At 37.1% G+C, this 144,179-nt stretch overlaps 2 protein-coding genes across 3 annotated transcripts; both read right to left on the minus strand.

Moving 5' to 3' along the window:
• Nucleotides 1-2,370: 2,370 nt before the first annotated feature.
• Nucleotides 2,371-18,467, minus strand: LOC306855067 (major facilitator superfamily domain-containing protein 4A). Of its 2 annotated transcripts, XM_079393497.1 has the most exons (10): nucleotides 18,103-18,467; nucleotides 14,722-14,920; nucleotides 12,868-13,104; nucleotides 10,557-10,722; nucleotides 10,262-10,377; nucleotides 9,988-10,161; nucleotides 5,889-6,036; nucleotides 4,338-4,408; nucleotides 4,084-4,204; nucleotides 2,371-3,826 (listed from the first exon to the last, which is right to left on the minus strand). In XM_079393497.1, exons 1-10 carry the CDS (start codon nucleotides 18,390-18,392, stop codon nucleotides 3,711-3,713), a joined length of 1,638 nt encoding a protein of 545 aa, XP_079249623.1. In that variant the 5' UTR covers nucleotides 18,393-18,467; the 3' UTR covers nucleotides 2,371-3,710. The 2 variants fall into 2 exon arrangements, with proteins under 2 accessions (XP_079249623.1, XP_079249624.1); XM_079393498.1 differs by lacking the exon at nucleotides 12,868-13,104 and having other exon boundaries at nucleotides 2,372-3,826; nucleotides 18,103-18,432.
• A 795-nt stretch (nucleotides 18,468-19,262) lies between these two features.
• LOC306854888 (cyclin-dependent kinase 18-like) lies at nucleotides 19,263-92,852 on the minus strand. Its single transcript, XM_079393186.1, has 16 exons — nucleotides 92,524-92,852; nucleotides 67,679-67,814; nucleotides 44,063-44,190; nucleotides 42,459-42,584; nucleotides 40,840-40,896; nucleotides 38,910-39,024; nucleotides 37,341-37,435; nucleotides 37,122-37,184; nucleotides 35,800-35,923; nucleotides 35,497-35,617; nucleotides 30,622-30,719; nucleotides 28,350-28,455; nucleotides 28,106-28,148; nucleotides 21,182-21,272; nucleotides 20,962-21,039; nucleotides 19,263-20,802 (listed from the first exon to the last, which is right to left on the minus strand). The coding sequence occupies exons 2-16, from the start codon at nucleotides 67,794-67,796 to the stop codon at nucleotides 20,768-20,770; spliced, it is 1,398 nt and encodes a 465-aa protein (XP_079249312.1). The 5' UTR covers nucleotides 67,797-67,814; nucleotides 92,524-92,852; the 3' UTR covers nucleotides 19,263-20,767.
• Between the last annotated feature and the right edge of the window lie 51,327 nt (nucleotides 92,853-144,179).

Here is a 144,179-nt window from a genome sequence, read left to right on the forward strand (position 1 = left end):
AGAAACTGCTTTTCACGCTCATGCTAACGTGGTGCCTTCTGCCTGTAAAATGAAAATAGGCAACAGTTTTGCTAAATGTTTCTAAAGGCTTGCTGGTGAAAACAGCTACTAAAACGTCAACTATTTATAGATTTGTTCTGCGTTAAAAAAATCTTTTGACAGCATTTGTGAGCACAGAAACTAATTCTGACTCAACTATTTGCCCTAAAACCTAAATTGTTGTAAAGTAAATGTTAAATACAAGCTTAAGTTGTATTAAACCTAGAATATTCCATTAACATATCATGAACATAGATAATAAGAGCCAGAATCCATATTCAGATCCAGTGGAAAATGGATCATATGAAATATTGATGGTTTACTCATACTTTCTAGTACTGTCGGGTTAATATTTTCAGCCTGTATGCATAAATCAAGCATAGGGACATTTTATTCCATTTAATAGCTGCCCTTGTACAAGAGTGCAAACAGCTAACATTTATGTAGTTTTTTGTACTAATTTTTACTGTTGTTCCAAACTTGCATGACAAAAATTAGATGTTTTGCAGAATGTCCTGACCATAAAAAAAATTAAAATCATATGATTTGTGCTTAATAATTTTTTTCTGAAGCCATACAGTTGTTATGAGCAAAGAACATACTAAAATTTCAGACTATTTCATATAACACGATAAAATGTAATTTATGTTGCTTTTATGGATCTATAAATCTTCTCATTTCATTGTATGGAAAACAGAGCAGCTCGGACATTCTGCAAAATACCTTCTTTTGTGTTCCACGGAAGAAAGAAATTCATGGTGGATTTTAAGATATTCCTTTAGAAAAAAATAAGTTTGAGTTTCATTGTACATACAGTAAGACGTGATGGGGTGTCTGTAGCATTGTGCTGTTGTTTTGTAGTATTTCTTTGACCTGTTTTCCTGAGGTCCTGTATTGCGAAGCGTCTTCATTTGCATTCCTGCAGAATTCAGGCTGTGTTTGGTTGCTCTTGCGTGTATCGTGAGCACTGCACTTGCAATTGCCTTCTCATAGAGAGATATTGAGTTGCTTAACGCCTTTTAAATTTTGAATAATGGATTTTGTGCAGTGTGCAATGTGACTTGTTTTTTAACCTGTTTCCATTATTTGTGTTAAATGCTCTCTTACCCACTTAGATTAGTTTTTTTGTTGTTGTTTGGGGGGAAATGCAGCTTAAGTTTGGCTGCATTTATTTTTACTTCATTAAATAGTCATTTGTTTTGTTTCTATGAGAATTCTAATTTGTCCCAGTAATGGATAAAATGGGTTTGTTATATATGTTTAGCTGTTAAGCAATGATGTCTTGTTTTGTTTCTTCTGTTTGTTTGAGTTTGAGAATATTTAGTTATTGTAGCCATACTGAACATCTGTTGAATTTTAATGTGAGTCTAAAGCACTTAAAATAGTCTCTCTTCCCCTCTCTCCTCGTTTTTTTCTCTTTGCTGGCACTTTGTATTTTTCTGAATCTGTTGTAGAGCTAATCTCATCTTACTAGTGGCTCCACCACCCCAAACACTCAAATTTTGGTTTTGAATCAACATTTGTAAACTATGCATTTAAACCTTTTGCTGCACAGAGATTTTGTAATTAATTTTAAGACTTTCCGGCATAAATAAAATGTATTTTATGATTGCTTTATCGATGACTATAAGAATATTTTATCTTTTAAGAGATTCTTACTCCAAAAAGCTCTATTTAGAAAAAATGGCACTTTTTACGAATGGGGTATAAACTGCCGGTCCTTTTTTTTGAGCAAGCAAATCACAGTCTTAAAGAGACAGTTCACCCAAAAATGACAATTGTCATTAATTACTTACCCCCATGGCGACCTTTGTTCATCTTCGGAACAATTTGTAGAAATTGTTAAATAAAGTCATTATTTTTGTTTTCTTTGCGCATAAAGTTTTCTCGTAGCTTCATAACACTACGGTTGAATCACTGACTGACTATTTTAATGATGTCCTTACTACCTTTCTGGGCCTTGAACATGTCAGTTGCTTTGCTGTCTATGGAGGGTCAGAAAGCTCTCGGATTTCATCAAAAATATCTTAATTTGTGTTCCGAAGATGAACAAAGGTCTTATGGGTTTAGAACGACATGAGGGCGAATAATAAGTGACAATTTTCATTTTTGGGTGAACTATCCCTTTTAAAGAGAACTATTAAGAATGTTCAAATATTATATAATATGAAAAGTAATTGATATTCAATTAATCTATATTAGATATTTTACCTACATACTATTTAGCTATTCCACATTTGCCTGCAACCTGATTCTTTTTATAATTTTTGAAATATGTTAGCAGGGGATGGCAAATGGCATTCAATGGCAGAGTGAAAAATAATTATTTGCAACTGTTACCCATTATGGTGTATTTTATTTGAATTCACGAGCACCACAACAAAACTTATAAATCAAGTTTTTAACCCATGTTCAGACATTTCTCAAATTCTGATGACGTTTTTGGAAACTCCATATACAATAGACCATTTACTATCTTATGTATCATAACTTCTTCAATAACATAAGGTTAATAGAATAATATTTTGTACCCTATTCTTGGAAAGTGCCAATGTTTCAGACATCAGATTTTCTCATCCTCTAAATGTTGACGTCATAACATTTTGTTTCTCATGAACAAATTTGTATTTTGTGGAAAGAAAAAAAAAGGGATGATAGAAAAAAATAAAAAGTGTGATCAATTCTACTGTTACGGTACAATATTGGCACCAAATGTTTTCAATATTTTTGTGCAAATGTATTTTCAGATTGTCTCTCTCTCAAATGTTTACAAATGCTCTATGTTCATTGGCATACCTGTTGTACTAATCTGTGGATGTTGGAAGGGAAGATTTCTATAAAAAAACAAACAAATGTGTAACTCGTTTGGCTTGTGTGTCTTAATCAAATACAGCTGCAGAAAGCTGACCTCATTTATGCAGCGATTGTGTTAACGTTAGCAGGTCTGACACCTGCATAAACCAGAAAAAACTACAAATTTTACCCAGGCCAAGAGAAATACGCTGACACAGCAACCTCCTACAATCAGGATCGCCCACCTGAGCGCCGAGGTCACTGGTTTAGAGGAACCGTCAGACCTGAGGCCGTACAACACAATACAAGGAAACTTTTCCAGGAAGACGGTAGGATGTCCTTTTTTGACCTTTTAATCTCCTAATGTCTCCAAATGTGTTATGAGCACATTGGCTTTGGCAGAGAATTAATTGGCTACTGATCTGTGAAATAAGACTGATCATCAGTAGGGTTTGAGCCCAGTCCAATTCAGATTCTTAGAGTTGCTTTCAAGAAATTGAAGCGCTTTTACATATTCAAAAAATACTGTATTTTTGTCATTATTTTGATCCAAAGAAACCACTGATATTCAGGTGTTGATTGGTCAGTGTGCTTCTAACAATAAACACTAAACCAGCTTTTCTCTAGAAAAGTTATATTGCACATATCCAGTGACATTGCTGCCGTTGAGAATCGTGACATTTGTGCACAAGATCATTTCATTCATCAAAAATATTTGAATACAAAAATAAACCTTTAAATCATTTAAATTTTTTAGCTCTGTCGATTGTCAATGATTTGCATGATCATCCAAGGATATGTTTGGTCCTCGATATCCCTGAGTCAACGACACCATTGTCCCTTTGCTCCTGTCATATTTTCATCCATCTTCTCCTCTGTTATGGATCGATGGATGCTTTCTGCTCTGACGTGTCCCATGAGTTCAGCACGGCAGCGGAACAGGTCTTGATCCCATTTTCCTCAAGTCTTTCGGTAGAGGAGTTACCAGGGAAAGCTGTATGAAAAAACACGAAGATATGTTAGAAAGTGACCTCTGCATTTTGCATATGCATGATGATAAGCGTTATTTCATAAGCAAAACAGTTTAAGCTAACAGGACAAGACTAGTTTTATTCAACTGCATGTAGAAGAGTATGGTGAACTCGATGTAAGTTGCTTTGAATAAAAGCATATACCAAACACATTAGAAAAAGCCATTTTCAGTTTGATCCCGATTATGGGCAACAATGGAAATTCGGATAGTCGACGCACATTCTGTGAAGTTTTTGTGACTTTGCTGGACGAAGAACAGCAGAACAAAGAAAGCGAATCCCAAGCAGCCGAAGATCATTCCGCACAACAGGAAACTGAAGCTACCTTGATTGTTCATCACCTGAGGGAGGAAAGAGACTCAAATCAACAGTTACAAGAATAGCTCAACTGGTAGACCATGACAGCACTAGCAATGCAAAGGTCATGGGTTACGTCCCCAGGAGCCAAGATGTAAATATTTAAGTCAGACTTACCGAACCCACGATCACCTGAAGTAACATCTCACCCATCCCTGCGCTGGTCACCATGACTGTGGTGGCACAACCTGAAGAAGAAACAAAACAAAAAAAAAAAGAAGAAAAATCTGAGTTTATTGTATCTAGGCAATGAGTTCAAAAATACTATTAAAAAGAAAAAACTGAAATGGTTTCTCAAAATTATGTTGCAGCAATGTTCAAACTGCCATTGAAATCTGATGAAAGCTGAATAAAACAAACTTAAATAACGCTAACTTAGGGCTTCAAGATTTGGGGGGGGATAATCTGATTTTTATGATTAAAATAGCAATTGGGATTTCAAATGCAATCTTTTTCCCCCAGAGCTGTGATTGTCTATAGGTATGCACAGCTTGGCCAAAGACTTGGTAATTATACCTCAAAATGACTATAAAATAATAATAATGTCAAAAATATTTCACTGTAAAACAAAAAAGACAGAACATATACAAATATATATAATAACTTTTATAGTACAAGGGTACATAATGGTTAATATAGTTAACTAAAAACAAAAAACATTTTTATTACTTAAAATAAATGTTAACTGACATGATTTTTTTTTCTCTTTTTCCATTTAGTTTACTTGATATACTACAATATCTAAAACTATAGTCATATTTGAAAAAAAAGATATAATAAAAATGACAAATGCACTCAAGATTACTAAAAACTTTTAAAAAAATTAAAATGAAAACAATTACAAAAATAAAAACCAATTCAAAATATGAATCCAATATAATAGTATTTTAATGATACTAAAATAACACCGGAACTGCTTGCGTGTAAAAGAACACAGTGCCATGCTTCACTCTGAAACACATCACGCATACATGTATTTAAATAAAATCACAAACTTTGCTATTTGATAATTGCATAAGCCATACTGCAATTCTGAGTTTATTTTGCTTAATCGCCACACTAACTTGCACTGCATTTTTAATGCAGGTCCATTTAACACACTGTCGATATCTCGGATCAAAAAACTGAGTGGCACTTTTAGTCAGGACTTCCCTTGCAACAGCGATGGGATTTCTCCCATTCATTTGTATTCAAATTGTTCAGGATTCATATGCATTTCAATACATCTGTTACAGCTGAATCCAGTCAGTTGAATTCCAGCCCAGACCTGCTCTAATGATAGGGATATTTTTAATGATAATGATTTTTTTTTTTTTTTTTATCGCTCTACCCTAACAACCCCCATATCTACGGCATACAGAGGGCGCTCAGTAATTAGCCATTTATTTTGAAATAATTCCTCCCAAAGGATTTGACCGCTGGGTTTAAAAAAGGATCGTCTCCACCGTAAGACACAAGACCTGTCGGACCAAACCTTCCCAGAAAGTCAAAGGCCAACAGCGGAAAGAATTAACCGGGGCGGCTCCTGTTGCCTTTGGCTCAGCAGTAAACCTTAAATAAATACTGAACAGTGGAACCACCAATGGCTACTGTCAAATCAATGAAAGCCTTGGACAAAAAGGCGATTTAACAATGCCAGAGACAGCGGCAGTCCATCTGTCGCAATACCTTTATACTCCAGGACGTCTTCAGTGAATGCGAGCGTGCAGGGGAAGATACTGCTTATAAATAGGCCGAGACAGCAGGTGCCGATGAAGAGGAACGCACGGCTGTTGGAGAAGATCAGCAGCAGAAGTAGTGTGACTATCACACCCACCTACGAGAGAACAGAATGGAGAGGATTTGCATTTGGACACACACCATCAACAAAGGCTTTGTTATTTGAGGTGAACAACCCCTGCTTTATCTGCGCGAGGAATGGAAATTAAGAGGCCCGCTGTCATAAAGTTTTGGCACAAATAAAAGTGTGAAAGGAGAAAGGAGCGTTTGTCACACCAGATAAACAAATGTCACATCTGGCGAATGGACAGGGCAGAGCAGGATGCAGAACAAGGATGTTTGTTCCTGTCCAAAGTTTCCCTTGGTGCATCGTAGATGACGCATCTTTTTTTTTTTTTTGATAGTATAAACCTCTTTTATAGTCCATCTGACTCAACAGCAGTCTGACACCTTGGTTGCATTAGACCATTTTCAGCTAAAAAGGGAACACTTTCTTTGAGTTTTGGCTGTACGTTTACACAACAACAGTGTTTTGACGGCTTGAAAATGCTAAAAAAAAATTCTAAGTGCACGTTTTTTGAAAACAGGACCATTATTGTATGCATGTAAACTATGAAAACATTTAGTATCAAAACAGCAAATAAATAAATAACATGTAAAAAAAAAAATACATAACATTATCACATTAAAATAAAATAATTCTTAATTTATTATGAACATATGTTTATTTCTGTTAATTTTCACGCTTACATGACCAGCCAAAAAGTGGCCCAAAACCCTCTAAAAACAAACAAACAAAGTCTGAACAGGTTGGGAGACAACTTAGACAAAATAAAAAAAATATAGACAAAAAGGGTAGACATCTTATACTAAATCCTAAACCTAAAACACAATTTTATTTTAAAGAAGTAAATAAAGGTATTATATTATATATATATATATATAAAACCACTGGATGTAGACAAAAAAAAATGTAGACAATATAGGCACAAAAAGGGTAGACAAATCTTATACTAAATCCTTGACCTAAAACACAACATTTAGCTTTAAAAAAAAAAAGTAAATGGACATTTGTAAAAAAAAAAAAAAAGGTTTTATATATATATATATATATATATATATAAGGGATGGGCAACTTCAGTCCTGGAGGGCCGGTGTCCTGCAGAGTTTAGCTCCAACCCTAATCAAACACACCTGTCTGTAACTTTCTAGTGATCTTGCAGACATTAATTAGCTTCTTCAGGTGTGTCTGATTAGGGTTGGAGCTAAACTCTGCAGGACACCGGCCCTCCAGGACCGAAGTTGCCCATCCCTGATATTGATAGAGATATATATATATATATATATATATATATATATACACACATATATACACAGTGCCCTGCAAAAGTATTGGGACAGTAAGGCCAATTCCTTTATTTTTGCTGTAGACTGAAAACATTTGGGTTTGACATCAAAAGATGAATATGAGATGAGAGATTAACATTTCAGCTTTTATTTACAGGTATTTTCATCTGGATCTGATACACAACTTAGAAGATGGCACCTTTTGTTTGAACCCACCCATTTTTCATGTTACTGTTTTCCAAGTATTGGAACATGTGACTGTCAGGTGTGTTTTGTTGCCCTGGTGTGTCCTATTAATTGATTATTCAAACAGTAACTAGCACTGAATGTCTGCGCTCAGTTTCAGATCCATGCAGACTGCATTTATAGTTAGTTAGACGTGTAACCAACATGAAAACCAGAGAGGTGTCTATGGGTGAAAAACGAGCAATTGTGAAGCTGAGAGAAGATGAAAAATCAATCAAACCATTGCACAAACACTGGGAATAGCAAGTACAACCATTTGGAATCTCCGGAGGAAGAAAGAAACCACTGGTGTACTAAGTAACACACCTCAAACGGGTAGATCTAGGAAAACATTTGCAGTTGATGACAGAAACATTGTGACAGCTGTAAAGAAAGACCCTAAAACAACTGTTAGTGACATCAGCAACAACCTCCAGAGGGTAGGAGTGAAGGTATCACTATCTACTGTTCGCAGAAGACTTCATGAACAAAAGTACAGAGGCTACACCAGAAGATGCAAACCACTCATTAGCAAGAAAAATAGGAGACGAGCCTCAAAAATTCTGGGACAAGGTTTTATGGACCAAAGTGATGGAAAGGCTAAAGTTTGGAGAAAGAAAGGATCTGCTCATGATCCCAAACATGCAAGCTCATCTGAAACACAGTGTACACAGGTGGACATTATAGTACACATTACACAAGTAATGTAATGGCTTGGGCTTTCATCGCTTCTTCTGGGACGGGCTCATTAATCTTCATTAATGATGTAACACATGATGGCAGCAGCAAAATTATCTCAGAAGTCTACAGAAATATTTTGTCTGACAATTTACAGAAAGATGCGACCAAACTGTTTGGGAGATCCTTCATCATGCAGCAAGATAATGACCCAAAACATAGTGCCAAACCAACAAAGGAGTTCATCAGGGGCAAGAAGTGGAAGGTTTTAGACCGGCCAAGTCAATCTCCACACTTAAACCCTGTAGAGTATGCATTTTACCTGCTAAAGAAGAGACTGAAGGGAGTAACCCCCCAAAACTGAAAGCCGGTGAAATTCAGCTTTACATCACAGGAATAAATTACATTTGAAAATACATTAAAATAGAATATCAATATTATTGTTTTTACTGTAAATATATATATGTGTGTGTGAATTCTTCAGTTACTAATGCGGTTACTAATGTTACAGCTGACTTTCTCAGACCACATTTCTAAAACTGCCCGGTCCTGCAGATTTGCTTTATTCAACATCAAGAAGATCAGGCCCTTTCTTTCAGAACATGCTTCACAGCCCAGGCTGGACTATGCAATGCTCTCTTGGCAGGTCTTCCAGCCAGTTTCATCAAACCTCTACAATTAATCCAGAACGTGGCAGCAAGATTAATTTTTAATGAGCCCAAAAGAAAACACATTACACCTCTGTTTATCAATTTGCTGCTCGCATAAAATTCAAGGCATTAATTTTTGCCTACAAAACCATCACTGGCTCTGCACCCCTTTACCTATTCATTACTTCAGATTTATGTGCCCTCTAGAAGCTTACGTTCTGCAAGTGAACGTCGCTTTATTGTGCATCCCAAAGAGGCACAAAATCACTTTCACAGACTTGTAAATGAAATGTTCCCTCCTGCTGGAATATCCTGCCCAACTCAATCTGAGCAGCTGAGTCCCTAGCCATCATAAAAGAATCGGCTAAAAACACATCTCTTCCATCTTTATTTGACCCTCGAACTCTCTCTATTCTAATTCTATTCTTGAAAAAAAAATACTAACACTAGCTTTTCTAATCTTTTTGTATTCTATCTGTTATTTTTTTTATTTTGTATTATACAATTAACAAAAGCAAAAAAAAGCCTCTAACACTAGCTTGCTCTATTCTTTTTCTATTCTATTGGTTTTCTTTTTATTTACTATATAATAAAAAAAACCTTGCTATGTGTACTGTGTTAAGCTAACTGATACTTGTTACAGCACTTGCATATCATTGCTCTTTTGTTGATTTTGATTGCTTCCATTGTCCTCATATGTAAGTCGCTTTGGATAAAAGCGTCTGCTAAATGACTAAATGTATATAATATTATATTATATACTACCAGTTAAAAGTTTGGAATAATATTTTAAAATGTAAATTCTCCCAATGATGGCAAAGTTAAATTTTTAGAAGCATGTTGAAGACAAGTTTCTTCTGCTTAATGTTTTTGGTAGAAATCATGATACACTTTGGAGTATGATTTTAAAAATATATTAATACTTTTATTCAGTAAAGAAATTTATAATTCTGAAAATCCTGAAAAAAAGCATCATGGTTTCCACAAAATAAAATATATAATAAAAAATATATCTAAAAAGAATTATTAACTCAGCACCAATAATAATTGATAATAGCTGAGTACCTTGTACACTTAAGAGTCAGCAACAACTTTTTTGGGAATAATTTCCACAAAACTGGCTTCAAAAGCAAACCAAAGATACTGACCTGACTAACGATGAGCAAGCGTACAGGCTTAAATCGGTAAGACAGAGGAATGGCGGACAGTCGGCCGACAGTGATCGCTGCCCAGAAGACACACGTCAAGTATCCGGCGGTCTTGTGAGGTAGATTCATAGGGGGCGCCACTGCGTAGGTGTACACAAAGCCTGTGTATGAGCCCTGAGGAGTGTGAGATTAAATAATACATGAGTTCAACTAATTAAGCAAATACTCTTCAATTACAGAGCTGAAGCGGCTGAGAAGTGCTAATCCTGCTTACCACTATACCGTCAGAAAAGAAGAGCACCAGACCCCCGAGGATATGGATCCCAAAGAAAGACAGCGGAAAGCTGGGCGCGTTGCCAAGGAGACAGCAGCTGAACAAGTCTTTGTGGCCTGAGGAGACACAAGAGCAGGAAGATTCCAGAAACCTCCTTTCTGGCTTTTATGCACATCTGACCGCATGTTATTTCTGACATGTGCTTCAACACTAAATGTGAACGTGGTCTGATCCCACATGGTAATTATTTCATCAATGTCAGTGGTGCAGAAGTGCTGGCGGGTTGGGATCTTACTTCTGGAAGTCTCTTTCTGATGTCCAGTGTCTTCTGACAGACCAGTGGTTCCCCAGGTTTTCATCGCTAGCACGTCTCCATCTAGTAAACGCCGACTGGGGTCTGATCCGCATGCGAACAGCCGTTCCCAATACATCAGGATTAATATGCCGATGGGAACAGGAAGCTACATGCAGAGAAAACAGGGTTATGCATGTAAAAAATACGATTGATGATTCATAAAGGAATCATTCTTTTGAACAGATTCAGTTGAACCAGTTTGAAAAGGATTCTTAAAGGGATAGTTCATCTAAAAATGGAAATTGTGTCATTAATCACTCACCCTCATGTCGTTCCAAACCCGTAAGACCTTCGTTCATCTTCGGAACAAAAATTGAAATTTTTTTTGATGAAATCCGTCACGTTACTCTTGGTAAACGTGCGGGAAAGACTGACACGGAAGAGAAGAAATTGTTAAATAAAGTCGTTGTTTTTGTTTTCTTTGCGCACAAAAAGTATTCTCGTAGCTTCATAAAATTAAGGTTGAATCAGTGATGTCACATGGACTATTTTAACAATGTTCTGACTACCTTTCTGGGCCTTGAACGTGTCAGTTGTGTTGCGGTCTATGCAGGGTCAGAAAGCTCTCGGATTTCATCAAAAATATCTTAATTTGTGTTCTGAAGATGAACAAAGGTCTTACGGGTTCGGAACGACATGAGGGTGAATAATTAACGACACAATTTCATTTTTGGGTGAACTATCCCTTTAAAAGTCTATTGTAAAGAAGACTTGAAGGACAGCAGTATTAGCTAGTGTAAATGTAATTGACTACACAAAAAAAATTATAATAATAAAAATGCCAAATTAAACTTCCGATTCATCTTTGTCAGATCAGAATCAGTTTCAAACATTCCATTACAATGAATCTGTTCTGAACAACAGTTTAGGAATTGTTTGCATCATCGCTCAGATGTATTGCTGTTTATTAGTTTCTGTGTTGTTCGATGAACATAATACAACCAAATACAAATGCAAATACATCCAAATATCATTCATGTTTATTCAGTACTAGAATGGTTCAGCATTTCAATTCTTGCATGAAACATTATCATAATGTAAAATACATTATTATAATGCATGCACACTACCAATTATTATTATTATTTATTAATTTGTTTGTATGTATTAAAGTTTTGGGGTATAAGATTTTTTTTTTTTTTTTTGAAAAATGTCTCTTCTGCTCACCAGGGCTGCATTTATTTGATCAAGCATACACTAAAACAGTAATATTGTGAATATATTGTAAACTGTAGTTTATTTCTGTGATAAGAGTTGACTTTGCAGCATCATTACTCCAGTCTTCAGTGTCACATGATCCTTCAGAAATCATTCTAATGTGCTGCTCAACAAATATTTCTGATCATCATCAATACTGAAAACAGTTATGCTGCTTTATATTTTTCTGTGAAGTGTGACTCTTTGCAGGTTTCTTTGAATAGAAAGTTCAAACGACAGCATTTATTTGAAATACAATAAAAAAAAAAAGTATTAATTTATCAAAAAACTGACCTACTGATTATATGTATGTGCGATGTAACACTCAACTCACGATGCGATACAATTCACAATACTGATTTACTCAAGATTCTTTTAACAATGAGATTTAAGACAAATTCTAAATGAAAAGTTTTATTATTTCTCAGACAAATGCTGCAAATTTCTGTTTAAATCGAAATGTCAAATAACAAAACTAAAAAAAATTTAAAACAAACCCCAAATCAAACAAATAAATAACAAACATAAATTAAATATCTTCTGTGCGCTTTCCATTTAACCAATGCATTTTTATCACGATACAAACAAAGATGCAGCATAAGCAGTTTTTGTTTTAAATTAGATTGTATTATTTCGTCATTTGAAGCAAAAACGTAGTGGTCTGACTTTAGCTTCGTGAAAATATACTACATAAAACATCTGAATGAAACACAAAAACAGCAGACGGCCTGAATGAGAACGCAGGTGGCACTTATGGAACAGCGTTATTACTATATTATCCATTATACACATTGGTTTTTTTCCTTTGCTACATTGAGCAGGTGTTAGGTGTGTCATACTAACTCTATTTCTCCACTATATTATAGCCAGTGTGTAAACAGAACTGATGGAGTACAGTTGTACAGTATTCATTTCTTTTATTCAAATACCCTCTCAGCTGCCCTTCCTTCGACATTAGAGCTGACAGAGCATTTAGTATGCACACTAACTCCACAACAAGTGGCACGCTACTCTTAAAACAAACTCGTAAAACTCGATACAAAAAAACTCTTACATTGATGACAGCCATGATCCAGAAGGCGTAGGAAACATTGGTCACCACCTCTCCGTCGGTGTGGAGGTGGACACTGGACACGTTGTGCACATGTCTGCCTGCGAGCTTGTTCCTCAGATGCCTTAATGATGTTGCGTTGGTGCTGTTGTTCCCAATCACACAGCTGGTCTCTGACAGGAAGGGGTCAGCGATGAGGGGACTCACTAAAGCGCCGAGACCCACAAAGAAGTGAAGGGCCTAGAAGAGATCAGAGACCACCCAGACGAGACGGAGAATCGGCAATGAGACAAGATTCTTACAATACTAAAATACTCTTAAAACAACACTAACTAAAACTAGCCCTGGAGTTCTCATATTGATCTTTTTTAAACAGAATAAACCACTCAAGACTTGCACTGTAGTGATTTTTACCTCCTGCCATATTGTTTTAATATGATTTTAAACAGAATCCATGTGTGAAAAGAGATCGATTATGTTTGAGTAAATCTGTAACTCACGCAAGTATTGTACACACCAATCATTGCTTTCTATGATATGATAGTAATATGATAGCAGAAATTCTGTGTTTCACAACATTGTAATCCAACTATTTAACTGACGGAGCAAATATAAGCAGTCTATGAAATCTAAATAACATGAACTTCCTCCTTTAGAAAACTGGTAGAGCAACTCTCAGTTATGCAGTTATGACTGGTGTGGTTTGCTTAAATATTTCTTACTGTTAAACATTTTAACCCTTTTGTATGTCAAGGGTGTATCTGCTTTTTACCTTGAACAGTTTTTAAAATGGTAGAGAAATCTATAGGATGACACTGGAAATGCTGACCCAAAATATAGCTTATTTTTGAAGATGTGCAGTTTAAATATTAATACATTGTGTATTCTGTATGTGTGAGGGATGAATGCTGATGAGATAAACACATCAGCTCAAATGAACCTATTTAACCCACCATATCAATCATCTGCTTAAATATAATGTAAATTGCGAAATGTAACACCCACAATCCTTCACTACAAAGTTTAATTTCTGAGAAGACCCCTTGGGAGAGTTTCCATCCTCTCCAAAATATATGACTAAACAATTCAAGAGTCAAATCTGTTTAAAGTCATCATGAATTGTCATATAATGAGATTTACTTAATGAGCATTTCTGAGTGAAAAACTATTCAATGAGGAAAAACAGTGTAGCATTGCATGGTGCATGGTAATATAAAAATACATATAGAAACTATATAATATTAACTTTTAGTTATGGCATTTAAAATATTACAGAATTTTTCTATTTCAAATAAATGCTGTTTTTTTACTTTCTACTCAAAGAACCCTAAAAATGTATCACAGTTTCCACTAAAATATTAAACGGCACAAATGTTTTCAAAATCGATAATAATACAAATGTTTCTTGAATAGCAAATTAGCATATAAAAATGATTTCTGAAGGATCATGTGAGACTGAAGACTAGAGTAATGATGCTGAAAATTCCGCTTTTTAAATAGTAAACATAAATGCTAATAATATTTCACACTATTACAATTTGCATTGTGTTTTTGATCAAATAAATGCAGCCTGGTTGAGCAAAAAAGACCTCCATCCCCTAGCTTTTGAACTGTAGTGTATATATATATAGTTCATAAGAACTCCTTTTGTGTTCTAGAGAAAAGTCAAATGGGTTTTGAAGGTGGGTAGATGACAATAGAACTTTTTTTGTTCAAAGAAAACTATTTGTATACTTTGCGTGTAAAGGCTTTATACATGTGAATGGCATATTTCTGCCACAGCCTTTCAGACAAACACTGTAATCATGCAAGGTAAAAGATACTATTTTTTTTGGAAGTTACTGACTAGATACTGACCTGCAGGAAAACTGTGGAGTCTTTCTGGTAGATCTTGACAAGTTGTAGGTTAGAGATGGTGTCAATGATGCCCATGGCGAGACCGGATACCGCCAAGGCAAAGGCCAACAGGAGCAACTTATGGCATAGTGGGATGACGGCAAAAACCACAGAGATGGTGAGGCTGGACACAGCCAATGCTGACAAAGAACTCACAAGCCTAAGAGAAATAAATGAGATAGTGTGCATGAAATAAAAAAAACCCATATTAAAGTAATAGTACTAGTAGTCAGAATATTGGTTGCCAAAATACAATGCATTCTCTAGGGGTAAAACTTTTTATAGTAGAAAAAAGTGGCTGAGCATATTTAGTAGCATGTTATATATAAAAATAAAATTTTTAAACAGATCTCATGTGAAACAGCCTCATGTGAGTCTTTTGAAATAAAGCGGTTCTGTGTGGTGTCTCTGTAATGCTGCCCAATTTTATTTCCAGACATCTCTGACTTTATTTTCACCTTGGCCCATTTAATTTCTGTTTGCATGACTTATCAAATGCTGCTTCTACTGATAACAGGTGATACCAGTGGATGTGTGACACTTGCTTGCTTTATACCAGTTTTCTACCGTCCACGTGTTATCGGAAATTTCCCACTTAAGTTTGTTGTGTGCTTTATTGTCAGAAAGAGGATACCAGGTTCATTCTAGTCTATTTCTTGAGCAAGTTTTATGATAAAGCCGAAATGTAATGAAGACATTCAACTAATATCCAATGGATTTTGTATAAAATGTAGACCTCATTTGTTGACAACCATATAAACATTACTTTCTACATTGCATTGTATACCATGCTCTCATTATCTTGCTAACAATTCTGACATTTCAGTCACATAAATGCTGTTTTCACTGAGTAAAATACATAGAATATGCATCAAATGATTATTTATATACATAAATATACATGACTAATGGCAAGAGAAAGCAGTGTGGATGTTGTGGAAAAAAACGAAAAGTTTCCCTGTCATAAATATGACTTAAGAAGGTCATATTCAGGTCCAATTTCCATCTAGGAAACTCGTATTTACGATAATTCTGATAGCACGTGAAGGCAGCATTAAGATACATGCCACAAACTGTAAAATCAATAGAGCAGAACAGACAGAGGTAAACACAGAGAATGGTATGTGGTTAAATATAGTCAGGACTGTAAAACAGAGATAAAGATCTTTTACAAGAGAACCATACCCAAATCCACAGAGATAAACAAAGTAATATGATTATCTGTAATGGGGGAATCAAAAAGAAAGGGACTATAGTGTGACACTGAGAGCACAAGTTTCCAAATAAAAGCAATTAAAAGAGACCTGAGGGTAAAACACGACTAAAGCACGAGAGAGCCATGCTGGCTATAGAATCTGCATAGTTTTACATGTTTTTCAGTCAATAATTCCATGGTATAGTCTTAGAACTGTGGGGTGACTACAAAACAATTAGTAGTTTAGTAATTATAAGCAGAGGAAATATTTGCTTATAGCCATAAAAACCACTCCTTGAATGTTGCTTTAAAGGAGCAGATGTTGTTTCTAACCTTTTTGAACCCACTTACAAAAATGCACTTCACAAAAGTGAATTTCTTGATCATATCTTTATCTGTCAGGCAAAACAACAGCAGGGCAGAGTATGTTTTTATGGCTCGCATCCCAGATAACTGAGACAGCAAGACTTTAATGAGCGCATGACCACTACTGGGATTTCCAGAGAGAGGCCACGGAGAAACCCATCAGTCCTAAAGAAATCAAATAATCGATGATTAGAGGCCGCCAAAAACAATATCATGCAGGATGCATTTAAAATGCTTTATCTCGTGGGGAAGTGTAAGATACATGACTGGGAGAGGGGAAAAAAACAACAACAAAACTTCTGTCGTCACGAGAAATACACTACACGATTTCCCCCCAATTTACAGTCTGGAGAAGTTGACGCTAGTTGCCAAAAATCAGAGCCAGTCTGCAGATTTAAGTTGACAGATTTGATAGAAAATGGTCACACACTGATTTTCCGCTTCAGTCGTAATATATCCAACATGTTTGATATTTTCAGCTGATTGGTTTTCATTTGTCACGACACATTTCTGTGAGAGTTTGTTGTGATCAGAAAGACTATAAAGTCTATAAAGAGTGTGTGATCCTCAGTCGTTTAGTGTATGATGGCCAGTTTTCGTCTGTGACTGTTCAGATTTTACTCTAATAACTTTTAAGGATGGATGGATGGATGGATGGATGGATGGATATAGAGATAGAGAGATATAGAGATAGAGAGAGAGAGATATAGATGGATGGATGGATGGATGGATGGATAGATATAGAGATAGAGAGAGATAGATATAGAGAGAGAGAGATATAGAGAGAGAGAGAGATAGATGGATGGATGGATGGATGGATTAGATAGAGAGATATAGAGAGATAGAGAGAGAGATATGGATGGATGGATGGATGGATGGATGGATGGATGGATGGATGGATGGATGGATAGATAGATCGAGAGATCGAGGGATGGAAGATTAGATAGATACACAGATAGACAGATAGATAGATGGATGGATGGATAGATATAGAGAGATATAGAGATAGAGAGAGATAGATATAGAGAGAGAGAGAGATAGATGGATGGATGGATGGATGGATTAGATAGAGAGATAGAGAGAGATAGAGAGATAGAGAGAGAGATATGGATGGATGGATGGATGGATAGATAGATCGATCGAGAGATCGAGGGATGGAAGATTAGATAGATACACAGATAGACAGATAGATAGATGGATGGATGGATGGATGGATGGAAGATTAGATAGATAGATAGATAGATAGATAGATAGATAGATAGATAGATAGATAGATAGATAGATAGATAGATAGATAGATAGATAGATAGATAGATAGATAGACGGATGGACAGATGGATAGATGGATAGATTATCTTTGAAAGGCCTATTTTTCAGTTCCTTATTGTTTTGAGGAAGTAGGCAAAGTAAATGTTTTCTTAAAAACTGTAAATAAAATATTATACGAGGAAGCTGCCATACAACAGTCCCATTAACCCTTTTTATTCAGCAAAGATGATTACAGTGTGTATCTTTAGGACTTATAATGTCCTTTTTTTCTGATTTAAAATAATTTAGAGTTTTTAAAAGTACCAAAATTCTACATTACAATAATATAAGATCATAATAGCTGCATAGCATTGGCCTAATTATTAAGGTCGGGGATATAAACTGGGATATTTTACATTTAAATATTTTAAAATTAAATTCAATGCTTCTGAGACAGATGGACATTACATGTCAACCACCAAAGAATAAAGAAATTAAATATAAGTTGCAATAGATCTCTTCAAAACACTCACGTTTTACTGAAGAATCCTCCAATGGTGCTTCCAATAAAGAGGAAAAACTGTTGGGAGAAGAAGACCAGAGTGATCTCCTGAAGCGTGGACTGAGTCTGACATCTCAGGTCCAGAATGGTCGGACCCAGAAAAGCGACACATAGTCCAAAACTAAAAAATACACTCCAATATGTAAGAGTATGCTGCCAGTTACTGCGGAATAATGCGCAGATGCGTTCATTAATCAGTTGCTTCATGCTGGAGAAAGTTTCTGAGGTGTTTCTTGAAGCATTTACGCAGATGGAACTCATCAAGGAGACTTGCCTAAAGTGACAGTCGCGTGTTCAGAGCGAGTCATCAGAGCGATGCTTGTCCGATTCGCGAGTGAGTCGTTCATTCGAACCGGTTCTTTTGAACGATTCAGTCTGAACTGACCCGTTTGTGGAGAAGCGCTATGTTTTGCATCATACTACTGTTGTTTAAATGTGTGTTTTTTTAAAAGTCACTCATTAGGAAATTATAATCTTGTATAGCCTCCTATTAGACATAAATTGAAACATGCTGAAGTCGTTATCAACGCAAAATATGACATATAGGCCTGCAGTTAAATAACAAATACCGACGACGAGCATTTAACTTAGGCTAATATTTAATTGCATTAAACGTTTATGCCACGCAGCGACTTGTGGATGAACCAAATAGTTCATAAACGATTCGCTCAAACTATTTAAACTTCCAACACTATCAGGAGGAGATCAGTGCCACGTGTTTTATCAAAAATAACACTTATCGATTCATGACTCAAACGAACCGGTTCAATGATTCATTTAAGAGATTCAAACAGATCCGTGCAACAGGTGTTTTTCTCAACAGGTTGGTCGTCAACAAAGAAATCACGCACTGCTGCCTGGGGCGTCGCTCATATTTGGACTGTTTTGTTTTACAGATATTTTCATTTGAACCATATGCATCTGACAGGTCCAACGAGTCTTTTGTTGCAGCTATGTTAATAATGCACACACTAATAATTTGCATACAGGTTCATCTTGCTGTCCAGGAGTCAGTATGTTGCATAAACCAAATCCTATTTCAAGTTTACTTTGTGAAGTGTACTAATGACAAACACCATTCAAGACAGTAAGACTATTGTTTAAGACAAAGGTAGTCACATTCCCATGGTTCAGCTCAACGTTATCATTTATTTAGTTTATTATTTAATTAGTTTTGGCATTTTCGCAATCACAATACATTCAGCTTCAGAATATCATAATTGAATAGACAAATCACACAAAATATTTAATATCACATTTCATACAAAAATCTAAATCTTTTATAAAACATTTAGACATCATCTAAGTTCATTTAATACCATTGTTTCTCTTTTTTTCTGGCAAAAGTTCACTGAGAATAAAGAAAACACTTGTCAAAATACATATATTTATATATTAATTATTTTCAATAGAGTATTTAAAATATTTTAATTTACCACAAAACATAAATTAGCGCTGCTGCTGCAGTAACGTTAAACTAAATCCTTTTAAGTCATTATATTTGATAGAATTTCCTCTTTGTCACTCATTCTCAATATTTCTGTTCCCTGGTGGCCTTTAAATAACCAAGCTTTTCATTGCTGTCCACTGTAAAACTAGCTTGTGCTCAGTGCCGTTTACAATAAAGACTCATAGTGCTTTCATTTTTAAACTACAAGATACAGTAGGAGAAGGGGAACAACATTAGGTTTCTGGTCCAGGACACTTGCATGCCATGTGCAAATACGGAGTAGCAATTAGCAAAACGAATATCTGCATGTGCAATTACTTGAAAGGACCGAGATCCTTGAGGAGATTGAAGTAGATGTTTTTCCAAAAGGCGTAAAATTGGACCCCATCATCTCTTACGGTCTGCAAAAGGCACCTTTTGAAGATTTCTTAAATTAGTAACTATAGTTAAAGATGCTGTAAGCGAGTACAGCTTTTTTTTATCCAGATACAGTCTTTACCTGTCAATCATTTAGTGGACAGGGTGGGATTTTGAAGAATTCTGTTCTAAAATCACTTACAGCACCTTTAGTTGTTGAACTTAAATGGTATCATGACAGAATTCAAGTAATTCTCGATTTAATGGCTCAAATATTTCTATGACAATTTACATTTTTAATGTGTCAGCTCTTCTCTGTATTATAGTACCGAATGAATGCTTATGAAATCATCTGCAATATCAGCTTGTGCAATGACTCAAACACGAATGGCAAAACAAGTCAAACCTCAAACAGAAATGAAGGAAATTTCACTCTGTGGAAAATTAGGACACGAAGTTACCATGTTTCTTGCACATACACATACACGCACACTTAAAAATACTATGAACGTCTGAAAATACTACTAGATGCAGGTGGATAAAAGGCTGAACTCAAATCTAAATGTCTTTCCATTTAAAGCTTTGAGTTTTAGGATCAGTGTGGTTTTTAGGTTTGCAATAGACCGCAGGAGAGATTTGATTTGAGCCTTTGTTACACTTGTAACCAGCTCAAGTTATGACTGAGGATGATTCACTTCTATACAGTCCGTTTTCTGAAGTACAGACTAGTAAATTGTTGTGTATGTGAATGGATGCATGCATGTTTTGGATTGAGAAACAAAGCTTTTTGTTCACATCACTCATGCACACCACTTTGATTTTTTTGTCCTCAGAATATGCTTTGTCTGCGGTTCTTGCCTCGACCTGGATTTGGAGAAAATGACCTACTGTTAGACGGATCTGCAGGAGTGCAGGTGAGTATGTTTTAAAGCATTTAATCTTACAAATTTATGGATGGGATTAATGTGCATGACTAAACATGATCAAGTTGCACTCTGATGTCAAATCAATGGAATTGAATACCTGGCGGCTGGAAAACTGAGCTCTTGTGTCCCGGATCCTTCTGTAGTTGGATCTCCCTCAGTGAAAACACAGACGAGGCTAGAGAGGATAGAAGACAAGTGGGTGATGATCAAAGCAAATGTATTGTCTTGTTTTTTGTTTCGTCAAGGTGAAAGACAGATTATAAGGCAACTGTTGTGGTTATATTCTAGAAATAGTGAAAATATTGGGATAAACTCACTGTCAGGTATGGAGTGAATGTTCTCGCCCAGAGTCAGGAAGTAAGAGTGTCTCAGAGACGACTCGGCCGAAATCCTGCGCCTGGTGTCGTACTGAACAGAAACAAAACAAAAAATGAGGGGAAAACAGAGAATTGCATTTTTTTATTGGATTGTTCCCAATAAATTAACTACAGCTGAATCACAGCCGTGCCGATATACAGCCATATAACATGGCTACGAGATTGCTCATAAATAATATTAATATTATACATAATATTTCAATCTGAATTTACCATATGTTAAGATTTATATGTATATGAAGAGTTCATTTGCAAAGACAGATAACTCAGAAATCGTGTTTTCTCATTGTGCATTCCAATTAATCTCAATCAAACTGCAGTTGGGTTATTTTGATTAGGTTAAAAAAAATGCAGCTAACTTACACAATAAGGACATAACATAAAAAAAAAAACTAGATTTTTGACATTTTTAAAAAGTTATCAGTTTTTGCAAATAAACTCTTCATATATACAGTCATGGCCAAAAATATCGGCACCCTTGCAATTCTGTCAGAAAATGCAACCCTTCTCTCAGAAAATTGTTGCAGTTGCAAATGTTTTGGTACTCGCATGTTTATTTAATTTATTTTTTCATTGGCACAACACAAAAAAAAACAGAAGAAAAGTCAAATCTGATACAATTCCACACAGAACCCAAAAAAAATGTACTGGACAAAAATATTAGCACCCTTAACTTAATATTTAGTAGCACCCCCTTTGGAAAAAATAACTGAAATCAATCACTTCCTATATCCATAATGAGTTGCTTACACCTCTCTACTGGAATTTTGGACCACTCTTCTTTTGCAAACTTCTCCAGGCCATTCAGATTTGAAGGATGCCTTCTCCCAACTGCTGTTTTGAGATCTCTCCACAGGTGTTTTATGGGATTCAGATCTGGACTCATTGCTGGCCATTTCAGAACTCTCCAGCGCTTTGTTTGAAACCATTTTTGATTGCTTTTTTAAGTGTTTCGGGTCATTGTCCTGCTGGAAGACCCATGACCTCTGGTGAAGACGCAGCTTTCTGACACGTTCTACATTGGTCCCCAAAATGTTTGGTTATCATCAGATTTCATGATACCGTTCACACAGTCAAGGCATCCAGTGCCAGAAGCAGCAAAGCAACCCCAAAACATCTTTGAACCTCCACCATCTTTGACTGTAGGGACTGTGTTCTTTTCTTTGAAGGCCTCATTTCTTTTTCTGTAAACAGTGCCATGATGTCCTTTACCAGAAAGCTCTACTTTTGTCTCATCTGTCCACAGTACGTTCTCCCAGAAGGATTGTGGTTGTGTCACATAAGTTTTGGCAAACTCCAGTCTTGCTTTTTTATGCCTTTGTGTCAGTAGTGGTGTCCTCCTGGGTCTCCTACCATAGCGTCCCTTTTCATTCAGATGGCGACGGATAGTGCGAGCTGACACTGTTATACCCTGTGTCTGCAGATCAGCTTGAATTAGTTTGGAAGTTAATCGGGGTTCTTTATTCACCATTTGAACATGGGTTGTAAACCTCTTGATGATATTGTGCACAGTGGACACAGGACCATTAAGACTTCTGGAGATGGACTTGTAGCCTTGAGATTGTCCATGTTTTTCCAAAAAAATGTCTTTCAAATCCACAGACAACTCTTTACACTTCTTTCTTTCTCCATGCTCAGTGTGACACACAACACAAAGGTTGAGTCAACTTTTCTCCATTTTAACTGGTTGCAAGTGTGATTACTGTATTGCCCACTCTTGTTACTTGCCACAGGTGTGTCTAAATACAAATTACAGGAGCATCACATGCTTGAAAAGCAATTATTTCTTACAATTTTGAAAAGGTGCCAATAATTTTGTCTAGTCCATTTTTGAGTTATGTGTGAAATTTGATCAAGTTTGACTTTTCTTCTGTTTGTTTTTGTTTGTTTTTTTGTGTTGTTGCAGTGCAAACAAAAACAATAAGCACGTGAATACCAAAACATTTGCAACTGGAAAATTTTCAGAGAGAAGTGTTGCATTTTCTGACAGAATTGCAAGGGTGCCGATATTTTTGGTCATGACTGTATATATGTCTAAATCAACCTAAGTTTTAGTTAAAATTAATTTTGTGTAACATTTAAAAAAGAATACCGTACATAGATTACTTTAAATATAATATAAATGTCAGAATATTTTTTATACATATTTGTTTCTCAGCAGAGAAAGACTACACTTTTGTTTTAATCAACTTAAGGTTGAATTAAATTTTTTATCGATTTTTATAAGTTCAGTAAATACTCCCAAAGCTAACAAAAATGCACTAAAGTCACAGAACTTGAATGCTGATCCTTTATGTGACTTGTGCGCATGCGCAACGCTGCTTTCAGTGTTTTGTGCACGAGCGCAAGTTACAGTAGCCGCCTGTGATCTTCCCCGTCGTGTGTGCTCTTCACTAATGACTCGATTTGAGCACAGCTCCCCTGACTTGTTGATGCCTGAGCTATAAAGTAGTTTTAAATAATGAAGCACCCATCACCCTGCTGTCATCTCACACAAAGTTATAAAATTGTCTCCGGCGAAGTTTGGCGGTGTTTCAAGCGAGCAGAGCGTTCAGAGCGCATTGTGTGAGGCTGACGGCGCGATCAGTCAGCGGGGTTTGATGAGAAACAGGTGCACGGTTCGGACTCATTAAGGCCGCTGTCACCATTAACGAATCACGCGCTCCGCGGTCTTTCATCATAATGACAGGTCAGCGCGCACTCAAGCTGCGCGCGCCACCAGAACGCGCAGAGAGAAAGAGAGAAATGCATTCACGTTTTTACACAAATACCTCATTCTACCGAAATACAAACGCACGCAATCTTAGACCTCCCAATGACAACGACTTCTGTTGTTAAATTAAACGAATCGTAACTAATACACACTGACCCTACCTCTGTTTTATGCCTTTTATTATCTGACACCATCAGGGTAAAGTTTGTAAGTATAGATTTTATTTAGGACATTATTTGGTACATTTATAAACCCTTTTAAATACATTTACCCTACTGTCATTCTGGAGACCAAGCGTATTGACTTTAAAATTTCGTAAATTAAGGTAGTTTGATGGTTTTAAGCTGGCTTTCCAGACTGACTAGCCAAAAGTGGCCCAACAACCCTCTAAAACCAGCAAAAAATCAAACAAACATAACAAAAAAGAGTCTTAGGTTGGGAGACTAAGACCAGCAAAATGAAGAGAAAAACAAAAATGCTGACAATGTAGACACAAAAAAAGGGTAGACTTAGTCTTATACTAAATCCAAAACATCTTTTAGTGGGTTTTTTTAAGAACTAAGACATTTTTAAATATTTATTTATTTTAAAAAGGGGTCAAAATCCCTCTAAAACCAGCAAAAAGATCACTCTTTTTTAAAAAGCAGTGAATAAAGACATTTTAGTTGCTCTGAATTATAAATTAAACATTTTGAGGACATTTTGAGGCTTTTTTTAGTCCTGAAATGTACACTGCAATTGTGTAGAAACAATTTTCACTTAAAAATTGCTAGTAAATTTCAGAATTAATTACAGAGAAATGGCAGTAACGCATTAATACAATTTTGAAGTAGAAAAAAATTAAAAAATATTTTCTTGAATGTACTTCAATAATCTGTTGTTCATTCATTTTTTTTCTATTTACAATACAATATATAGGCTAGCTTTACCACTTATATGCATTACTGTATATGCAACGTATACTGTAGACTACAGTCAGAGCGCTGTGATCAGCATCGGGTCTATAGCCTGTGGCACCCCTCTTAGTTCAGTCATTCCCCCAACATAATCTTGAACAATATTCCTCTGAAAGGTCCTTACTCTTGCCTGTACCTGAGTGAAGCGTGGAGATGTCAGCCTGCGTTTGTTTACCTGTGTTTTGATAACGCTATAATGCTCCGTGCCTGACACCCCTGCCTGTATCAAACTAATTGGACCTGGAGGAGAGCAGGCAGAGAGGGGAAGTTGACTCCATAATTAGCTTCTGAGCTCACTCCGTCTCGGCAGCGAAACTCTTAACAAGGGCCTTTTTTCACCCGGGGATTTGTGGGAGCTGAACAGTTTCAGTTCCATGGCATTAAACAGCACCTCACTGGCCTCTGAGTCTGCACATGTGCTGTGAGCTTGTTAGAAATCACACATAAATGTCTGTTCTAATGCTAGAGCTTGACCGATGTTTTTTTTTTATTTTTTGTTTGATATGGATTTTAGTTATGATTTATTGATTTTATTTGAATAGTACAGATCATTTCTAATTGATAGTTGATCTATTTTTTTAGTTATTATTTTATTGCTTAGTTTTGGCACAATAATTATGATTTTTTTTTTTACATTTGAGATTATTCTGATATATTATTATTATTATATTTTAGATTTTTGACCCGATGCATAATGATTTAGTTGTTATGCTACAATGATTGTTTTTTAATAATTTAATTTATTATTATTATTATTCCGTTTAATTGATTAATAGTTGATCTTTTAATTTATTTTATTTGTAATAATAATTTCTACATTTTGACACAATAATTCATATTATTGATAATGCATGCACATGATTAGACTATTAGAAGACTAGGGGCTTGTGTTGGTAAAACATTAATTTGTAATATTAATTTGTGAACATTCTGATTGCAAAACATCTTTGCATAAATATAACTGCTTATTATTTAGTCATTTTAATTAGAAGTTTTTTTCATCTGATTTTTATTAATTATTTTATTTTAGATTTTTGACACGATGCATAATGATTAGAGTAACACAGGGCTAAAAACACAATGTTAAAAAATATGAATATTTGCGACCAGTCGAGTCTAATATTGTTATTGATAATAATAATAATAATAATACTTATAATAGTACAAAAAATGCTGCCGATACGTGTTTCTCGGCTGAGAATGCACAACTTTTACATAAATTATAGCATTTTGTGGTGATTTATTGGAGAAATTTATCAGTATGACCTGATATTAACCAACAGAAAAGTGTGAATATCAGTATTATCGGATTATTAATCTCTTATTATGCAGATGTCAACAGAATTGCATGGCTGTATTTACAGGTGCACACCTGGGGTTATTGCTATCATCTGTTAAAACAGCAGTGTTTTTAACTATAAATGAACACTTTAAGATGTAAAACTTTTTAGTTTTAGTTACTTTTTCTTATTTGTAAGTCGCTTTGGACAAAAGCGTCTGCTAAATGACAAAAGTAAAAAAGTAAAGAGTGTAAAGACCATCGACTCTACCGTGCGACTCCACCGGGCAGGGACACCGGCAAGGGATAGTAGTAGCTTTTTATTGAATTTATTCATTGATATGTTTATTATTGAAATGTTGTTGTTATATGCATGTGTTAATTTTATTTAATTTCTTTATTTTCTTAAATATGTGGGTAGATAGTATTTATAGAGTTGTAACTTTTTAGTTTTAGTTACTTTTTCTTATTTGTAAGTCGCTTTGGACAAAAGCGTCTGCTAAATGACAAAAGTAAAAGTAAGTAAGTAAAGTATGTATAGACAGTGACTTGCTTACATTTTTCTATCAAAATAGCCAGTAATTTTCCTGTTTTATCCATGCTGTGATACCAGAAATATTGTCTTCCTGCTATTCTGCCATATGTCGTCCTCCGATGACCTTCATCAGCAGGGCATTTCTAAACACAGTACCACTGCTGGCTAGGTATGTGTGTGTGTTTTTGGACTCTTCTCAGTACAGCCCTGCAGGGCTGTTGTTTCTGACGTCTGACATCGGAAATCCTCATATTATATAAATCTATTATCTCATATCTCATTGGCTCCTCCTCAACATTCCAAGAAAAGGAAAGATAACTATTGACAGAACAGTGCACCTCAGATAATGTAAGAATGTGCAAGTACATAAATAAAGGGCTTGACACTTATTTATTATTATATAAGAGCACATGTGCTGCTAATTTTTAAATATTTAGGAGGGCATAAAGAATTAAATGTGCAATGAATGTGTAGATGTATGCAATGAAAGTCCAATGATGCTTCTTCATTGGAACATATTGAGAGAAATGTAGCATTACATCACCAATGGATCCTCTGCAGTGAATGGGTGCCGTCAGAATGAGAGTCCAAACAGCTGATAAAAACATCACAATAATCCACACCATTCCAGTCCATCAATTAACGTCTTCTGAAGCAAAAAGCTGCGGGTTTGTAAGCAATAAATCTATCATTAACATATTTTTAACTTAAAACCATTGCTTTCGGCCAAAGTATGAGTCCTCTGTTCATAATATTGCTTTCTCAGGAGGAACATTTTTCATGTCTGAATCACAATAAAAATGTGTAGTTTTAAACAAATACGCTGTGAGAAGACAACATTATGGACAGTATTTTGTCTAGAAGCGACGGTTTAAAGTTAAAACATCTTAATGATGTATTTGTTTTCTACAAAGTTGCAGCTTTTTGTTTCACATGACATTAATTGATGGACTGGCGTGGTGTGGATTATTGTGGTGTTTTTATCAGCTGTTTGGACTCTCATTTTGACGGCACCCATTCACTTTAGGGGATCCATTGGTGAGCAATGTAATGATACATTTCTCCAAATCTGTTCTGATGAAGAATCAAACATCTTGGATGGCCAGAGAGTGAGTAAAATGTCTGCAAATTTCTGCACTATTGCTTTAATAATTATGAAATTGTGTACATTCTAAACATTGAAATGAATGAAATTAAACATGATTTATTTTGTAACCAAAAAAAGAAATTCTGTACAATGCAGGACTTTTAATTATTAACACTCACGCTTGTGGTGCAGTAGCTGAGGCTTCACATTTGTGATTGCATACTTGCATAAAGTATGTCTCTAGCTGAAATCAGAATAATCAAATATTTATTTTCCACGGATTATTTCACTTACCAGCAATAGAGCGGTAAGAAGATCTATTCCCTCTGTGTCAAGCCTTAAAAAGAAAAAAGAAAAAACTAAAAAAACATACTTTATATTACAATATTCACCATCTATAATTCATATCATGCAAAGTCTCCAAAATAGAGCTCTGGTGTTATTTATACATACAGGGGTGTTTTTGTTTGTACGTTTCATTTAAAGAAGCCGATAGCTAGTCCTGTTGCTTGCATGTTAGTTTGTGGTGTTTCTGTACCTGGGCACATGATTAATGAGCGCTTGTGCTCTGTACTGAGGAAACAGGTAGGATTTGAATTCCTCATTAGCTGTGATTCCAGGCCAGGTCTCCTCAGTCGGGGTGCCTGGTTACGGATAGAAGTGAAAGTATTTTAGTATGTGTCAGTGAGATAATTAGACCTCCATTCAGCCTCAGACGAGGCACCCACGACCACCCACAGCCCGTTCGCTGACCGCCTGATGCATATTGCATAAAAAATAACAGATATTTTGTTGATCTGGCAAGCTCTGATTCGGTTGGCTGGCTTTGCACAGCTTCTGAATCAAATTGAACAGGTTGTCATGTTTACAGCTGCTGGAACGAGTGCTTTTGAGGAGCATGTAATCACTCAATCTGAGAGTGTGCCAGTAAGTCACTTAGTAAGTAAAGTTGAAACAAGTAGTTTTGGATACAAAGAAAGTCTACATGTTTTTTTTGTGTGTGTGTGTGAGTGTGTGTGTGTGTGTAATCTATATAAAGGCAAATGTTGAACGTTATTCATTGTAATTATTTTTCACTTCATATGTCAGTCTGGTCTTGTCCTATAAATGAGCAAAAAATTGAATTTTAATTTTTTAAAGAAATTTTTACTTTTATTCACAAAGGACACATTAAATTGATCAAAAGTGACATTTATACTATTAAAGGTTTTAATTTCAAATCAGCATATTAGAATGATTTCTGAAGGATCATGTGACACTGAAGACTGGAGTAATGATGCTGAAAATTCAGCTTTAGCCTTTGCATCACAGAAATAAATTACATTTTAAAATAGAAACAATTGTTTAAAATTTTAATAATATTTTGCAAAATAACTGCACTCTAAAAATGCTGGGTTCATCCTCTTGGGTCATTTTATTTGGGTTATTTTTTATATGTTTTTACCCAGGTGCTGGGGTGGTTTTTCTGTATTTTTTTTCTACCCAACCGCTGGGTTGAGCCTGTCTCCGTCAAAACAAGCCAGCTGCTGAGTTACAGTGAGATTGTGGGCTTATTGAGTCCTCTACACGGGAGAGCAGTTCTCAGTGCCGCCGTCCTGCGCTTCAGCAAAATAAAGTCTTTACTGTAAATTGCATTATTTTACGCAATGCAACATAGGGACGAGATGTCAGTCAGCTGCGTCAGCAGGAGTCACTTCGCACAATGGAAACGTCTTTTGCCTTAAACATTCGCTTTTATTCATTGTAACTGTATTCAATTTTATTCGTTAAAATACTGAGTTTAATTTAATTTGATGTTAAAATATTCTCTAATTTCAGTACTGTTTGTTTTGGGGCAGGTTTTGGAGTCAGTCAAGCCATCTCTCAGCTACGAGTGAAACGTGAGGTCACGGTCAAAAGTTTGCAGTTCCCCCGCGAACAGCAGCCCATCACCGGCTCAGATTTCGGCGACACACCAGCACGAGAATTAGCACTATTTTGGTTTAAAGTGATTACAGAGAATGCTTGAATTCACTTAAATTAAAATAGGCTACTACTTTTAAATGTTATTTTTTTTCATGTCTAAAATGCTTGTTAAATGAGTTTAAATGTATGTAATATTGTAAACTATGATGTAGGCTGTTCACTCAAATAAATTCAGTTTGTCTTGTATTTTGTCCATGTGTTCTTGCTTAATAATAAATGTTCATCTTTTGATTATTGCTGTTGCCTCTAGTAATTATGTGTGCGATTTACTTCTTTATTTTTTATTTCCAGTCCATTTTAAGCCAGCAATATAATAATTTTTAAACAATAGTTGACATAAATAAAACAACCCAGCATGTGCTCTGTCCAATATTTACCCAGCGCTGGGTTGCCAAATAACCCAAATTGGGTTGTTTTTAACCCAGCATTTTTAGAGTGTGTTTTAACTGTATTTTTAATCAAATAAATTCAGACTTGGTGAGCAAAATGCATATTTTATATATATATATATAAAAAAAAACTAACTTTGAATGGTTCTGTATAGTTGTTTTAACTAGACAAATTGATCTAATTAAAATGAAAAATGTAATTTAAACATGCAAATGTTACCAGATTTTCACATATGCCATTAGAGAACCAGTTTTTGCTTCTAAAGAACCTTTCTTAAAATAATTATTATTTTTCTCTGTATAAGAACATTTTAATAATCTAAAGAACCTTTTGTGGATTGGAAAGATTTCAGGGATGTTAAAAGTTCTTCATGGAACCACAGATGCCAGAACCTTTATTTTCAAGTGTTTTAATTTATACATAACAACTGAAATGACACAAAATGTCTCTCATACCCACGAGGCGAAATACCAGGTGTAGTTCCTCTTTGATAGTCGATCCAGGAAACAAGGGACGGCCTGTCGCCATTTCATACAGGATACAGCCCACGCCCCTATAGTCATACAGAGACATCCATCATTTTACTGCTGTGTTATGATCATAAAATCTCTTTCATTTCAGTGCTGTTATTCTATACGTCAAAGCTTTTAAATGAAGCCAGCAGACATCATTTGAATATATCAGATCAGGACTGTCACAGATGTTTTAGATACGGCGTCTCTGAGAATATTCTCCTATCACAGTTTGACGTCTGCTTGACTGGAGGGTAGTTTGGGGAAAGCTGCGAGGTGGAGATATGGGAAAGACACATGTGGCTGCTGTCACGCTCGGATTGATTAGCCCACTGGACTAATCCTGAGGATTAAACACAACGGCATTTTTATCGAACAGGACAGCTTAGCTTTAAAAAAGCATTTATGTCCGAGTCCGTGTCAGCTATCCAAGGTTGCCCGAGGAGTGCGTGTCAGGGTGCGTGTGTGACGTTAAAAGGTTGTGTCAGGAAAGACAGAATTCAATTTTCTAACTTAATGTTTCTTCTGGAGGACTGAGCAACAGCCACAAGCTCTTTGGCACGATCAAAAGGCAGTTTGATGTATTATTTCATAAGGTTCATAAATGGGATTTTGTTTTTTTCCTAAAACAAAAGGTTATGTGAACCCATTCATTTAGTTATAAGACTGGATTGAATGTGTTTGAGTGCTGAGAAAGCAAAAAAGTTCCAGTGATGGCAATCATCTCAAAAACACTTTATAAGAAATAAAACTTGACTCATGTTAACTGTCAGGATTGTGGACTGTTTTGTGTGTGTTTTGCTCCCCGTGTGACCCAGTTTCCTCATGTTAATTGTTAATTTGATCCCAGGTGTGTCTCCTTAGGTCCCTCATTATCCTGTGTTTATAAGCCCCAGTCCTTTCAGTTAGTTTTGTCGGTCGTTGAATCGTCTTCCCTGTCCGTGATGTGTTTCCTGTGCCTCCCATGCTCCTAGTTGGATTAAAGATTCTCGTGTTTGTGAATTCCTCGTCTCCTGGTCTCCGTGTCTTCGTGCTCCCAGGCAGAGTTGTAACAGAACGACCGACCAAAAAACAGATACCTCTACTTTTACCTTCCGTTTTGTTTTCCGTCTTACCCAGTGTTTTTCTTTCCGTTGTGACCCATGGATCCCTATGTCTGGCCCGAATTCCTCCTCCTCCTGCTGGAGCAGGGAGACCGATCTCTCGAGGACCATACAAGACTGTTCCTCATGTTAGCTAACGCCACCAGCTACCCGGACGACGTGCTCTGCTCTTTCTATTATGGAAGCCTGAACACCGCGTGCAGAGCGCTGTCGTCCGAAGATGGTCCTCGAGAGGATTTCGCCGCTTTTGTGGAGTGGATTCTGGTGAGAAACGGATCGCCTCTCACAGTTTCCTCAGAGGATGATCTCGCCAGAACCACTCCAGACCCAGAGCCCAGCCCACCATCTCCCCACGGTGCGGAGCACCAGCCCGAGCCCACCGATGACGGAGAGCCATTTCCCGCCGCGATCTGCGAGCCAGCGCGAAGCCGAGCGACTGAGCGGATGATCGTCCCGGAAGTAGAGCCCAACCCGTCAGACCAGGTGCGAGAGCCGGCGTCAGTGTTCATCACGAGGGAGCAAGCCGTGGACGGTGTGAGCGCGGAGTGGAGCTCCGCCCCCTGCACCGCGGCTGAGGGTGAGCTGAGGAGAAATCTGGGACTGCTGGACAGAGAGGGGGCGTCCGACTTTCCCGTGCCGGCTCCCTCCAGCCGTCCTGAAGTCCCGCTGGTTCCGCCCAGCCGTCCTGAAGTCCCGCTGGTTCCGTCCAGCCGTCCTGAAGTCCCGCTGGTTCCGTCCAGCCGTCCTGAAGTCCCGCTGGTTCCGTCCAGCCGTCCTGAAGTCCCGCTGGTTCCGTCCAGCCCTCCTGAGTTCCCGCTGGTTCCGTCCAGCCCTCCTGAGTTCCCGCTGGTTCCGTCCAGCCCTCCTGAGTTCCCGCTGGTTCCGTCCAGCCCTCCTGAGTTCCCGCTGGTTCCGTCCAGCCCTCCTGAGTTCCCGCTGGTTCCGTCCAGCCCTCCTGAGTTCCCGCTGGTTCCGTCCAGCCCTCCTGAGTTCCCGCTGGTTCCGTCCAGCCCTCCTGAGTTCCCGCTGGTCCCGCCCAGCTCAGCTCTTCCCGAGCGCCCCCAAGTGTCCGCGCTTCCAGAGCGCCCTCCAGTGCCGGCTCCACGCACGTGCCCTCCAGTGCCGGCTCCACGCACGTGCCCTCCAGTGCCGGCTCCACGCACGTGCCCTCCAGTGCCTGCTCCTCGAAGATCCCCACCCTCCCACCCACTCCTGCCTCCTCCACCGCTGTCGTCTGGCAGCCCCCCCGCTCGCCCTCAGCCCTCTATCGGTACGGTGCGAGCCCCGTGGGTCTGCCATCCTCCAGCGTTGCCGGGGCTGGAGTATCCCTTACCTCCGCCTCCAGCCTCCGAGGCCCGGACTCTGCCTCGGTCCGTAGACCCAGTGGCTCCACCTCGGCTCCTAGCTCCCTCGCCTCCACCGTCACTCCTCGATCCACCAGCTCCACCGGGCTCCCTCGTCCCTCCGGCTCCGCCTTGGTCGGGCGTCGACCCGCCATCGCCTCTGGACTCCTCTCCTCTGGCTGCGCCTCGTCGCTCCGTCCCACCGGCTCCGTTGGGCTCCTTCCTCCCTCCAGCTCCACCTTGGTCCTCAGTCGCTTCGGCTCCGCCGCGGATCTCCGGGTCTCCGCCTCCACCTCGGTCACCAGAGCCCTCGGCTCCACCCTGTCCCCCCGGATCCTCGGCATCCCCCTGGCTCGTTGGCTCTCCGTCTCCGCCTCGGGCTCCTCCACCACCTGCTCCGCCGCCGTTGGTCGGCCCCCTGGAGTCGGCGGCCATCCCTCCTCCATGGCTCCTCCCTCCGTCGGCTCCACCTTGGGCCATTTTCACGGCTGTGGCCTGGGTCCAGCTGAGCGCCTCCTGCTCCGGGTCCCTCCTGTCTCTTCCCTGGCTCCTCCCTCCTTCGTCACCGCCTTGGCCTCTGTCTGCCGGCCCCCTCCCGGGTATCCGTCCTCCTCCTGAACCGCCCCTCCCCTTTGGATGTTTCTACGGTGCGAGGACGCACCTTCCGGGAGGGGGGGCGATATGTCAGGATTGTGGACTGTTTTGTGTGTGTTTTGCTCCCCGTGTGACCCAGTTTCCTCATGTTAATTGTTAATTTGATCCCAGGTGTGTCTCCTTAGGTCCCTCATTATCCTGTGTTTATAAGCCCCAGTCCTTTCAGTTAGTTTTGTCGGTCGTTGAATCGTCTTCCCTGTCCGTGATGTGTTTCCTGTGCCTCCCATGCTCCTAGTTGGATTAAAGATTCTCGTGTTTGTGAATTCCTCGTCTCCTGGTCTCCGTGTCTTCGTGCTCCCAGGCAGAGTTGTAACATTAACAGTATACGATAAATGCTTGGCCTATATTTAAGATTGTGATGCATATTCATCAGTCATACATAAAACAAGTAAGATTTATATAACAGTACTAATGCATTGAATCTATTTAAATGCACAATAACCAGGTATATGTAATTATCATAAATCTAATTTACAATATGTAAACCAGTCTTGTACTGTGGAACAAGAATGTATCGTGCTTGTTCCACAGCTAGCCAATTATTTTATTTATTTTTTACCAATGGAATTTATACAGTTTATTCAAATTAAAGTAATCTGAATAAGTACCTTATGGAATTTTATTTCATTTAATTTTTTAAATTCAAATATATGCAAATATTAAGCTTTGCCGTGATTTATTTTGAGTGCTGTAAAGTTAAATTGATCTAATTCAACTAATCTCTAATTTAAATGGTTACATCGGCTGGTTTAAATGGCTAAATTTGTCTAGAGAAAATATGAGTGTGGTGCTTTGTTTGCAAATGTAACTAATATCTGATTTAAATGGTTAAAATTGCCTATTTAAATTAAATTTGTATGATTTCAGGGTTACATTTGTATCATTTAAATAGTTAAATTGGTTAAATTTATATGATTTAAATGGTTAAATTTGTCTAATTTAAAATAAAGAAATTTTACACTTTATTTTTCACACATGTTTTTATATTTGCTGAAGGAAATATGAGTGGTGTTTTTTTTTTTTTGGAAATGTATCTAATTCAACTCATTTTTTATTTAAATGGCTATACTTGTTTATTGAACTGGTTACATTGGCTAGTTAAATGTGTCTAGAGAAAGAAAAGATGAGTTGTGCTTTTGTTGCATTTGAATCAGAATCAGAATGAGCTTTATTACCAGGTATGTTTGTAGATACGAGGAACTTGTTTTAGTGACAGTAGCTCCACAGTGCGACAGAATGACAGCAACAGGACACAGGTAAAAAAATAAATAATAATAATGTACAAATATACAAAATGGACCATATGCAAAATAGCACAAACACAATATACAAAATAGACGATTCAGTACAGGTATGTTAGGTGTTTGTATTATTTAAATGGTAACATTGGTTTAGTTAAATTTGTTAATTTTATATCATTTACATTGTTCAATTTGTCTAATGTAAATGGTTAAAGCTGTCTAATTTAAAAGGATAAGTTTTACTAATTATAAGACAGGTTTTCACATTTGCTGAGCCCGGTCTCCAATATATATCATGATTATAGACTATTTTTGCCTTTTAGTCTCTGAGCATTGTGTATGAGCAGTATTATTAGTTTTGCTTGAAGCTTTCTTAATGTTAGCAACACACTGTGGCCGATGCCGTACTGTAGCTCTATATTGCAATATATTGTGTTCAGTGATTTCTAGCAGCAGTTTATGGGACAAACATCTTACCACATGTCTATCGGTGTTGAGTACTCTGTGGAACCCAGCAGGACATCAGGAGGTCGATACCACAAGGTCACAACCTCATTCGAATAGGTTTTTGTTGGGACTGATTTTGCTCTGGCCAAACCTTAACAAGCAAGATTAGACAGATAGTTAAGGCGATGAACAAACGTTGCTGGGTAACCCAGAATCCCAGCCACATGGGAGACCGCTGCTGGGTAATGTGCTAATAACAAGCCAGATATTCTTTGTACAGCGCACCAAGATAAACGCATCAGTGAAAATTCAGGCCTTGTAAGAAAGTCTCACCAAAGTCTGCCAGTTTGAGTTCTCCCTTGTCATTAATGAGCAGATTTTGAGGCTTCAGGTCCCGGTGGAGAATCTTCCTCTTATGACAATATGATAAACCACGAAGAAGCTGGAACATGAATATCTACAAGACAGAGAGGCCAATGTTAGGATTTCTAAACTTAAAGTACCAGCAAAGACAGCATATTAAATGTAGCCAGCTGCCTTCTAAGATGCCTCATTTGGAGGAAATTTTATCCACATGTATCCACTGCAAATATATTTACTCCTATTTTAGTATAATTGGGATGCTATTATTATCATTAATATTACTGATAATATTTTATACTTAAAATAATATCGATTTTAATTTTTTTTTTCATATTTTGTAATCATTTATATTTATTTTTAAAATTTTAGTTAGTTGTGTTGATGTGTGTGATGTTTTTAATAACTTTTATGTAGTAATTTTAGTATTTTATCTATAGTTAAACTAAAAGTTTATATTTATTTTATTTCAGTTTATTTTACATCGCATTGAAAGGGATAATGAAATGAAAATTGTTGTCATTTACACTTTGAAAACCTTTGAAAGTTTTAAATTCAACTATGTTTTTTAATTCAATAATGACAAGAGTCAATTAAATTTACTTAATTTTAAATTTGAAAGACCTCGTTTCCCCATATTCACTTTTATTTTATTTTATGACTGACACCATGTTTTATGCAGGTGCAACATGATAAAGAGACATGCAAAACGCTATTAGCTGTCAAATTAGAAAAGTTGATTACTGCTGTTAGTGTAGTTTTTATAAATGTATCAAATTTCAGCCTAAATTCCTCATTATCATAAAACATATGGGCTATTTCCAAATCATTAGATGCTGTTAATCAGTGTTTGAAATGTCAGCTAGAGATCTATACATAATTTCTATTTAATTTTCTTTGAATAAATTGACTTATTAGTCATTTAAACAAACTAATTAGTCAATTATGGGTTCCCAATGCTCTAATTTCCACCAGAGTTTTCCCTAGAGGTAAGAAAAATCACGAATGAGACCTCATGGCTTCTCTGGGTCTGCTAGGTAGCCCCGCCCATTGAAATCTCATTGGTCCAAAATTCTGCTCTTCGTAACTGTATATTGAAGCATATCTTCTGATTAGCTGTGATGTTGAAATCGATTGACAAATTGCTTGTCATTGGAAATTTAGCAACGTGTTCACATGCCACACTATCAGAATCAGCTGTCATGTCTCTATCACTATTTAGCGTTAGGATGCTGCCTACGTAGACAGCTCTGAGACTTTTAATTGGTAAACTTGTTGATGTTTTTGGCTGTTACCTTCACATTGTGCATGCTCATTAGGTTTCCACAGTTGTCGAGGTACTGCTTCAAGTCACTGTCCTGCAAAGACAAAAATGGCATTTAAAACAGACGGGTCCTGTCACTTTGAAGAGGAAAATACGTCAAATACCACCCCGCCCAAAATCACAAAGCACTGTGGACAGGCTGCTACTGTTTTCCTAGCATTCAAAAGAAAAGCTGTGCGACGTGGCTTACCAGATACTCAAAGACAAGGGTGAGACATCGGTCCGTGTGGATGATGTCATGCAGCGTTACGATGTTGGCGTGTTTCAGGTTCTTCAGCAGCGACACTAGTGCAACACATCAACAATATGACAATGAGCGCCTACAACAATAACCTCCAGCAGCGTTGTGCAACATCCGGCATCTGAAATGAAATTGGCTTTTGAAATTCTAATCCAGTTCCTGAATTTTAATCGAGCCAGACGGGATGCAGAATTGTCATTCAAATTAGAAAACTATTCTAAGAATTGTTTTATAATAATTCATACTGAAATATGAAATAGTATCACCCATTAACAGCCAACATATTTGCTATTTTTGGAAACATATAATTAATAGTTTTATTGCTTAATAAAAGGTGAAAAACACATCTTTTTTGACCCTCTAACTCTATAGCCTACTATATTTTTGTTTTTGTCTATTTGTTTTCTTTTTTTTATTAAGAAAAAAGGTAACACTTTACAATAAGGTGTCATTTGTTAACATTAGTTAGTGTAGTAACTAACATGAACAAACAATGCATTTATTACATTATTAATCTTCGTTAATGTTAATGAAAATGCAGTTGTTCATTGTTTATTCATGTTAGTTCACAGTGCATTAACTAACGATAACAAACAGAACTTGTGATTTTAATAATGCATTAGTAAATGTTGAAACTAACATTAAGATTAATAAATGCTGTAGAAGTATTGTTCATTCTTAGTTCATGTTTACTAATGTTGTTAACTAATGTTAACTAATGCACCTTATTGTAAAGTGTTACTGAAAAAAGCCCTCTAACACTTAAACTCTCTATTCTTTTTCTAACTGTTTGTTTTCTTAAAAAAAGTCCCTATTATTTTTCTATTCTATCTACTTGTTTTCTTTTTATTTATTATATATAACAAAAATCATAAAATACATTCTAAATAGAAACCTTCAAAAGCAGCATTTTTTGTATCTTTAGCAACATTATAAATGTCATTTTTTATCAATTTATTGTGTCCCTACTGAATTACTAAAAAGAATTATATCTTTATATCTAATTACTTAATCTGATTTATTATTTGTCATTTTAATTAAATAATTATTAATATGGATTTGTAAGAATGCTCTAATTTACCCCTCATTTTAAGTCTTTTTTATGCAATAGGAAAAAAATAAATATTAAGGGGAGAATGAATGCACACTTTTTCTGAGCCCTTCTGTGTCTCAGCTGTAATTTTAAATCTGAAACAAGTTGATACTTAACTGAAGTCTCAGAGCTGTAAAAGAACTGGATTTTGCCTAACCTGACCTCTCCTGACATGTTTTGTAATGCATGGTGTGTTCCCTTCAGCGAGAGCTCAGCAGCCACTGGGTGGCAGCCTTGCTTCACATCGGTGTTTTCCATTAGCAACCCTGCTCACGTACTCCATCTCATTTAGATGGAGTGATTCAGGCTGAAGAAGTTGCCTGTGGCTTGCCAGTTTAGAATGTATACTCTTCGTGACAATATGGGTTCTGAACAACTGGGGAGCTCGAAATCATAGTTGTGTCTTTTAGGGAGGAGGACACTACCTTCCCGTATGGCCGTGCATGGGGCGCCCTCTTCGTGCTCCAGACGAATCTCTTTCAGGGCCACCAGGTTTTCTGTGAGTTTGCTGCGGCCCTTGAATACCGTTGCGTATGTGCCCTGTTTGACAGACAGGAAGACAAAAATATGTCAATCTTCTGGCGGAGAGGAGTGGTGCTGAATAGATCAGTGGTTCTCTACTGGGTTTTGCTTGAGGACCCAGATTTCACTTTGGTAGCCCAAAATGACGTATTGCACAAAAGCAATCAGAATTGTCTTGAAATAAAACATTATCATTACTGTAAATTGCGTAATCGCAGTAATATGACAAAGTAGGTGTATGTTTGATTCTCAAATGTCTCTTGCATTTCGATGGACAGTTCTTGGTTTGATGGCATATCACACAACCTGGCCATGTCTGCACCTGTCTGATTTTACAAGCTTCTACCAAGCGACAGATTAATTTGTGCAAAAATATTGTTGAGGTTGACTTGAAATGTGGTCATTGATGTCAACACGAAACCACTTTGTTCATCCTAAAAAAATAATAATTGTGTTTTTGCATTCAACATTGTTTTGTCCTAAACTATATCAGACCTGCAATTCACTAGATGAGAACCGCTGAATTAGTCCAGTATGAAACTTCAGATAGTCTTCAGACAAATCTGTGGGAGTGTTGATCTAGTTTCTAGTTTAGTTAGAGATCTTTGTCTACCACAATGTCTAGAAAATCCAAACTGCTCATTAAAACCAGTGATCTATTTTCTGTGAAAGTCGTTTCATTTTGACCGCATTTCACTGTATGCTGGCTAGGGATGAGCATAGCTAGAAAAAAAAAAGTTTAAATTAAAAAAAATGACATTTTTGATGTTTTATGGCACTTTTTGGTATACTTTGTTTATATAGTGGATAATGCATTTATTTTAAATACAGTAAAATGTTTATATAGTGAAATAGTTGTAAAATTTAAGTGTTTTCTATGTGTCATGATCCTTTAAAATCATTCTACTATACTGATTTTTCAATAAACATTTCTTATAATAATTTATTTAACATTTCTGTGGAAATGGTGATAGAAAGTTCTAAAGAACAGCCTTTATTTGAAAATCTTATGTAACAATATAAATGTCTTGACTGTCACTTTTGATCAGTTTATTGTGTCCTTGCTGGATAAAAGTATTAATTTATAAAAAATAAAAAATAAAAACTTCAGTGGGTTCGGTTTAAAGCCTTACTAGGTACGTAGAAAGACCAAAGATTGCTTAAAGGTGATAATCCTTATAAATTAATTTGTATAAAAGTGTCTGCTAAATGACATGCCTATTAAGGTTTTTAAATATGATATCACTGATATTTTACTCACAGAAGAGCAATTTCTAGCTGATGTAATATTTTAGAGTTGAGCATAACTAGAATAAAACAATTTTAAAATTTGTATTAATTTCCGTGACTTTTCCAGGCAGAGCTAAAAGCACCTTTAAACGTTAATGAAAACATTTATAACTGCTGATACAATAACCGCTATTTGTTTCTTTATTGAAGGGAATGCACTGCAGCCCGTTCAGTATTTTTCCAATACTTCAGGTTTTTCTCACACAGTCATTAGATACGGTATTCCTCAGGGTTGTACTGTATGTAGTACATTATTTCTCACAATTTGCAATGTGCATGCTTTGTTGCACTTAATGGAAAATTGACGGGCTAGTCACAGTACAGCTTTGAGCATATTAGAGACTTCATACCAAAAAAAAAAGCCCATTAAATCAGAATCCACATTCAACACGACTCATATTCACTGTAATCGCCTGCGGGGAATCTCGTAATGAACACATTTGATTCTTCATTTCGATGGCTGCCGTTTTATGTTTTTAATTTTTGCCTATAGCATCTTTTTTGTTGATGTTGTTTTCACTAAGGAAAGTAAAAACATCTTACCTCTCCTAGTTTGCCCAACTTCACGTAGGTCTCCAGTTTCCCAAAGCCAATGTCCGACTGGAATAGAATGGAATACAGTGTGACCAATGTGTCTTCAATTTGTTGAAATAGTTTGTTGTCAACATTAATGGATAGTTTTAGAAGTTGTAAACAGTGCATGGATATAAACATATGTAAATAGAAATGTAAGTTAGGCTGCTGCTAGCATTGTTTAACGTGAAGTAGAGTGAGTGAAGGGCATTGTGTAGGAACCACAGAGTTATTCTGTGTGTAGCAGAAGGACATGCTGAGATAGACAATAAAAAAATAAAATAAAAACATATTCTGTTAATGCCACCAGTGCCTTGAAAGCATGTAAACCTGTTGCACATCAAGTTTTATTTGTGTAACAGCAGCAGCATAATTATTTGATAGAAATTGACCTGAAAGAGAAGAATGGCTGTAGAAGACATTTATGATAATGGTTTTTATAGCAGTTCTTGCAGTAATGCTGTGAATGTTGCATTATTTATGATGTGTAAGTATTTTTTTAATCAATATTTTTCAGTGCTGAGGCTGTTTTTGAACAAATGCAGATAGAATACAATGCATTAAGTGTGCAAACCTGCTGTGCATGTTGTGTATAGCACTATTCACAATATATATTTCGAAAGCAGTAGTAGGCCTATTTGACAGTAGTTGAACTTAATGGTCACTATAGAGGGTATTGAAAAATACCATTCATTTTTTTTCATAGTGAATTATTTTTGAACAGTAGGCCTAACTTAAAAACCTTCTGTGAGCTACAAGGTTGTTAATCAATATTATATGCTTCTGTTGAAGACATCAGCCAACATTATTTCAATTTATTGCATTCAGTAGCGGAATACCTGGTGAAAACTACATTTCCCATGATTCTGCAGAGAAATCTCCATCAATCAGAGAACTGTGAATGATGTAGAGTCTGTTTTCTTACACTCTCAAACTACTATTATTTGTATGCATACATTTTTTTTTGCAATACATTTAAATTTCTTTAATTAACAACCTTAAATCGATACTTTTATTTGTCCAGCTTTTTCACTATGCTTCACGAGCTTGTAATTCTTTCCCTTAGTAAAGTCATTAAGCAAGTTGTTGTCTTGTACTTTTTTGCTTCAAATCAAAGTTTGTTGTGATTCACCTAGTAACTGGTTGCTGTGGTTCTTATTATTCTAAACACTATGGGGAAAATGAATGCAAAAAATACTACTAGGACCCAGGCCACTGAACAAGCTTGTTGCAGTGCATTCTGGGATATCATTATCTGCAAAAACACATTTATTTACCTCTTTCTTTTTTTATTCAGTGGTGCAAACGGGCTTCCATAGTTTAAGATTAAAAAAAAGAAAAGATACGGGTATCTGTGTACTACTGTATGCCTTTAATGCCTAAAAATGGTGTCTGGGTTTGCTTTTCTTGCAATTTTGTTGCGATATTAACTACATCTTTTTTTTTTAGCTTTTCAATTTTAAATGCAAAAAGTTTAGGGGGTTTAGAGTTTTGCTTAGTCTGTAGTTATTAGTGTGAACTTAGACTATATAATGTTCTTATTTTGATCGCTGACTAACTGTCTAAGTGAGTTTAGTTTGGTTACTAACCAGCGAGGCTCTTCTGGACATGCGGCTGAGCGGTTTGCACGGTGGAGGGCTTTCCATCTGTAACTTCTTCAGAAACTCTGGTGGGAGACGAATATCCATGGGCAGAGACATCCTCTTAGTTACATCCTGCACACACATCAAAGAGCTGTCAGCTATTAGCGTTCAGCTAGCCCACAGATGAAAACACAGCATGTCAAGGTGAATATGACAGCTTTCTACACTGCGCAACACAACTCTACGCCTATAGGCAGAGCTGACTATTCTTACCATGACGAACTCGGCATGACAATGAGAAAACCTGTCACTTTTCTCCGGTACGAAGTCTCCCACTCAATAAAGGGTTCTGGCATAATCTTAACATGCCAAGGCAGGGCAGGACAAAATATTGTATCTTATGACGAGCTGAAGTATAACCAACAATCTTCTTGGATTTAAGAAGCTCTGATGGAGTTAGTTCATAACTCGATTCATCGTCATGTTTAGGAGAGGCCCAAAAATAGCATGGCAATGAAAGGGAATCTTATGTGTTCTGAAAAATGAGAGCATTCCCTGTGATTCTTTCCCGCTCTGCCTTGTGGCTGAGTTTGTACGGTCGTGCAATAAAACTAGCCAGCGATTCTCAATAAAACCAGGGAATAAAAAGTCCTCCTTTCTCCTCGGCGCTCTCCCGTCATGCCTGTGGGAATAAAATAAGGGTGCACGGTGCAGATAAAAGGGTTGCGAGTGCAGAAAGAAGCCGTTGGATTTGAAAATGGGAGAGGGCATTCATTCCAATTTTCCGCCTCTAGATTCATGGCCACTGAATAAGAAAGCTGACAGCCGAGTCCAAGAACACTCCGAATGTGGAGTCTGTCTTTTGTGGCGCGGGACTAACTTACAGGTAATACTTCCACTCCATTTAATGATGGACTCCATCTTTCTCGTGTGCCTCCAACAGAGGCTTTCCTATCATACAGGTACAGAATCGCATGGATGATTATGGTGGAAAAGAGGAGAAAAACGGGGAAGGTGATAAAGGCAGGCCTCTGATTAGCCTGTTGTCATTCAGCAATCCACTTGGCATGGTTTATTTTGAACTTGCTTAGTTATGACGCTATATTTGTACACACCACAATTTCTGCTAAAATCCCAATAAAATTAGAGAAAATCTGACTATTTCCCAATACACACACACACACACACACACACACACACACACACACACACAAACAGTGGAGTTTTGTTATATTTAAGTTTCACAAAGGAATGTTTAGCAATTTTGTCTGAGAAATAATTAAAGGACACCTTTTCATTTCTAATTCGATTTAAAAAATCATATCGTGAAATCAGTATAGTGAATCGTATCACATCGTGAGTTGAGTGAATCGTTACATCCCTAGTTTATAAACAAAACTTGTCTCCTAGTTTCACCTTAAAGAGAAACAAAGCATTTGATAACGAGGCTTTAGTGCCTTTGGCAAGGACTTTATTAAGGACCCAGACAAGATTACAAGCAGAGCTTGTGTTGTTCTGTTTGGATCACTAGGACTCCATCAAAGCCTCTGGAAAGAGCACTTGGCTAGGCTTTAGCATGGAGAAGGATGAGATGATTTAACATGACTCACCTCCATGGAGAATCGGCGGTGCTGGACTTTGTTGCAGTACTGCAGTTGGGTGGGAGATTGAGCCTGGCTGTCTGGAGCCACTGGACTGGGCTGCAGGCTGTGTAAACCCAGACTACTGGGCACCACACCTGTAGGAAACAAACACACGTATTACAGTTACTTTATATATATATAGATGATTCTGAGACCCATTGTTCTCACTTTACTCATTAAGCTTGCGGGTTAATCAGGCTATTGTTTGAACTGGTTGGATTACCTTTGTATTCTATGCATGTTTGAAAAGTAGCCTATAATAAATTACAAGTGAGGAACAGGAAATCCAAGCAATGAATTCTCCTTGCAATGTCCATATGGTTATCAAATACTAAACATTGGACCACTTGGTTTACTATCAAAAAGGCTTTGTTTTACGTCCAGCTTCGCTTTATCTGCCAGTAGTTTTGAAAATGGCAACAGAAGGGATGATCACTAGAATGTGCTTAACACAAATGCCAATTAATTTAATAACTGTAGACATTTAAAAATATATATTTTAACAATGCCCCACAAACTATATTATTGTAATTAAGTAATTGTGCATGCATATTTTGTAGTAGTAACAATGTTAATAATAATATTTATTATTTTTAATTATTTTTAATTATTATTTTTAAGTATTTTCTGCCCAATAATTATAATGAATGCTTCTGAGCATGCTGAACCATAAAAAAAAAAATTGTTTGATATAAACAGTAAACTTAAAAAAAAAAATCAGTTCTGTACCCACACTCAAAACCTATAGGCCATGTTTTAGTGATCCCGCTGTGCTTTGTTTGGTTGTTGCTTCTATTACTCCGGAAACCTCAATGGCAACTGTTGCATTCATTAGGTCATAAGAGTCGTTTGAAGAGACTCAACAATCTCTTGTGCCTCTCTCGAGCCGTAGTCGCCCCACCTCTTCTCTGATTAGTCCGCTAACTCAATAACCGTGAGGTCAGCTTTGGCATATGCTGATGACGGCATCATTAATCAAGCCCAAACCAGTTAGCGGAGCGAGTGCAATTATTGTGCCGAGTTTCATGCATTTATGATGTGGCTATCTAAGTGCTTGTCAATCCAGCTACCCCAATTAATAACGTCTGTGTCAACAGACTGTCAGCACAAATCCAATTACGCCCCTATACGGCACGTCCGATAGAGACCCACCGACGCTACGGCTGACCCCCTTCGCAAGCGCATGTCAGTTGCCCATGGCAGCCTGGCATTATCACTGCCAAACTGTGTTTTCGGGGGTGAGAACGAAAATCAAAATGGCTTTTCTGCTCCATCAGTTCAATTTGGACGAGGGGGCTTGAAGGGCCTCCGGAGGCATCGGGATGGGAGCCCCCGGCCCATTTCACAGCGCCGTGGCGGCATAATTGAGATCCACCTCATTATTGGGCTGAGCCCGGTGCTGAATGAGAATTGCCTGCCAGGCTCATCCGTTCTCATTTATGCCGGTCTCATCCTCTATGGACCGCACAAGTGAACTCTTTATCGGAGCCATTTAGACAGGAACACCACGAAATGTCACATCTGGCAGAGACGGCCAGTCGACGCAGTCGCATTATCCATGGCTGTCTTTATTTTATCCGAGATGATCGCGACAGCTGTTTTGCGTGTCCCTGTTATGACTCTGAGTTGCCAGTATCAATCAATCATTTTTTATCAATCCTCATTTAATCTCGATATCCATTCTTAAATAACAAGGTCGATCTCTAATGGCCCATTAATGCTAAAAATAACCATTAAGAGAACTATATTAGCATCCACACCATCGTACTGTAATGTTCTGTTTATTAATACATGTCAGCTGTTGCTTTAAATGTGCAGTTTGTTATGTTGCCAGTTAGTGGTTGAAATGGGTACTGCAGTCCAAATTCAAAATATTGATTATCCCTTTCACTTCTCCTCGGACTCAACGCTCATGCGGGTTGCCAGATTGAGGACATCAAACAGGAACGAGAGCAATTCACAATGAAGACGATGAGCCTTACACTGTAAATTTATCAGTTGATTTATCCACATTTTAATATACCTCTGGTCATAGAGTTTTTTAGATGGATGCCGAGGCCTTTTAGGTTGGGTAGAATCTGAGATCACTGATGAATTTAATTTTTAGGCTTCCATGGCTGCAATACACTGTGTTTTCCACCTACTGGCAACCCGCGGTGTTGCAATACTATTGGGTAAATTGGAAGTGGGCGGTATCACACACAGACCAAACAAAAACAGACATTATGACACAGAAAGCACATTTCAACGTAGAATAAATGTAGCATACTTTTTTTGAAGAAACAAATATGTGTACTTAGCATGTTTCCTAAATATCTGCAAACATATTTTATGCTTATTACAGTCACTGCACCTTTAAATGCTTGATTTCATTCTAATTCCCAATGTTTTATTGTTCATCAGCTGGAAAAAATTGTTCAGAGAATGATTCTAATGATGCTGTTGCTTTATGCCGTTAGAGTTCCCTGTTCTCAGAGAATTAGAATGATTTTTACCTATTAGGCTATTTTAGTTTGTTGTAAACTTTATTTTTATTGTTATCGTCATTGGTGTGAACAGGCTTTTAAGTCTGTTTTCTGTTGATGTATGTACAAAACTTAACTAAACAATGTTTTAGCTTTCAAAATCGATCAATTTTATCACAAAATTCAAAGCCATTTTGTCCGTATTTAATGTGTAATGACATAACTGTAGAGCATGTGAACGATCATCTCTTATTATTTATTAGCATGAAATAAGCATAAATGAAGATCAGAAGGTATCTCATCAGAAGGTAATGGTAATGCATTAACCAAAGATAATAAATAATAGGACCTAATTGAATTGTTACAATTATTTTACTTAGCCCGTTATTTCTATTTTATTAACAAGTAGTCTTAATAACAAGTACTGTACCTGATATATATCCAAATTAATTGATATTGAATCTAGAGCTTCTGAATTGGAATCAAATCCCGCAATCTGTGTCAATACCCAGCCCTACTGAATCTACGAGTGATTCGGAGTCAGACCCTGCAGTCGCTCATCTAATACGACATTTTAATTTTTTGTGGTGCGCACAGGTTAATATCGACGGCTCTAATCTTACTTGGCATTTGCTTGTGTCCTGAGTTTGTACAGGGATCATAATCCCTCCCTGTCGACAGGCCAGAGGGGTATTAGAGTCCTGACCCCAGAGCATGTGTCGACGACAGGGTCAGAAATTGGATCTGAACTGCTTGAGCGACTCGGGCCCCCACCAAACATCAAAGCCCATCTCATCTGATCCAGGCTGACACACAAACCGACCTCCAACATCACGCTCTCACTGAACCTCTCTGCTCGGGCTAACAGCGACGTGATGAAAGGTAAGGACGACCACCTGCATCGACTCGCTTGCACAGACTGTCATAACACACAGTCACTGGTTTCTGTACTGTCGAACAAGGAGTAGAGATGTGAAGCTTAGAGAATCATCAAAGCTGCATGAGGGTGTGAAAGATCCAATTCCGGGGACAGAGGGAGAGACATGACTCTCGGGTCATAGATGGGAGATGACAAAGGCTGGGACAGATGCTCACATTTTGTTATTAATAAAGGCACCTAGTGAGAAGAGGAATATCTACCGGATCGTTTTCAGATAAAGTATTACTAAAATATTGATGTCAAAATATGGTATATTATATATTCTGCCAAGAATATAGTGGTTATATCTCACTATGTGAATTGTATACTTTTTTTTTTTTTTTTTAATTAGTCTTTGCTTTATATTGTTCATTCAGAATGATCCATGAACCTGGAAGACGCCCGAACACAAGAGGTGGGATTTATTGCATGAACCAATCACAGCCAAACATAACCAGTCATATCACAATGGAGGCATTGCCTTCTCTCACGTGACTTTCCCCCATTCATTCTCAGTTACCCCCCACCAAACCTACCACAGTCTTTAGTGGGGCTGTTAAAAGTCAATGGGCTCAGGGGAGGCGAGAGAGACGCTGACTCCCGCTGTTACTTTAAAATACTATGGAAGTCAGTGGTTACCAGCAACTGTTTGGTTTTCAACATTCTTCCAAATATCTTCTGTTGTGTTCAGCAGAAGAAAGAAACTCATTCATATTTCTGACATGAGAGCAAGTAAATGATGACAGATTTGTAGGTTTTTTTTTTTTTTGTGTGTGTGTGAACTAGCCTCAACTCAGTTAAGTTTGCTAGAAAACATGTAGCTACCTATACATAGGAAGGAGATCATATTTAGGTGTCTGACATTGTCACTGGTTCAGGAAAAGACATGGCATAACTAATAATAACCACTGTCCTGGTAAGGGATAAGCTAAACAGTCACTTTGAGTATAAATAAAGTGAATAGCTGACAGATCCTCCTATTCTCCTCTTTTACTTAGTCTTTCATGCCTCCTCTCATTCTCTTTTTAAAACCCTTTCTAGGTGCACAAAAGATCACTAATGCTCCTGTATGTCAATGACAGCCTTGAAAGCAGGAATAGGCCTCGCTGGGCGATCAAAAGCCCGTTTCGCCCCCTCCCTGTCTGTATATAATGAGACTAAGGCTTCAGCCCTTTCCTTTCTTTATTTGGCGAACCTGAGTATCCCCATTAACATGTCGATTATTAACAGATTTTTGATGTTTCAGCTAATAAGGCTATCATACTCGGGTAATTCGTTTTTTTCAATGGAAGATCATTAGTAATAGGATTATAACTGCAAAGTGCACCCTGAAGGCTCTTCACTTTCTCAGCAATAGCATCGCTCTACACGTCATATCAATGCATTTATGTAGCACTCAGTAACGTGATTTCTGATAGGAGGATGCCAAAGACCACTTTGCATTTTTGGATTCTGAGCACAGTAGATATCTTAAAGTCTAATTAATTTTCTTCATTCAGAAAGTGTTTTTTAGTGATAAGGATAGACCTCCCATGAGGTCTGTGGGCGTTAATGGTGATTGATTCTTCTGTAGATTTCAACTTCATTAAGCATGTTTAAAAAACCAAATTCACTTTGAAGAACTAAACGATCTATGATACTGAAATAATATAATAATGAGATATCAACCAATCAGAAAAGAAGATGTTACCACACTGTAAAAAAAGAAAAGAAAAGTTGAGCCAACTGAAGTTTAAGGCAACCAGCTTCAGCAGATTTTTGAGTTTCCTCAACTTATTTTTTAGGAACTTTCTGAGTTTTCTCAACTTTTTGTTGTGTAAACCTAAAACAAGAAGTTGAGAAAACTCAAAAATTTGCTGAAGCTAGTTGCCTTAAACTTTTAAGTTTGCCCAACTTTTTTTACAGTGCATGGTCATAAAGAGCTGAGCAGTGATAACCATAAACAATGATAATGCACAGCAAATTATATAATCACTGTTAAAATCTATATATTTTGCAATATTTTGTAACTGTAAGTCTCTGGCTTTTTTTGTATCTGTTAGATCTGATTCAGTTTCGTTACTTACAGTCAAAGTACAGGACTCGTTTCTTTAACTAAAACTACAAAAAATGACTTGAAATAACATAAAAAAACTCTTAAACTTGCTGTATTTTAGTTGTCAAGGCAAACTAATTAGTTAGAAGGAATAAAATAACAAACTACAATATATAATATTATAGATATTAATAATAATATTTTTTATATTATTATTATTACACAGATTTGAAATAAAATAAAATATAAAATAATAAATAGACAATCTAAAAAGAAAATGAAAAAAGACAAATACATTAGTTACTTCAAGTAAATTAAAACATCTAAATATTAATAAAATATTAATGATAGTAATAAAACATTAAAATGATACACATAATATTTCTATGTCAGTCTACTTGAATTTTTAAAATGTTGTTATTGTTTCTCCTATTAATTGTTCATGTGGTCTGTCTCCTATACAAAAACAAAATAGAATTTAAATATTTTTATCAGATAAATAAATCAGATTATATTTATCATATAATTTTTTTTGCTTTATATATTGTTTTTTCATTTCAGAGCTAGTTAATTTTTGAAATGCCTGTGGAGAAAATGAATGGGAAAAAGTGTGAGGTCACTGTTACAGATATATGTGTTGTACGTGTAGCTCTCATGTATTGTGAGATATAGAGTGTACTTCAGCATTTACACGGCCTTTGTATACCATCAATTTAGCGGTACCTCACAACTTTTCTCTCTCACTCTGAAACGTTTTTCGCAATCACACACAGCCGGTGTTTTTTCCCCTCCTCTATTGTTCAGCAGCATGAATCTCAACTTGTCTCTGATGTTTAAATGCATGCTGCCATTTAATTGCTTGTTGCTATGACAACACAGACGGTTAACAAAGGCAATGTCGGGATCCGGATAACAAGAGATAGCTATTCCGTCTCTCAGGTAGCCATCTGATTCATCAATATTTATATCACATCCTGCTTTTCAGCAGATCTGAAATTCAATACCAGCCCCCCCCACACAGCCTTAGATGTTTGTTTTCTCTCTCTCTCTCGATCATTCTCATATTGATTTAATTGCATTTTATGTTCACACCTGGCCTAGGAATGTAGCGGGGGATGCTTTTGCCCAAACAGACGGGTAAATGTTTTGCTATCCTTGATTTGTTAAGAGTGAGGTAAATGTCCCCTAGCCCACATATGCTAATTTAAAAAAAAAGACAAAGAGTGAAAAAACTGAGAGAATGACTAGTGAGAGGAGCGTTGGAGGGCTGGTTGGTGTTGCATTTCAGTAAACATCAAGAGAATGAAGGTTAAAGGAGTTCAGCCAAAAAAAAAAGAAAATTCTGTCCTCATTTACTCACTCTCGCGTCATTCCAGACCTCTAGGACTGACTTTCTTCAGTAAAAGTCTGCGTATTATTCCATTAAAATAGGGCAAAATAAATCAGGGAAAGACATCTACTTGCGATTATTATTATACAGTGGGGATCGAAAGTTTGGGAACCCCTTGTAGAATCTGTGAAAATGTGGATAATTTTACCAAAATAAGAGAGATCATACAAAATGCATGTTATTTTTTATTTAGTGCTGTCCTGAGTAAGATATTTTCCATAAAAGATGTTTACATATAGTCCACAATACAAAAAAATAGCTGAAATTATTAAAATAACCACATTCAAAAGTTTGGGAACCCTTGGTTCTTAATACTGTGTGTGGTTACCTGGATGATCTACGACTGTTTTTTTTGTTTTGTGATGGTTGTTCATGAGTCCCTTGTTTGTTCTGAACAGTTCAACAGTTCAAGGTGGATCTCAAAATCATACAGTCACTGCTGGAAAGGGTTAAAATATGCAAAAGATGCTGGAAAAAATGAAGATTCTGCAGGACCTGGAGGATTTTTCTGAAGAACAGTGCTCAGTTTAACTGTTCAGAACAAACAAGGGACTCATGAACAACCATCACAAAACAAAAAAACAGTTGTAGATCATCCAGGTAACCACACACAGTATTAAGAACCAAGGGTTCCCAAACTTTTGAATGTGGTTATTTTAATCATTTCAGCTATTTTTTTTTGTCTTATGGACTATATGTAAACATCTTTTATGGAAAATATCTTACTCAGGACAGCACTAAATAAAAAATAACATGCATTTTGTATGATCTCTCTTATTTTGTTAAAATTATTCACATTTTCACAGATTCTGCAAGGGGTTCCCAAACTTTCGCATGCCACTGTATATATATATAAGTTTAATTTATATAGCGCCTTTCCCATGCTCAAGGGCATTTCACAATGACAAAACAGTATAAGCAATCAGTACATGGACAGTAGACATTTGCCACGTCCAGGACATGCGGTTGTTGCAAACCATAGTAATAATACAGATAGTCAAAATACAGCAAACAATCAGATACAGCATTAAACCATAACAGTTTAAGAAGAAACAGGTAAAGACCGATAATATTGGTTGAACAGATACGTTTTGAGTTTGGACTTAAATTCATGTTGTGTGGTTATTGACCAGAGACACAAGGGCAATGAGTTCCAACATTTAGGAGCCATAACAGAGAAAGATCTCCCTCCCATAGATGAAAGGCGAGATCTAGGAACAAAGACGTTCCCCTTCAGATGATCGAAGTAAACGAGAAGGAGTATATGGAGAAAGTAGGTCAGAGAGATAATGATATATATGATATATTACTATGTATTATTAAAATATATTATTATTATATATAATTATTAAATATTAGTATTGTTACTACTACTACTACTGCTACATGATTTAATAAAACCTAAACAAATCAATAAAGAAATCAGTGGTGATTTGGTTCTCGAGTTCAACTCGAGTAGCTATTGAAATATTGATTTCTTACATAACGCTATCATACAGCTTCAGAGGATTTGAACTTTTGTTAATGAGTCACATGGCCTACTTTCATGATGCTTTATGGTGTTTTTACGTCCTTTTATGGTTTATTGCACCACGTTCACTGATTTTGTCCAGATATATATTTATGCATCCACACATTTTTATTGAATAATGATTCTATTAAAATCTTTGTTACTCTTGTCTTGACAGTCTATTCTTGTTTCAAACTAGAGCAACTGATTCAAAAATTAAATCTGATTAATTACATTATATGCTGATTATGAATACATACATAAATATTTTTCCCTGAAGAGTTACATAAAAAAAAAAAAAACTAGTACAGAAAATAAGTAAATCATTGAATGGACATTCCAAAAAAATGATTTTAGAAGCCAGTATATTGTATTATGCGATAAATGTCTGTACCGTCTGTGCTGTGTTCTTGCTGCTTTCACTTTTTCCTGCTGATAGTCTTAAAGAGACAGTACCGCTTTTCATGCAAATCAATGTAATCTCAATGCAAATTCTACAAATGATGCATGTAAACAATATTATGTAAGATTTGAATGACCGTTATACACTCTAATATATTATGGCACTATAAAAATGTATGAATTTATTAAACAGGCTCCTACATTTGGCTTTCCGTTTTATTATAATTCAGCGGTAGGTGAATGAAACTGTTATGTACCGCTTTCAAACCCCGGCACAAAGGCACGGCGAATGAGCGAGAGAGGGAGAGGGCGGCGGTGGGTCTTGGTTTCCTTCATTTGCAGATATGAAAAGCGAGGCCCTATCCAGACTCATCATTTAAATATCACAGTGGCAGCGAGCTCTTTGATCTCCTCGGTGGTAATTGGGGTCGTAGCAGGCGAGTGATTTTCTGCTCTTTCTCTTTCTGGTCCTCTATCTGAGAGATTTTCCTCTCCAGGAAATCCAGCCACAATCTGGACTCCCCACCAATCTTTCATATCCTTCATCTACCTACTGTACGTGTCAAATCACATCCTGGCCTTCTCTAGTGACAAAATCCAGATGCGCCGCTGAGGGTTTCAAGCAAATAGCTTGCGGGGCGAGCAAATACAAGGGGATGCGCTCAGGAGATTTGTCTTTCCTTCTTTTCTTAGGTGTCCGGTTTTGAGGAGAGATTGCGTAAGCTGTGAGATGAAAGTGGAAAAGGGTTGAACAGTTTAATTTTTCCTTCAAATTTTTTTTATAATAGCTTTAATATTTTTAGCTGTGCTGCTTTAAAAGGATGTATTTATAAATGCAGAGAGGCTTTTCACATGCAGACACCATGTTGTTATGCTGTCAGTATGGTACATGCTCTCCATAAAGTTGCATCTCTAAATTCATCCGTTCTAAAGCACCGCTGTTATTGCTTTTGTAACAAATCCACTGTCTTCAGCAATATATTTAAAGACATAATACTGTGTTTTGAGTAGTTCTGTATTATGTATGCTCTTTGTATACATACGAACAGATGACAAAACACGTCAAATCTCCTTTAATTTGAATGATTTAGATTTTCTTAAAATTTCAAGATTGATATTTTAATGTAAATGAATCATTCTGATGGGTTCGTCACTGTATTAGAAAACAAATTAAATAGTTCATATAAAATTAATAAACTAAGTCAATTCATAGATAATATATAAAAGTACATTTATACATATTGATATTGTAATTTATATTTATCTATAATGAAAATGCTAAACATAAAAATGATATGTAATATATAAAATATTTAAATAGGTTATTTATAAATACTACATATTATATTTAATATTAATCTGTAATGTATATACTAAATATTTATTTATACAGTGCTTAACAAATTTATTAGACCACCTGTCATAATGAAGAGAGAAAATAAATATTTTAGGAATCTGTCAAAAACGTGTTTAAAACTAAAAATTGTATAATCATTTATTTGGCAAATAACAAACTGAAACAACCAAATAGGCTTTATTCACACATAAACAACAATAAAAAACTTCCATATTTTATTTTTATTTCGTATGGCCTCGATAACACCTTGCATTCTTGTTGGCATTATTTTTATGTAATTTTCCACAGTTTCTGTTGTTATTGTCTTCCAAATAGTTTAATGTTGTTCCCAAAGACTTGCTTTTGAATAAACTTTTGTTTGATCTATCCTTGAATCCATTTAATCCCATCAATAATTATATTTTGCATTAGAAACACTGTGACTAACACATACTGGTGTGGATTAACTATTATAGAAACATGAAAATGTATTTTGGTAATCACCAATACTGTTAGTTTAGGGCAGCTGAGTAAGTTTCTTATGCAAGTCTCTTCAAGGCTGCATTTATTTGATCAACAATACAGAAAAAAATTGTAATATTGTGAAATATTATTGCATTTTAAAATAATGGTTTTCTATTTTAAGGTACTTCAAAATATAATTTATTTATGTGATGCAAAACTCATCAGTGCTGAATTTACTCCTATCTTCAGTGTCACATGATCCCTCAGAAATCATTCTAATATGCTGATTTATTATCAATGTTGGAAATGGTTGTGCTGTCATTACAACTGTAACCTATAATGTATGTATATAAATAAATATATATGTATAAACACATATGTTGCTTTGCAGAAGAGTTACTAGCTATGTTTCCATATTCCTGTTTTTATGCGCATTTTGAAATATCGCATCAGAAACGAGTGATGGAAACAATTTTCGAAAAAAAAAAATCCCTTAATTTGCAAAAAAGTTTTTACGCTCGCTTGAAGCCTAATGTGAATGATGGGAGATGGAAACGCATGTGCTGAATAAATTTTGCATGCGCATCAAAAAAGCCATTTGACTTTGCTCTATGGGACGGCATAATTTGACTAATCAGCGAATAGATCTTCTTGCACAGCATCTGAAATGTTGTTATGGTCATTCAGAAATGCCCGAGCAAAGTTTGTTGTCAAAGTATTTCTGTATAATTGCCTCCCAGAAATGTTTTACACGACTGCTTTCCCAAACAGGAGGCATCCACCTCCAAAAGCAATGACCGCATTTAATGTGTATCGTCTGCTCATTCTTCGTAGTCATATCTAAGTGACTTTTCTTAATGATATTTAGAGTGATTTTGTTTTCTTTAATTCATTGAATGGGAATGGTGCTTATTCGCAAATGTGTTATGCGATATTCCAATGTTGCGCATAAGTTAAATTCACAACTTTGGATGGAAACCTGCAATGTTGGATGAAATATTGAAGTAGAAAATAGAAGCAAAGCCCTGTAGTTTGACCCTTTGTAGTGTCTCCTCAGAGTCTGTGAAGAGGTCAAAAGGAATAATAGATATGTCTGACAACACCTTTATACAGCTAACTGTTTGAAACCATCAGTTTCCAGCGCTCTGTCCTGAAATGACTTTCTGTGCACCGGGACCTGCACTAGTATTTGTGCTTGCCCTGCCAGTAGGCTGCTGTCGACCCTGGATGTATGTGTGCGCCCTATTTCTTAGAGACCTCAGGGCTCAGATAGCCCTCTGCCCAGACCGCTTTCTCCCATTAGGCTCCAGCAGAGTCTGTCTACACATCTAAACACACTTATCAGGTCTATTAAGAACCTTCCTACATCTCTGCGAACTTCCAAGAGGTCAAATCTCCCTTGAGGAATTGTATCAGAGGCTTACATCTATATCAAAGCTATGCCATAAGTCCCATGGGGGCATAAAACAGCCGGTGAACTAGTAGCTGCTGTAAGAACATGAACTGTTTTTTGCGGCTTATTTCTGTTGTGTTGCGGCTTGTTTCTGTTGTGTTGCTGCTTGTTTTCGTTGTGTTGCTGCTTGTTTCTGTTGTGTTGCGGCTTGTTTCTGTTGTGTTGCTGCTTGTTTTCGTTGTGTTGCGGCTTGTTTCTGTTGTGTTGCTGCTTGTTTCTGTTGTGTTGCTGCTTGTTTTCGTTGTGTTGCTGCTTGTTTCTGTTGTGTTGCGGCTTGTTTTCGTTGTGTTGCTGCTTGTTTCTGTTGTGTTGCGGCTTGTTTCTTTTGTGTTGCTGCTTGTTTTCGTTGTGTTGCTGCTTGTTTCTGTTGTGTTGCTGCTTGTTTCTTTTGTGTTGCTGCTTGTTTTCGTTGTGTTGCTGCTTGTTTCTGTTGTGTTGCTGCTTGTTTTCGTTGTGTTGCTGCTTGTTTCTGTTGTGTTGCTGCTTGTTTTCGTTGTGTTGCTGCTTGTTTCTGTTGTGTTGCTGCTTGTTTCTTTTGTGTTGCTGCTTGTTTTCGTTGTGTTGCTGCTTGTTTCTGTTGTGTTGCTGCTTGTTTTCGTTGTGTTGCTGCTTGTTTCTGTTGTGTTGCGGCTTGTTTCTTTTGTGTTGCTGCTTGTTTTCGTTGTGTTGCTGCTTGTTTCTGTTGTGTTGCGGCTTGTTTCTTTTGTGTTGCTGCTTGTTTTCGTTGTGTTGCTGCTTGTTTCTGTTGTGTTGCGGCTTGTTTTCGTTGTGTTGCTGCTTGTTTCTGTTGTGTTGCGGCTTGTTTCTGTTGTGTTGCGGCTTGTTTCTGTTGTGTTGCTGCTTGTTTCTGTTGTGTTGCTGCTTGTTTTCGTTGTGTTGCTGCTTGTTTCTGTTGTGTTGCTGCTTGTTTCTGTTGTGTTGCTGCTTGTTTTCGTTGTGTTGCTGCTTGTTTCTGTTGTGTTGCTGCTTGTTTCTGTTGTGTTGCTGCTTGTTTTCGTTGTGTTGCTGCTTGTTTCTGTTGTGTTGCTGCTTGTTTCTGTTGTGTTGCTGCTTGTTTTTGTTGTGTTGCTGCTTGTTTCTGTTGTGTTGCTGCTTGTTTTCGTTGTGTTGCTGCTTGTTTCTGTTGTGTTGCGGCTTCTTTCTTTTGTGTTGCTGCTTGTTTCTTTTGTGTTGCTGCTTGTTGTCGTTGTGTTGCGGCTTGTTTCTGTTGTGTTGCGGCTTGTTTCTTTTGTGTTGCTGCTTGTTTTCGTTGTGTTGCTGCTTGTTTCTGTTGTGTTGCGGCTTGTTTCTGTTGTGTTGCGGCTTGTTTCTTTTGTGTTGCTGCTTGTTTTCGTTGTGTTGCTGCTTGTTTCTGTTGTGTTGCGGCTTGTTTCTGTTGTGTTGCGGCTTGTTTCTTTTGTGTTGCTGCTTGTTTTCGTTGTGTTGCTGCTTGTTTCTGTTGTGTTGCGGCTTGTTTCTGTTGTGTTGCGGCTTGTTTCTTTTGTGTTGCGGCTTGTTTCTTTTGTGTTGCTGCTTGTTTTCGTTGTGTTGCGGCTTGTTTCTGTTGTGTTGCTGCTTGTTTTCGTTGTGTTGCGGCTTGTTTCTGTTGTGTTGCTGCTTGTTTCTGTTGTGTTGCTGCTTGTTTCTGTTGTGTTGCTGCTTGTTTCTGTTGTGTTGCGGCTTGTTTCTTTTGTGTTGCTGCTTGTTTTCGTTGTGTTGCTGCTTGTTTCTGTTGTGTTGCGGCTTGTTTCTTTTGTGTTGCTGCTTGTTTCTGTTGTATTGCGGCTTGTTTCTTTTGTGTTGCGGCTTGTTTCTGTTGTGTTGCGGCTTGTTTCTGTTGTGTTGCTGCTTGTTTTCGTTGTGTTGCTGCTTGTTTCTGTTGTGTTGCGGCTTGTTTCTTTTGTGTTGCGGCTTGTTTCTTTTGTGTTGCGGCTTGTTTCTGTTGTGTTGCGGCTTGTTTTCGTTGTGTTGCTGCTTGTTTCTGTTGTGTTGCGTCTTGTTTCTTTTGTGTTGCTGCTTGTTTTCGTTGTGTTGCTGCTTGTTTCTGTTGTGTTGCTGCTTGTTTTCGTTGTGTTGCTGCTTGTTTCTGTTGTGTTGCTGCTTGTTTTCGTTGTGTTGCTGCTTGTTTCTGTTGTGTTGCTGCTTGTTTTCGTTGTGTGGTGCTAATTTCGCTGTGTTGTGATTTGTTTTCTTTTTGTTTCGGTTTGGTGATTTTGTTGTGTTGCGACTTGTTTCTGTTGTGTTGCATCTTGTTTCCATCGTGTTGTGCTGATTTCGTTATGTTGCGGCTTGTGTCTGTTGTGTTGCGTCTTGTTTCCATCGTGTTGTGGAGATTTCGTTGTGTTGTGCAATATTGGGAGACTGTACAGAGCGGTTCAAACATGGCTTTGCAACAAGGTCATGTGTGTTGCAACAACATGAGGGTGAGTAAAAGATGATATAATTAGAAATCCTTTCATTAAACGAAACGAAACATTTGTCTTTGCTTTCTTTCCAGACCTAACTTCCTTTTTCAAGCAGACATTCCCTGTTCGGAGACGAAAGCTCTCAACACATTAATAATGCAGAGAAATCGAGCTGTCATTGAAACAAAGGTGGCTCAATGGTTGAGGTGAATCACAGATAAGCCAAGTTGCTGTGCCCTTGTGGGTCTGAACCGTTCTCTGAGGTGGTAATTAAAGATATGGGCTAGTAACTGAAAGGTTTGTAGGTTTGAACCACGAGAGACCGTTTGTAAAACTAATGTTACTGTTAACCTACCCAATTATATGTTACTTCATTATGGGGTTACAGGTGACACACACATGCAGCTAATTATACAGAATTGATTGCAGTGTCCAATTGAAAGTAGGTCATCAGATATTAGGCGCATTTTGTGTCATAAGGCTTTGACCCACTGGACTATAATTGATTATGCATAAAACTATTTACAAATGAATTAATAAAAGAACATGGAAGACTAAATATTTAGACTAAAGACACTTTCATATGACTGCTGTCAGGGCTTCCGTGCATATCTCAACACAATCATAATGCACTTCTTTGACCATCACCGTATGTAAAGTCATGGAAGAGGGAGTTTATGTTTAGGTAGGTAGCGGGAAGGTAATAAGAAAGTGTTCTCAGTAAACCGTGAGATTAAACCGTGAGAAGTGAAAGCAAATAAACGAAGTGACATGCATTTGAGTCAAGGCTTTTTATTATTATTACCAAAAACTGTTTTGCAAAATGTTTTGGTTAACCCAGCTGCAGTTTTATGGTTAAGAGACAACAGATTTGTTAGTAATAAAAAAAAAAAAAAATGGTCAAGTGGTGTAATTAAATATTTACTGTTGAAAAGTTTGGGGTCAGTAAGATTTATTTTCTTTGATTTATTTAATTACCCCTTACCAAGGCTGCATTTATTTGATAAAAAATACAATAAAAACACTAATATTGTTAAATAGTATTAAAATAAAAATAACTAAAGTTCAAAATAACTCTTTTCTATTTTAATATCTTTTAAAATGCAATTTATTACTGTTATGCGAAGCTGAATGTTCAGCAGACATTACTCCATTCTTCAATGTCACATGATCCTTCAGAAATGATTGATTTGGTGCTCAAGAAACAGTTATTAATATTGTCAATGTTAAAAATTATTTTTTAAGATTATTTTGTTCATAATTATTTGATGAAGAGAAACTTAAATAGGACAGCTTTTTTAAAATGTTCTATATATCTATCTGTATGTGTGTGTGTGTGTGTGTGTGTAACAAAGGCTTTCTGTCATTTTTGCATCCTTACTGAATAAATGCATCCTTACTGAATACAATTAATTTGTTAAAAAAATCTTTCTGACATCAAATTTTAATGGTGGATTGATTGATTGATTTACTTTTAATTTACTTACTGCCATAGGGTTTGTTTATAATAAAAAAATTAAGTGGTGTAATGAGATGTTTTAACAGTTCAAAGAGTTAAATATAGAGTTGCGCACATAGTTAAATATGACTTAAACTTTAAATATTGCAATGCACCATTTAGCCTTTCAGGAACCTTCTGTTTTGTAACGGTTTTGTTTTTTGCTCCACAGAATTCACAGGAAACACGAGTTTTGTAAAAGGCCTTCAAGTCCTTTTTGGTCTAGTTATTTTTCTCCGGCCTTGTGTGCTTGAATATAAGCTATTTGATGTGCACCTGAACACCTGGTTCCTTGTTGTGGTGTTCGTATGATTGTTTTGATTCGTACCTCTGAGCGAAACCATTCAGACACTGCAGTCCTTGCCGTTTTTCATCAGAAATGAGCACACTCTTTATTCATGCCTAGCAAGAGGGCCACATGGACAGCTGGAGGTTATTTTGATGGCTGTCTCTAAATGAGATGCCTCTCCTTTCAGTTCTGCCTAACACACATTACTTTCATCCTTTGCAGTATAAACTACTCAGTGAGATTTAGTGTGTGTGTGCGTGGGTGTTTCTGCGTCTGTAATTATGTTCGAACCCTCCAAGGAATCTGTCGAAAAGCCATTTTGTAAGCATTATCATTAAATATAACTTACATCTTTGTGGTAATCAAGAAACACTTGTTAACCAAAAGACTGCGCTAACATTTGCATGATGGCTCCATCATGGGCGCCTCTCCATGGAGAATGACTCGGTTGCGTCTCGATGAGCGATATATCACAACTATAACGAGATAATGGAGGTAGACGTGCTGGCATGGAGGAAATATGAGGTCTGACTCCCTAACGTGACTCGGATCGGTTTCTTCCACATTAACCTTGCGGTAATTGAGTTCTATAATCTTAGGTATCTGGGCGAGTAAATTGGAACGAAGTGTTTCATTTCTCGAGGCGTTTCCGATGCTTTCGCCATCCCGACCCATAGATGGTTCTCCCGCCACGCTTGGCTTGGAGGTTCATTGCAGCTGGAGGGAAGGGGACGGGGTAAATAGAAGAAAAGCGCTCTTGCGTCTCTTCCCCTCCTGTCCTCGGATCCGCTCCCTCCTTCCAAACTCCATCCTGCTCCAGCTGCCTCCGTCGCTGCCGTCTCTCCCAGGGGTGGAGGAAGTTACAGCGTGCCGTCCCATCAGCCAATGGGAGCAGCTGGTTCATGGTGGGGGAAAGATGGGGCGTTGTGGAAACAGCTGCCTCAGACAGACAGCTGAGGAGCCTGATTGCTCCCCAAAAAAATGTTTTGTTCCCAGCATGCAACCAAGTCCAAATCCCCATTCTGCCATGGACCAAGGGTTCATCGCCTGGTTTTGCTTCTTAGTATGAGTTTACTCAATCTTGTGTAGCCAGAGTTTTTTCTTTTAACAAAGTCCTATGCTCCTTACAACTTATTCTGACCAGTAAATGCTAGCTTAGACAAGAAGAGAGGGTCGGAGCGACCAAATCCTTCCATAAATTTAGTGCAATTTAATGCCACTGATCTTCAGCTTCAGTTTAAAGGGATTGTTCACCAAAAGATGAAAATTACCCCATGATTTACTCACCCTCAAGCCATCCTACATGCACATGACTTTCTTCTTTCAGATGAATTTAATCTGCATTATCAGTGGCGTAGCGTCTGGGTATGCTGGTGCATATGGGCCCGGGCAGACTGAACTTTTAATTGAAACGAGGGAATGAATTTCCCTTGTCTGACAGCTTATCAGAATTCTCAGCCCGAGTCCGACTGGAGCCAGTGTCTTTTTTTTCTCTCTCTCTCCTTCCCATTACACAGCTGCTGTTGCAGCCATTAAAATAGTTCAGTTTCAGTTTTTAATGGCAAAGTGGTAATATTTATTTTCGTTTCTTTATTAACGTCCCTCTATTATGGGTTATGAAAGGTTCATATTTTGGTTTTGGGAATCTCCAACAACAGGTTGGCATGCATGCAAGGTCAAAAACACTTTAATTTTCTTATAATATGCATTTATTTTTACCTTATTTGCTCAAAGACTCTCAAACAATTCGTTCAACGATTCATTTTTCCAAACCCCTCCTTTGTGTGACGCCAGTCTGCGGTGATTGGTCGATTTCATTTAAAGCAGAGTTTGTGAGCTTTTAACGTTCCAAAAGCGGCACCTAGTGACACAAAATGAATTTGCATTTTCATTCAGACCAATGCTAAAATCCAAGTTTTCCCAGGCCTGCGCTGCAACAAGTGGGCGGGCAATATGCTAATGTTTCATGTTGACGTCAACATGAAATAGCTTGGAATTCATTTTAAAAATTACTTGTTTCAGTCGACTCTTTCTTTTGACAATGGGCCTCATTCATGAAACACGAGCAGAACGAATTTTTGTGTAAATCATTCGTAAAGCCGTTCTGACGTAAACTTTCAAATTTATGAAAATGTTCGTATTTTCAAAACGTTAGTTGGTACGATAGAAATGTACACCTGCTCCCTACCATGTGTAAATGGTGCGTAAAACATTCTGTGTTCATTTTGGCAAACTAATGACAATGAATTTTGATGCACTGCCATTATAATATTTTACAAGTTCGTTTGCTCTGTTTTATTTTTTTATTTGTAGCTGAGAGTTGATAAAAAAAGCTCCGGTTTGGCTTTGGGTAGAACGCATAGAACGTAGCGCTTGTCACTGTCACTTTTTACCCAGCCGTCCAATCAATGGAAGAGGGGCGGGACAAATACCACACCGACCAATCATCCTACTTTTACAACAACTGAACTGTTCTCAAGCGCCGCCAGCTGGTTGTTTTTAGAAGAGCCTATCTATTGAATATCTATTGTTAACTGTATAGCCTATTAGTCTATTTTGCATTTATGCAATATACTGGAGCCAAACCTGAGAAAGTAGACCAGAATATTCCATTGTGTTCCTGGACACGCAATTTGCATAGCTGTAATTCATAGGCAGGGATTATGCTAATTGTGTACGAGCGTGCACGAGCGCCCTATTTACGGATGATTGGAATTCATTAACATGCGCATGTTTAACTATCAAATCGGACGTTTACAAAGCGTTTGTGAATCTGGAGGAGAGTTTTCCCGAAGGTCCGTTTTACGCGCAAATTACTCAGAATTTACTCCTATATTTACAAATATTTCATGAGTGAGGCCCAATAACTTAATACACGTGCACTTTCAGATTTAAAACTTTGCAGGATGTGTTCATTCGCTTAGAGCTGTGTTGCACACTGCATGGAAGGTAATTTTCAAAAATCCATTATAAGGGCACTTTAAGTTAATTTAAAAATATATTTGGAACATTTCATGTTTGTTAAATTCAAGTTTTTGTTTTTAAAGGAACGACCAAGCGGCAGACAGTGAATTGAGCATGCTTGATCAATTTAGCCTTCTTAAATCAACAGGACGACTTGCCTAAAATAAAAACTATAGACATAAAACACTTCATGCATTTCTGAGTATTAATTTAAACATTTAATCTAGATATATCCAAACACGCAAATCCAATCTTTTGTGCAGAGAGTGGAAGCTGAATCGCGCTTTGCAGGACATAGGAGGCACCAGCACAATAACTTTAATTTATCATATTAATGGTCATATTACCCCAATTTTACAGTCTCCGCACTGGCTACCTATTAAGTTCCGTATCATTTACAAAATATTATTACTTGCCTATAAGGCCCTAAATGGTTTATCTCGTACCTAACTCATCTTCTACCACGCTACAATCCAACCTGCTCCCTAAGGTCGCAAAACTCTGGACTTTTGGTAGTACCTAGGATAGCAAAGTCCACTAAAGGAGGTAGAGCTTTTTCACATTTGGCTCCTAAACTCTGGAATAGCCTTCCTGATAACGTTCGGTGTTCAGATACACTCTATCTGTTTAAATCTAGATTAAAGACACATCTCTTTAGCCAAGCATTCAGACATAATGCATCTTAATGTGAAAATAATAATAATTTCTTAATTTCTAAAATATTGAATGGTAGGGTATATTTCTAGCTTTAGCTCATTTCCGAATTTTAAAATAGCTGGAGAACATCTCTGTGGATTACAGTAATTGTGGCTTTCTTTCTGTACCATTATTCCATTATTTCTATTTTTACAGTTTGTGCAGGAACCAGGGCTAAGTTAGAAAAATAATATTGCCAGGCACCTTTTGACAGAAAATACTTTTTTTTTTTTGGTCTATACCTATTTTGATTATTAAAATTGTATAAATCCAGACACGAAGGTTGAAAATTTCACTGGTTTTATAAATGACATGAAACAGGATACGCAACACTTCCATAATGTAATGCATTTCCAAGTGAAACATAATATATATTCTTTCTTTTTTTGCTACAATAATAAGTGTTTTTTTTGTTAATAAAGCTGATTGTAATCCAGAATAAAGAATATAAAAGCTCTTTCTTTAGAGTTAAAACAAGTTACAGACTGGCCAATAGCAAGCATTATCGATTTAAATCCCTGCAGATCTTTGACAGAGTCTTAAATTCTTAAAGTGGTCTTGCTTGTAGTCTCTCCCTTGAAATACTATTTAATATTGACTCGAGAAGGCGTTAAGACCATAGAGCCAGAGAGCGGAGCAGAATTGTACTATTACCACTGCATTAATAATGTAGGCACAAAGATAAGCACCACTGTGAACGAAGAGCGAGGATGCTGGAGGGTCAGAATCCTGTTTCCTCTTCATCTTCTTTTGAGTGGCTCTGACCCCCGAGGTCCTCGCAGGCTGCTAGATGCATCTCTCTTCCATCTCTTGGAGGAATTATCAAACTCTTATGGGCCACTCATTTCCCCGGCCTCTTGGTGAGATCTCATTCCATTTGAGAACAATCCAGAAAGCTTTGAATTGCGAAAGGTAGCCTCAGTTGACTTTTGGTGATGCTTCAAAATTGACACTACAGTATTTACTTTCTTAATAAATGTTCCTGGTTTTATTGTGTGCAATTCATCAGTTTAACCAATTCCTATTGGATAAAATGTCGCACCCCACATTTTATCTGGTGGAATGTTTCCTTCATGTATATCATGTCATGTTATGGATGTAAAATAGGTTTGGAATGTCTTTGGTTGACTTTAAAAGAACAAAGTTGTGTTCATCTTAAATGTAGTTACTTTTTTCCTCCTCAGAATCAGTAGTTTGTAGGAATACATATATTTACTATATTTTTTATGAACATTTGAAATGAACTTTTGAAATGAAGTTTTAGTTGTTTTAACTCATTTTATGTGGTTTTGTCATTTTATTATTATTTTTTTAATTAAAATACTATTTAGATCTATTTTAATTTTTAATTTTTATTTTTACTTTTTTTGTCTGATATTTATATTTTAATTTATTTCATCTTTATTTCAAGCAACAAAAATGTTATATATATACAGTATCTCACAGAAGTGAGTACCTCCCTCACATTTTTGTAAATATTTTATTATATCTTTTCATGTGACAACACTGAAGAAATGATACTTTGCTACAATGTAAAGTAGTGAGTGTACAGCTTGTATAACAGTGTAAATTTGCCCCTCAAAATAACTCAACACACAGCCATTAATGTCTACACCACTGGCCACAAAAGTGAGTACACCCCTAAATGAAAATGTCCAAATTTGGCCCAATTAGCCATTTTCTCTCCCTGCTGTCATGTGACTCGTTAGGGTTACATGGTCTCAGGTGTGAATGGGGAGCAGGTGTGTTAAATTTGGTGTTATCGCTCTGACACTCTCATACTGGTCACTGGAAGTTCAACATGGCACCTCATGGCAAGGAACTCTCTGAGGATCTGAAAAAAAGAATTGTTGCTCTACATAAAGATGGCGTAGGCTATAAAAAGATTGCCAAGACCCTGAAACTGAGCTGCAGCACGGTGGCCAAGACCATACAGCGGTTCAACAGGACAGGTTCCACTCAGAACAGGCCTCGCCATGGTCGACCAAAGAAGTTGAGTGCACGTGCTCAGTATCATATCCAGAGGTTGTGTTTGGGAAATAGACGTATGAGTGCTCCCAGCATTGCTGCAGAGGTTGAAGGGGTTGGGGGGTCAGCCTGTCAGTGCTCAGACCATACGCCACACACTGCATCAAATTGGTCTGCATGGCTGTCGTCCCAGAAGGAAGCCTCTTCTAAAGATGATGCACAAGAAAGCCTGAAAACAGTTTGCTGAAGACAAGCAGACTAAGGACATGGATTACTGGAACCATGTCCTGTGGTCTGATGAGACCAAGATAAACTTATTTGGTTCAGATGGTGTGTGGCGTCAACCAGGTGAGGAGTACAAAGACAAGTGTATCTTGCCTACAGTCAAGCATGGTGGTGGGAGTGTCATACTCTGGGGCTGCATGAGTGCTGCTGGCCCTGGAAGCTACAGTTCATTGAGGTAACCATGAATGCCAACATGTACTGTGACAAAGAAGCTGAGGGTAAAGGTGATGGACTGGCCAAGCATTTCTCCAGACCTAAACCGTATTGAGCATCTGTGGGGCATCCTCAAACGGAAGGTGGAGGAGCGCAAGGTCTCCAACATCCACCAGCTCCATGATGTCGTCATGGAGGAGTGGAAGAGGACTCCAGTGGCAACCTGTGAAGCTCTGGTGAACTCCATGCCCAAGAGGGTTAAGGCAGTGCTGGAAAATAATGGTGGCCACACAACATATTGACACTTTGGGCCCAATTTGGACATTTTCACTTAGGGGTGTACTCACTTTTGTGGCCAGCGGTTTAGACATTAATGGCTGCGTGTTGAGTTATTTTGAGGGGACAGCAAATTTACACTGTTATACAAGCTGTACACTCACTACTTTACATTGTAGCAAAGTGTCATTTCTTCAGTGTTGTCACATGAAAAGATATAATAAAATATTTACAAAAATGTGAGGGGTGTACTCACTTCTGTGAGATACATATATATATATATATACTGTATATAGTTTTATTTTTTACAGAATCTAACAATAATAGCCATCAACTTTTCTCTCCTGCTGACCTGGTGAATAAAATTAAGTCCCAAAGATCATCATTTGTTTCTGAATATTCAGTTTCACATGTATTTCCTTCACATTATGCAAGATAATGTGAAGTTTCATGTTTTTAATAAACCTTACATTTTTTTTACTTTTTTCCTCTAGATTTATTCCATTTAAAAGACCACAACAAAGGAAACAAGATGTAGATGCCAAAATTAGGATTATATGTCTTTTGATATTATAAATTCTTGATTATGCATGAAATTAATGAAAAACAAGCAGTTCATATTGTGGGATTATAGACTAAAGCCCTGTTTGGATGGGACTAGTTTTCCCTCAGGTCAGGTGCATGTGTGTTTCACAGAATTTTCATTTACATTTTTTTAATGGTATCCAAATCTGTTTATTCACTCAGGCGTCCTCTGAGAAACCGAATCCTGCTGGATAGGACTATCTTTGATCATAGTATATATTTACCCTTCTCCTCATTTGTTTAGACCTTTCTTGGAAACCAATGAATCTACTTTTCTGATTGTGCCACACGGTGCACTATCTTTATAGATTTTAACCACTTCCAGGATAAAATAATGGTTGGTGATTCAAGTGAGTCAACAAGAAGTATCTGATCACTGCAGCAGCGGCATCAGGTATGATCTATATAATAAGTCACATAAGTCTTGTTTATTTCAGTGGGTTTCTTGACTCTCACATCAGACTCTTGTGCTTTGAATGGGTGATGCAAACGTCAAAAGCAAAGCCATACCGTCATTGCAGCAGATGTTGAGCTGGTTTATCTGTTCAGTAAACTCGTTCTCCTCTATAGTCTCTGTTCGTGGCACAGAAAGTGAGAAACGCCTCTTGAAGTTCTTCATCTTATTCATGTCGCTGGACCAGAAGTCCTGTGGAGGATGCAAGAACAGTGTGAGTTAATGTCTTGGTTATTTTATTAGAGAAGGCAACATTTGTTTTGATGTGCTGTCTACATGAAAGCTGTCTTGATATTATTGGGCTCTCTTGTGTTTTTGTCTTTTAAAATCTATCTGAAGAATCTGAGATTGAATGTTTACAGCTTTTCAGAGAGATTTGCTTCTGTTCTGGCATTGCTTGCTGTTTTACGCTCTGTCAGAGCGCCAAGTTTGGTGTTGTTTACACAAAAACTCCAATATAACAAGTCTGCAATCAAAAGTCTGAGATCTCAGTAATGAACTCAAATGTTTCTCATTAAACTCCTCAAAGTAGAAATGATCTCAGCTGCTATCTGCATAGATTTTGTAGCTCTATACTCTTGCTTAAGGTCAGCTATTGATTCATTTGTGTCTGTTTTTTCTCCTCAAGGGAATTTTTGGAGAACAATCTGAGACTATGATTCATGAGCTATAAAAGAGCAACCTCTGAGCAATATGTTTTTCTTGGGGTAGACCTGTCAAAACAAATGTGTTCATATCTGTCGAACTTGGGGTGTGCGATATTGACATAATTTCTTTGTGTTTGGGGGGATTTTGTCAATTACATTACTGTAATTAAACAATATTTTTCTGAGTGTGTTTTTGTGCTGGTACTTTGGCTGGTTTAGACCTGTCATGGATAAAAATATATAACATTAAAACCGCCAGTAGGTGGCAGCAAGTCCCTGCCTAAATGAGTAATTCATTGAATCATTCGTTTAAATGATTTGTTCAAAACGACCGATTCATTTAGAAACGAAGGAAGTCTTTATGAATGAATCATTGACTCACTGACTCATGATTCATTCAAAAACAGATTAATTCAGGAACAAAACACTGCAGTGTTGCTCTGAGATGCACAAACGTTCAGATTAGACTGTGGAACTATTTAAAAAAAAAATACAATATTGTGTCTATAATGCAACTCATTCAATATTCTCGTTAGTTAGAGAAAGGGTAAAAATTAAGAGCATTTTGGTGTAAGACTTCTTTACTAATAAAGTGTAAAAATGTACTATAATACACTTGAAAAGTGTACATTACGTCCCTTATAAGCGATAAAGTGGTTGCTGTATATGGACAAACACTCTGTTTAAAGAGACATAATTAATAGATGTCTAATGATATTACATTTCTCCACAGCTGAAGTTCTGCTCCGTCTCACTGGATCTTATAAAAATCTCTCGAATTCTCTTCCTTTCTGCTCCTAAGTTACCAGGCAGAGCGGTTGCTAAGGGTTCCAGAGCTGTTCGTTTAATTCCGGGTGTGAGATCGTGCGGTGTTCTTTACTAATTATTTTGAAAGTGGGAGACTAGCCAATACTTCCATTGCTAATTAGCGTCAGCTACCCCTAAAATAACTGCGTCTCAGAGCACCATTGTTTCTCAAATTACTGAAACAGAAATGCAAAATAATAAATTAATTCTAATAGTGCTAAAAAAGTTCCCTTGTCAGCTGTGGTGGTGTTTTCCCCCTCCTCTGCCTCACGTTCTCTTCCTCTCTTTGATTATAGTGGTTGTTTTTGCTAAGAATAATGATTTAGTCTTCCTGTCTTTGAAACATGACTCTCATTGTTACGGGGCTGACGAGACGTGAGACGTGCGGATCCATGCAAAGCTTTATTATGAAACATGGTCATAAAACAGGCAGAGTCAGAGATCGGCAAACAGGTATGGCAAGGGCAAGACAGAGCAATCCGTGGAGCAAGCGTGGGTCGACGATCGGCGAACAGTATCCAAAAGGGCAAGGCAGAGAGATAATCCAGAAACGAAAGCAATAATCCAAACGGCAAGGCAAAGGGGTAAATCCAGGAAACACGGGCAGGGTCAGACACGGCAAGATAAACAAGGCAAGACAAGACTATAACAATGGCTCTGTAAAGTAGCTATCCCTGGGAGAGTGATAAGTGCTAAACAATTACAGAAACTGAACAGAAACACGGCAGGCACGGTAAAGCAGCTAGCGCTAGGAGAGCACTAAATGCAGACAATACTCGGCCCAGAGCAAGAGGAAGTCCCAGGTTAAATAGTGAGTGCGTGATTGTGAAATGAGCATCAGGTGTGTGTGATGAGTGAATGGTGACAGCTGTGATCTGTGCAATGCATTGTGGGAACTGTAGTCCAGTGTGCTGTGTAGTGTGAGAGTCAATGTGGTGAACGGGTGACCTCTGGTGGTGGTAAACCAGGAGAGCATGGACCAGATTCGTGACACTCATAAGGCAATTATTGTTCTATACAGTCCCATCAAAGGGCTGATGAAACGCAGACCAGTGTCTGTCTGAATAATCTCATCGTCTACATCGTATATATGAGATGTTACTGTTTCTAGCATGAAACAATGTTTGTTGCAATCTTTTGTTTGGGTCGTGAACTAAACTCTTTTTGGGTTTTTGAACAATCTTTTAAATTTGATATAAATCAATTTTATTTTGTTTACATTTATATTTATATATTTACAATAATTTTATATATTAATATTTATACATGCATATATATATATATATATATATATATATATATATATATATATATATATATATATATATATATATATATATATATATACAGTAGTCAACATTTGAAGTGGATCAAAAAAGATAATCAAAGTTGTCCTAAGACAAGAAAGCATTTTGATCCACTTCAAATGTTGAATAGTATATATATTTGCAGTTACATTTACATTTACATTTAGTTATTTATCTTATCTTACAAATAATATCTTTTATCTTACACTTTTAAGTGACTTACAAACGAGGACAATAAAAGCAATCAAAACCAACAAAAGAGCAAAAACATACAAGTGCTATGACAAGTCTTGGTTAGCCTAACGCAGTGCACAAGTGTTTTTTTTTTATATAAAGAAAACAAGTAGATAGAATAATAATAAAAAAAGCTAGTGTTAGAGGGTCAGATAGATACAAAGAAGACTAATAAATACAAAGGAGATAGAGAGATAAAACAGAATTAGAATAGGGAGTCCTAGAGTTAGAGGGTCAAATAAAGATGGAAGAGATGTGGTTTTTAGCCGTTTCTTGAATATGGCTGAGGACTCAGCTGCTCGGATTGAGTTGGGCAGGTCATTCCACCAGGAGGGAACAGTTAATGAAAAAGTCTGTGAAAGTGATTTTGCGCCTCTTTGGTATGGTACAATAATGCATCGTTCACTTGCAGGACGCAAGTTTCTAGAGGGCACATAGGTCTGAAGTAGTGAATTTAGGTAAATGGGTGCAGAGCCAGCAGTGGTTTTGTAGGCAAACATGAATGCCTTGAATATATATGTGTATATGTGTGTGTGTGCATTTTTGTGACAAATGAGGACATCAATTTGTATAATGTCACAGGTATGATATAGGTATTACAAGGTGAAGGGGATTTATGAGGACATTACCCCATGTCCCCACTTTTCAAAACGCTTATAATTATATATAGGGGTAGTTGACAAATAAAAATGACACTGTGTCCTATGGTGTGACATAGGAAAAATGTAGGAAAAAAAACTTAACATACAAATAACATGAGAAAAATGAATCTTCATTCTTAGAGTTACAAATAGTGTGAGACAGGTTTATCACTCTTAGAGTTGTTGTTGTTTTTTCCATCACCATAGGACACATTGATACGTCAACCACCCATATATATATATATCTATACTGTATATATATATATAAACCCATACATATATATATATACACATTTTGTTTACAGTTGTATTTAAGTATTAACAATAATTTAATATGACTTTTATATTAACACAGTCTCATCCCAACTCGTCACATATTGACCCTTTCGCGTCACTTTTCGACGTGAAGGGAAGGTAATTTTTTTAAATAGGAAACACTTAGCGTATATTAATAATTTTTAAATAAATTATGCCAGTACTTGCATCTGCCTCCTATATCTTGCGTTTTCTTCACAGATGGTAGGTTTAGGGGCAGGGGTTGGGTAAGTCACTATTTTGACTGTTTACATTAAAAAATCACACCCCTACATATATGCAATAATGGCAACCTTATTATGACGATAAAATTCCCAATAGCGCGTTAGCATATCGACGCCGAAAAGTTACGCTTCCCTTCACGTCGAAAACTGACGCTAAAGGGGTACCTTGAGCGTCAAAAAGTGACGCAAAAACCAAGCGTCAATATGTGACGACTTGGGATGAGACCGGGTTGTTTATATATAGCCAAATTTTTATATGACAATATTATATGTATGTATATATATATATATAACTATAAAACAGATGACATTTAGAGTATATATGTATGTATTTAATATGTAGCTGTTAATTGAGGAAAATAAATGCTTTATCTTTGACCAGCTAACCAGCAAGTGCTTTAACCTCATGTGTGCCAACAACTGGTGTCTGAACGAGTCTTTGTGAAAGAGAAATCAAACTATTAGTGTCACTAAAATAAGTCTAAAACGGTTGGATTCAAAGGGCAGAATATTAACATTATTTTTAAAGATCTCTATATCTTACAGTTTCCTTGTATTAATCACACACAGTGGAAATATTTTATTGATATTCTCTCTCGCTTCTGTATTCACTCTGATTGAATCCAAAATCTCATCCAAGTGTAATTACATCCCGAACTCCAGGGACCCTCCAAAGATGTGAGGGTGTCATAAGCAGATGTTAACCGAATCATCCGGAGAGGTGACCTTATATTCTCTGTCAAACTTCCTGTGGTGGCTGGTTTTTCAATCTATAATTTATTCTAATTCTTATTCTGAAGGAGAGTTTCATCTCTCTAATGCTATTGCTGATTAAACTGAGTTTGCGTTTGTCTGACTTTACTAATGTGCTGCCAACTTACTGACTCCCAAAGATGCTTCATGTACTTCAACTAATTCACAGCCTTCTCGTCTCATTTGACCGACCCCGTCTATCAGCCACTGCCTCGCTGCCTTTTGCATTTGCCTCGGTTCCACGGGGAAACGCGGTGACTCAAAATAGAGCCACCTATCCTCCGCCGTGATGCCATCTCCTCCAGACACGTCTGAAGAAGCTGAAGGAATTCTCAGCGTGACTCATTCAGCGCTCTGTACTCACTACGCCCCGTGGGGACGTGACTTCTCTTCGGCAGGGAATCTATTAATAAGGTGTTTTTGGTTTGGACAGTGGGTAGTGGCATATGGAGGCTGAGGGACTGTGTGTTCCTGGTGTGAGCCGCTTTCTGTTGATTTGAGATCACCCGAGACGCCGCAGACCTCGGAGGGGTTACAAGAGCTGCACATGCTAGTCATTGAAGAAGAAGTGGTGATGGAGAAGCTGCTCATCTCATATATTCTGATGATCGTGCTTTAGCCAAACTGGTGTGGTTTAATTGTAGATGCAGTGATAGTCTGTTACTGGAACTAGCAGGTTAGGTTAGTTGTTGCTTCATGTAAGTCAGTGTGATCTGCCTATTTGCTACACAAATCCTCTTATAGTGGAAAACAGCAGTGTGTTAAAGCTTGTTACCATCTCATAGGTTCTGCAGAAGCACTTAAGACAGTGGTTTTCATGTTCATGTAATCATCTTTAACCGCATGCATGATCGTTTCATCTAGATGTCAGATTATGATTGCTGGACTGAGCTCATATTGCTCATAATCCGCTAGGGTAACAGTCAATCAGCTCTTTTGTTCTGTGGCTGAAGCTCTTAATGGCTGATATAGATGTGGGCTCAATAGCATAATTGGAATTAAAACACAATTAACATGATCACCAGACTGATTTCACTAAAGTCAGGCCAGCACTGTTTTTGCTAATTTCATAATAATTTCATAATTTCATACACATTATTTTATTTGCTGTTACTGTTGGTGGTTGCTATATATTTATACTATATATATATATATATATATAAAATGATGTCACATCATGCCCTGATGTCACATGGATTATTTTACAGATCTCCTTGCTAGGTTTCTGAACGTTGATCGTGTTAATTACATTGCTGTCTATCGGAGGGATGGAGAGCTCTTGCAATGCATCAAAAATATCTTAATTTGTGTTCCGAAGATGAACATGGGTTTTACGGTTTAGAACGACATGTGAGTGAGTAATTAATGACAGAATTTTTATTTTTGGGTGAACTATCCCTTTAAGAATGTTTCAACATTGCATCAGTGATTGAGGAACATATACATTTTTATTTGAATTATTTCTCAGTAGGTTATATAACCATGTATTACTTTTGTATTTGGAAGGCTTTTGTCTTTCAATCACATTGAAATGCACAAATTCACATTATTTCTTATTTGCATGTTATGCAGGGATTCCCAAACTTTGTCTAAACTTATTTCACCTAATTTATTTACTTGAAGTTCCCCCGATTTTAAAATAAATATTTTAATAATTAACTATCACATTTGCATATTCACGGTTCTCTGACGTTGGTGAATGGTCACATAACATGCAGGTAAACAAATAAAATATATTTAAATTTTTTAGTGAGAGATTTATTTTGATTCATGATAATGTAAAACATATATATTTTTTTAAATTGGATATTTTATGATTTAATTCATTTCCTCTGCATTAAACTTTTGAACCCCCTGCAGTTCCTTCATAAACATTGCTTGGTTTCTAAATGAATAAGCCATTTTGAATTAATCTTTTGAATAAATTATTCAATGAATCACTCATTTAGATGGGGACTTGCCGCCACCTACTGGCAGTTTTAGTGTCATATTTATTTATCCATGACAGGCCTAAGCACTGCACACAAACACACTCAGAAAAATATTGTTTAATTATCGTTATCGGAAAAATTTAAAATTGAGAAATCAAGAAACATTTTTGTTAACATTGCATGCCTAGTTCGTTATACTGTATACAATTTAGATTTTCTTCTCTTTACCTTTGTGTTAATATTCAGCTTTAGATGCCTTATTAATATCCTTGGAGCAGGAGTTGTTTTCTCATAAAGTTTCTTGTTTTCTCTAATGATCAATTCTGCATGTGTATGTGACCTAAAGGCCTCTGGTGAATGAAATTAGTGAACTCCATGGGCACCCTTTAGTAATATTAACAAATGTAGCATGAAATTCATTAATTATTATAATATAAGCTTCAAAAGGGCATGTTGTGCATACAGCCATGCACTCCTCATTGTGATATTTTTTCTGATCTGACCCTCGAGTTAAAATTATAATGACACACGTATCGTATTAGAATCTAACTGTCTTTATAATCGCATTGTTTGCCCTTCCTCTCCTTCCAGTTGTTCAGTTACTCAATACGTAATTTTCCCACTGTTGTGTCGATCTGTGCTTACATTCCCAGAATGAATCAATAGGTAGTGGTGACTCTTAATTTAGCTCTGCACTGTTAGAAAAGCAGAACACTGCAGTCAGATACGTATTGACCTCTGAATGAGTCTGTGGATGAACCAGTGAGGCACAGCTGTGCTGCCAAACCTCCACCAAAAAGCTCCTGCTGTCCTTGACTACCCCTCTCCGTCTCCCACCAGACGCCAAGATCAAAGATCGCATTAACATTGGTGAGACGTGCAAAGGCACTGAATGTTTAACCTCTCTGTGTATGTGGGCTTGTTGTTTGCCACAAAAGGCAGATAAAAGTAGACTTTTTATTTCCTGAAGACAATTTGAGTGCAAACGTCACCACCATGAAGAGGTGTGCAATATTTAAAGTCTATGATAATATTGTAGTTGTTGTTCTAAAGATGTGCGAGCTAACATTATAGAATGTAACTGACAAAAAATAGTTTTATAAGATATGATAGTTATATCATACAAGCAAGAGTGTCATTTTTCCAAATAGTAGAGTGTCTATGCAACAAACAAACTGTCAGCCTGTTATAACATAGTTAATGCCCCAATATATTTACAATTATGAAAGTTAAAAAAAATAAATTCCTGTATGGGTTTTGTTTTTATAATATATGATAGTCAAGAAATCACGTAAGAGTGTCATTTTCCCAAATATCGGTATTGGTGCGAAAGCACGATCGCAGGTGTTGTATTGATTTTATACAACAGCTTACCAAACAAGAACTTTTTTTAGGAACCGTTTATGTTTGCAAAAAACAGTTAATATTGTGTCAAAAATGTAACTCACTCAATATTAACTGTTTTTTGCAAACATAAACGGTTCCAAAAAAAAGTCGGATCATAACGTTTGTGTGTCTCAGAGCAAAACTACAATACATTTTGAATGAATCATTTGAGTCAATAATTCAATGATCCATTCATAAAGACTGAATCAGCCATTCTGAATTAATTAATAAATGGTTCAATGAATCACTTATTTAAGATGGGGACTAACCAGCCAAAGTACCAGCAAAAAAACAAAACACTCAGAAAAATATAGTTTAATTTATAATATTGTTTAATATTGTAATATTGTTTAATTTATCGCAATCTAAAATAATCCCCCCAAATGTAGAGAAATCATTTTTGTCAATATTTATTGTCAACGATAATATTGTAATTGGTGTTCTAGGGTGTGCTAGCTAACATAGAATGTCACTGATTTTGCGAAAAACAAAACGTTTTTTATATTTATATAAGATATGAAATAGTGCACCAAGTGATTTTTGCCAAATGATGTTGATATTTGAAAGCACCATAATAAACATGCCATACCCCAACAGGACCTCACCCTTATTTTGAAATCTCTGCCCCACATGTACTACACAGCCATGGCAACAACGATTGCAGAAACAAGTGAAGATGACACTCAAGCATATTCAAACAAAAGCCAACACAGATAAGCTGTGAAACGAAGCAAAATCAACGTTACTCAACTATCAAATAGAAACAACGCACTGTGGTCAAAAGCGTTTTTCAAATATTGCTTAGTGCACCTTTAAGTAAGTAGTTATATTACAGTAACAGTTAAAAAAACAAGGAGTTAATATTGAGTGAGTTACGTTTTAAACATAACAATGCCGTTTTTTTTCTGTTTTGCAAAGGAAAATAGTTCCAAATAAAGTTGGATCAGAACATTTGTGCATTTGCGAGCAGCATTGCAGTGTTTCGTTCCAAATTAATCTGTTTTTGGGCAAATCATTTGAGTCAATGATTCTATACTCCATTCATAAAGACAGCCACTTGCTTTGTTTCTAAATGAATCAGTAGTTTGAACAAATCATTTGAATGAATGATTCAACGAATCACTCATTTAGGCACTACTACTGGTGGATTTAGTGTATTAAAAAAAACAATAAGCAAAATAATGTTTAATTATCTTTGTCATAAAAAAAGAATCATAAAAATATTGAAAAATATAATTTTTTTGTCAGTATCACACACTCCTACCACCATGATGCTATAGTGTTGCTCTTTGGTTGCTGAGTCTTTTTTAAGGAATAGTTAAATAGCCAGAAATTACAATTCTGGCGTCATTTACTCACCCATAAGTTGTTCCAAACATCTATAAATTTATTTCAGCTATTGAACACAAAAGAAGTTCTACTCCTTTAAGCCTCTGTGATATTCTGGTCTCTGATTTTTTTTTTTTTTAACCATCCGTCCGTCAAAATGTAATATTGAGGCTTGAGCAGGAGTAATAAATTTCCCTTTATAAAATAGCACACAAACAAGACACTTTGATTAGATCCACCTTTTCTCTACTCTTTCTTTCCAGAGCAGCTTAATTGCTCATTGCCAGGAATGCATTCCAAATCAGGATGCGCCCCATTTGTCTTCTTTACAGACTACAGATCTGGCTTTGCACGGACCAGAGAGCACACACTGGCACATTGTGCGCCTGGCCAAAAGGCAAATATCCATGCAGGTCTCATTCACGACCCCGCATATAAAGCGAAACGTGCAACCAGAACCCCTGCAACCAAAACACACTGAAAAACAAACCCTAAATTAGTTTTCCGCAGACTCCGTAGACTGGACACTCCGCGGGGTACGTCGGTTTGATTGGGAACACAACTTCCCACATGAAAAGATGTGAGAAAATAATGAGAAGATTCTGATCTCTCTGACAGAGTTTGGCCGCTCCGTTCTGGCTCGCCATCATCAAATGGCATCTGCTTTCATTCTCATGCCAGATCAACTTGGCCCTCGGCTCTGAGCGGGAAAACCCATCATTTGGCAGCGGGACGCCCTTGATGGTGCAACAGTGATGTCTCAAGCTGCTTTCTCTATGGTTGCTTGTCTGAAGAATTCGCCTTTTCTGCGTTCCTCCAAACTAGAGAGAAAACAAAGGCTTTTTTTGACTCATCTGCTTATTAGATTCCCACTCATGGCCGCGAGTGACAGTCACATGGTGTTTGATTTCAGGTTTGACCTCTTTTTGTTTCCCCAAAGAATCGTCCAGCCGCAAGGTCATCGGAATGGAGCGCAAATCTAGTTGAGAGTCTGGTTATTGAATTCATTACAAAACTTTTCAAGCATTCACACGCCCTGCAGAGATTGTTTGCGACATTAAAAATGAAAGTTTTTCTCCCATCTGGCTTTGCTACTGCAATTACAGTACTGGCATTACTGCACAGATGTCTGTCCACCAAGTCCATTTATTGAACAATGAGAAAACAACATGACATTTGCCTCTGGCGAACACGGCTAAGCCCTCCAGCGGAGCAGCGTCAGTGCATTGTGGAGGCTGAGTACCGAGGTACAGGGAGGGAAATAATTTCACCTACGCTTTAATTGATGCTTAGGTGCCTGTGGGTTTGGTTCATTCAATACTGCAGCTGATCAAATGCTAGTTTTTGTCCAGGGAGAGAGCATGCAGAGACGGCTATAAGGAGACCTCAGTGGTGCTGAATAGTGTTTGTGATTTGATTGGAAAGTGAAAAAGGATATCCTTCTCATGCACAAAGAAATGACAGCTTGTTGCTTGTAATTGTACAGAGGAAATGTCACTGGTAATCAGCAGTAGCGCTGAAATTTCCTCAGGTTTCTTCCTCCGTTTCATTGTTATTATTGATTTTGGCATGTTCACTGGGTGGTTTGTAAGGCACTTTCTCACAAATGTGGAGAAACTTTGTTCCTATGCCAAAATATTTATTATTTTTTTAATATGCAGTATTTATTTTGTGTTCATTTTGGTGGTTGTCTTACATTTTTTCACAATATATATGCACCATATTGGTTATTGGGTAAAATACGTTTTTTAATTATTGGTTTAATTTAAATGTATATTGGTTGATATAAAATATTTAAAGTTGCATGCTCATTTCTGACTTTTATTTTCTTTAGATTTATATTCAGATTTACCATTAGCTCTCACTGAAATTTAATCTGAAATTAAATGAACAATTTAGTGACAATAATAGTTTAATAATCAAAAGTTAAATTTAATAATCAATAATAATAAACACTGTTATTAAGAATTATGCTATGATTCCTAAATTCACTTGTAATTTAATTTAATTTAATTTAATTTAATTTTACACAAAATAGCATTGAATTTTATATTGGGGATTTATTGGTTAACAGCCATAACATTACAATATTTAATAGCTTTTCTGATATCGGTAATCCCCCTTTTTTTATTTGAATAACATTCACTGATGAATTGTGCACTAGAAGAACGGGGGGGGGGGGGGTAAATAGGCTTTTGATGTCATGTGGGATCAATTAAAATAGAAAGAAGAACAATGTGATTCATGCATTTAAAATATTTGAAGATTTGCTCTGCACTTATTGCAGCTTTTCTAGAAAACAACTCATCCAGAAACAGTCATCATATTTTGTACGAACCCTTGACTCTCTCAATATGTGTCTGTAAAAAGATGACCTAGATCCTGTCGGATGCCCAGGGGATCGACTGAGTCATTCATCTGGAAGTGCACTCCTGTAATGTCGTCTCGGGAGGAATAAAGGTGCTACTCCAGTAAGAGGAAAAATCCAGGAATCCAGTGTTCAGTATGTCCAGAGTCATTTGTATTGGCTTTTATTAGATGATTTGCTGAGACATTGGTGTTAAAAATCGTAAAACCTTTCGGGCCTGAAGCTGTTTTTAAAGTTGATAATGAAAGGCAACAGATAATGACATGTTTTGTCTATATTCTGAGTAAAATGAGTGAAAACGATAGCAGTTTGGAGCAGACGTGTAATTTAGCCGTGCAGTTGTTTGTTAAATCAGTAAAGGGAGGAATGACTAACTAGGGGAAATGCAGATCGCTCTCTTTATTGCTCTGTTTGAGTGCTAGTTTTGGGGAAGTCGTGAGGACACCGTGGAAGTGGAATAAACAGGACCGGTCGGGGGTCTAGACAGATTAATGAGGAGAAGAGTCCCCTTCCACACACTGGTCAGAGCAATAAAGGGGGTTTTACTTTTGTTCTGCTGTTGTAATGAACCATGATCTCTCACAGAGCCGTGGATAGTGTCTCTGCATTAAAAACAACAACAACAACAACAACAAAAAAATGTCTCCGTCTCAGTGGATTCATGGGTAGAAATATGAATATGGAAATGGCCAGAGGAGAATTTGATTGCCCACAGGTGACTCCTTCATAGCTCAGGGATTTCCATATTGTGTCTCGTTTTATATTATATTACTTAATTTAGAAGAATTTAAGAAGTTTTTGCTTTCATATTGAACTTCCTATTTTATTGTTATTATTGAAGGAATCAAGCTTTGATATTGAACCTCCTATTTATTTCACTTTATTTTCATTCTGTAAGGAATCAATCTTTGATATTGAACCTCTTGTTTTGTTTTGTTTTGTTTTATTAAAAACGTACTTTCATATTGAACATCCTTTTTTGAGGGATTTTAGAAGTTTTTGCTTTCATAATGAACCTATTTTATTATTATTATTATTATTATATTTTTGGAAGGAATAGAAGTATTTTCTTTCATATTTACCATCCTATTTTAACTTCGAAGAATTTTTAAAAAATTTGCTTTTATGTTGAACATCCCATTTTATTTTTATTTTATTTTTATGAAAAATTAGATGAGATTGATTTGCTTTCATACCATGTCTGTTGTTGCTGCCTAGGAGAAGCAAGTGAGATATTGAAAAGATGTAATTTGTGATTAGTCTTTCCCATGGGTAATTCCAAAGATAATTTTCTCATCTGTGCATCATATTCGGTATTAAATTAGCCTACCTGCCCATCAGAAGCTTCATGTCCATCATCTAAAGATGGGTTGCCTGCGCAGTAATGCTTTAATGGCTACATTAGGAGGTAACCCAGATTTTAATTCTGACTCAAACCCAATCCACGTAAAGACAGGCCAAGCTCAGTCCTGCGGTCAGATGAGTTTACGCCTCAGTGACAGGAGCGCTCGTTCAGATGCATGCTTCAGTGCCGTTTTACAACTCACAATATGCCAGCACAGCGTTGCCCTTGTTTTTCAGAATGGCATCGCTACAAGCAGTTACACTGGATTCCTCCTGGAAAACATCCTTCTATCCTGCCAAAGCCTGTTCTTTTAGGAAGGCAAAAAGAAAAGAGAAACACTCTGACTTGTCTGTTTAACTATTGAGTTCTTAGGGCTACAGAATGTGAACTAAAATATTTACACATTTGTGGTGAAAAATTGAAATCTAAACTTGCTATGGACAGGAAAGTTTTATATTCATCAATTTGTGATTTTATGACATTGATTTGGTGAGGAGATGTTAGTAAGTTTTATCTTTAGAGTGTTGACAGTGTTCGAGATGTCTGATTCTCAAATAAATTAATCTTATGAGCTGGTTCTTTTTAATGAATTAGTCTCAAACTTAGAAGAATAATATTTTGAATTGGTCTAACAACTGATTCAATAACTGAACTGAAAGTCATTTTTGGTCATATCTGATTTGATATGCATGTTTGACAGGTTTAATTACCAACTCCTCTTTAAGCAGCTTAGATTTACGAAAGAAAACTACATTTCATTAACTGAAATAGTGCTAATATACCAAATTACAAAAATGTCCAAATTCCATATTGAAACTACTATTTTATTTTATTTTATTTTTGGAAGGAATCAAATATTTTTTTTTTTTGAAGAATTATTTGCTTCCATGTTGAACCTCCTATTTTATTATTTCATTTTAGCAAATAATTTTTTTTTTCAGATTGAACTTATATTTATAGTTAAAAATTTACTGAAATAGTGTTAATATACTAAAATCATTTTTATACCTTTATAATACACTGACAAACAGCTTAAAAACATAACATATTGCAAAATTAATTAAATAACATTAGATGTAAACCCTAATAAACATAACTGACCAGCTAAGAAACTTTTTTGAAATAATATTTTTATTAAAAATAAAACGTCAGCTGTCATACAGGAAATGTCAATTTATGTTTTTTTCACTGTAAATTATAAGATAACTTGTTCTTTTGCACTTCCAAAAACTGCATTTAACTGTATTTTGCTTTAAAATGACATTAAATGTCTCCTTAGATCTATTCCAGTTTTTCAATGTAAAAAATAAATAAGGGAACATTAACAAATCAGCAGGTTTTACTGTAGCATTTTTAGTATTTTACTGTTAAAATGATTCCAATTATTCCTGACAGTGTATACTTGTATTGTAGGGTTGAATTTAAGGGAGAACTTTGCTTTTGAACAACCACTTATATTGAGAGATTATATTAATTGACATCTTAAATTCATTTGGGTCCTAAATGTTTCATTTTGGGCGCCAGTGACCCTCTAGTCATTTTATTATCTGGAGCCAGTGGTTGATTGAATGCACTGTAACTGACCTCGTATGGCCCTAGTGATTGCGAAATTGAGATGTCCCCCTCAAGACGGATGGCGATACCTCACACGTGTATCACACCGATACAATATTCCTGCCTGTCAGGCTGAAAATCGTACGACTAAACTAAGACAAATGGGTTCCATGGAAACAAAGACAGCTTAATATTCGGTAAAGCTGAAAATGACATGACAGGAAGGGCCATTTGTCATTACCTTTGGCTTCACGGCATGTGTGGACATAGATAAAGATGCATATTACTTTGACGGCCACATTAGACTGGAAAGGAGTGAGCTATGAATGATGCATCAGTAATGTTGTTAGTGTTGGTGTCATGTAATGTTCCTTCATTTGCTCGTACGCTTTTCATTACATGAGTAAACAGTTGACGTGGCTCCAAACTGCACATAAATCTGGGGGAGGGAGTGATTATATATTTTTAGAAAGCCTACCAGCAGTAAATGCCTGCCGTTCCCCGTCCCATTTAGACGAAGCAATAAAGACGACCTTTTGTTTTCACTGTACGCATCGTTATGACCAGCTGCAGAGATGTCTTGTTTGACTACAAGAAGCTCTTTCTTTAGTTATGTAGATGCACAAAGCAAAAAAATGTTTGGGCATCAAGCTAAAACAATGGCTCTAGTGTTTGTCTAAAAAAGCCATAAAAAAACACAACCGCCAACTATCAGTTAAATGTGTTTAGTAGTTGTGCTAGTGTTCGTTCAGCTGGCTCGCAATTACGTGAATAGAAACTTAGCCTGGTGAGAAGGATCAAACTGTGATTTTTATCGAGACTGCATGGTCATTTTGTTGCTCTTTAGATGTGTTGGGTTTGTTCCCTCCTGCTGTGACGATTGCTAGCAGGCTCTAGCTGTTATCAGAATCTTTAGTGATCTGTAAAAACAGCATTTTGCTTTTGTTCGATATGAAGTCGAAATGTTGCCCTTTTAATGAGTAAAACTGGATTAGCTTGAAATGTTGGGCAACATTCTTGTGAAGACCTTCCTTTATTTACTGCAAACAGCAGGCTAACTACTGTAAACATTACTGGGAACGAGCCCGGATGAAGCACACATGAACGTTAGTGCTTTTGCTAAGCTATCTCTCTCTTATTTAACCTGTGCATTTTTGTTTGCTTTATGTTCAGTGGTTGCTCTTTCATAGCTCAGGAGACTTAATAGGGTTTGGGTGATGTTTTATGCATCTCCGTTTCTCCTCAAATGTCTTTTTATGGCAATACTTTTATCTTTTTTAAGATGATTGTGTCTTGGAAAAATGTAATAGGTTAATTAGATTTTTGTTATATTGAGACATCACTCACTTCTACAACTATTGGAGACATGTGATTATTGTATAATATAATTTATTATTAATATTAATTAAAAAATATATAATATTATATTTTATTATAATATGTTAATTAAAATATTATAATAACATACTCATATTTTATATTATTATTATATTTTATTATAATATATTATATCCGTTATATTAATTTTGTTGTTTAAGGAAATTTTGATGAGATATGTTTGAGTTTATGTTCAATGAATGAATGAATGAATGATGCATTTATATAGCGTGCTATTGTGTATTGCTGTACACCCAAAGCGCTTTACAATCACGAGGGGGGGGGGGGGGGGGGTCTCTCCTCAACCACCACCAGTGTGCAGCATCCACTTGGATGATGCGACGGCAGCCACAGTACAACGGCGCCAGTGCGCTCACCACACACCAGCTACAGGTGGAGAGGAAAAGAGTCATAGAGCCAATCAAGTGGATGGGGATTATTAATGACTTTCGACTTCTGAAACTATTAGAGGCATGCAAATGCTCAAATATGCTCAAAAACACACTTTGCAAACAAACAAACAAATAAATAAATAAAATATTGTCTTTTTTTTCCAATATGCACACCCCTGAAATACCCTAGCATCATCTTTGGAAAAAAACAAACAAACAGTTTTTCTAGTTTTCTTGTTAATTATATTGTTTTTTGTATGGATAATATTAAAGGAACTCTCCACTATTTTTGAAAATAGGCTCAATTTCCAACTCCCCAAGAGTCAAACAGTTGAGTTTTACCGTTTTTCGAATCCATTCAGCCGATCTCCGGTTCTGGCGGTAGCACTTTTAGCGTAGCTTAGCATAGATCATTGACTTTGATTAGACCGTTAGCATTTCGCTCAAAAATGACCAAAGTGTTTCAATATTTTTCCTATTTAAAACTTGACTCTTCTGTAGTTACATCGTGTACCAAGACTCACGGAAAATTAAAAGTTGTGATTTTCTAGGCCGATACGGCTAGAAACTATACTCTCATTCCGGCGTAATAATCAAGGAACTTTGCTGCCATACCATGGGTACAGCAGGCGCAATGATATTACGCAGCACCTGAAAGTAGTCCCCAGCTAGGTAACTAGTAATGATATAGCTGGCGACTACTTTCAGGCGCTGTGTAATATCATTGCGCCTCCTGCACCCAGTACCATCCGCTGAATGAATAAGAAAACGGTAAAACTCAACTGTTTAACTCTTGGGGAGTTGGAAAATGAGCCTATTTTCAAAAATAGTGGAGTGTTCCTTCAACGTCGTCTCGCTTAGCCAGACCTTCAGACTGATGGCAAAAGGTCTGGGAACCTTGGCTGCTTTGAATGACCAAGGCCCGCCCAAGAGGCCATATAACTGACAGGTAAAGCAACCAATCGCATTTCACGTTGTGCCACGTCATGCTTAGGGGCGTGAAAATGTCCCCATGGTAACTATGCTGCAAACTTAAAAACATATTTCATATATTTTTGAAAATCCAGCTTGTAATTGATGCTGATAAGCAATCATTGTCACAGTTGTAAACATGACAGCTTTCTTCCTCCATGAGAGGTTTTGGCGCCAAGGTATCTTTGTTTTCAGGCGGAACATTAAAGAACATGACACACGTCTCCTGGAAATCCTGCAGAATTCAACCAATCAGATAACAACAATTTTCGAACTCCTGAAGTGGTTCCAATTTCGTGTGTGATGTGCATCAGACGTTCAGTCAGCGGTTCGTGGGCACGACGTCTGAGGCTGAGATTAATATTAGCATAATTGTTAGCAAACTAAACAAAACAAAAGTTAATTCAGTCTGCACGAGGGGATATTTTCTCCGATCTGTCTCTCAACCTACAATGAGTTTGACACCCCTTGCTCAAATTTGTGTTTTTTTTTCTATATGACTGCAACTAAAAAATTAGAATGTCATTACTAGTCTGTAAAAGCAACAGCACAGAAAATAAGCTATACAGCTAAATGACTAGCCACCTGTGAAATAGGGTTTTCTGTGCAGGATTTAACACATCAATGTGTGCTGCGTTGAAGGAACCGGTCCCATGCTGGTTTGCTAGATGCTGCGCAGAAGTTATGACCCATAAATGGCCCCAATGAGCGATGATTTATAGAAATAAAAGTGTGTTGACAGACTAACCACCTCAGAGCTGCTGGGTGACTAGCTCTGTTTGCACTGTGGGTGGCACATCCTCACCCTGATATTCACTGAGATAAGACTGATCTGAGAACAGTTTGTTTTTCTTTAAAATGGCAAAATGAAAGGCTTGAACAGAAGTTGGCCATAAATGACCACAAATAGACACATGCAACACATGGGGGACTTTACATTGACTAACTTGTAGTGTTTGTGTATTATTATAGGACTTGCCTTCAGATGCAAAGAAATTGGGACATTATTGAAATCATGAAATGTACAGCCTCGTCAAAACTACAGGTTCTATGATGTGGGATATGATCAAGTTCCATGAAAGCTGAAGCCAAATCTTGATTAACAATTTGTCTAAGCTAGGCTAAACCGTTGTGACTTAGCTGTTCACCATGTGTCAAAAACTGAGCAAACTAGATGAATGTGTTTTTGTGAGTGCCGCTTAATGCTCGTAATGCTAAGCTGTTCAGAGTAGTTATAATTGCAAGGCTGTTCTGAGTGTTTCTTGTGTTTCTATGCAGTTGCTAGGCTGTTCCGAGTGTTTTTTGTGTGAGTTGCAATGCAGTTGCTAGGCTGTTCAGAGTGTATTTGTGTTGCTACGCAGTTACTAGGCTGTTCAGTGTTATTTGTGTTGCTATGCAGTTGCTAGGCTGTTCTGAGTGTTTTTTGTGTTGCTATGCAGTTGCTAGATTTTTATGAGTGTTTTTATTGTGTTGCTATGCGGTTGCTGTGCTTTTCTGGGTGTTTATATTGTGTTGCTGTGATGTTCTGAGTTTTTGTGTTATGCATTTGCTGTTCTGAGTGTTTTTTGTGTTGCTTGCTATGCAACTTTTCTGAGTGTTTTTTGTTGTTGTTACTATGCTGTTCTGAGTGTTTTGTGTTGCTAGTATGCGGTTAGCTGTAGCTAGACAGTTCGAAGTGGTTTTTAGTCTGTTGCTGAGCAGTTGTTAGGATATTTTAAATGGTTCTAGGCTTTTGTGAGTGTTTTGTGTGTATGTTTCTATACCGCTTCTTCAGTTTTGATGTTTATTGTGTTGCTGTGCAGTTTCTAGAGTATTCTTCCTGGTTTGAGTGCATTAAGTACATTTTTAGTCTTTTTTGTTATTGTGAAGGCATTAAGGTGTTTTGGATGGTTTTTAGTGTGCTACTAGACAGTTGCTGGGGTGGTTAGATGTTTTTTTTTTCATTGCCATTAATACTGTAAGTCTATTTATTCGATCATTGCTTTTATTTGAAGAATGGTTGCATTTGTTCTGCAACAATAGCAGCTCTGACAATCTACAGATAGACATGTTAAGCTTATGTATATATGCATATATAGCCAGAGATAAAATACACAGTACACAATAAATAATGTTTGCCCATAGTAATTAAAATACACTGAACGCACAACCTTTGTCTCTCTGTGCCATATGCCGTGTAATAATGAACTGTTAAATTATGAGGGTCTAATTATTTGTCTAGTTATAGGCCATTAATCTCCTGTAATCACTCACAGATTTATAGTGATGTCATCAGCGCTCTGAAACCATGCTCCATCAATAAGCACTCAGTCCTATAAGTTATTTCTAGTAAATCAATAAGTGCACTATAGAGACTTTAAACAGCAAAATTAGTCTGTGCAGATCAATAGTGTATCTCTCTTTTTCTCTCACTCTGTCTCTCAGTGACTATTCAGGGTGCAAGTTATAAAGAGAGAGAGAGTTGAAACTCCCCAAAAGAAGGCAAAACAGAAGGTTTTGTATATTTTGACTGTTTTTAATCTGCAGCTGTTAAGATCATTCAATATTTTTAGTATTTGATCATTTGTATATATTTTTAAATAATATTTACAAGTATAGTATCAAAATGATCACTGATTATCTAGTTGTGCTTGCGGTGCACCAAAATACAACAAACTTTAAATTAAAAACTCCACCCTGAAAGTCGTTATATAATTTGCACATGGCCTGTATTACTACAATAGAGCATGTGTCTCTCTGTGAATGTAATTAGCTGGATGTTAATTATTCATTATTTCAATTGCACATGACTTTAAGTACTTAAGCTTACATATCAACATGTAATTTGCTGATTAGGGCAAACGAGGCCTATGTACCACATGGCATTCAGAGTTTAGTTGGTTATGTATGGTCTTTGAGCAAAATTTCACCTTACCATGTTAATATAGACATGTATATTTGCTCACAAGCACTATTTGTGCAACTGTATTTAACAATGGCTCATTCAATCAGAAACAGAGCAATACATTTTTAAAATCTTTTTTAAAGATGCAATAGGTGATTATCTTCAGAAACATTTTTTATTAATCTGGTTGAAGGTCTCTTCATATCCTGATAGCAATCATTAAATTAAGTGGTCTAAATGTATTTATCTGTATTTATATATTCTGTGGAAGGTGTAGAACCAAGAAATGTTCGTCCAATCAAAACGTTCGGTCCGAGCATTTTAATTGGCTTTCCTACCTGCCTGTCAACAAATGTATTTGCATACCTCCGCGCACCCTGACGGGATACGTCATCAGCGTGTTCACGCACGATGTGCAGACAGAGCGAGAATGGCAGACAAACATCAACAACCCAATCTTCCTTCCTGGTATTGTAGTACTTTTACTAACTGTGCTATAAAGTTTTCTCACCGGTGAATGGCACATGATGTAGCCCAGCGGTTCCCAATTCCAGGCCTCGCGCCCCCCTCTCTGCATATTTAGCATATCTCACTTAGTTAACACACCTGGTTCAGATAACCAGCTCGTTAGAAGAGAGCTAAGTGCATGAACCGTGTTCTGTTTGACATGTTCCCTACACAGTGTTCATTGCTCCCTACTCCCTGAGCAGGGGAAATCCGTTAAAATTTATTTCACTTCGGAACAGTCATTAACGGATTTGTGCTGCGTAACGTCTTCACACACAGACGAAACTTACTAGAGAAGTGTGACATAATATACCTCTGTAAATAAATACAATTTAAATTCACATCTCGGACACTTTAATGCCCTGTGTATGGAACATATACGCTCGCTTTGAACTGGAATCATGGCGGAATATCTGGTGATGTCCACTTCGCAGGGCAATGACTTACGGTCGAACAGAAAACAACAACAAAAACATTTTTTAAGTTGTATGCACTCTCACTATGAGTTGCTAAATGAACTGCGGCACACAGTTTTTTATTTATTTATTTATTTTTTCAACGGAGAATCGGCTGCCTTATTGGTTAAAATCCCCAAACTGTATACTTAAACATTAAATTAAGAAATTGCATTAAAATTCAAAGTAATTTCTTTGGTAATCTAAAATACTTTTCGGATGTAACTGTAATTTAATTACCACCTATTTACAATGTAATTATAACGAAATACAGTTACTCATATTTTGTATTTTAAATACGTAACGCCGTTACATGTATTGTGTTACTCCCCAGCCCTGTATATACATATATATATATATATATATATATATATATATATATGTATAGATAGATAGATAGATAGATATAGATATAATTGATATTACATTCCAAATAAAAAGAAAAAAAAGTAAAATTAAAATAGTTCATGACAATCAGCTATGTGTTATTTGTAAAACAGTTAAATCATTTTATGATTTAATCATTTTATATTTAAAAATTGTATTTAAGATTTACAAATGTAGCATTTACAGTTATCCTATATTAAATAAAATGTATATACTTGTTTATTATTATTATTATTATTATTATTAAATAATGTTTAAAATATAATACTTAAAATATGAATTAGTTAAATCAGAGAATGATTAAAATACTTAATAAATAACACAGTTGATTGTGAGTTTTTTTTTTTTTTGGAACTTGATGGAACTTTACTATCATTATGTTAACTATTAATTAACTTTTTTTCATGCTAAAATATCTACGTTGTAATTAAATACCATAGTAGAAATGGACTCATACTGTGATTAAGATTTTGGTCATTCCTCTCATCCCTGTTGCAAACTCGTGAAAGTTTCAGACATAAGTTGCGTAAGTTCATTGACAACATCCAGCATTTTGTTTTGTGCGATGAATCCGTCGGTGTTGTGAATGTTACTGAGAAGCGCATAGCGGTGTGAACAGAGGTTATTCGTTCACAGGACCGTGAGCACTGATGCCAGTGAGGCGAGAGATAGCGAGAGGGCAGATGGTGAAGAGGTTGAACAGAGAGCTGCGTGCCTCCCCAGGCCTATACCCTGGTGTCCATGTTGGGTCGACCTCATTCTCATCTTCCTGTCACCATTAAAGCACAGCAGCTCTTTTGACTAACAAGTATCATGCACAATACAGGGCGGCGTTTGTCCATATTCATTCTCCCCATGTGTTATTTCTATCTAGACAGGAAATTTTGTGTCATTTCCATTTCAAAGCCGGAGAAGAAAGGCGAAGAGCACTTCTTTATAATCACAGGGCTCTGAAATTGTATCCCAGCTTGAATACAAACAACGGGGAAATTCTTGAAGGAGCTTTTGTTGTCTCTCGATACTTTGCTCCCTTACACCGAGCCATCAACATCACCGGATCCAAGCACATGATATATGATATATTTTGCTTACGACATTTTTGTGTGTCATTGCAGCCATCACTATATGCCAGGCACCATTTCTCAAATGAGCAATAAAACCTCTCATTTGTTGCTGCTCTCCTTGGCACAATTGTGCTATTATCTTCAATCGCCTTCTCGAAGTACGGCTTCACAGCCGAGGAAGGAAATTAACTGAGTTAGAAGACCAACAAACCTCAATTGCTCCTCCTGAATACACAATTTATCTTTGAGAGGAATTGCTGGGTGTCTAGACTGAGGTGATAATATCTGTCATTTTCCCATCCTAAGGAACTCAGAAACTTACATAATGCCGTTGTCTTCACCACATCTCAGGTTTGTCCTCATATTCTCTCAGTCTATTAAATGAAGGTTATCTTCCACATGTGGAATAAAGTTTGTGGAGCAAATTATGAGGAAACTGACTGGTCAGCATGAGTAACTGAAAAAAATAACCATTTCTATTATTGCTTCCACTGGTTTTCCAATTATAGCAAGGAACACACACATATAAAGACCTCTTTATGTCTCAAATGTTTTGTTTTAGATGAAATAGAGACTTCTGCTATTGTTTTTTTCTCCATTGCGCTCATGTGACCATTGAGTTGTGCTCAAACTGTGCTCGAATTTGTCAAGTTACTGTCAATATCTCGGTAACACTTTAGTATAGGGACCAATTCTCACTATTAACTAGTTGCTTCATTAGCATGCCTATTATTAACACACTGGCTGTTTATAAGTACTTACAAAGCATGACCATATTCTACATCCCTAATCGTACTCTTTCCTGTAGCTCAAATAGTAGAGCATGGCGCTAGCAACGCCAAGGTCATGGGTTCGATTCCCAGGGAAAGCAAGAGCTGATAAAATGTAAAAACTGTAACTTGAATGCAATGTAAGTCGCTTTGGATAAAAGCGTCTGCTAAATGCATAAATGTACTCAATACCTAGACTTACTTATTGAGGCAAAAGTCATAATTAATGGTTTGTTGATGGCAATAATTGAACCTTAAAAAAAGTGACCATAAACTCAAATGATTCTCATTCAAAGACCTAGATAACATTGTGCTCTTATGCATCAAAAATCATTATATTTGTGAATTTTATTTCCAATTTTATTTCTCCACAAGCATTTTAGAGATAGAGTTGCTACTTAATGTATTTACTGTGGATTTCTCACGAGCAACATGTAGCCAGTCCCAAAGTTGTTTAAAAATTTTATTAGTAGTAACCTTCCCTCAAGCAAATATAAAGATGATTTGCATCTTTCCACTTGCCCTCACTGGATCATGATCACATGAGCTTTTCAAAACCTTCTACTCTGAAAAGTTGCACAAGTTGCTTGTGAATTCATGCTTTCTCTTTTGACAACTTTTACTTACTCGTACTGTGGGAAACCATCACATGCTGCTGCTTTCAAGATCCAGAAACCAAAACATTTATCTGCAGACAACTTTTTACTCTTACAAAGAGACCAAAACGGCCTTGATAGGCTTTGTTTTTAAGAGTGTGTTTGACTTCAAGATGCATGACTCGTTTATTAATAGCTCCTTTCTCCTCTAATGAGCCACTGCCAGCCGCCTAGTGTGCCTTCACACTGGTCCTGCTTCACACTAATGTTATTGACCGGCTCTATTTGTGCGTTCGAGTGGTGTGCCTACTGTCAGATAGGCTGCAATAAGCAGGCGTGTTATGTAAACATTGCAATGTGTCACTTTAAAGGACGCTCTCTGCAAACGTATAGTCCCGGCAGTGAATCATGTGTGCATCAAAGCCCACGCCGCCAAACACGCGTGACCCCAAAGCCGCATATATTGCGTCAGCGTGTGGGTTTAGAAAGATGAGCGAAACCTGAATGGAAAGAGCCTTTATGGCATTATTCCTGCTACATGTAGATGTGCATGGTTTCAGCTTCTAAATAACAACACGGTCAACATCATCTCAAGCATGTCATAAAGTCAGTTCACAACAGTTCATGTCACAACACAGACACGGTTGCATACTTACAGGAGTGGCTGGAGTCTGCAGGAGGCAAACAGTAGACCGTCTCTACTCTACTCTTCCTTCAGTGTGAAAGGGAGGAGAAAGAGGAGGAGGAGGGCGGCCTCCAAGTCTGGAGGCAGTCAGCGCACCGCCAGACAGATAATCCAAAACTGTAGGTGTCTTATTTAGTCTGCAGCACGCATTGCATGCGTGCATGCAGTAGAGAGAGGCACAGTCGTTTTCTCGCGTCCCTCTCTGCGCTCCCTCCTACTTCTGCTCATGAGAGAGCCTTCTAACAGGAGGAGATGCGGGAAAACATAACAGAAAATAAATAAAAAAATAAACACATACAGGAAGCAAATGTGTCTCTCTGAAGGATTTTATAATCATGCTGGGTCTCCACCCCCACTTGGCTGTCTCTCCTCCCCTATTGTTATAGCAACGGCCAATCAGAGCACTTCATCACACAAGCCCTCTCTGCCTGCCGAGAGACTGTGATTCTTTCACACCGGAGCTTGTTCAATATGGCTGTGGACCAATAGTGTGTGTGTTGTGGATGCTGTTAATTAGCAGATCTGTCTAGTCAAGTGAAGGGGTAACCGTGTTTCACTGTACTAAGCTGTCAAACCTTTTGTGTGTTTTTTCTGCTTTGTGGTTTACCATCTTCACACGACCCACGGTTATTAACGTGTGCTTCTAAGAGAGATATCAAACACGTCTGCGTAGACTAATTAGGGAACAGCTTTGAGAAAGTGCAGGTTTTCAATGGCTTGTCAGTTGTTGCTTTAGTTTTAATAAAGAAATGCACTGTTAAAAGACTTCATTAGAGGATATTGTGTGCTGATAAGTGTTCTTAATGAGTGTTGTTGTCTTGTTTTACAGTTTAATTTTCTAAAAACTCTTGAAAATGAGATCATTTACTTGAAGCAATGCTGTATAATGACATATTTTATCTTGAATATAATATTTTCTGCACTGACAGATTATTGGACTTCTTGCTTATATTTGAAAAACGTTGACAAATCTGACAGTACAGTACAAAAACACTAGTGTTAAAGATAGATTCTCTGAAAACAAGTCGTTATATCTTAAACAGTGTTGCTTCTCAAGAAATGTGATCTTTTTAAGGAATTTTTGATATTCTACTTGGAAAAACAAACATTAAGATCTCAGTGTATGAATTTCTTTCATGTGAGAAACACAGAATGAGACATTTTGCTGAATGAACAAACTGTTCTTTTCCATACAAGCGATCAGGAATGGACTGTCAAGCCCAAAAATGGCAAACAAAAAAAGGTTTGGTTTGTGTGGGGAACAGACTGAAATTGAAGTCATTGTTAATTCATAAATGGCATTTTAGAATGTTTCGTGCCAGTGTTGTTTTAGCATTAAAGGCCTATTTATAATTTTTTTAAAATTGACTTTTTAGTTTATATATTCAGTTTTATTCTGATTTAAGTTTTTGTTTATATACTCAAAATATTCACATATAAAATTATTGCAAGTATATAAATACAAATGTAAACAAAATAAATGTTATTAATATTATTATTATATACCAATCCACCACTAATTATTTGGAACTTTAGGGATGCAAATCAAAACTTAACATTATTCATAACATATTAATAAATCACTATATAACAATTAAGTAAAAGTATGTAGTGTGAAAATTATCTATGTAAGTGTGTGTGTGTGTGTGTGTGTGTAAATTATATTTATATATTTATAAAAAGTATAATTCTACACACACATAGCATTTTATTTTTTATTTCAGTTTAAGTACTAGTTTTAATACTCACTTCTACTATTTTCATCCAATATTTATATTTTATGTATAAATGTAACAATTTTTGGAGCTGTGTGGACAGGACACTTTATGCTGTGCTGTTTTTGTGTTTCATCAAAGCAAGTGAGTCAAACCGGTTTGGAAGAACATGAGGGTGAGTAAACAATGACAGTTTCTGAACTATGTTTAGTTCAGTTCCTTTAAAACATGAGGGGTGTTAAAATGCAGCCACAAATTGACAAAATCCCTATTAGATGTTGTGCGTCTCACAGCGGTATACAGTCAAAGCTCCTTTTCATTAAGCAAGCAGCTCAGATGTTCAAACTACTTTCAGCTCAAATTCAAACATGAGGTTTGTTGATGTTTGTGTATCCGTGTGTGTCTTTACCCATTGTATACGTCGTGCACTACATAAAGCTGAAGATCTCAGAGCCAATGACCCGGACAGCAGTAGAACGAGTACTACTCAGCAAAAAATTGGCATCCAAATTAGGTTTTCACACCTGGATTGGAAAATGTAATTTCACTGAAATGAGGTTCAGAGAACCATGGGTACGGCAGAAATAGAGGGCTGTGCTCCTTTCACACATTTTCTTCTGAAGCATGTCAGCAGATTTTATTTTATTTTTATGTTAGAATCAGTCAATAATTGAGAGACCATGAATAAAGTTACTGGTACAAAAAAGAGAGACTTTTCTTAAAGTCTTAGTACATTCTAAGTACTGTATGTTCTGAACACAATTATTTTTAACGAAATGGTGGCTTTCAGTATGAGGGATCGTGTGCAGTTAGATGATCATTATTGCAAAATAAACCCTCAACCCTCATGGGAAGTGGAGCATACATGATGAAGACCTTAATTAACTAACTAACTCATAACCTTTTGTTTAATTGCACTCAAAAATATTGTCTACTATCTGCTGTTATGCACTTCCTCTTCTTGTTGTTGAAGTTTGGTCTAGTTTGGTCTCTGATAATGTTTTCTATCTTGGATGAATCAGTTCTGCTTGTATTCTTCTCGTTTGTAAGCCAGTTTGAATAAAAGCATTTGCTATATAAATGCAAATGATGTTTTATAAGGCGCTATGTTACGTAAGTAAGTAAGTCGTGACGTATTGTCAAGTATGGTGACGCATACTCGAAATTGGTGCTCTGCGTTTAACCCATCCAAGTGCACACACACAGCAGTGAGTAGTGAACAAATGCGCACACACACGCACACACGCACGGAGCAGTGGGCAGCCATTTATGCTGCGGCGCCCGGGGAGCAGTTGGGGGTTCGGTGCCTTCCTCAAGGGCACCTCAGTCGTGGTATTGAGGGTGGAGAGAGCGCTGGACATTCACTCCCCCCACCTACAATCCCTGCTGGCCGGGGACTCGAACCCGCAACCTTTCGATTACGAGTCCAATTCTCTAACCATTAGGCCACGACTTCCCTTAATTTATAGACTTACTTAGCAGTTCAAGTGAAGTTTAATTGATAACATTTGTATAAACATTTAAAGCTACATTAAAATATAATACATAGAAGTAATTCTGCTTTATATTTTTTCTTTAAGTAAATATAGACTCTGCACCGCTGAGTGAGCTGCCTTACTGTTTACTGTCTACAAATGCTGCTGCTGTCTAAGATTGCAGCTGTGATGGTCCCTCATAAGTATTATTATATTATGTTTAAGTCATATTTAAATATAATCAAATCACAGAAGTACTTATTCTAAATATAGACTCTGTAAATATAGACTCTGTTCCACCTACATTTTTCAAACTGACTTAAATGCAACACTGTCATTTACAGTAGAAATTATTTTGACTACATTTCAAATGCATATGCGCTATAGATTTGAATGATTCATAAAATATGATAAATAATACAAAATATATATTATATTCATAACATGACTGATGTGCAACACTGTATCATTTCGAGTAGCATTTATTTTTTCTATAGTTCAAATGGCTTTTTGCTTTATACTATAATAATAATAAAAAATATATATAATTTATAAATAAATTATATTATTATATATTTAATTTTTAGTTGTCATTTTATTTCAGTTATGATTTAAACAAAGAGTGAAATTATGTGACAAATAAAGTTATGACATTCTTACAATGTTCCCTCTAAGCTGCGCCTGTGCGCTGCCGCACACTTCTTACGTCGCAGCCGCGCAGAAGAAATAATATGCCGCAAACAGGACAAACGGACGCAAAAATTAGTTGAGAAAGCCATTTGATTGAATCCCAGTAATATTCGCAATGCTCGGGCAAACCACTATAGAGTCTGTGACACTATTAGAACCAGTCAATGCGGTTCACAGGTTTCATAAAGACTGAATTTCATTCTCTTTCGAATACTTTAATGGTTGCGGACAAAAGAGGGTGAACACGAGAGCGAACGCAAACGCAATGACATGTGAAATAAAAGGTTATCATGTTTCAGGTTATCAGGATCGGCACTAAACGGTAACAAAACTCATTTACATTCACAAACAGGTGAAGTAGTGTGCAAACTCTGCTACATGGGGAACTTTAAAAGAATTCCAGTTTTTTTTAGTATTATATTATGATATAAAGATGTTTTTGCTCAGATGGCTGAAATGTCTGCTCAATAGAGAAAAGAGCTGCTGTACTTGTTTCTCGAGGAGACAACAGTGTCAGTGAAGAGCTTCAGGTGAAACCTGAGACATAATGTTTACAGAAATCAAAGAAACATCAAACAGAATATTTTTATTGTGTATTATTGTTAACCAAGCTGTAATTATGATGCTGCAAAATGTGTGAAAATGAAGTATCGTTTAATAGTGTTTTTGTTAGCTGTGAAATTAGCAAAAAATAGCCATTTTATTCCTAAAATGTTTGTAATTTTCTTCTTCTAACAAGTTTATCAAATACCATCTAGACTTTTCTGCAAGTGCAGAATACTTTTGCAAGAGTATTACTTTGGTGTTTATACAATTATAATGTATTACAATGTATGCATATGTATATGTACATACAATGTATGCATATGTATACATACAGTGGTGTGAAAAAGTGCTGATTTCTTTTATTTTTTTGCATGTTTGTCACACTTTAATGTTTCAGATCATCAAACAAATATAAATATTAATCAAAGGTAACACAAGTGAACACAACATGCAGTTTTTGAATGAAGTTTTTTATTATGAAGGGAAAACAAAATCCAAACCCATGTGTGAAATGGCCCTGTGTGAAAAAGTACTTGCCCCCTAAACCTAATAACTGGTTGGGCCACCCTTAGCAGCAACAACTGCAATCAAGCGTTTGTGATAACTTGCAATGAGTCTGTTACAGCGCTGTGGAGGAATTTTGGCCCACTCATCTTGGCAGAATTGTTGTAATATATATTATATCAGAATCAGAATCAGAATGAGCTTTATTGGCCAAGTATGTTTACACATACGAGGAATTTGACAGAAGCTCCACAGTGCAACAGGACAGGACACAGATAATACAAATATCCAAATAGGCAATGTACAAAACAGCAAAAACACAATATACAGTATAATATAGACAATTATGGTGTACAGGTCTGATATGTGCAAATTTGAAATGAAAAAAAAAAAATAGATAAATAACCTCCTGTCTGTAAGCAGACTCGTCACCGTCCTGGATGAGGCCGATCAGTGTGGTGTCATCTGCAAACTTCAGGAGCTTGACAGAGGGGTCTTTGGTGTAGAGGGAGAAGAGCAGTGGGGAGAGAACGCAGCCCTGAGGAGCTCCAGTGCTGATGGTTCGAGTGCTGGATGTGGATTTACCAAGCTTTATTAGCTGCTGTCTGTCTGTCAGGAAGCTGTTGATCCACTGGCAGACGGAGGTGGGGACGAAGAGCTGAGTTAGTTAATTCTGAAGGGTGTCCGGGATGATGGTGTTAAAAGCGGAGCTGAAGTCCACAAACAGGATCCTCACATAAGTCCCTGGTCTGTCCAGATGCTGCAGGATGAAGTGCAGTCCCATGTTGACTGCATCATCCACAGACCTGTTTGCTCTGTAGGCAAACTGCAGGGGGTCCAGTGATGTCCTTCAGATAAGCCAAAACCAGTCTTTCAAATGATGTCATGGCCACAGACGTTAGAGCCACAGGTCTGTAGTCATTAAGATCTGTGTGAAGATGGGGGCCAGCTGGTCAGCACAGGTTTTTAGGCGGGTTGGTGACACACTGTCTGGGCCTGGTGCTTTCCTTCTTTTGTTCTTCCTGAAGATCTGGCACACATCATCTTCACTGATTTGAATTGTAGGTGTGGGGGAGAGGGGGGTTGCTGGAGGTGTTAATGGTTGTGTGGAGAGGTGTTCATGACGGTTGTGGGTTGTTTTTTCAAACCTACAGTAAAAGTAATTAAGATCATCTGCCAGTTGTTGATTCTCCAGAGCGCTGTGGGATGGTGACTTATAACTGGTGATATCCTTCATACCTTTCCACACTGAAGCAGGATCACTGGAAGATCATTTGTTCCTTAGCTTGTCAGAATAATTCCTCTTTGCCACTCTGATGTCCTTTTCCAGTGTGTATTTGGCCTGTTTATACAAGACTTTATTCCTTTTTCTGTAAGCATCTTCTTTGGCCTGACGGAGCCGTCTGAGTTTTGCAGTGAACCATGGTTTGTCATTGTTGTAGGTTAAATGAGTCCTGGTAGGAATGCACATATCCTTACAGAAACTGATATAAGATGTTACAGTCTCTGTGAGCTCGTCCAGATCGTTGGCAGCATTTTCAAAAACATTAACTGAAAACATTAATAAAAAAAAAAATTACATAAACATTAATATATATATATATATATATATATATATATATATATATATATATGTGTGTGTGTGTATTCATATGTATATATACATGTATATAAATGTGTATATATGCACACACACACATATGCACACAAAGATATACATATATATATATATATATATATATATATATATATATATATATATATATATATATATATATATATATATATATATATATATATGTAAAATTTTACAATATTATTTTTTTACTGCACTTTTGATCCAGTAAAACATTTTTAAAAACTTAAATTATTCTAAACTTTTGACCAGTAGGATTATAATTATACAACTGGATTATAATTATACAAAGAATTATAACTGCACAAAAAACATTACAAAAACAAAACATTCTACCCATGGGTGATATTTAACTCTTGAATTGGAGGGGCAAGAAAAAATGCCCCCCCCCCCAAAAAGCACAAAAATTTATTTCTCAAAAAAAAACTTTACAGATATAGTATATATTAAGTATATATCAAAACAATGTTCTACCAAATTTTACAGTTAATACAGCACAGTCAAGAATAACTTACAGAGGTCGCCAGCATTTACTAAACTGTGGTCTCATTTTGATTCTTGCTGCATGGCGATGCTTCCCGTTTTAAGTGTCTGTTGATGACCTTTCATTTTTATTCATCTGTAGAGGCTTGGCCAGGCCTAGTTCCAGAATTGAATCACTGACGGTGCTCTCACATATATTTTTGTCCTATGTTTATCTCTGTATCAATTACTGCTCTTTCAAAGTGAAATAAATATGCAGATGTCATTTGCAGTGTTTAAGCCGTCACTCATCTTAGTTCATCGTGATCTCACATAGTTCCGTTATAATGAATGAAACTTTACAATGTACAATGAATCTCATTTATATCGTGTCTACCAACTAAAACACCTCCGAATGGTCATTGCATTCAAGAAATCAACTGATATGTCTATGATTGGTTGCTTTGCTCACCGCTGCAAAAACACGTTATGAATGGTAACATTTGATGCACTCTCTCGGATAGTTTGCCAGATCTCCCCCCAATGGTGCCCCTGATTCTACCTTACACTTTACCTTAAAAATTATTATTATTATTTTGAATGGATAAGATTGATATTAGAAACTGTGATTGTTTACACATGCCGACAGGTTTCAAATCGTTTATCAGTTTTGATGATAATGATAGCGTGAAGTAGGACAGTAGTGATCCGTTAAAATTTGTGGCCCTGTTGAAGCCATCAAACACCTCTGTGCTGTCAGGGCTGACAGGATGATAGTATCACATGCTCCTCTGTGATGGAAACTATTGGAACACATCAAACAACATGATCAAAGCCTGTGTTTGCCTCATAACCTGTTGTTCGGTGAGCAGTACAAATAAGTTTTATATGCTGAAGTTCAGTGTTGCTCTCCCTCTTATTTTCAAATGGAAAGACTTTGTTTGTGGACATAAAAGCAGCAGTGAGGATCTGATGGTGAGCTCTTTCTCTAAAAGATTACAACTACAAACATTAAAACCAACCAGTGACCCTTAAAGGAACACTCCACTTTTTTTTGAAAATAGGCTAATTTTTCAACTCCCGTAGAGTTAAACAGTTGAGTTTTACTGTTTTCGAATCCATTCAGCCAATCTCCGGTTCTGGCGGTAGCACTTTTAGCGTAGCTTAGCATAGATCATTGAATCAGCTTAGACCGTTAGCATCTTGCTCAAAAATGACCAAAGAGTTTCAATATTTTTCCTATTTAAAACTTGACTCTTCTGTAGTTACATCGTGTACTAAGACTGACGGAAAATGAAAAGTTGTGATTTTCTAGTCCGATATGGCTAGAAACTATACTCTCATTCCGGCGTAATAATCAAGGAACTTTGCTGCCGTACCATGGGTGCAGCAGGCGCAATGATATTACACAGCACGGTACGGCAGCAAAGTTCCTTGATTATTATTACTTGATTGTTGTGGCCAATTCTGACCCCTTGCCAGATTATTACCCCCCTAGTATTGGTAGGTTTAGGGCAGGGATGGATTAACGCACGGGCCTACTGGACACGTGCCCAGGGCACTGGACCAGAGGGGGACCCAGCCGAAATACCGCTACTCCCAGAACGCGATTTCAACTGTGCCCCCTCAGATTTTTGAGGCAAGTGGATTTTGAATGCAGCTTCCAAAAGAGAAAACAATTATTAAAAAAATAATAATATAATATTATAATAATATTTTTATTATTTAATAAACGATCACACCGGATTAGATCATTCAGATCTAATTAGATCATTCAGTGCGACACATCATCAGCTGCTAAATTAAAATCTGTGTTCGCTCAATTTTGCTGGCTGGTCACAGCCATATCACCCTGCAGCCCAAGACCAGTTGCCCACTGAAGCTAAGCAGGGTTGAGCCTGGTGAGTACCTGGATGGGAGACCTCTGGTGAAAACTAGGTTGCTGTTGGAAGAGGTGTTAGTGAGGCCAGCAGGGTTGCTCACCCTGTGGTCTGTGTGCGTCCTAACGCCCCAGTATAGTGACGGAGACACTATGCTGTCAAAAACTGGCCCTTGTCTATCATGGCCTCCTAATAATCCCCATACACTTGATTGGCTCAATGACTCTCTCTCCTCTCCACCTGTAGCTGGTGTGTGGTGAGCGCACTGGCACCGTTGTACTGTGGCTGCCGTCGCAGTCAATGGATGCTGCACACTGGTGGTGGTTGAAGAGAGACCTCCCTCATGATTGTAAAGCACTTTGGGTGTACAGCAATACACAATAAAGCGCTATATAAATGCATCATTCATTCATTCATTCATTCATTCATTCATTCATTCATTCATTGGTAACCAAGATGGAAATCAATATGGGGAAAATGGAAACTTTTTTAAATTATTGAATTATGTAATTATTTACAGTTTTGCACGTTTCTCACTCTTTTAAAATGTATTAAATATTTCACTGCCTGTTTTGTTTACAGAGACCCTACTGGTCAAAAGTGTAAAATAATTGAAATTTTTAAAAATGATTTTTCTGGATCAAAAATGCAGTAAAAATAATATTGTAAAATGTTACATATATATATGTATATATATGTGTGTGTGTGTATAGATTCTTTGACTACATAGAACATAATTAATTGAAAATACAAATCCTCTATATCCTTTATGTGCTATAAATGTTTTACTGTCCCTTTTGATCAATATAATGACTCTTATAATGTATAAAATTACATTTGAATGGTAGTGTATCTTGGTTTGGAAAATAAATATTTCTTCAGCAGCAAATTATGATTGATTTCTGAAGGATCATGTGACACTGACGACTGGAGTAATGATGCTGTAAATTCAGCGTTGCGTCACAGGAATAAATTATATTCGAAAACATATTCAAAAAGAGAACATTTTAAATTGTAATAATATTTCACAGTATTATTGTTTTTACTGTTTTTTTTTTTAATCAAATGTAGACTTGGTGAACATAAGAGACTTCTTTCAAAAAAAAAAAAAAAAACCTGAATTATTCCGAACTTTGGCTTGTGCTTATATAAAAGTTGACAAGTAAGTGTCAAATTTTTTTTATGTCAACCATGAAATTTGCTGAATTTCTAGATTGTTGTTGTGCATGCAACAAAAATGCTGGCTTTTAATGTGAATTTGTGATTTTTTTCTGCAGTCAGTGACAGATTCTTTTTTAAACTGAGCTGATAATGTATCTGTACTTAGCAGTACTAGAATGACAATAATCAACATACAGTACGAATCTAAATCTGACAGAAGTGAGTATTTGTAAGTGAGTTGTGTTGGTACCATCGAGCCTTTGCCGACCAACCTGGAAAACTATGCTGACAAAGAGACCAAATCGGCCGAGTGACCTTGTCGGGAACGAGAGAGAAAGAGATTGAACAGCAGAGGGGACAGGGTTCTCTCCCACAGGCAACACGCTGAGATCTGATTAGATCAGCGATGCTCTTCACAGTGAACTCGGATCCAAGCGGGGCCAAACGAACACTCCAGAAAATGCAAATCTATTTCAGGGGGAGCAGGCACCAAACGGCCGGGGTTAATATTTAATGAACAAACAGGAGTGTGATGCAGTAGCAAGCTACAGGACCTGCCGTGTTTGCACAAGAACAATCTGCAGCTTTTTGAAAGAGCAGCTTTGATTTATGCGGTGAGAGGAGACACCCTGGGAGAGAGGACACGTCTGATGGAGTTTGTGCGGGGAAAGCGTGGAGTCAGCACTTTGACTGGATAACAAGACTCTTCATCAAGGTTTCCCCTGTGAGAGAACACGTTTCAGTGGCTCACGATCGATTTAGCTGTATCCTCTTCTCATTTGGGAGTGTGTTTCCTTTGTGACGGTGTGTAGAAGTACCTGATGGGACATCTGCTGCTGCTCTTCAGAATTTTAGAGTTTCTGTTGAAGACCTCGCTTTATGCTTGCCAAGAGATCTTTGCTTTTTTAACCCTATAAAGCCTAATGTTTCATATCTGATGCACACTTTTCTAAGACCTCTAAATGATCAACATGATCAACAATGAACAACCCGTTGTATACAATCTACTACGTGCCTTCGGTCATCAGAGTCCTCTTAGGAGAGTTATAAAAAAAACTTCACCTTCTCAAAATCTTTACTGATTTTTTATGAAGTAAACAAAAACTTTCATCTTACAATTTCTTGTTGTTCTTCTTCTTTTTCTTGATATCAAACAATTCCTTCTCTTTGTTGTTTTTCTTCTATCATAAAAATTCATCATCAGTTTCTTCATTTCTCTCATTATCTTAAATCTTGTCATCTTTATTTTTCTTTCTTTCTTTCTTTCTTTCTTTCTTTCTTTCTTTCTTTCTTTCTTTCTTTCTTTCTTTCTTTCTCTATTTTTGCATCAATAGCAATTTTTTTTCTTCTATCTTAGAAATGCAGTGAATTTCGAGTGTGGATGGCGTTTCATTTCCAACTGGTTAGATTTATTTGAAAATTAAAGTGATTTCTATATTTTATCCATTCAAAAGACTACAAAAGCATAAACCGTAGTGCAGTGCAGACTAATCGAAATGTAGCGGGATATTTGTGTTTATGTTTTGCTGGGCAATGCAGTCTTTGATTGGCCATCAAGAGCAGACTGCAGCCAATGGAAATGCTTCTCTATTGCTGCCCATGCTGCTCCTCACAGCACAGATGGTGAAAGCAGACTGCAGTTTGTCATTCATTGTAACAAAGTGTAGAGACGATGTAAATAATAGATTCAGAGAGCTTCATTCACTAAAATAGAAGTTTGTAAGATCGCGATGAACTTAATGATTATAAAGAGTTTGCAAATGTGAAATTGAATTTATACATTATTGATTTTATTCAAACGTTAATATAAAGCGACTTACATTTTAGGAACACTTGTCTGATCTGTTCAGAACTATTTTGTTGATGAAATAAAGTCACAGCAAACACAGCGCTGTTTCGATTATAAATGAATCTTTGTTTTTGAACAAATCTAGTGAGTCAATGATTCAATGACCCATTCATAAAGAGAGTCACTTGCTTCTTTCCTTAATGAATCAGCCGTTGGAAGGAATCGATTAAATGAATGATTCAGTGACAGACAGTGACTTGCTGCCACCTACTGGGAGTTTCATTTTTAAAGTATACATTTTAATTGTTTAATGTTTCTATATTCAATCTCATAACATTGTTTTTATTAAATGTATTAATGCCACCTCTGAGTCTTATTAAAAAGTCTGTAAATATTCCACATTCGTGCTCTTCTGTTCCGTGCAAAGATTAATTGTCCTGTAGCTCAAATGGTAGAGCATGGCGCTAGCAATGCCAAGGTCATGGGTTCGATTCCCAGGGAAAGCAAGAGCTGATAAAATGTAAAAACTGTAACTTGAATGCAAGTCGCTTTGGATAAAAGCGTCTGCTAAATGCGTAAATGTAATGTATCTTATTATTTTTAATTAATTGATTGTTTAATTTAATTTTCATTTTTTTTTTACAAAAAGTTAATAAATCTATTTTTGGCACAACATGACATACATTTAATAAAGTAAATGTAAAATGTAAAATGGCATTACAAAGGTTAAAAAAACACTTAAAGGAGTCAAAAATCACCTTATAATAGTAAGGTTAATTTCTGTCATTGATCAGAAGGTGTTCCTAATTTATTTATTTATTTTTTTAAGTAGAAGCACTAGTGCTCCTGAAAAGAAACGTAAGTGTAGAGTCCTTAAGAATGTAATGTTACCTTTTAAATCTAATTGAAAACATTTTTGCATGGCCATTTCCACCACTGGATATAATGTATGTCTTCTTCTTTTCTTATTTTTCTTCATCATTTAGGTGTGGTTTTTTGGGATGTTTGTAAGTAAATAAGTTATTGCATATGTCGTAATCATTCAGAAGTTTTAAACAAATTTGAGACAGATTTTTATTTTGTTTTAAAGTCAACCCATTAAAATTGACCTTATTTTGCTCTCTTAAAACGTTGCCACAAATCAGTTCCCTCCATTCCAAACAAAAAGTTTTTTTTTAATTTTTAAATTTCTTTCATCAAAATTTAATAACTTTCTCTCAGAAATATGTCACAGTACAGAATTAAAATGTGCCATGAATGTCTTATGTTGACCAAATCTGTTTAACTGACTTGAATAATGTAAGAATCCTAAGACTTATTATAATCATTCATCAGAGAAGTGCTGTAAACAATCTCAAAAAACAATAAGCTTGTTTATATACTCGTTGATTAGAAGGAATGAGTGAATTGTCTGCGCTCCGTGGTACAAGAAATATAATCACTCCACAAGGTCAGAAAATACGAGTGATTATTCTCCGGGTGGAAATTCCATCTGAACCCAACCGTGAGGTGTGCAGAAGACAAAGGAACAAACTGTGTTCTTGAGATTCCTCTCAATTCATCTCATTGAGATCTCAGTGAGGCTTAATTCTGATTAGTGATGCTCTTTGTCGGTGGGCCGCATGCACACTGCGTTCAGTCAGGGTCAATTGCTAGTTTTCTGATGACCTTGGTTGCAATAAAAGCTCCATTATCAGAGCGTGATGTCATCGTTCCGTTACACTGCATGAAGATGATATATTGTCGCAGGCTGGAACAAAAGAGATTTCACAGTAAGTGCGACTGGTGACCTCAACATTCTGGGAATACACTCAAGTTTGGTCACCCTTTTTTTCTCGGAGGAGAAAAAAGAACAAATCCAGCCTTTGAATAAATATCTCCATGACCTTCAGGAGGCATGAAGGAATTTCACTCAACGATTCTTAGCCCAAAGGGAATGTATAGGAATATATACACTCACTGGCCACTTTATGCTAACTGCATGCCTTTGTTCTTCGTGGAATAGATTCAACAAGGTGTTGAAAACATTCCTCAGAGATTTTTGTCCATATTGACATGATAGCATCACGCAGTTGCTGCAGATTTTTCTGCTGCACATCCATGATGCGAATCTCCCATTCCACCACATCCATTTGAGTAAAGTGAACTCATTGTCATGTTCAAGAAACCAGTCTGAGATGATTTGAGCTTTGTGACATGGTGCATTATCCTGCTGGAAGTAGCCATCAGAAGATGGTACACTGTAGTCATAAAGAGATGGACATGGTCAGCAACAATACTCAGGTAGGCTGTGGCGTTTAAACGATGCTCAGTTGGTACTAAGGGGCCCAAAGTGTACCAAGAAAATATCCCCCACACCATTACACCACCACCACCAGCCTGAACTGTTGAGACAAGATGGATCCATGCTTTCATGTTCTTTACACCAAATTCTGACCCTACCATCTGAATGTCGCAGCAGAAATCGAGACTCATCAGACCAGGCAACGTTTTTCCAATCTTCTATTGTCCAATTTTGGTGAGCCTGTGCGAATTGTAGCCTCCGTTTCCTGTTCTTAGCTGACAGGAGCGGCACCCGGTGTGGTCTTCTGCTGCTGTAGCCCATCTGCTTCAGGGTTCGATGTGTTGTGCGTTCAGAGATGGTATTCTGCATACCTTGGTTGTAACGAGTGGTTATTTGAGTTACTGTTGCCTTTCTATCATCTCCTCTGACCTCTGACATCAACAAGGCATTTTCGTCCACTCAACTGCCGTTCGCTGGATATTTTCACTTTTTCGGTCCATTCTCTGTAAACCCTAGAGATGGTTGTGCGTAAAAATCCCAGTAGATCAGCAGTTTTTGAAATACTCAGACCAGCCCGTCTGGCACCAACAACCATTCCACGTTCAAAGTCACTTAAATCCCCTTTCTTCCCCATTCTGATGCTCGGTTTGAACTTCAGCAAGTCGTCTTCACCACATCTAGATGCCTAAATGCATTGAGTTGCTGCCATGTGATTGGCTGATTAGCAATTTGTGTTACCAAGTAATTGAACAGGTGTACCTAATAAAGTGGCCGGTGAGTGTATATAACTACTTGACTACTTGTTGTCAACTGTTCAGTGATTTTAATTTGTAATATAATTTTTTATTCATTTAGTAGTTGAATAGCAGTGAGCAGTACTGGTAAGGTTACTCAGTAAATTATTCATTAGCTACTAATTACATCTGCAACAAATTAATTAGATTGCTGCACTAACTCTCTCTAAAAAGTAATGCATTACACAAAATCTTTAGTATTAGAAATTACTTTGAACAATAGAACCAGCTGAACAATAGAAGGATAGACATGAAACTACTCTTTTAATTCCTTCAAATAAGTAATAACATTTTTATTAAGTTTTCTTGAACCTACCAAAAGGGAGAAGGTTACATTAAAAACGTACATTGTTATTTTATATATTTTATTGTTTGAATTAAAATAGTTCTATAGTCCAAACAATATTTAATGCAATTATAAAAATTGTCCTGGCCCCTCCAAGCCTCACAATGGGGATAAGCGGGTGTTTTTAGTCAACAGTCCAGAAGTTGAAATAAAGTGCGTGCATCCGTAATAAAACGTGCATCACACGGCTCCTGGGGATGAATAAAGGCCTCCTGTAGCGAATCCATGCATTTTTGTAAGATAAATATCCATATTTCAAACGTAATAAACAATTTTTTCTCACTTCTGCTGACTGGTAAGACGTATACACAGTGCGCGCGCCTCTGAGATATGCTAGTCTCACGAGTTTGTTTACAGGAGCAAAGGAAACAAAGTTTCCTTACTTTAGCAAAGGAAAACCAGTCTCCTCTTGGCTTATATCGAAATCCTCCAACATTTTTCTTTACAAATCCTCGCTTTGTGCTTCTAATTCTGGACCGGTGTTTTGTTTTTGTTCTCTCTCCGCATTCGTCACTAATCACGCAATGCCGACATCTTACGTCATCCCCCTGGACGGCTTCCGACAGTCAGTGGAAGTGAGAAAAAATAGTTTATTACGTTTTAAATATGGATATTTATCTTACAAAAAAACATGGATTTACTACAGGAGGCCTTTATTCACCCCCCGGAGCCGTGTGAGGCATATTTTATTACAGACGCATGCACTTTTATTCCACGTTTTCTGGACTGTTGACAAAAAGCACCTGTTTACACCATTGTAAGGTTTGGGGGGGCCAGGACAATTTTTTATATAACTCTCATTGGATTCATCTGAAAGAAGAAAGTCATAAACACCTAGGATGCTTTGAGGGTGAGTTAAACACAGGCTAATTTAAATTTTTGTCAGAACTAACCCTTTAAGAAGTGGAAAACCCTTTTGGCTTGATTATTAAAATGACATTTTTCAGTAGAAAAAAAAAAGCATTGTTTTTGTAAGTTTTCCAAGTTGTACATGTATAAAGTACTATAATCAATCAAATCTTAAGTTATTTTCTGTATTATTTATAATTTATTTCAGCATAATTTAAAATTCAGTTTTATATGAAAGGCTCGACTTTGGATCACATACACTTGCCAACTCCACTCAAATGCAGCACAACTATTGCTCTCCCTTTCACTTGCTTTCTTCTCTCAGAAGAGCCTCTCTCATCTGCCTTATTGCGTATTGTGAAAGCGAGAGCAGAAGAGCAGAACTCCTGTCAGCTGCGCGGCTGCGGCTCAGCAGCGCCGGCTCCAGGTTTCACCACAGCAGCTCGGAGACGCTGAGGGATGAAAGGCACTAGCCTCTCTCAACAAAAGCATTAGTTGGCCTTTGAATTATGCAAGTTCCACACTTAAAGGAGCTTCAAATTGATATTTCTTAAGTCAAAGAACAAAAGAGATGAAAGGCAAAGGCGTCCCTGTGAAGACAGATGGCCACTCTTTCTTTAAGACTGGATCTTCATTCAAAGAGGCTCATCTTGAGACAATAAAACCTGGCACAATATTTTGCAGTTCTCGGCCAAGGATTTCTTCCATCTTTTCTCATATGTCAAGCGTATGATGAGCAACAGCCGACAACGTTAGCAGTCAACTAGCATTTCTAATCTGATCTGATTCATGTCATCATGATTATACAACCAAGACCTTAGTCAGAAGACACCGCATTTAATTTGGGGAGAATGAAAGCGAGGTCTCCAGACACAAACTGATAAGTCTGAAAATCTGACTTCATTCCATTTTGCTGCTTATTTTGGCCAAGAACCACCCATTTAAAAAGTAAAAAACCTGCTTGACATTTAAAGCAATCAAAAAATGCTAGTTTTGTTGTTACATGTCGTTTAGGGGCAAATAATGTGTAGTCAGTTGACTACTATCACAAACCCTAAAGGATGGTTTTATTTGGTATATATCTGAGTTTTTATACAATCAGTTATATGACTGCTAAAAGGCTGTAATTGGCTTATTAGAAACGGGTATTAAAACGTGTAATAATTGTAAAATTTGATGCCAAAAACATAGTCTAATCCAGTCTGTTCTCTTCAAAAATGCTTATTGTTTGAAGCCTGTATCTAGTAAACTTGATTTTGTTTCCAGATGGACCGTTGCATCCGACTCCCAGAAGATGTGTAATGCCTACCAATCCGATTGGAACTGCCAATTACCAGCTCTGACCTTCCTTTCAGTATACAGTATGTCAGACGGTTAGTAAGGCTATAGTTAACCTGACAACATCTACTGTCTACTTGTGAAATGTTTTACATACATACATGTAATAAGAGCTACTGTACCTAAAGTGACAGAAACCCAATTACGCTTTATTTAAAGCGTAATTATATTTTTTAATTTGTTTACATGCTGCGGGTGGGGTTTACGACATATACTGCAGCCAGGTACCAGGGGGCGATGGAAACGTTATCACTTAACTTTTGTGTTCAGTTTATACCAAATAATGTTCATAATACATATGCATTAAAGTACATCATATGCTTGCTTCTCAACTAAAGGGAGTTCATTTACTCACTTTCAAGTTTATTTCTTCTGTTGAGCACAAAAGATGATATTTTGAAGAATGTTAGTAACCAAACAGTTGACTTCCATAGTAGGTTACCATGGACGGCTACCATCAACTGTTTGGAAAAGAAGACTTTAATTTTTCAGTGAACTACCCCGTAAGTTGTCTTGTTTTAAAGTGAATGTTCACCCAAAAATCAGTATGGAAAAAAAAAAAATACTATTAAAGTCAATGGGGACCAACAACTGGTTACGCACATTCTTCCAAATATCTTATTTTGATTTCAGCAGAAGAAAGAAACACATAAAGGTTTGGAACAACTTGAAAGTGGCTAAACAATGGCAAAATTGTTGACAAAAATACTTGTATTGAATAGTTTTGTTTGTTTGCACAGCCTAATTTTCATTTATGCCAATCTAAATAAAGCTGTTTACTCCAGTTACGGTTTAAAGTGCCCATTTTGGGATGCTAGAAGTGAAACTAGTTGTTAAACTCTTGAATTTGGTGTCTCGCCACTGATTTGTTGGGTGACATATTTCACATAAATGGCAGAGGATCTGCTGTATATAGCCAGCATGCATATGTGGTAACCTGCAGAAGTGACACATTGGTTAAACTGCTGTTTTGCAATTTGTGCTCACCTGACACTTATTTTTAACACGCATGTCCTTCCAGACTTATCTTTAGGGTTTAAATTGAGTGTGTTTAGCATTAGTTTGTCTGCGTTGGCAGCAGTCCTCTCATTAAGCTGATAGAAGCTCAAAATAGTCTACGTAGACACCTCCTCAGCAGTATATGAATTGCCTTTACACCGAGATAATTATGGCTGTTTTGAGTGGAACATTTGTTTGCAGTTTTTTCCCCGCTTTTATCTGTGGGAAAACGATGCAAGGCCTCAGGAGATGCCGAGATGTTTATTTCCCTCTGTAGAAAGTTTTTTTCCCGGCTCGTGTTCTGAATCTCATCACAGAACAGGACAGATGAGGAGCGGGGAAGGCCGGTGGTGCTCCGTTAACAGCCCAAAATCGAATCTGTTGCATAAGCGTGTGGGGTTACGCTGAGTGAATGATGTACGCCGAACTAAAAACAACTCTGAGTAGATATTGCTCGCTGGGAATAAACTGCATTACAGCTAGTTTGTCTTCATCCACCCATTCCATCATTTCGGCTGTCATTTTGTGCTTTCTTCTTGTTTCAAGTAACGTATTTACACCTCCCGTTGTAATACATGTGTTCTTTAATGCCTTGGAGCACTAAACGCACTTGTGCAATAAATTTGTGATGTTTTATGCATGCGTTTCTTTAAAGCTTCCAATGCGAGCAGTTCCTCGGCGAAGACGTTTAATGTCCTAGATCACGTCTTGTTTCCTCAAGCCTTGTTTTCCATATTTTTTTTTTTCTTTTTTCTGCAGGATGTTTTTAATCTTTTTTTGCATATCATAATTGTTTCTCCTAGCAATGAGATAAAATGGAGAGCAAATGGAGATGTTTATTCAGCTTTATCCATTTTATTATAGAATAGATCTCAGAAGTGTCTTGGCAGATTTGTCAAGATACCAAACTCTTGCATCAAATTTCTCAATATGAACTAATTTCTCATCAGGGTTTCCAAAGAACAAATGCTCTCAGCTGCCATGCAGCAGTTTTTCAGTCAAAATAAAAGTTTGATGGTTTAATGTTTGAAATTAAGACAACCATAAATATTAGTATTGCAATTTTAAATTTTATAACACAGTTTTATAATACGCTAAAATTTACAATGGTAATATTTCTTTTTTAGTATTTTTATTATTATTATTATTATTATGACTTTATAGACACATTGATAAAATCACTTTTTTCCCCTCATATAGTGCAGCCATATTCTGTTTTTATTGTACGTTGACTATAGCATAATTTTCTCCAGAATTTTAGGAGAAACATATGAGGCAGACTTGACTTAAAGGTGAAGCGTGTCATTTCTGCACTGCTATTTTAACATCAAAACAAAAGCAGAAGCCTTCAGGTCTCCTGAGTGTTGAAAAAGCTTTGTCTGAGCAATAACATGTTCCTCGGGGAGTGTTGCACTATTTCTCTTTATCTGTCCTCTAAATACATGTCTGCACCCCCTTCATGCATCGGCAGGCTTTGAGGTCTCTGGCTTTCTCTCTCTGTCTCATCTCTCTCCTGAATCTTCTCTCCTCCACATCTTAAACCCAATCAACAGCTCTCGCTTTCAGCCCGCTAGCAAGATGTCTGACCTCAGAGAGCGAACGAGAGAGAGGATGAGAGGACAGATGAACAAATGATAGAAATGAAGCAGAGGTAGAGAGTGGTAGATTGATATCAGAATCAGAGAGAGAGAGATAGAAGAGTGATGGGGGGGGGGGGGGGGGGATCAGAGAATGATATGAAGGAGAAACAGGTATAAGAGTACAGTGAAAAACAAGCTGTTAGACTGGAACAAACAAAAGATGACTTGCAAAAGACCTTCAACGTTTTCAAAGACAGAGGACAGGTAAAATGTCCTCCAGACGAACACGTCATCCAGTGATTTAGATGATTCCTGTTAAATTATCAACATCATTAAGTATGATTTAATAAGAGGCCACAGAGATACATGATTTATCATCAAATATCATTTTAAACTTTACAGTGTAATAAATTAATAGATAGATGGGAGGATGGATAGATAGTTCAACAGATGGATAGATGAAGAGATGTATAGTCTATAGATAGATAGATAGATAGATAGATAGATAGATAGATAGATAGATAGATAGATAGATAGATAGATAGATAGATAGATAGATAGATAGATAGATAGATAGATAGATGGACAGTTGAACAGATGGACAGATTAATAGATGTATAATTGGATGAATAGATGGTCAGGTGAATAAATACATAGATTAATGATAGATAGCTAGTCAGATGGATAGAAAGTTGGATGGATATATGGAAAAATGGATGCATATTCGGATGGATGGATGGATGGATAGATAGATATATAGATAGATAATCGGTCAGATGGATAGATGGACAAACAGGCATGGAGACAGACTAATAGTAGGATGGCTAGAAAGATGGATAGCTAATAAGGACAACATCTTCGAAACATTAGTTAGAATAAAGTATCTTAAAGACATTTTTCTTTTCTGAGTGGCAATGTTATAGAAATTCTTTCTTTTTTCTTCCTTTCCAGAGCTGCAGTAACCCTTCTGAGGGACTTGAATCATTGACATGTCAGCCCTGCTGCTCTGTAGTGTATAGTAAATATAATATAGCAGCTTTAGAATATGTGGCATCTGAAGTGCCAGAGATGTTGTGTCGCTCAGTGTGAGCTGATGTCACACTCCTCCACTAGATGGCAGACCAGTGTCATGAGCCTTTGCTTATGGAGCAATTCAAATATCATCTGCTGAAAAAGGCCATATACCATCACACTCCTATAAAAGCCAGTCAAATTGTCTGTATTACAGTATACAGAAATATTAGATTTTTTTTTTTTTTTTTTTTTTTTTTTTGTAAAAAGATGCTGTGGTGCCTTTCTGATGATAAAGAATATAATATACCATCTTTCTCATGAAACCGTGGTAAAGCAGAATGTGTAGCCCGCAGGCATATCTTGAGCATCGAGGTGATGCATAAAAGATTTGAAGAGCCTCTTTTATGTGTTCTGTGCATCTAAAGCTAGAACAAGAACTGAAATACGAGACAGCGGACAATGTAAACCAAAACTCAATGAAAATCGTCAACACGTTTTTGATCATGCAGAGCGCCCTGTGCTTTTTGAGGGCACAGGCAGGAAATTGCGGTTTGAAATCAGACAAAAGTCCTTTGATTCCTGGAGACGCAGAGGTCAGTGCATCGCAAACAATCCTCCGACAATAGTCTTTTAATGAAGAGTGTTTCCAGCTTTCCGCACAGTTGGTTATAAGATTGGATATCTAATAGTGCCACCCCCAATTTTCCATAACCATAACAATTCTCAACTGTCTGTTTGAATAATTTCAGGGGTGTAGCATCTTGCTAAAGGCTATTTAATTTCACAGCGTATTCTCTGTTTGAAATTGATTCATGAGAGGACCCGATCTGTGCATGTGAATACAAATGCGGGCTTTTGGCTGCCGTCAATAGAGTGCCCTACTAATTTAAGAAAAGCTGTTTCATTAAAACAAGTAATCTGAAAAAATCCCCGCCACTTAATTCTTGGAAGCTGCCGAGGCTTGTTGTGGGATTATTAACTAACGGATGAGAATTAAGAGCACCGGGATGCATTAATGGTGCAGTTCGTCAACGTTATTTTCACAATGTCTTCCATGTTATGGAGAATTTGCATTTTGGCCAGATTCAATATGTGAAAAGTTTCCATCCAGAGGACCATTTTATTGCTGTTTTGTTGAGATTCAGTGGTATTTTCAGATATATGTAGGTATTCACTTTGTATCAGATGCTTTTCATAAAATTCCTTTGGAGGAGTAAAAAGAGCTTTAAAACGAATGCATAGCTCAGAAATTGAGAAATGTTTGCTTCCTTATTGAGATCGTCTTAGGTTAAGTATGTAACCCCAGTTCCTCGAAGGAACGAGACGCTGCGTCAGGAGACACTTTGGGGTACGCCTACAGCGTAACCGGCTCTGAATACCAATGAAATCTGTACAACGGATGGGAGGGACGTCACGGGCAAGGTGACGTAATGACCAGCTGGTATAAAAGCACGTGCGGTGAAACCGGCGTCAGCTTCTAGAATGAAGCAAGCGCTGGCAGGGATGCCGGAATTGTGGGCTCGTGACGCAGCATCTCGTTCCTTCGAGGAACTGGGGTTACATACGTAACCTAAGACGTTCCTCTTCAGGAACTCGATCTGCATCAGGAGACGCTTTGGGGAACGAGATACCCACGGCACCAGACTTCCAAATCCCTGCCCTGTGTGTATCCATATGGAGCACAGCTAGGGCAAGAGAACGGAAGAACCTGGAGTGGCTCGCATGTCCAGGCCATAAAATCTGACAAAGGTCGGAGGCGTGGACCAACCCACAGCTTTGCAGATGTCCTGGATAGGGACACCTGCGAGAGAGGCCTTGGAGGCCGCCACACTCCTAGTGGAATGAGCTCTGACTCCCAAGGGAGAGGGGAGATCAGAGGACTCATAGGCCAACTGAATGGCATCCACAATCCACCGACTGAGGGTCTGCTTGGATGCAAGAAAACCTCTTTTAGGGGGACCAAAGCAAATAAGCAATTGGTCCGCCTTCCTCCACAAGGCAGCTCTGTGGACGTATGCGTCCAGTGCTCGCACTGGACGCATACGTTTCTTCCCTCAGTCAATACATCTCATGAACACTCAATAAATAAACGTAGAACACACAACTAATACATTATCCATTCACCACACTCACTTATTATATTTTATTTCTAATTTGCACATACTTGACCTGTACATACATAGTCGCCTATATTATATATTGTGTATTTTTTTTTTTTTTTTGCTGCTTTGTACATTGGTCATTGGCTATTTCCTGTTATTTTGTTTCATTACCTGTGTCCTGCCCTGTTACTGTCCTTCTGTTGCACTGTGGAGCTTCTGTCACTACAACAAATTCCTTGTATGTGTAAACATACTTGGCCAATAAAGCTCATTCTGATTCTGATTCTTCTTCTTCTTCTGATACGATTTAGCCTCAGCTGGTCAGGTTCCCAAAAGGGAGGAGGACTAAAGGCCTGCAGCACGACAGGCTGTGGTGTGACTGAAGGAACCTTGGGGACATACCCTGCACGAGACCATGCCAGGCGCAAAGTCCAAATGGGTAGGGGCCACAGAAAGGGCCTGCAAGTCCCCAACTCTCTTCAGAGAAGTGATCGCCAGAAGAAACACGGTCTTCAGGGTGAGATGGCGATCTGAAATCTCCTCAATAGGCTCAAAGGGAGGCCTACAGAGAGCGTCCAACACCACAGCTAAGTCCCAGGGGGGCTCTTCTACCACGCTACAATCCAACCCGCTCCCTAAGGTCGCAAAACTCTGGACTTTTGGTAGTACCTAGGATAGCAAAGTCCACTAAAGGAGGTAGAGCTTTTTTACATTTGGCTCCCAAACTCTGGAATAGCCTTACTGATAACGTTCGGTGTTCAGATACACTCTATCTGTTTAAATCTAGATTAAAGACACATCTCCTTAGCCAAGCATTCACATAATGCATCTTATAATGTTGTACTGCAGTTATATCTGATCATATGTACATTATTTTTTATTCTTTAGCTTGGGTTGAACAAATCATTTTTGCTTGGATGGAACAGCAGCTACGCTAATTATGTCTCTATTTGTTTCTCTGCTTCTGTCACGGGATTAACATCCCATGGTAACTAGGAATTATAGAAGCTTCAGTCTGGATCCAACTCTTAAATGATCTGAGATGACCGAACACCTGAGAAAAGATAATGCCAACCCCTCAGAGGACCTCAGAGGATGCCAAAGCTCAGACAACATACAGAATTACCAAATTTTGCTATAAGTGCTATAAATTAAATATATTAAGGTTCTGCAATATATAAATATCGTTAGTCCTCTGTTGTGTGTGTCATGTGTTCCCGCCTCATGTTTCCATATTTGGTTTGTTTCCTGTCCTCGTCTAGTGTGATTATTAGTTAATTTTTGTCCAGCCGTGTTTGTCTAATTGTCTATGATTAGCCCTTCTATATTAGTCCTGTCTGTTCAGTTAGATGGCATCTGGTCTACTCGTTACCCCCGGTGTTTCCTGTCTGTAAGCCTTGCCTTGTCCTGCCTTGATGTGTTCCGTAAAGACTATTATTTGAGTTTACGTCCTCGTCTGCGTGTTCCTGTTTCCTCCTCGTGTGTGTAAACCGTGACAAATATATTGTGGAAACTTAATTTCCTGCAGAGCTGCTTTGCAACGATTTGTATCGTAAAAAGCGCTATACAAATGAACTTGAACTTGAACTTAAACTTTTAAGGCAACCAGCTTCAGCAGATTTGAGTTCTCAACTTGTTGTTTTAAGTTTATACAACAAAAAGTTGAGAATATCCTACAAAAATATGTTGAGAGAACTCAAAAATCTGCTGAAGCTGGTTGCCTTAAAATTTTAAGTTGGCTCAACTTTAAGAAAAGTCTTTAAAAATTGGGTTCAAAGTATTGTTAATATGAAGAATTTTATAAACTTAATGTACCAGTACCTTTTTCAGTTTTTCTTCTCTTATCTCTTTGTTTCTTAACTTTTCTGTCAGCCAAATGGAAGAGAAGAAATTACTGAATAAAGTCATTATTTTTTATTTCTTTGTGCACAAAACGTATTCTTGTAGCTTCATAAAATTTAAGGTTGAATCACTGATGTCACATGGACTATTTTAACAATTTCTTTACTACCTTTCTGGACCTTGAACATGTCAGTTCAGTTGCTGTCTATGCAGGGTCAGAAAGCTCTTGGATTTCATCAAAAATATCTTAACTTGTTATTGAAGATGATCAAAGGTTTTCCGGATTTGGAACGACATGATTGTGAGTGATTAATTGCATAATTTTCATTTTTGGGTGAACTATCCCTTTCATTATTAGCTTTTTTTTTTTTTCAACTCAGAAACCAGTTTCCTCATGAACTCCCAGTAAACCTTGACCTACAGTTACAGCATGAAAGGAGGCGTAAAAAGCTGTTTGGTTACTGGTTAGCATTAACCAGTAGTAAATACTCTTAAATCTAGGATTCCATGAAGAACCTTCAACTGTCATGGAATCTTTCCATTCCACAAAAGATTCTTAATAATGGAAAAAGATTATTATTATTTTTATAAAAATGTTTATTACACTCTTAAAATTAAAGGTTCTTTATTGGCATTGATGGTTCCATGAAGAACCTCGAACATCCATGGAACCTTTCAAATGTAGAAAAGGTTCTATATAGTGGAAAAGGGTTCTTTAGATTCTTTAAATGGTCTTCAAAATGGTTCATATAGTGTCAGATGCTGAGGACATATTTTGATGAAGTAAACGGTTGCATGTTGAATGTAAATACTGTAAATGACATTTCTTGGATAATATCCGCTGTGCAGGTGTTCTTCCGTAAAAGTAATTATGTTCAATTAAGTCAACACACCAAGTTATGGAGAAACACAGACCGTATTCCCACAAGTCCATGAACACATGCTCACTATTAACCCCCTTTTTCACATATTCACGTATTGGCTCACAAAGCCCAGCAATTCAAAAGCCACAAAACTCACCTCGTCTTATCGGCTGAAATCCAGTGACATTTGGGGCCGGTGGCCACGTCATTAGCAAATCGACCTCTGTGGGAGCAGGTGGAGGGGGTAGACTGTGGCTCTGAGTCAATGTCAGGGGCAACACCGTGGGCAGAATTTTAATAAAGCAGCTCACCCATGTGTCACTGGCCTCCTTCGACGTGTTCTCTCCATCTCTTCTGGTGAAAAAAGCGATGACACATAGACAGAGCGTCCGCATGTCCCTGTCTGAGCCCGTCCCTGCCTCCCCTGCCACCCCCGGTGCATACGCTCGTCTGGCAGGGAGCGTTTTGCCAATCCTCTGAGAAATCTCGAGGTCTAAAAGCTGGAGCTGTAAGCTAGTCACATCCTGTCTGAGGGCCAGATCCTCAGAGGTTCTTACTCGACTTTTTTATTTTTTCAAAAGCTCAGTTGCAGTCCAAGCGTAAGTCGCCGTGTTGAATTACAAGTGAGAGGAGACCCGTCAAGTGAGATCTGTCACGTCAAAGCCGCTCAATGTGAGTTAATACTGATTAATGGAGCTCTTCTGCGAGGCAGTTTTGATCCATGAAATGACATGAATGAATGTTTGCTTCACACAGACGCATTGCTTTCACCCGACTGTCATCTGTACTGATTAAAACACTCTGACTGAATGGAATCGTGGCTCGTTTCAGCATTGAACGATGGTTTTTCTCCGAAGTTGCTTGCTGCTTTAACAAATATTGACCACAGTTTTGACAAAATACTGTAATTACTCCAACTATTAATGGTTTTTATGGTGTTTCCATTGCGGTTTATTTTTTATTTTTTAGCCTGGCAGGTGATCAAATCCTCTAGTCTTGCACTGAAGGAGGAACCTGAGCTAGATCTAAAGACTTGGATAATGGAAATGACCTAGTAGCCAACCAAAACAACCTAGCAGTGGGTTTTGCACAAACATTTTCTTCAGAAAATCTAAAAATATTGCAGAACTTTTTGCCATTTAAGTGATATTTTGAATGACACTAGATACTTTTTATTGTAACAATACCTATAAGTATGATATTTTATGTGAAACTATGATTAGGTTAACTATTTTGCTGTTTTACAAAGTCGTCTTGGAGCTTGGATTAATCAAAATTGATTTTGGTTGGAAATAAATGGACTGGTTGTGTTGGATTCATAATCTTTCTTTTTTCATCACATATTGACAAAAACTGTAAGCTTTTATAGCACAAATGCAACAAAATGAAGAGTGTCTTGATTTGTAGTTGATACAAATATCTAAACATAAAAAGCAAAATGATATTAGGTTATTTTCTGAAAAAAAAGTATTAAAATTTTAAACAATAAAAAATAAACTTGTTTTCCCTTTGAATTAAGTTTATTTTTCTTACCCCATTGACAGATTGTGTGTGTGTGTGTGCGAAAAGACATTTACTTGAAAAGCAAAAAGATTTAGTCTTATTTTCTAAAAGAAGCATCAATTTTTAAGTGAGTTTTTTTTCTTAAAACAAGAAAAATACTATGCCAGTGGGATAAGAAAAGTAATCTTGTTTTCCCTTTGAATTAAGTTTATTTTTCTTACCCCACTGCCAGATATTTTTCCTGTGCTAAGCAAATCTCTGAAAACAAGCCTTTATATCTTATATCATTTTAATTCTCACGTAAGTGTTTCTTGATTTCTTGAGGAATGTTTAGATATTTATACTGAAATGAGAAGTTTTTTTTTCAGCTAGCTTTATCTCTGTTATCCATAAAAACTAATTCTACAGTCAAGATTCATAATTAAACCTTTATGATGACCTGTACCAGTTATCATCCACCATTTGTTAATTAACAAACCGGCCAACTCAAAAAAATCATGGCTCAAATTAAACCGGAGACCACCATTGCATCATGGTTCTTTTGTAAATATGATCATTCTTTATACTGTAGCTGATGCATGCCATTTTTCAATGTTAAAATACATTATCCAATCCCAGTTTCTGTAAAGATTAAACTGGCAGGCCTATATTGTTTGGTTTGCAATGGAAGATGGGGTAAGTGTTTGGGAAATCACTCATTATATCAGGCTCAGAAATTATGTTTCACCTTTAATAACTCTAATATATAGATATGGTATCATGGCGATGGCAGTGTATATTCTTGTACACCCATAACCCAAGTCAGATAAGGTTGTGTCTTCCCTATTAGGGATGCTGTAATTCTCAACACATCCCAAACCCCGGGAGTTCTTTTCCTCTAAAGTTTCACTTTGAATTGTACAGTAAGTTCCTTTGTCGAAAACTTAGTACCTCTCTGACAGACACTGCAGCCCAAAGCTTTATATAGAGCGGAGAGAGAAGAAACATTCTGCTCCGCTCCGATTGTCTGGATAACAAAGAGAAATGGCAGACGGTGTCAAACTTCCTCACAGCTGCCACATGATAACTAGTGAGTGAGTGTGTGTGTGTGTGTGTGTGTGATGTGTGTTGCCCCAGGTCGCATGTCTCCACGTCTATCACAACAGTGAAGTAGATGTTCTATTCTGCACCTGATTCCCTCATATAGAGCAAATGAAATCCTGTAAAACCCATTTCGTAGAGGACACACTCTGATAACACAGTAATCGCGCTCATCGAGATGTGGCCTGACTGCAGACACATAATTCCAATGTTTTTTTTGTTGTTTCATTTGATAATTTTTAACCTTCGAGCGCATTCTATATGTCGCACGATTCGTCTTAGCTGTCATAGATCTCCGAAGAAAGCGATGAGACATCTGTCTGGGTTTTGACATGGAGGAGAAAAGGGGGCGGAAAAGTAGATGGAATCAGAGATATTGGGGAGAAAGAGACAAGGAGAGATAGACGCAATGAATGGACGAGCTGAAAGGGGGGTGAGGGTGATAGATACACAGCTTTAAAAGACAGAATGTGTGTGATAGAGAGATAACATGAGACAGGGATGTCACTGAGATGGAGAGAGGGATAAACGCAAGCAGGGACATATGTAGACAGAACGGAGTTTAGAGAACAGTGTATATACTGTCACGCATTTAAAGACACGTATGCACACTTAAAGAAGTAGATCTCCATGAAAATGAAAATGCTGTTGCCCACAGGCCTAGACTGGGTTTCAACATTGGTTAAATTATACAGATACAAATCTTCACAAATTAAAGGTCATCCTTGACAGTCTGTAATGTGTGTGTATATAATATGTAGATGTATGCAATTTCTGTTAAACACATAGTTGACAACACTTTAGATTAGGGAACACATATTTACTATTAACTAAGAGTTTTTGTTCAAGAATACGCCTAATTTGCTGTTTATTGATAGTAAAGAAGGCAGTTGTTGTAGTATGTTAAATGGGGTGGTTGATTGCGATTTCAATTTTTAAACATTAGTTAGTGTGTAATGTTGCTGTTTGAGCATCTGCAAAGTTACAACGCTGAAAGTTCAATGCAAACAGAGATATCGTCTTTTAAAATTATGCCAGTTCAATGCCTACAAAAATGGCTCGTAGGGACTACAATGAGTTACTTCCTGGGTTTGTGATGTCTACACCCTGATAAACCCCGCCCCCGGGAACATGCAAGGAAGGGGGCAGGGCCATTTTACGCTGCTTTAGAGAAAAGGAAGAGTTGTTGCCATGCCGTCGAAACTAGGGGTGCACGAAAAAATCTATTCACATATGAATCACGATTCTAATGGATTCACAAGTTTCAAAATCAGTGATCTAAAGCAGCGGTTTTTAATCCTGTTCCTCACGTCCCCTGCTCTGCATCTCTCGCTCTCTCACCTGATTTAGATCATCAGCTCGTCAGCTCCAATAAACTGTGTTCCAATTATACACTTTTTGTGTATAGACAGACATAGCTATGAGAAGCATTAAACTGGACACGCACGCGGTTGCCATGCTGTATTAAAGCTTTAATCAGGATAAAACTGTATATTAAAAGCTAACTGAAGCAGTAGCATTTACAAATAACAGCATATTTAAAAGTATGTGACAACAACAAAGAAAATACATACCATTAAGAGCTGTGTGCTTGCACAGGTTCTGCGTGATCCTCACTTCCTTCACTAATATATGCAAGCATCGATGTCTTGAACTTGATGCAAGCTGCAACCGGTAGCCAGAGCAAGGAGATAAAGAGAGATGTAAAATAGGCTCGTTGAAGACCAGTCATGCCGCTGCATTCTGAATCATTTGTAGAAGTTTGATTGTGCTTGATAGAAGAATATTGTGCTTGATGGAAAAATAATGTGTTTTTTTTTTTTAAACGAACCATTAACACATGCTAGACTGCATGCCATAAACACAATCAAGCCTAGAAAAAAAAACAGTCAACCACCCCTTCAAGGGATCTAGAATATGGTCATGTAGAATAAAGCAAAAATAAGTGCTTTTTAATACCAATAAACATACAATATTCTGGTAATATGCATGCTAATAAGCAACTATTTAATAGTGAATAGCATTCCACAATCTAAAGTGTAACCAGGTAGTTATATTGTATACTTAAACATTTTTTTGGAGCTGTATTTTTGGCGCTTTAGAGCAAATTCTTCAGAACATCTATAGATGTATAAAGTTGGATGATACATTTTATGTATATTTATGTACAATTCTTATACTAATTTAATATTAAAAATGGTTCCACTTTACGATAAGTTTGTATATGTTAACATTAATTATGAAATATCAACAAGCAGTATTTACAACCAGTATTTAGGTTCATGTTCATTTCTACATTTACATCTGTTACATTTCAAGTTGTATAGTTGTAAGTAATAAATAAAATAATAAATACTTTTATGTCTTTTTTTTAAATAAATAAAAATATATTCAAATATTATATAAGAAATGAATAAAGTAGGAATTATACATTAAATGAACTAGTACTTTTTATATGTAAACAAATAAAAAAAAATTAAAAGTATATATTATATTATAAAACCTGTTAAAAAGTAACTATCATGGCATAACTATAATGACTTTTGTCTCAATAAACTCCTAATTTGCTGCTTATTAATAGTAATAGCAATTAATTAATAGTTTAGGTATGGGGTTGGATTAAGGAATCTAAAATATGGTCATAGAGAATAAGGCATTAATATGTGCTTTATAAGTTCTAATAAACAGGCAATATGCTAGTACTATGCTAGTACTGAGAATTGATCCTTAAAATAAAGTGTTACCAAAATAATAATAGCATCTTTTAAATTATAAAAAGTGCCATGTTAGTTCTCGATGCCTATTGCATAAAGTAATTTGAATTTTACTGTAAAGTATTACAATAAAAACACCAAATTTAGATTTATGCATCTGTATATATGCATGTTAGACCGTAGACAATGTGAATTATTATTAGTAGAGAGATGAAACGCATGAATTTACATAAAAGCTTTGGGTCTATGTTATAAATTACAGAAACGTGATCCATAAAGTTCTTTGAAAAATAAATAATAACATTCTGAGACACAGAATATTGTATGAATAATTCCTTTAAAGGAAATGCCGGTATATATAGTCTTGCTTCATGTAGGGGATGCAAGGAACTCAGCGTGTTTAGCAGGATTGCATCGGTTCTAAATGTCGAATGTGTGATGTGAATGTGATGCAGGTCTTGGTCACTTCAGATAGAGGTGAGGGCCAAACAGACAGCGGGTGAGCAGGGCATCTCGCCGTCGGTAATGAAAGCAAAGGATTCTGGGATGGATTGTGCACCGAGGGGTAGAAAGAGAAAGATGGGGAGATATGTTATGATTGACAGCGAGGGAAAGAGAGAGAGGAGGCTTGATTCAGACTGATTCCCGCCGCACGTCCTCAGCCTGTCATATGTGCACGTGTTGAGGGGGATGTTGAATTCATTCACCCGGCGCTTGCTCGCGTTCACGTTACTCATCGTCCGTGTGTGTGTGTGTGTAGTGCGGGGGCTACCACGTTCTAACAGGAGATTGTCTCCCACTGTTCTCTTTCCATTAAAAAACAGCTCCCACTGCTCAACGAGTGCCGTGCGCAGTCGACCGAGGACGTCCAAGCACGCCGTGTCTCTAGACTGCGAGAGTTTGACTCATTTTAGAAAAATGGGCAGCATGCCACCGTATGTGTGAATCTAATCACTTGCAGTCGTTTAGTAATCAGCATAAAGTCTGTTTCTCGTTGCAGCTTATTTAGAACAACAGACCGTCTGTCTGATGCATAACATGACCAAACACTGATTTGATTATTACTGGTTAGTGGTTGAAATGCATTTCATCACAATAACGCACTGGCCTGGTTCATCTGAAATATTGCATAACAGTTTTTGCAAACATGCTACAGAACAAAATTGAGGAAAATTTGTGTGGATTTTGTGATCAAAGTTTCTGTCTATTCAAAATTAATGAGTACTTTAAAGCAAGTCAGTTCACTCGGCGACCATATTATTAACGCCTCCGGCAGCTATTTCAATCGTATATAAGAACATCCGCTGTCTAGATGAATGGATAAAGACTTGACAGTTTGTCGAAATTCTGTTTTAATAATGTAAGAAATAAATTTGACAATAACGGTACCATAAATTGTGTCTTTGATGTATGTTATGCTCACCAATGCTGCCTTTGTTTAATCAAAAATACAGTAATATTGTGAAATATTATTATACTTTAATTTGAAGTGTCACATGATACTTCAGAAATCATTCTGATATACTGCTCAAGAAACATTTCTTAAGTTGAGAACAGTTGTGCTGCATGCTTGATATTGTTTTGATAACTGAATCTTTGATGAAGATCAAAAGAACAGCATCCGAAATAGATACTTTAGGGGTGGGCGATATGACCAAAATCTTATATCACGATATGAGTAACTTTATTTCATGATTAATGATATATAACACAACATAGTTATTTTTGTTAAGTTCTAATAAGTTCTTTATTATAGCCAAATTTCTGATACCATAGAAATGTCATAATTCTTGTCACTAGTGACAATATCACTAAAAACTAATACTATACTAAATTAAAACAAAAACAAACTAAAAACTAAAAAAACCTCAAACTCACTGAAGACAAGTAAAAAGTCAGTGATTAAATAAGAATAAGAAGCTAATTACAAGCAATAGGACAAAAAAAAAAAACGACAGTAGAACAAATTAATAAGAAATGCTACATGCATTGTATAAAGTAATCAAATGTATAAAAATACGGCATGTGCTTTACTGTGTAAATTAAGTATATATTTCTTATTAAAGTTACAAAGTGATTTATTGAAGAGCAGTGAGAGATTTTCTCTCTTTTGTTGCTTAATTAAGATGAATGACAGAAAGCAGGAATATTAGACTGCTGTCACTTTAAGAGCTATATATTGTTACACATGTGTTTTCTATCTAAGCTATTTGCTTTCACTTAAGACCTAAATTAGTGTGTTTACGAGGATACTTGCAAAGACAGGCATTTTGATGCATACAAGTAAACAATTCAAAACCTATAAAGTGGCAGAATAACCTTGTTCAATACTCCAATGCTCTATGAGCACCGTCTATAGTGACATGAGTGCATATAGCGAAATGAGTTCTCTTTTGCTGCTGATTGCATTTCAGTGGCTTAATAGCTTTTTTTTTTAACAGCAATGCTTAAAAACGCATGTTTTTCGTGACCACATAGCACAGAAATGTCATGTGAGCATGTAACCGCGAGAGAGACGATAATCCAAAATCTCTACCGGTTGATATTAATCATGTCTTAATCATGTCTACCTGTATATCGCCCATCAATGTTTTTACTTTTACGTTTGATCGGTTTACTGCAAAAACAATAATCTTACTGATCCCAAGCTGTAGTTCATATGCATTAGGGTATTATAGTACAAAAAATTATTAAAATCCACAGCCATATCATCCTGTAGCCCAAGACCGGTTGCCCACTGAAGCTAAGCAGGGTTGAGCCTGGTCAGTACCTGGATGGGAGACCTCCGGTGAAAACTAGGTTGCTGTTGGAAGAGGTGTTAGTGAGGCCAGCAGGGGGTGCTCACCCTGCGGTCTGTGTGGGTCCTAACGCCCCGGTATAGTGACGGGGACACTATACTGTCAAAAAGAGCACCGTCTTTCGGGTGAGACGTTAAACCGAGGTCCTGACTCTCTGTGCTCATTAAAAATCCCAGGATGTCTTTCGAAAAGAGTAGAGGTGTGACCTCGGCATCCTGGCCAAATTTCCCCATTGGTCTCTGACCATCATGGCCTCCTAATCATCCCCTTACACTGATTGGCTTCATCACTCTGTCTCCTCTCCACCAGTAAGCTGGTGTGTGGTGGGCGTTCTGGCGCACTATGGCTGCCGTCGCATCATCCAGGTGGATGCTGCACACTGGTGGTGGACGAGGTGACACCACCCCTCACAATGTAGAGCGCTTTGAGTGCTTAGAAAAAGCAGAAAAGCGCTATATAAATGTAATGAATTATTATTATTATTATTATTAAAATAGTAGTGTTATTAAATTGACTCCTACAGCTGCCATATTGAGTGTTTCGCTTTTTTCCATTAAGATACAAGTGGACATCTCCTATACTGATTATTTTTATAGTTATTATTGCTATAAATACACAGTATATTAAATAATGTGAATTTAACACCATATTTCATGTGTGACAAGTTGTTTAACTCTTAAAAACAAGTTCTTCCTTATTTTAATTATTTATGCATTTCCCTCTGTATTTGTGCGTGAATTAATTTTCCTTTAATGCCACTGGATTAATATTGCTCTCACAGATAGCTGCACCAATTTTCCACTTAAATATCTAAATCCTTGACATGACAAGCAACACCACATATGAAATGAGACTAGATTTTATTAATTGTGTTTTGAACATGAGTTCATGTTTATCTTACTACACTGGCTGTTAGACAAAACATGCTTATATTTAAATACAAATCATATCTGATGTGCTGTTGCTTTTCACCTTGTGCATCATGTTTTAAAGTGTCATGAAACCCTAAAACACAATTTTTTGAGATGTTAACATATATGAACAGGTTGCACATTAGAGAAAACAACAAAAGCACTCATTAGTTCTATTATTAAGGGAAAAGTGGTTATTTTTTCTTACTAATTTATAATTTATCTAACTTATGGGTGGAGCTTTTCATATCATTATCAAAGTGTTTCTACCTAAGGATGTTGAGTTTTAGAAGGTAGCACTCTGAGATGTCCAAAAGGAACATGGTTTGTGTAATATTTGTGACACATTACTAGCTGTTTGATAATGCAGTCAAGTCGAAAGCTGATGATATCAATTACCATAACGTTTCCGAAAATATAGCGATACATAATATGCGATACCATTCTGATACCCTGACTTGTACCGCTCCTCCTCTTCTTCGGAATCAGTTTCGGTTCAAACATATACGGGTGGATTGATCTAATATTGCCACTTGCCATTGTGTAGCGTTTACTACTTCAGTGTTTACTACTACTTCAAGCAAGTGAATGTGGAGCAGGTTTGAGTGGAGACGGGGGGCTAATTTGCATATTACTGTTTCCTGGGTATAGAGTGACACTCAAGACATCATCAAAGATGAGTTTTAAGTGACTAAAATGAGTAACTTTGAGGGACTCTGAGGTGAAAATTTATTTCCAGTGTACCATGGTATAAACCACAATTTACACGAGTCACTTGATTCATACAAGTTGCGAGACTAAAACTGGCGCTTGCTATTTTTCTGTGACCAGGCAGATGGGAAATAGACGTGTGGTTCTTGGACATCTTGAATCTGGCTTGCCCTTCGAGACAGATTTTAGTTTTTGGAATCGACGTGTGAAATGAGTGTGTGATGGCGCTGTACAGTATATGATGCCCTTCTGAAGTGCGTAGGCTAGTGTATGTTCTGCCGCAGGCTTACCCACGCTGCCTCCTGTGTGTCATCAGTGAATGAAAGGCCCTCGTCTCGTTGGAAACATGTGAGGGAAGAGCTCGTCAGATCTCCGGCAAGCTCTGGCATCAATTATACAACTGACACCGGCGTGAAGTGTCTCTCTCTCCATCTCTCCCCATAGCACATGTAGCTTACGAGACCATAATGAGTCATCCATCTTAATTAACAAATGAATGGTACAGCGTCAGGAGCGACTGTCACGCTTGTTTACGCGCCATCTTGTCCTGCTGAGTTTCGCCTTTGTGTCAAAGCAAACACGCGATATTGCCGACTCAGAACTCCTGTCACCCAATTAGCTTTGAATGATCGTAGCGGGAAAAACGTAACGGCGGCGAATACTCCCGGGATGAGTCGAACAAAGAAGTGTCTCTCTCGCTCTCTCTCTCTCACGCGCTCTCGTTCGGTCCCTCTCTTGTTTTCTCTTCAAGAGTCCCCTCAGGGTTCCCACGTTGCTTTTCAAATGAATAGCCTGCCCCGATAAGGACTATTTGTTTGTTTGTTGCGGTTTCCTAATGTGCGCCTGTCTATTCAATATCCATTAGGGGCCGGCATGAGGTGCTTGGCATACAAATGCAAAGTGACAAAAACACCTTGATGTGGAGTTTGTTTTCTCTCTCCTGGCCGTCGCCTCCTTTTGTTTAGGATGGAGACAAGCGTCAGTCTTTGTTAAGGTGGCTAATTGCTTCTCTGGTGGCGCGGCTGTAGCTTTGGCTGTCTGGCCGCTGATAAAGTATTGATCGTCTGTCTATGAGGAGGAGAAGAGTGTGGAAAAGGTTAAAAGGGGATAGAAAAGGAATTAGGTTCTTTGCACCTGCTTCTACCTGTGGCACAAAAGCAACCCGAGTTCAGTCGAGAAAGGACAAAAACGCTGACCATTAGCTAGCTCGCAGGCTATAGTTTTATAACAATGCCATATTACGAACACTATGTGCTCCACCACAGCCGTAGAAAGAGCTGCATTGTGTCTGGAGAGGAAATTAAACGCTAATAAGCTTCTCAAGCTTCAAACTTTCGCCTTCGCATGAGCTGCTGAAATTGCATTGGCTGTAGAGATAATGCCTTTTGACCTGAAAGAGCGATTGATTTCAGATTCACCTGAGAAAGCATCGAGAAGACCCGTCAAAGCAGTTAATGAGGTGGTTATTTTAGAATCATGCAAAAAAAGAAAAAAAAAAACACTGCTTAAATCTCAGAGCTAGTTTTTCTTCTTTTTAATGATTCTGTCAAACTGATTCACAGTGATTTTTGTTTGAGAGTGAAACTGAGGTGGGTGGCATGAATCATAAGCCATAAACCAAATATTTAAAACAGTTTGTAAATCTTATTTTGATATGTAGCATTATTGAACAAGATTTGTAATCTTGTGGTGCTTGCTTGAATGTTGCTTGAATGCTGAGCAAATAATGATAATAATATTAATAATATAAATATGTGTATACAGTGGTGGTCAGAATGATTACAACACTTGGCATATTTAAGAGGTTTCAGTTGTTTTTTGTTGAATTGACCATTACAATATCCATAAAACAAACTATTGCCAGAACTACCAAAGGAAGGAATCTGCTGGAACTTTAAAAATTATGGATTGGTCCCCTCAAAGTCTGTACCTCAACCCCATTGAGTTGGAAAATAAACTGGAAAGATCTATTGTACATTCAAAGGAAAACCTTTGGCTTGAGTTGCAGAAGCCATGGGATAACATTAGTGTTGAACATCTCAGGAAATATATTGACACTATGCCAGAGAGATGTGCTGCTGTAATTTCTGCACAAGGTGAACATACCAAATATTAAAGTTAATTTGTTGTGCTCAGAGCAACCATCTGCATGTTTCATGAACATTATGAAATTAAATGTTCAGATGTTCTAATAATTTTGGCCACCACTGTATATATTTACAAAGAACTACATTTGGAGTTTTGGTTTAGTACTCACACCGCACATAGTGTGACCTATTAAATATAGTTATATAAAATAAAATAATAAATAATAGTAATTATATTATTATTACTTTTACTATATTTTTATGTTAATTTTCAACATTATTAAACCTAAAATCAGCAAGCTTTTTTTATTTGTTTGTTTGGGTTCCCGGCAAGTAAGTATATGCACTGCCAGTTTTAGCACTGCCAAGTGAAGCTCATCGGTGAATTAAATGTTTTGTTTATTTACAGTTTTGCTCTATGGCAATACATACCCAAGATGTATGCGTTCAGTTCAAATGGAAATCTTACAATACAATTTTAAAGTGTTAGTCAATCTAAAACGGTGATTGTGCATTAATAGCCGCCAACCATGTCAGCTGTGCAAATGAGCAGCCTGATTTTCATTTACAGTGGGGAAAATAATTATTTGATCCCCTGCTGATTTTGTAAGTTTGCCCACTTAAAAAAAAAATATATATAATTTATATATTATAGTTTATAATTTTTATGGTAGGTTTATTTTAATTGATAGAGACAGAATATCAAACAAAAAATCCAGAAAGAAGCAGCATACAAATGTTAAAACATTTTTACATTTTAGTAAGTCAAATTGGTATTTTATCCCCCTACCAACCAGCAGGAATTTTGGCTCCCACAGATTGGTTATGTGCACATGTGGAACACAGGTAAGTCCTGTCACTTTAAGAAGATACTCCTAATTTCAACTCTTTGTGTGTAAAAAAGACACCTATCCATAGAATCTGTATCTTCCATTCCAACCTCTCCACTACCATGGGCAAGACCAAAGGGCTGTCAAAGGACATCAAGGACAAGATTGTAAACCTACACAAGGCTGGAATGGGCTACAAGACCATCAGCAAGAAGCTTGGTGAGAAGGAGACAACTCTTGGTGCGATTATTCGGAAATGGAAGAAATACAAAATAACAATCAATCGCCCTCGGTCTGGAGCTCCATACAAGATCTCACCTCATGGGGTAAGGATGATCATGATAAAAGGTGAGGGATCAGCCCAGAACTACACGGAATTAACTTGTTAATAATATCAAGGCAGTTGGGACCACAGTCACCAAGCAAACCATTGGTAACACACAACGTCGCAATGGACTGAAATCCTGCTGCGCCCGCTAGGTCCCCCTGCCCAAGAAGGCAATGTACAGGCCCATCTGAAGTTTGCCAGTGAACATCTAAATGATTCAGAGAAGGCTTGGGAGAATGTGCTGTGGTCAGATGAGACCAAAATTGAGCTCTTTAGCATCAACTCGACTCGTCGTGTTTGGAGGAAGAGAAATGCTGACTATCACAAGAACACCATCCCTACTGTCAAGCACTGAGGTGGAAACATCATGCTTTTGGGGCTGTTTCTCTGCTATGGGTACAGGACGACTTTACCACATTGAGGGGCAAATGGATGGGGCCATGTACTGTAAAGTATTAGATGAGAACCTCCTTCTCTCAGCCAGAACACTGAAGATGGGTCGTGGATGTCAGCATGACAATGACCCAAAGCATATCGCCAAGGCAACAAAGGATTGGCTCAAGAAGCAGCACATTAAGGTCCTGGAGTGGCGCTTTTTTTTTTTTGATCGCACATGCACACTTGCGCACCACTTATGTGTGCACCCCTGTATAGCATATATATCATGCCATGTCTGAATCAAGCCATGTACAAGGCTGTTCTGGAAGAAAACTGGCTTCCTTCTGCTCTGACAATCAATGTCCCCCAACTCTGAGGATTGTTTTTTCCTGCAGGACAATTCGCCAGGTCAGTCAAGGTGTGGATGGAGGATCACCAGATCAAGACCCTGTCATGGCCAGCCCAATCTCCATGAACCCCATTGAAAACCTCTGGAATGTGATCAAGAGCATGAAAGCTGTGATTGAAAATCAGGGTTACTCAACCAAATATTGATTTATGAACTCGTTTTCTTGACATTATTTGAGGTCTGAAAACACTGAATCTTTTTTGTTATTTTGACCACTTTCTGCACATAAATGCTCTAAATGACAATATGTTTATTTGAAATGTAGGAGAAGTGTTGTTAACGTATAGAATAAAATAAAATAAAATTTAATTTTACTCAAACACACACACACCTAGAAATAGTAAAAACCACAGAAATTAATAATTTTGCAGTGCCCCCCCCCCAGAGCTGTACTTATATGAATAACTACATCTTAAAACCTCCCAATTTAGCAATGACTCAGGCAACCATATTGTTTAAGTATAAAACTGATCAAACTTTATTACATTATTATTTTTATTACAAAATCTTGTTGCAAATAAACAATCACCTAGAATTAAAATTTTAGCGTACTTAATATTAATGAACTTGCAGTTGCCATAAGCGAGTCAGTAACTGCTCTGATTCAGTGAGTTTTTTCAGTGAAGGATTTGTCAGACTGAATAAAAGCAACTGATAAAATTAGGCTTTTGGTTCATAATCATTTCTGGAAAATTTTCTTTCCTTTTATTTCACAGTATGGTCTTTTTATCTCACCGCAAGCTACTCAACTTGAGTAAAATTTAATTGAATTCGCTGTGATGCTGTAATTTTTGCACTGCTGCTCAAAAGCACTGAAGGAGATAGTGGTCTATGCCATTGCATGGTTGTTTCAACTGCTTTATTTTCCCTGTTTGGCTAAATTATGGTTTTATTTGTAAAGAATCACAATAAAATCAGAAAAAGCAGCATGAGGCTTCTGAGAGCAATGTTGAGTGATGAATTGTTCTCTTCAACTGATCACAACTTGAAATATCACAGTTCTATGCCCGTTTCCGCCACTGAAAAAAAAAAGGTTATTGCGACTTTTTATCTCAATTCTGACCTTTTTTTTCTAAAGTTAAAGTTCTAGAGTTAAAGTCCAGTTTTGAGGGGGCGTTTATATCTCAGAATTGTGACTTTTTTAACTCTCAATTGCGAGTTTATATCACGCAATTCTGAGAAAGAAAAAAAGTTGAGAATATTCAGAAGGAACAAATAAATTCCTTGAGAAATATAACTTCCCGCTCATGTCCACTGCAGTCATCATAGCCTTCACATTCTTTCTGATCTGAGTGATTCTTTTCTATCTAGCTAGCTAAATATGTTTAACATGTGAATTCTTGCTTAATATGCAGTTATATTACGGGTCGTTGGCATGAAGTGTATTCGTGATGGAGCGCTCTTGGAGCGAGTGAAAACCACGACACTCAGACTTTTAAAAAATCCGCTCCTTGCTCCATTCAAAATCACACCGCTCCGCTCCGTTCACATACTCTGATTGTGAGTAACTGTTGGTGTCATGACAGATCTATTTCAGAACCAGCCGCTTTCAAAATAATCTGGCTACGGGCGTGGGCCAGGTATTATTGCTGGAGGGCCACTTTTGGCTTCATTTTATTTGGTAACATTAGGCAGTTTTGATTTATATGGTGTTTCACGAGTTTACACTTACATATAATTAGCCGGAGTATAGTAATGCGTATTTGGCGAGTATAGTAATGCATAGTTGGCGTGCTGTCCTGGGGAAGGGCTCCGAGCTCGGGAATGGCCCGAACCCAGAGTACCCCCTTGTATAAGTGTGGTAAGAACTCAAGTGTGGAGAAGGGGTGGTGGAGGGATGCTGATTAACCGTCCAATGGATAGAGGTATGTCAGCTGTATTTATACCCATGCGTTGATTTACTTGATTGCGTCCCTTTTGTGTTAATTAGGCTAAATACTGTATCTGAGGTGCTCCTTCCGAACTTTGTTAATAAAACATCATTTAATGTTTGGCAATCACATTATTTTACATATACGTCTACTTACATATGGTATCTATGGTGGCCGAGAGCTCAATGTGCTGCAACTTCAGAAAACACAGAAAACATGCAAATAGAAAAAGCACCAGCAAATCAAGAAAAGATCTTCATCAATTTGACAGCAGGTGCTGCAAATGCTCACAACGCAAACAAATAAAGAAGCGCACTGCAAATGCTCACAACCAAATAAAGAATTGTATTTGCAGCGCGTTTCTTTATTTGTTTGTGCTGTGAGTGTGTTGCCAAATTGATGAAGTAGTTGTTGTTGTTTTTTTTTATTTGCAGGTGTTTTTTTCTATTTGCTGCGCGTTTCTTTATTTGGTTGTGTTGTGAGCATTTGCAGCGCGTTTTGTCAAATCACCATGTTTGTCACCATGTTTTTATCCAGACGTTCAGTCCTCTTTCAGAAGATGTGTATAAGTGCCTCCTACCATATAACTGTGAAAACATGGAAATTCGTTTGCGATGTGATTGCATTGATGGCTTTTTGTTTTGTTTATACGTTGGTGTTCAGGTCAGTCTGAATTAGTGTTTGTGAGTCTGACATTAGCGATGGGAAGGACCGCTCGCCAAGAGAACCGATTGTTTGTTTGAGATCAGTAGCGGTCAGTGGCATTTGTCTAAGCTGTGAGTCAAGGAACAGCATGACGTTGGTGTTGCCACGGGGATGAAATGACCTTACAGAGCCCATAGATCAAGAGTAATAGGAGACGCTGGTGTCAGTAGAACATTATAAACTTCCTAAAAGAGCAACTTGTTTAAGCTCAAACGTCACTGCACAGCTTTATTAGTGTGGTCGAGAACTGCAGAAGCCTGCAAGGTAAGTCAGGGAACAGGTGTCAGGGTTTAACATTTAGGTGTTGGAGAGATTTGGGCTTCAGATGCCACTTCATGCTACATTCAATAATCAGGTTCAGGTGTTTTAATGCCTTGCAAAGGCATTAGATATTTTTAGATATATTGAACATTTTCTATAGTTTTTGCTACATGCATTTAACAATTGTGCTGTTTAAAAGGAAATGCTGGCTAATATAGACTATATATACAGGTTATAGACAATTTTTTTTTGAGAATTATTGTAAAGTCATTATATATAAAATCTAGTTTTTCTAATATTTTTTAAATTACTTTTTAAATTATATATAGGGTTATCACATCCATCAAAAACATCAGAAACATTGTAATATTAGAACTCAAAATATCAACATAACACACTCATGGGCATCAATTACTTAACTGAATATTTTCCAGCTAAGAAATAAATATTACTTTACGATCCATTTTTTCAAATCCACATCGTTTAAATATCGTAATATTGATGTCTGTCAAAAAATAATGTGCACAATACACCATAGTATTTACAAAAAGCAGCGGTCCAGCAATTACACGCATTTCCTAGAAAACCCACACTGCCAGATATTTTCACTACATCACCGCTTTCAGAGAGAAGGAGAAAGTAACGCAAATAATACATGACACACATCAGTAGAAATTTGTTCTTCACTCACTGAAATTGAATCGGAATGATCAGAGAACTGTGTGAAATATTACACTGTATGCTATATATATATACATACACACACACACTATATGTATGTATTCAGAATCCTAACTAGTTTTTTCTCAGAGCTTTTCTATATACTTTCAATATTATAAAACCATTTTACGGTGTATTTATTTTTTTTATCATGAAAATGTTAACTAGCTTCACACATACAGTTAGGTCAATATATTTGGACACAGACACAATTTTTTATTATTTTATTTGTTGACCAAAACATAATCAAGTTACAGATATATAATGAATATGGGCTTTAAGTGCACACTCTGAGCTTTAATTTGAGGGTATTCTCATCAAAAGGGAAAGGTTAAGGAATTACAGCTCTTTAATATGTACTTATGCCCTTTTTCAAGGGACCATAAGTAATTGGACAGTTGGCTCAAAAGCTGTTTCATGGACAGGCGTAGGCTATTCCTTCGTTATTTATACATCAATTAAGCAGGTACAAGTTCTGGAGTTGATTCTAAGTGTGCCCTTTGCATTTGGAAGCTGCTACTCTGAACCCACATCATGTGGTCAAAGGATCTGAGAATCAGAGAGATAGCAGGAACATTAGGAGTGGCCAAATCAACAGTTTAATACATTCTGAGAAACAAATAATGCACTGGTGAGCTCAGCAACATAAAAAGGCCTGGATGTCCACAGAGGACAACGGTGGTGGATGACCGGAGGATCCACTTCGTGGTAAAGAAAAGCCCTTTCACAACATCCAGGCAGACGTGTCACTGTCAAAGTCTACAATCAAGAGAAGACTTCACAAGCGCAAATACAGAGGGTTCACCACAAGGTGCAAACAAGGCCAGATTAGACTTTGCCAAAAAACATCTATAAAAGCAAGACCACTTCTGGAAAAGTATTCTTCGGATGGTTGAAATTAAGATCAACCTGTACCAGAACTACAGAGGAAAAAAAAGAAGTATGGAGAAGGATTGGAATAGCTCATGATCCAAAACATACAACATCATCTGTGTAACATGGAGGAGCAGTGTGATGGCATGAGCATGCATGGCTTCCAGTGGCACTGGGTTACTGGTGTTTAGTGATGATGTGACAGAAAACAGAAGCAGCCGGATGAATTCTGAAGTGTATAGAGATATACTCTCTGCCCAGATTCAGTCAACAGCAGCAAAGTTGCTTGGACAGTGCTTCATAGTACAAAAGGACGATGACCCAAAACATACTGCAAAAGCAACCAAGGAGTTTGAAGGTAAAAATGTGGAATATTCTGCAATGAATAATTAGTCAATCTTCTGATTGAGCATGCATTTCTCTTGCTGAAGACAAAACTAAAGCCCCTCAAACAAACAACAACTGAAGTCAGCTGCAGCAAAGGCCTGGCAAAACATCACAAAGGAGGAAACCCAATGTTTGGTGATGTCCATGAGTTTCAGACTTAAGGCAGTCATTGCTTGCAAAGGATTTTCAACAAAATATTAAAAATTAACATTTTATTTATGATTATATTTATTTGTCTAATTACATTCCTAAACATTTTATGTTATATTTTTGTTCAATCCCTTGAATTAAAGCTTAAAGTCTGCACTTCAATTTCATCTTTGTTTTAATTGTATTCTATAATTCTATTCTGGTGGCATACAGAGCCAAATTATGAAAATTGTGTCAATGTCCAAATATATATGGACCTAACTGTATATGTCATATATATATATATATATATATATATATATATATATATATATATATATGTATATGTATATATATATATATATATATATATATATATATATATGTATATGTATATACAGTGTCCTCCATAAGTATTGGAACAGTAAAGACAAAAGTGCTCTGTTGGCTGTGGAGTCAAGACATTTGCAAATATGATTAAAAGATGAATATGAGACAAAACTACAGAATGTCACATTTTATTATTAGCCGTTTCAACTAGGGCTGCAGCTAACAATTATTTTTATTGTCGACTAATCTATCGATTATTATTTTTATTAAATTTTTTCGGTTAGTCGACTAATCTATCGATTATTTTTATGATTAGTCGGCTGATCTATCGATTTTTATTTTCTTATCAGTTGATGAATTCTTTAGTTAAACAATCAATAAATAATAATAATAATAACAGTAACTTCTGCTATTAATCTAAATATTTATTTCAAACGTTTTCTCATAATTAATACTTTACAAAAATAAATAATAACAACAAAAAAGAAAGAAAATAATAACAATAAATAAAGAAAAATAATAACAAGAAAAGAGATACAAATAAAAATAATAATAACAATAAATAATTAATAAAAATGAAGAAGGAAAATAACAATAAATAATTAATAAAAATGAAGAAAGAAAATAACAATAAATAAAAAATAAGAAAAAGAAAAATAATAGCATTAAATACTTAAAAAAAGAAAGGAAAGCAAGGAAGCAAGCAAGAAATAGGCTAACAATAACAAGAAAGAAAAATTACGCATTCCATGCTAATCAACGTATTTTCATAATTGATGTGTGAAATATTACACTGTATGCTATATATATATATACATACACACACACACTGTATGTATGTATTCAGAATCCTAACTAGTTTTTTCTCAGAGCTTTTCTATATACTTTCAATATTATAAAATATTTTTCATAATTTTCATAAAAGTCGATGATGTCGACGAATCGCAGCAGCCCTTCAACACATACATGTTTTACCATATAAAAAGAACAGCACTTTTAGAGTTCATCCCACTCATTGATGTGAGCATAAGTATTGGGACAATTGATTAAAAGCTATTATTTAGTCGCAGATCCCTCATCCTTTGAAATGCTTTTCCCAGCCTTTAATGCAGCCAATTCCAATTGTTGCTTGTTTTGGGGAGCTTCTGCCTTTACTCTCCTCTCCAGCTGGTGAAATTCATGTTCAATCAGATTTAAATCTGGAGATTGACTTGGGCAATCTAAGACTTTCCATTTCTTTGCCCTTATAAATTCCTTGACTGAACTGGCAGGGTGTTTTGGGTCATTGTCCTGATGCAATATGAATCACCCAATTAATCTGGTGGCATTTTCTTGAATATTGGTAGGCAAGACGGTTTTGTACCCTTCCAAATTCATTCTGCTACTGTCATCATACATTAAGTTATCAGTACAGTTGAGAGGGCCTGTTCCAGAGGCAGCCATGCATGCCCATGCCATGACACCACCCCCACCATGCTTTACAGATGAGGCTGTATGTTTGGGATCATTGTAGTTCCCTTTTTTTCTCCACATTTTTGCTTTCCCCATCACTTAGATTAAAGTTCATCTTTGTCTCATCGGCCCATAAACACAGTTCCAAAATTCTTCTGGCTCACCTTTGTGCTTTTTTGCAAACTCTAATCTTGCCTTTCTATTTTTGGTGCTGGTCAGAGGTTTGCATCTTGCTGTGTAGCATCTGTAATTCTGTGTCAAAGTCTCCTGAGGACAGTAGATTGTCAGAGCATCACCCCAGCTTTCTGGAAGTTGTTGGTGATTTTACAGACATGTCTTTTAGGATTCATTTTCACAGCTTTTATGATTTGTCTGTCATCAACTACTGTTGTTTTCTCAGCCGATCAGGTCGTTGTTGGTTGCTGGTGTCGCTGGTGTTTTCCAAACTCTTGATTCCTCCATGCCCTTTGTTTTTGCTAGAGCTCTAACTGACTTCCCCTTTTCTTTTATCATCCAAATTACTTGTTTTTCTCTCAAAGTCAGCTCCCTCGTCTTCATCCTGGTTTGTATGTGTCGTCATCGAATGCAAGATTCAGAATACAGAAGTAATGGATATAACTGATACAACACATTCCCTGCTTTTAATATCTGAAGAATTAATGCAACAGGACACACTTAGAAAGACCTGTGAGGCAACTGTTCCAATACTTATGCTCACATCAGATAGAGTGATGAAGCTCTAAAAGTGCTGATCTTCTTAGCTGGTAAAACATGTATGTGTTGAAACGGCTAATAATAAAATGTGACATTCTGTAGTTTTGTCTCATATTCATCTTTTAATCATATTTAATCAAATGTCTTGACTCCACAGCCAGCAGAGCAATTTTGTCTTTACTGTTCCAATACTTTTGGAGGGCACATACATAAATAAATAAATATATATGTGTGTGTGTGTGTGTATATATATACACGTGTGTGTGTGTGTGTGTGTGTATAGTAGCATCTGATCTTTCAATTTCAGTGTTTCTATATAATGCTCTCTCTAACACACACATACACACCTCCAAAAGTAACATCCCCAGTTAGAATCCCATCAGAGAAACAGGTCAAGAGGGTCAATATTTACAGCGTCAAGCCCAGATTGCAATTACCTTCACGGAGGCCAGGCGGCGAGGAGAGAGGAGGCGGCCGCAGAGCAGTTTAGGATGAGCTGTGATGCGATGCCCCCCCTCCCCAGATTCCTTCTTCTGATTGCGCTGCACCCCAGCCTCCAGTGTGGCTAACACTTGTAGAAATTACCTGACAGAACCAATTTAATGTTATTACCCAGCCATGTGCATCTAGCTGTCTCGGAGAGAGGCGTTCGTCGAGATATTGGAGCAGAGCCCCCCCCACCTCCCCAATTTATTTCTCACAAATGAAAATGAATTATGCATTTTCCAGTGTCACTCTCGCACATAAACTTAGAGAACACATTCGGCTGCTTCTATTGCTTGCAAAGGCAATATGAGGCAGATACTTGTTGAGATGATGCAGTTTAAAACTATCAACTTACCAGCAAGTTTTGTGAGCAAAAGGCTGAGGTCGTTTTTCACAGGTTTTGGGTTGAACTATACACTGTACCATTTAATTGGCCTTTAATTAGTTCAATTTACATGTATGCATTTGGCAGATACTTTTATCTAATAATTGGAAAATCTGTGATATATTGACACTATTTGAAAAATACTGTAAATTGTACTGTTGAAATAGCAGAGTTCAAATAGAAAAGCATAGTGTTTGCAACATCAAGCCTAATTCCAAGAGCATGTGTGAACACAGTGCAAGCCAGATGCAAATATAGACAAATGTTAAAAAATAATAATAAATTATCACAAAATAAATATTATGAGAGGTATTTATAATTTTTGTATCTTTAGTAATAAAATGTATATATGTAATTATGAAAAATACATTTAGCCTACACAAAAATACAATTAAAATATAAACAAATGATAACATGAATACATAAATATTACAAACAATACATAGTGTATATACAATAGATAACAAATTGTGTGTATAAGTCATAGTGTATATCATATTTTGTATCATAAAATATAAATTTTAGATATAACTGTAATATATGACATAATAAATATTAAATACAATTAAAATATAACAAGAAAGATTATAAAAAGTGTATATTAATATCATATATTGTTTCTTAAATATACAAAATTGTGTTGTTAAAAATGTTCTGTTTAGTATATCTGCACATAGTACATCTGCATGTTTATATTAGCAAATGTGTATTTGGGTTTTAAATATTACAAAGGCAATTAACATGCACACATAAGCCACATAAACAGTGCAAAGTTTAAGGAGTGACAAATGTATTTAAAAACAGGAGTGATTCTGCATAAATTATTAATTTATCCAAGGTACTTGCATTGCTTTTGTATTGCATCAGTGCATGCACTCCCTGGGAATCAAACCCATAAGCCTACTGTTGCGAATACCATGCGTTTCTATTCGATCTACATGTTATTTGCTGCTGTTTTCAGGTTTGTTAATAAAATCACCTTCCAGAAAATAACAAAGGTGCATGAACTCAAAATTGGCCGCATTAATGTCTCCACATTTCCAGTTCTTTCACACTTTGCTCATTAGAAATGGCAGAGCTTCATCGCCCTCATCAATACGCATGAATGTGTTATATCTATAACCGTTGTCTCCCTTGTTGCAAAGAGCCGTCCTTCCTGTGTGTGACAAGGTCGCCTCACATCTGCCAACTTAAGAATTCTCCTCACATTCTCGCTAATCCTTAGCATTTGAGCTGGCAATACAAACAAATTTAACTCCGCCTGTAAGACAGGCTTTTGTAATACCCAGCGGAGTGTTTAGTATTCTAGCCATCATACATCACTGCATCCCTATTCCCTACGCTGTCCTTTCTGTACAATACTGTAAGAAAGTGGGAAAGACTAGCATGCTAACCATACCCATGAACAGAGAAAAATAAGTTGGCCTCTCTTTTCCAGATGCTGATTTGTGATGTTGGAAAGCTATTATCTCCTGCTAAGCTGCATGGGACGCCTGCGAACCATCGTGATGGTGATAAGAGGAGCGTGAGATGTGTCTTGTGTGTGCTCTGGCAGTAAGTAGCTATTAGGGCGATGACATTTTAGTGGGGTCTTATTGACCGTGACATGCACATGGATGAGTTTGGCTAATGGGTGTCAGGCCCACATTTTGGCACCCCACACCCAGAGGGCTGTCTAACAAAAATAATAGCCCATAATAGCCTGCTAAATCATCTCATTTTCCATCGCTCTTTATTTTCAGCTCGGGACGTAACTCATATTTGGATTGGAAAGTACATCAGAAAAGACGATGCTCCAGATACCCTCAACAGAGTCTGAACATTTCTCTCGGGTCATCAGTGCGTGATGTTGGCAGGATAAGGGTTATGAACTATTCAGAATTGAATTGCGAATGGCATTAAAGGGTTAGTTCACCCCAAAATTAAAATTCTGTCATTAATTACTCACCCTCATGTCGTTCCAAACCCATAAGACCTTCGTACATCTTCAGAACACAAATGAAGGTATTTTTGATTGATTCTGTGAGCTCTCTGACACTGCATATACAGAAATACAACTGTAATGTTCCCAGACTCAGAAATGTAGTAAGGACATATGACATCAGTGGCTCAACTTCAATTTTGGGAAACTAACGTTACGAGAATACTTTTTTTGCAGAAAAATAACATAATTTATGTAACAATTCTTCTCCCCCGAGTTGCATCTTCCGCCATGTTGGAGAGTACCCAAGAACATAATCTACGTAATCAGCGTTGTTTACATTTTCAGCTGGGATGTTCCCGTGACATGGTGTGCGTCAGCAGATGTCGCTGTTTTAATGGCATAGCATAAATATCTTTTTAGTGTTGTTAACATAACTTGCAAATGAACATACATTTTATATTTTAAAACGATTTTTTTAATTTTTGCTATATAATATATAAAAATCAATGCAGTGCCCTCCATTAATATTGGCAACAGCAAAGGCGGCTGTGAAAATTAATCTGCATTGTTTATCCTTTTTATCTTTCATTAAAAAAAATCATAAAATTCCAACCCATCATTGAAGTAAAACAATTGAAAGTGGGGGGAAAATCTCATTGTGAAATAAATGCTTTCTCTAGTTCATGTTGGCCACAATTATGTGCACCCAATTATTGCAACGTCCTTTTCCAAGGGTAACAGCTCTGAGTTTTCTCCTATAATGCCTGAAGAGTTTGGAGAACACCTGATAAGAGATCAGAGACCATTTTCTTCATACAGAATCGCTCCAGATCCTTCAGATTCACAGCTCCATGTTAGTACTTCTTCTCTTCAGTTCACCCCAACCATTTTCTGAAGGGTTCTGGTCAGAGTACAGGGACAGATTCATTTTGTGCTCAGTGACCCATTTTTGTGTTTATTTTGATGTTTGTTTTGGATTGTTTTCCTGGTGGAAGATCCAAACACGGCCCATTATAAGATTTCTAATAGAGGCAGTCAGGTTTTGATTTTTTATCTGTTGGTATTTGACAGAATCCATGATGCCATGCATCTGAACAAGATGTTCAGGACCTCTGGCAGAAAAACAGGCCCACAACATTAACGATCCAGCAGTATATTTAACAGTGGACATGGGGTAATTTTTTATCCCTGTTTGTACTAAACTCATCTGGTGTTTTTGCTGCCATAAAGCTCTTTTTCAGTTTCATCGGACCATAGAAGCCAGTGCCATTTGAAGTTCCAGTTGTGTATGACAGCTGAATTTGCTGGAGTTTGTTTTTGGATGAGTGAGTAGAATTTTCCTTGAAACCCTCCCAAACAACATTTTGATGTAGGGGATGTTTGATATATATATTTGTTTAGGTTTCTGACCCCAAAGACTCAACTAATCTCTACAACTCTACAGCTGTGATCCTTGAAGAGTCTTTGGCCACTCAAACTCTCCTCCTCACCGTCACATTACGACGATATAGACACGTCTTCTTCCAGCCAGATTTTTAACATCTTTAGTTGATTGGAACCTCTTAATTATTACCCTGATGGTGGAAATGGGGATTTTCAATGCTTTAACTCTTTTCTTACAGCCACTTTCTATTGTGTGATGCTCAACACTCTTGTTCTGCACATCAGAACTATATTCTTATGTTTTACTCCTTGTGATGGATGGAATTCGGCCTTTGTTTTCCCCATATTTATAATCATGTGGAACAGGAAGTCATGGCTGGACAATTTCA

Source organism: Barbus barbus, assembly GCF_936440315.1.
Source record: "Barbus barbus genome assembly, chromosome: 35".
Classification (NCBI taxonomy): domain Eukaryota; kingdom Metazoa; phylum Chordata; class Actinopteri; order Cypriniformes; family Cyprinidae; genus Barbus; species Barbus barbus.

Bases quoted from the DNA above. Each gene is read 5' to 3' on its own strand.
- LOC306855067 (XM_079393497.1), bottom strand. From the start codon at position 18,392: ATGAGTTCCATCTGCGTAAATGCTTCAAGAAACACCTCAGAAACTTTC. The intron at 10,723-12,867 runs GTAAGAGTTTTT...CTCTGCATGTAG, and splicing joins GGATCATGGCTGTCATCAAT to CTTCCTGTTCCCATCGGCAT. The intron at 10,162-10,261 runs GTAAGCAGGATT...CACACTCCTCAG, and splicing joins TCTTTTCTGACGGTATAGTG to GGCTCATACACAGGCTTTGT.
- LOC306854888 (XM_079393186.1), bottom strand. From the start codon at position 67,796: ATGAATAAGATGAAGAACTTCAAGAGGCGTTTCTCACTTTCTGTGCCA. The intron at 37,436-38,909 runs GTAGTGTCCTCC...GTGTTGCACTAG, and splicing joins ATGCACGGCCATACGGGAAG to TGTCGCTGCTGAAGAACCTG. The intron at 35,618-35,799 runs GTGAGACTTTCT...TTGCTTGTTAAG, and splicing joins ACTCAAACTGGCAGACTTTG to GTTTGGCCAGAGCAAAATCA.